This window comes from Triturus cristatus, chromosome 11, assembly GCF_964204655.1.
Source record: "Triturus cristatus chromosome 11, aTriCri1.1, whole genome shotgun sequence".
Lineage (NCBI taxonomy): Eukaryota > Metazoa > Chordata > Amphibia > Caudata > Salamandridae > Triturus > Triturus cristatus.
In genome coordinates, this window is record NC_140594.1 from 1,121,640,254 (window position 1) to 1,121,778,215 (window position 137,962).

Genomic DNA, 137,962 nt, shown 5'->3' on the forward strand with positions numbered 1-137,962 from the left:
GCAGGCCTATCTAATCAAGTGCGGAGTCTCTGCAGTCGTAAAATTACTACTGTTAAAATTAAACTCATAGGGGCTTATTTATAATTTATAAACCACTTGCGCCGCCGGTGCGGAACTTTTAATATGGAAAATAGTGATGCACTGACGGAGCAAGGGGCTTGTAAATAAGCCCCGTACTTTTAAGAGTAGTATGTTTACCTTTGTAATTCAGGCCCTATGTGCTACAGTTGATCAGTCACAGATAACTCATCATCATGTTACTATCCATCATTATTTGTACCCTTCAATTAGTCAGTATCGCTTTTATTCAGTTTGTGTGGTATCATGATGACTAGGCCAGACTCCCAAATAAATGAGTATCCTCCAGGCTCCAGATTGGATCCGTAAACTTTATCGACAGTATTATCTCTCCAGCAGCTCCAGGTCAAGTGATACAGCTTTAGCTAGAGATTCTTCCACTTCAGTTGTGATCACATACCGGCATATGTGGTTCTGACCGGTCCACGCGTGTAAGTTTCTGTTTTCCATCACCTCATTGATGCAGGTGAGGAGCACTTTTTAGTTTTTTACCAAAGTAGTTCTTCAGCAAACCATTGGAAACTAGATCAGATGTCTCTTTCCAATGTCTTAAAAAAAGATGCCCTTATCGTATCTATATAACATCTCTATGTAGTATCTTGGATATGACTGGGACCTCTTAACCTGTGATTCTTGATTTTCAGTGAATCCAAAGGCACTAGGAGCAGGATGGCAAGTTATCCAAGCTATTTTCTGTCTATGGTCTGTCAGGACACCCTATAGAGGTCCATTTCTTTTCCTTCAGGATATTCCCCAGATAGGGAGTGGTCTCCAAAGGGATCCTCTGAACAAGAAAGACAAAAAAGACCACAAAAGAAGTCCTCTTCTTCCTCAAGGTCTTGCTTCCCCTGGACCCTTCGGAGACTCAACGCAATTCCTCCATGCTAATCTCTTTCTTGACTTCTCAGGCCAAGGCCGTTCAACAGGCCATGATGTATATCTTCAGGACGGGTCCTTATCCCCCTGGACCACTCCTGAAACGTAGCCCTGATTTGAGGTGTTGCAGTTCTAGTAGCTGTTTCTTCTCCACCATCAGACTCAGTCTATAGGATCGAACTTTGAGACCAGATTCCGATGTTCTAGAAATGCCTAATAGACAATATTATTGCAGGGAATACGATTATTCAGACAACCCGCTTGGTCCTTATAAGATATATGCTGTACTATATCTAGACTTACACAATACTAGTGGCCTTGACATATCCCGTGAAGATGAAATTCCTTAACCTTTTCTGAATCTCATTAGAAAAGTCTTTTCTTTTACCTCTGTGGTTCCTCCAGCAAGAGAAGCCCTGGAAGTCCCTTAACCCACTGTGGAAATGGAGTCCAATACCCTTACGGAAATCTTGCAGTAGCACCAGAAGGATTAGGGCCCATCGTCTCATTCAAGGAAGCCCTCATGGGTCCAATTCTGGCTTCCTAGGAGAAACCCAGCATTCTGTAGACAAATCGCACAGTGCCATAGACCGGCGCCCTTCTTTTCGGATGGAGAAAGATCCCCGCCATGGCGTGGTGCATGGGCTCCTACTTTGAAATCATCATAACAAGCAGTCGGTTTTGAACCGTGCCTCAGCACACACAGCAATTATGCCTGTGCTCTGGAGGAACTTTTAGGACATGAATTGAAACCCAGAGAAAAGGTCTGTGGTCTAGATGGGCTCTCCATTTGCACTCTCTTTGTCGAGCATGACAACCGTCAGCTCATTGGGCTGTAAAGGCCTGACAGTAGGGACAGTAATATGATACTAGATGCAGCACTGGTGTTTGTATCAGTTGCCTGCTTGGGACGGTGGCCTTCCAGCCTCTACAATGTTTTCAAAATGGTCTACCAGTGTACTGTACTTAGTCCTTTTCCCATCTTCCAGGACATGGATGTTGAATGTGTGTACCATGCTACGTGGGTAAATAATGCTTGTACGGAGCATGTGTAGCACAAGTGGTCATAGACACACTGGGCTCCATTTTGTTGACACTATGGTTGCTACATTTCAGTTGAACCTATGTTAAAGGGTTGAAGGGGGAGTCCAGATATCAGATGTGAATAGCCTGGCTCACATCACACAACATTTTAGGGCCATATTTTGCAATGCGTCTGACTGATAAGTGTTAAGGAAAGGTGATAACAGGCCCTTTTGAAGCTATGGATTTTCCACTGTACTTTCCTTGCCCACTATTCTCAAACTTAAGCGGGGAAGCCACCATTGACTTTGTGCCCTTGTTTTGAGTTTCTCCTGCTTAGAGACTCCCAGCTCCACCCCACCTTCCTGCTCCCATTTGAGACAAAGACCCTGGCAGGATCAGTCTGAGTTGAATAAGCAAAGGTGTAGAACTATCCATAACTGGTCTCATAACTGACTGTTGGAATACACAGCTACTCTCTGCAACTTTAATATAAAGCTGGGGAAGAAACTTCCTGCCCATGTCCCAAGATTTCTTTACTAGGAATCTGGGATCTCCATACCAATGATGACAGAGAAACTTAGTGCTCCAGGGTTATGGTAGCCACTGTAAGTTCTAGATTCTTCACCTGCAGTTTAGAGGAGAGGACCTCCATCACTCTGCAAGAGTGAAGCCTAGGGATGCTGAAGTGATCCTGCAGTCAGAGCTAAAATGTGTAATCTCATGGACAAAGAAGATGGAGAAATGTGAGTTCTACAAGTTCCATACAGTCATATTCAGGTATTCTCCATAAGGCATCAAAAAACAGAGTGAATTAAACTCAGCAAATGGCAAACGCCAGGGGCCACATTCCAACTCATTTTTTTTCCGCCCATTAATATTATTCCACCTCAGTTTGGACTCAGTCATATGCAAACCAGATTTAGGTGGAGCTGACAAGCCAGGTCCTCCCTGAACCAGAATACAAGCAACCAAGGACCGGTTTCACCCTTATTATGGGCTCATCAGCCAGGTACGGCTTGATTCCAGTGGCACAGCCAGCACGTGGCCCACTTCTGGGTATACCTGTCACACTTAGATCATCAAAAAACAAAGTGATGGATGAAATACTTGAATTACTGTAGCCACTGGCAATCACTTGGGCCACATCCCAGCCCATCATTTAATTTTGCCCACTAAGCAAATCTCAATTTGGAACCAGCTGTATGCAAATCAGTTTTGACTCTGCTCCAACAGGAATAGCCCAGCCTGAATTGCCATGCCAGTTCCTTCTTGAACCGGAATACATGCAACCAGGGCTGTTTCGGCCCCTATTATGGGTTCATCAGCCAGGTATAGCTATACCCACACACAAATTCCTCCCCTTTCAATGTAGTTTAACATCAAAAAGAGGAAGAATGGACAAAGAATAATTAATGCATAACAGGGCTCAGCAGTTATTATACAGTTACAAAATAATAACATTCAATGTTGGCAATGTGACGGAGAAGGGTCAGGTTGGACTATTGTCCTCCACATTCAACTGGGTACATATTCAACCTCACTGTTGTCTCCCTTTCATTCAGTCCTACCATCTATTTGATACCGTAGGGGGGTAAGTATTTTATTAATGCTGCCTAATTCAAGGTTGTGATAGTTCAACTGCTACCCAAGGGACACCACATTAATTCAAGAGAGCTTCTCAACTGAATACAGGTAAAGATTTAGGAATGGGGCACCTCTTCCATTACCTACCATTAGAGAGGTCCAGAGTGGTTTTCTTGATTGAAACCTCTGTTGCTGGACAACCTTCATAGGAAGGTTTTTAGAACCATTGATAGGTACCGGGCGGCTCCTTCAATCTTCCATCCATTTCAACTTTTCAACAACGGCACCACACCCCTTTCAGCCCGCTCCAACCCCAGACATTTGTGAGGACATCACAAACACTGTGCAGCTTCTGATTGGCAGTAGAGTGATCTTCTCAGTGTAAGCGCACACAACATTCACGCAGACAGACCTCCGTCCCAATGAAATCAATCAAAGCATACAGAAGAGAGACCTGGGTCAGATTTAGAACTTAGCGGACGGGTTACTCTGTCACAATGGAGAAGGATATCCCATCCGACGAAAATTGAATCCTATAGGATATAATGGGATTTATATTTCGGCGGATGGGATATCCGCCACCATTGTGATGGAGTAACTCGTACGCCAAGATCTAAATCAGACCCGTAGTCTTAACACACATGTGATCTAAGGTCCAAACCATGTACTAGGTACCACCTAATTCAGCTTCTGCCGAGCAGCTTCACGAGACATACAAAGTGACAGTATGAGTTCTAGGAACTGCAAGGGCTGTGTTCATGAGATGTGGAACAAGTCAACCAAGTGAACGGCTAATCACCATAAGCCATGTGCAATAGTAAGGCAGGAAGATGTGCCACAGACTATACTATTCTGGATTTTAAAGTGGAATGGTCTCTTCAGCAAACATAAGTCTTATAGTCCATGTATTCACCTCTTGAACATTCTGTGTAGTTACTTGCATGGATCTTGTTCTGTTTTTAGGCTTGTCTGAAGAGGTTGCTTTAGTGCTCTACCTTTTCGCATAACAAATGAAACAAAAAAGCTATTTGCAAATTAAAACGCAAGTGACTATAACAAATAGTTATTCTGGCCAACTGATAGGCTGATTGGTGTTTGTTCTCATGAATTTCATGCACTGAAATGGACTAAATACAAAAACATAAGCAATGGCTTTCGGAGAGGTGGTCCTTGGGTCTGTATCCTGGGAGCACAAACTCATGCCCCTGCATTGCATCCAGGGAATGGTCACCCACGACGCGGCACCTTAGGAGTACTGACCTGCCACACTGTAATGGAGTCTAGTGGCACCAACGCAGCACAATCTACTGTTTCCTATGGACACCAACCCCTCACAATTCGCTGCATCCTAGGGACTCAAACACAGCATCCTCAGATCATTCGTCCACCTGAACACAGGGCATCCATTGCACCTTACGGACACTGTCCCACCAGGCAGTGCTGCATCCTCAGGGTATGCACCACAGCACCACACTGTTTCCATGGGACACTCCCTCACCAAACTGCGCTCTACAATGAGGCCACTAATCATTATCGTTAATAGTAGGGATGAGGCTTGGCTGGCTGGGTCTGTGTCCTCCCTGGCAGTTTTTTCACTTTGGTGATCCATGCCAACCATTCCGAGCGCAGGGTTTTGAGGCCTTCTTATATGGCCTTTCTGCCTTATTAGACACTGTTTAGGTCTAAGCTGTGGGGGCTGTGCCTGGCCTTCCTGCCTTTTCTCTGTTGCCCTGAGGCTTAGTTTCCTCTTTCTTTGTATTGAGTGTGTATACTCTTTGTGTGCTGGTGCTTGTGTCTCTTTTGCCTTTTGTCCTTCGCCATGTTTGACTTTGTTTTTTTGGGTGTCTGATTCTTTGTCGGCACTGGCTCATTCGTGCTCCTTGAACTGCCCTCCATCTCCAGTTGATATTTGTCTCAAGGTGCTTGAGGGTGATGTTGGCTGCCTTGGCATGGCATATTTATTCTAGCTCCTGCAGCTTCCTCTGGGGGGTCATTCCAGGGAATGTTCAGCTACAGCCATGGGTTGCTTCGTGTCTGGGGTGTGTGCCCTCAGTGGCCAACCATTGTGACTTCAGAGAAGCTCAGTTTGTGGTTTAGCTGTATTTATGATCCTACACTTCCCAGTCTGTGCTTCTTACTTGGTCCTTTTTGCCAGAGTTGACTTGCTAGCCTGATCCAATCCGCTTGGTCTTGTAGGGTCCTCCATATTGGGGACCTCTTATGGCTCCTTTGGGGTTCTGTGGCACTGGTGAACTATTTGACTGTGGAGCTTGGAGTGCCCTGAGCATGCTTCTTCTTATTCCTGCGCCTTTTCTTGCAGGGCCAGTTAGCCTTTGATGTGGCCTCTGATAGTATTGTCTCCTTTTGCTCATTGTTAGGCATGGTCTGGACCTGCTTTGCCTGTTGTTGTTTTCTTTCTTGTTGGCACATTTGCCCCTTCTCCTTTGCTCTCCTTTTGTATTGTCATGCACTTTTACCTCTGCTGTGGGCTGGGGCCAGGTTAGGGGCAGAAGTTACTCATGGCTGGGGCTATTTTGTTCCTTGCTCTAGGTTCTCTTGTATATCTTTGATATTTTGGGCTTGTTCTCTGATGCTCCTGCACTTGATTGCTCTCTTGTTGGACTCATTATTTTGTATGAAGCTTAAGACGTGGTTGTTTTCGGCGTACCAGACAATTTTATTTTGTTTTTTGCTTCTCGCAACGGGACACTCATCGGAGTAGCTGTGCACTCTATAAAACACCATCATTCGTTCCTCTGTATTTGGAGCTGGACATGTTTCAGGGGTCTCATGTTTCTGATTGTGTCTTTTTACATGGCCTTCCAGCCCCTGATGCCCCCTCCCGCACCACGTGCGTAACGAAACTTGAAGGGGCCCGCCTGCAAGGTATAGGGTGGGGCCCCCGCTCCCGATTTAATCCAGAGCTCTTAGGCCAGAGTACTGTGCTGAGGGGGCCTGTGTTACGCCGCAGTCCCGCACGCCTTGGTGGGGATGGCTGGTAGTCTCTCTCTGTGCATTTGGCTTCCTTGACCCACCTGTTAACTCCAGGAGGCACCTGCCTACTGCAGCGGTTCCCGATTTAGGGCAGGCTCCTCCCAGCACACTGGCTGTTCCTCCTTTCTTTTATGCTCCTTGTGCTTTAGTGCTTATTGATTTACTGAGGAACTAGAGCTTGGAGGTTTGTTGGTCTTACGGATTTGGTTCTATGTGTCTGGATTTTGCCCTTTCTAGTTGTCCACTTTGGTGGCCACTTGATGCTGGTTGCGTCTGCTTTGGTAGCAGTGCTTAATTTGTAAAGAAATAAGTGCCTGGGCCCTAGAAAGGAGGCCACTGCAGCTTGTACCATCCAGTGCCCCTGCCAATGACTGTACCAACACAACTATTAACCATCGCACTCGTACAAGTGTGACAATTCAGATTATTTGAGGCTCCAAATCTATAAGAATGGCTAAGGCGGCAGGTATTTGTTGTTTAAAATATATATTGGATTGATGAGCAACTATGGTTGTGCTCATTTCTAAATTAGACAAACAGTGCCACCATGTGGCAGACTGCCATAAGTGCCGGTTTTGAGAACTAAGAGCCAGTGTTGAGCCCAATAGACCACAGCTCAAATTAAGCACTATAGGTAGTTGCTCATGATGTAACGACAGGAACAAGGAAGTGATGTGGAGGTAAGTCCTTGATTGCCTACTGGTGATCTGACTACTCCGATTCTACTTTCTGATCTCAGTTCTGGTCCTTATAACTTACCCACACCCCTTGCTACAGCTTGACTTCAGCTGCAGTGTGCTGTTAGTTTCCTTAGGAGCTTTTTGGGTTGCAGTGATCCTTTATAGGTACATCCAGAGGGGGAGGAGTTTAAACTTTTTTACTTTAAGGAAGACAGTGTGGTGCCTGGCTCTAGGTTGTGGACACTCCTTGTTATATAATAATTGGAACGGGGTAGTAGAATCTGAAAAAATAGATTGCTGATTGGGGAGAGGATGTAACCTTATGGCTAGAGCGGTTGACCTCGAAGCTAGGGAGCCGGGTTCGAGTCTTAGCAATGACGCTCATCATTCTGTGATTCGGGGCAAATCACTTATTCTCCCCGTGTCTAACAAAAATGAATGTGTCCTTCTGTAACGAAACTGGTGCTCATGTACAGTGCTCTGATACTCGATGTCTTGGGTCTAGTTTGCGCTATATAAAACTCCAACAAAAAAAAACTGCTAAGAAACCACGGCATTTGTCCTTCGTTAGGACAGACATCAAATACAACTTGACTCTAAAATATGATTTTCTGCACAAAGCGCACACTAATTCTAACTGCTTTCAGCTACAACTTAATAAACTTTGAGAGACTGTAAAATCCAGTGTGACGGATCAGCTAGCTAGCTTCCGTTTGAACAGGTGACATTCATAGAATGAGGCCACTGGCAAACCTGTCTCTTGGCACTGAGGGGCTTTTTTACAACAAAATTACGCTGCGCAGCCCCGTAAGCCATTTTGCTGCGCTGAGCTGCGTAATTTCAAACGCACAGGGATGTTTGATTTTTACAACAATATGGCGCATCCCTGTGCTTTTCCCTGCGCTGACGCACAATGGACTGCCATGGGCCAATGCAGGCACCCTTGCACCATGGGTGCCTGCATTGTGGGTATGATTGTTTTGTGAAGGAAGGGGCACCTTCCTGCACAAAACCAATCATTGATGGTGTTTTCCTCTTTCTATGTGTGCTGCAGAATGCAACACACATAGAAAGAGGGAAAAGTATTTCTCCTCGCTGCGCCTCCTTACGCCTCCCCTGGGGAGGCAAAGGATTCTGACGCATTCCCAGGTTTACGAAATGTTGTAAATCTGGGAATGCGGCAGAATCCATGGGTGTTGCATGGGAACACCCACAGCAGCACCCATGGAACGCCCCTTTCACGCGAAGTCATGCATGAAAAGGGGCCGTATTTACAAGGCAATGAAAAGCCACGCAGGTTGGCTTTGTGTGGCCTTGTAAATATGGAGCACCACACTGCGCCGCTGGTGCATCAAAAAAAGTGACGGAGTGGCAGCGCAAGGGGCTTGTAAATAAGCCCATGAATGTATGTTACTGTTGCCCATCTCAGTGCACTCATTTCATCAAGCTAAAATTAATGAAAGTCTGAGCCAGCCTGACCGAGATTCGAACCAATGACCAGCAGGATACATATAATAGATTTTCGCAGGCAGCAGGCGCTCAACCTCCGGAGCTGTCATGCCTCTTTCCACAGGCCAATAGCCTATGGTTCCTCCTGCAGCCAAAGGAAACAGTGCACACTCGAGGCTGGCACATTCCTGGCGTGGAGCTGTTCGCACGCCCAAGCCTCTGAGGCCAAAAATATCTCTGGTGATGACACAAACTCAGAACAACCGGCAGCCGGCTTCGAGGTCTTTATGGTGTGGTTACAGCGGGATGCAAGCAGCTGCCTGCCCCCAGCTGCCCTGTTGTGTACACAGAGCGCACAGCTTACTGCCTGAGAGGGCTCGTTTGTCGGCCATGTTGCCTGGGCTCAGGGGAGTGAGAGTGCTGGGTGAGACTCTGTCACTCTACCTCCACCCACCAGCTGTTCTCTGCCCTTATAGAAGTGCCCTTTCCTCGCACCCTTTAAAACCATATCTAGTTTAACCCGTTGTGGCCCAAGCTTTTATCAGTGCGAGTCAAAATGACGTGCTACGTTTCCTTACTCAAAGGAGTAGCCAGAAAGTTAAAATACCTCCACTTTGAAACAAATCTTTAATGACACAGAGTGGGTGAAGCAGGTAAGCCTGACACTTCCTATAATTGATCTGTTTAGCTGTACAGTTCCTATATTTCCGTTTACTGTCCCACCCTTCCATCCATCCCTTCTTCGATCCTTTCGCCCGTCCTCTCATAATTCAAACAATCCATTGATATTCCATCCATCCATCAGCTCACTGATTCATTCATTTATCCTTTCACTCATAAACCCACCCTTTCACTCTTCTTTCCATGTACGGTGGCGGCTGGCACAGATAAGCGCGGTGAGGCGGCGCAGGGCGCAGCAGGGCGCGTCAAGGCACAGCGGTGGGGAAGCCAACAGACGACGGAATATGTATTATTTATTTATTTAATTATTCCTAGTCTGTCGTCTGTCGACTTCCCCCCTCCCATTCCGCCCGCCTCACCCTGCCCTACCTCACCGCATTTATTTACCTGTGTCGGCTGCCGCTGTCCATGTATCCATGCATCCTTTCATCATTCCATCCATCCATTGACCAGTTCCTTCACACATCGATCCATCTTTTCACACTTCCATCCATTTGTCCTTACACCCTTTTGTCCAACCTTTCATCCACCCTTCCAGCCTTTTACTAATTGATTCTTTCACCTCTCCACCCAAACTATCCTCCTTCCAGCCCTCTGTCTTTGCATCATTTACTGGTTTCCAATCTCCCTTCCTGTTCTTTTTGTCTTCCAATTCTCTCTACCATCATTTTTCCATTTGATCGTCTTCCCTCTGTTTTTTTTTTTATGTGTTCATAATTTCCTTCTCCTTTCCTGGGGCTCACTTCACAGCACTTGACCTGCACCTCCTAGTCCTACTCTTGCCTTGGAATGTTTTATGACACATTGTCTGCCATCCTCCAGAATAGACCAAATAAAAAAGGCATCACATTTCACTGGGACACAGAATACAGTGCCATGGGTGCAGTGGCGACCGCCACTTAAGCGGGGGTTCACTACGCCACTGCCTCACTTTATCACTTCCTCTCTATTCATGGTGTTGCAAGAAAACCTATCACGTGACAGCGAACACGTGTCTTGTGCTGCTTTTTATTCACAAACTTTGCACAGTCTCCAGCTTTTCTTTCGCCGTTTTATATAGCGCAGACTCGACCCGAAAGTATTGGAGCGCTTTATATGAGCACCAGTTATGTTACACAGGGACACATTCATTTTCGGTAGGCATGGGGAGATGAAGTGACTTGCCCAGAATCACAGGATGTGGAACCAACGGCGAGACTCAAACCTGTACCCCCCAGCTCGAAAGTCCTGGCCGTTACACTTTATGATTGCTGAAGCACACGTCTTCTGATTACATTTTTCTGTATTAGTTTCTCCAGGATCAGTCAAATTAGAAAATGGGAATAAAACAGGGGCGTAACCAAACTTGAGGAGGCCCTCGGCAAAGTACAAGGAGAGGTGACCCTCTGAACTCACTTAGGAGCTCTCAGGCCAGGGTACTGTGCCACCACACCCAGGACAGCCACCCACCCCCCACCGGACCACCACAGAGGCAGCGCGGACAAAGACAGCAGACCCCAGGAAACGCACCAGCCTCACAGACCCAACACCTGACAATGACATTGCACACTACAGGCTCAAAAGGAAAACCATCCACGCATCCTGACCATCATCGCCCAACATGTTGACGGCACCAACACAGTGGACAACCAACATCCCACCTCAGGCAAAGCTGTTGGCTGTGCTGCACCTGTTGGCCACTGGTACCTCCCAACCAACACCGGCCACAGTCGGAGGAGTCTCACAACCAGCCACATCCAAGTCCCTCACACCTGTCCGGGATGCCATCATCAGCCTGGTACCCCAGTAACCTTATGTCGACCACAATGCGCAGGAACCACTGGAGACCAAGCAAGGACCATACGCCATAGCTGGATGCACGCACGCGTTGGGGGCAATCAACAGAACACATGTACCACTTGTGCCCCCTGCTGACACAGCACACAAGTACCCCAACAGAAAGCACACCGCTCCCATCAATGTGCAGGCAACATCCCAACACCGTTGAATCACCACCAACATCGTCACCAACTACCCAGGCAGTGTGCATGAGACCTACAACTTCCTGCAGTCCTACATCAACCAACTCTTCCAGGATGGCACGAATGGAAATGCACAGCCCGTTGGCAACTACCAAATAAACACCCCACACACCTCAACTCCACAAACATGCAACTCACAACTCTGGCAATGCACATGTCACAAATTCACATGTGACATGCCAAACAACATGCCCACCCATCAGACACAACAGCACAACTTACCATGGTAACCTGGGCTAGCCGTGAACATGAGCCATCAACATCATGGCACCCCAGCCACACAATAGCGGAATGTGGGGAGAGGTGGGAACCAGGTAGGTGTGAAGGAGGCAAGAGACCCATGTATGGGAATGTACACAATGCCAAGTGTGGGGGAGATGTGCTGGACAGACTGCAGTATACAGAACACACCCATATCCATGGCAACATACACCGCTGGTGTATGGAGTGTAGGGGACAGTGGACGCAACCACGTCACCCCAGCCAGTGGGGGAGTTCATGGAAATGTAGCCTGTTACGTCCCCCCCGTAAGCGTGTGCGGAGTGGGCTGGCCCGGCGTGAATAAAAAGCACATAGCCCTGGGCGTGGTTCTCTTCTGGAATGCCCAACGTCCCTGCCAGGGTGGCTCCTCTCAATCAATCAGTCAATCGATCATAGCATTTGTAAAACGCACTACTTACCCGTGAGGGTCTCAAGGCGATGGGGGGGGGGGGGAATGCTGCTACTGCTCAAAAAGCCAGGTCTTGAGGAGTCTTCTGAAGGTCAGCAGGTCTTGGGTCTGCCGTAGGTGGATGGGGAGGGTGTTCCAGGTCTTGGCGGCGAGGTGGGAGAACGACCTGCTGCCGGAGGTCGCTCTTCGGATTTGGGGGACTGTGGCGAGGGCGAGGTTGGCAGAGCGAAGCTGGCGGGTGGGGGTGTAGAAGCTGAGTCTTCTGTTGAAGTACGCTGGTCCGGTGTTGTGGGGTGCCTTGTGTGCGTGGGTGAGGAGCTTGAAGGTTATCCTCTTGTTGACGGGGAGCCAGTGCAGGTCTCTCAGGTGGGGTGTGATGTGGCTGCGGTGGGGGATGTCGAGGATCAGGCGTGCAGAGGCGTTCTCAATGCGTTGAAGTAGTTTCAGGAGTTTGGCCGAGGCTCCTGCATAGAGGGCGTTTCCGTAGTCCAACCTGCTGCTGACAAGGGCCTGGGTGACCGGTCTTCTCATTTTGATTGGGATCCACTTGTAGATCTTGCGGAGCATGCAGAGGGTGTTGGAGCAGGAGGAAGAGACGGCATTGACCTACTTCGTCATGGAGAGGGAGAAGTCGAGGATGACCCCTAGGTTGCGTGCGTGGTCGGTGGGTGTTGGGGCTGTTCTCAGTGCGGTCGGCCACCAGGAGTCGTCCCAGGCCGATGGGGTGGATCAGAGTATGAGGACTTCCATCTTGTCTGAGTTCAGTTTTAGTCGGCTGTTCTTCATTCACTCGGAGACGACTTTCATTCCTCCGAAGAGCACATCTCTAATGTGATTGCCAACTCCAAACCCTCCAACCATTACGCAGACCCTCTACCCGGCTCCTTAGCTAATAACCTCAACCTCACCCTAACCCCTCTGTGGACAAAGATTATCAACAGCTCACTAAACAACGGACTGATGCCTCAAACAAGGTCAAGTCACCCCCCTTCTAAAAAAAACGGATGCTGACCCAAATGACCTCAAAAACTTTAGGCCCATCACCAACCTTCCTTTCCTAGCCAAAATCCTGGAGAAATTTGTACTCTCCCAACTGAACCAACACCTGGAATCTAAAAACCTACTTGACTCACACCAATCCGGGTTCAGGAAGGGATGCAGCACAGAGACCGCTATACTGAGCATTACGAACGACATTCACAACTCCCTTGACTCCAACAGATGCTGCCTACTTGTCCTCCTCGACCTATCAGCTGCTTTTGACACAGTTGATCACAACCTACTCTTAGACGCCTTACAAAAACGTGTCGGAGCAGATAATATTGTCCTAAAATGGTTCTCCTCATTTCTACATAACCGCTCCCAACTCATAAAAATCAAAAACTCAATGTCCGACACCTCCCACTCTACTCGAGGTGTCCCTCAAGGCTTAGTCCTCTCCCCCACACTCTTCAACATTTACATGGAACCGCTCACTGCCATTCTAAAACAAGCAAGCATCGCCTACCACCTCTATGCTGATGACACCCAGCTGTACCTCGAGATCTCCTCCCTCAATGACATCCTCCGCCTCAACTCCACTCTGCGAAAATTGGCTAACTCTCAACCACCTCAAACTCAACCAAGAAAAAATGAAACCTTGTCTTCTCCAATCACCAACAACCCCCTCAGATCCAAGAATGGATAAACAACCTTGACTTCCTAAACTACAAACTCACTCCAGCAATCTCGGTCAAATCACTAGGGATCTCTCTAGACTCAAGCCTCAACATGAGCTCTCACATCAAATCCACAGCAATAGGTGCCCTCTACAACCTAAAACTCCTCAACAAAATCAAACCTTTCATACCCCCCAATGACCTAAGAATTGCAACCCAATCTCTAGTTCTGTTCAGACTTGACTATGGCAATGCCACACTAACTGGGACAGCAAAAACACATACAGCCCCCCTGAGAGCCTCCCTAAACGCAGCAGCAAGAATGGTCTCAGGTACCAAGAAACACGACCATATCACCCCTGCTTTACAGGCCCTAAAATGGCTACCCATCAAAGCACGCTGCACCTTCAAAACTGCCTGTCTCACCCATAAAGCCCTGCACACAGGCAAACCGGACTACCTAGCTGCCAAATTCACAAAAGCTGGACAATCAAGAAACCTAAGAAGCTCCAACTCGCTCCTCTTAATCCCCCCAAAGAGACATAAACAAAAAGCCCTCTCCCGCTCTTTCTCAGGGAATGCCCCAAAAATCTGGAACTCTCTCCCTACCCACATCAGGACTAATCCCTCCTTCACGATCTTCAAGAGACAACTAAAAGAACTTCTCCTCAACCGCCATCTGATACCCCCGGGTCTTGTAAACGCTATATAAAACTCTGAAAAAAAATAAAAAAAATTGTGTAGGTTCACCCCACCACGAGGCCGACGCCGTCGTCGTGAGCGGAGTTGCCTGCGATTCTGTGCGCATGCTGTACCCCGGGCCGCTGGACCCCGAACCCATCAGGCCCACCCCTGTGCAGCCAGGCCACACTGCCCACCTGTCGACACTGGCATGTGTCAAAGAGGGCCCACCACGTGCCAGCGTAAGCTCCTAGTCTGAGGCCCACGACCCTGGCAGCCTCCTCAGACCATCACGGCCTCCGCGACACAGGCCCGCTTTACTCCTTTCTCGGTGACATACTCTACTGCTGCCTCCGGCCTACAACATGGTCAAGTAGGTCACACATTTGGAACTGAGTCTTGATTATGCAATGGCTGAGTACACATGTCATGGCTGAGACATATCTGTGTTCTCCCTTCTATGTGGGGTCACCAACTCTTGTTGACTACTGCCTTCGGCCTACACTGAGTCCGAGTAGTTCACACACTTGGAACTGAGTCTTTATTCATGTATGCCAGAGCTCATATCATGCCAGAGCTCATATCATTGCACACAGGGAGAAGTGTAAGAGGAAGACACGGTTCAGTCCGGAGGAGAAAAGGATCCTACACTGCAGTGCAGTAGGTCACACATATGGAACTGTGTCTTGATTACATGATGTCTGAGGCCATACATACATTGCAGTCTTACTTCACTGTACACCCTTCAATCCAGTGGCAGCAACTCTGCATGTCATCCCAACGACACGTGGCTGTGGGCCCATGCGGACCGCTGCCTCCGGCCTGCACTGCAATCCAGCATGCCTCACTCCAATACAATCCAGTCCGTAGCAGGCAGGACACGGCACCATCGCTGACTGAACATCCGTTCAGCTCTGAGTCTGTTCTACAACATCCATGGACACTTTCTGGGTGAACCGTGGTGGTGAATCGGTCTATGGCATTGGGATTGTCGTCATCATCATGTCTGTGATACTGACTTTGTGGCGAAAACAAGGCAGTAGCATTCCACTCCTCCATTTGTTGCTACCGGATGGCTTGTACCCTCTGCATCCTGCCCTGGAGGACACCTTCCACTGGCTCCCGCAACCCTATGCCTCGTTCACCTTGGACATCGATGAGGACCTGCTCAGCTTGTGTGTCCCGTTCTCAAGGCACCATAAGTCACCGTCCCTTGCGGGTGTGCCTGTCCCAGCCGCAGTGCATATGGGGCCACCAACTCTGTGCATCGCGTGCCAACCACACGTGCCTTTGTGCCCCTGCTGACTGCTGCCTTGGGACAACACTGCGGGCCAGTAGGTCACACCTTGGGAAATGAGTCCTGATATATCCATGGCAGATTGTACATCATTGCACTGGCCTCATCGCAGACTGCATCCCCTTTCAACTCTGGTGCCACTAAGTCTGTTCCCGACATCCATGGACACTTTCTGGTTGAACTTTGGTGGTGACTGAGCCTATGGACTGGGGGTTGTCTTCAACATCATGTCGGTAATACAGACTTTCTAGCAAAAATGAGGCTTTAGCATTCCACTCCTCCATTTGCTGCTTGCGGCCGGCTTCTGCCCTCTGCATCCTGCCCTAGAGGACACCCTCCACTGTCCCCCGCAAGCCTCTGCCACATCCACCTTGGACCTCGACGAGAACCCGCTCAGCACTTCATGTGCCCCTATCTCACTGCACCACAAGTCACCATCCCTTGTGGGTGTGCCTGTGCCGGCCGTAGTGCATCCGGGGCACTAACTCTGTGCAGCTCAAGTCAGGGACCCTGTCTGCTGAGATATTGGATCCCTCTGAGACGGTGGTCTTGGGTCCTCAACTCCATGTGTCTGTGGCCCTGCACTGTCTGCTGCCTCCGGCATCAGCAGCGGTCCACCATGGCTCACTAATTAATTCGAGTCCTGACCGGCCTGGACGTCTCATCACCGCAGGAGGCACACGCCACCACCACCAGGACCACCTTCAGACGAACACAGCCAGAGTCGTATGTGTCTTACTGCCAGACTGTCAGAGATGGTCTGACCTGTCGTGGATACCATCATCTGCCTGATGCCCTGGTCAGCACTTGAGGTGCCACTGATTCAGAGCACCATGACTCATGGACCATTTCTGATTGGGTTGTGTAGTGTGGGGAGCTCACGCAGCAAGGTCACCGCAGTGTGGGAGACCGGGGACGATGATGAGGAAGATGATGCAGGTGTAACACAACACACCCCACTGCAGCTGCATCAGGTTTTTCCAGAAGGAACACAATCCTTGACATTTTCTTCACATGAGCGAGCTCAGCTCTGAAGCCCCAACATCGGTGCACTGAAACTTACAGACACATCTGTTTGCATGTTGTTTGACCTCTGTACTTGCTCCGGATACCAACATGATGCTCCACAGTAATGCTGGTGTTTTTCTGTTTCCGTTTCCATAGTGTTCACTGTTCAATTTGTTGCCAACACCAGCAACTCCGTGCTGGCTGGCTTACACTCACCCCACACACATCCAGCACAGGCGTCACTGTACATGTGTCCATGCCAATAAAGGATCTGGGCGCTCGTGCCCATAGCCATTTCCACGAACTATCTCAGTGTGTCCGTGTGGTCATGATGTATGCATGAGGGTCCCTGGGCCTACAACATTACATTGTGCTGTGTACAGCGTGCGCAACAATGTTACCATTGGCAGTGGGTAAGACTTTGGACATGCAGCTTTGTCGTCACCCACTCAATGCGTGGGAAGAGTGAACTGGGCCGTCATACGGAGGTCCAGCGTGGGGGTGTGTATGATGATTCCTGGGCACTGGGGATGGTTCTTTGCAGGAAGTATGCATGTCTCTCTGTCGAGGTGTGGGTCTCCTTTGTGGGGTGTGGGTGGTCCCTGGTAGGACTTAACACCCACGTGTGTGCTCTCGTTCGGGTCCATGTGCTCTGACCCCACCCATTTGGCCACCTCCTTTTGGCATTCTGACACCTGGCGTTGGAATGCGATGTGTGCTGAGATGGGGTGTTGGAAGACAGACGTGGAGGTTGGTGCTTCCTGCTGTGTGGTCTGTGCAGGGGTTGGTGTCTTCTCTATGTGGCTTGGCTGCACTGCTCCTTGGGGTGGGTCACCTAAGATGTCCATGGGCTGTTTTAGGGCGTCGATGTCAAAGGTGTGGTGGTCCTATCCAGCATCACTGATGAGTAGTCTGGTCTGCTCTGCTGGAGTTGTTGTTTGCCCCTCTGCAATGTGAAGAGGATATGCATGTTGACATTGTGTTGACGTGTGTTTGTGCATTATTCTTGTTAACATGCAGATTGTATGATGATGTACATTGTGTCTGTTTGAGAGGTGCTGTATATTTGATGCGGGACAGTGGACATTTGGAGTACATGACATAGGGGAGGATGTACACGTGCGTTTCCATCTCGCAGTTTCATGCCGTGTTACATGTGATTGGCCTGTTCCTGCACATTTGCAGACCCAGTTGTGTCCTCTGTTCTGCAGTGTCGGTGTTGCCCTTTGTACCACACTGTTGTGGGCTGTGCTGTTATTGCTATGTGTGTGTGCTGCAGTGTGCCACGGAGATCAGGGACATGTTCCATGGTCATTGTGGTTGTGCAGTGTGCTGCACATTTGTGTGCATGTGTGCCATTGTGCCCATCTCCCCCCGTCCCCCCAGTCCCTGGTCGTTACTCACCCGGTCTATGTTTTGTCAGTTCCTATCGAGCTGTGTCCGGACTCCCAACTCCTTGCGCCGTCTCCACCCTGATGACTGTGGCCTCCATTTCCTCCGGCTCCGCCTGTGGTGCAGGACTCCCACCTCCGGTCGCCTTTGCTGCCTCCCTTTTGGCAGCGGGTTTGTACTTGGTTTGTCTTTTCACATCGTGCCAGCGCCTCTTGTCCTCCTCCATAGGCCTCCTTGACACTCCGACTGCATTCACATTTGTCATGTTGACGTTCAGTGGATGGTGGTATTCTGTCACCTCTGTGACGCTGATCTTGTTTTCCTGTGGACTGCACCCGCTCTTCCTCTTTCTCTTCTCCTTCCCCTTCCCCGACCCTGAGGTTCCTTGGTGGTGTTCTGTGGGGCTTGTGGGGTTCGCGTTGGCCTCTGCACTCGGTCCGGGAGCATCCGTGGTGCTACTCAGTTTCTTTTATTATCCTTTTGTTTTTTAGTTGCTTTTATGGTGCATTTTCCCGCATGACACATGGGTATTGCATGCCTGTCGCTGGTTATTGCTGATTTTTGTATTGCGGTTGGCCTCATCGCTACTTTTTGCATTGGTGTTTCGCATATTTGCGGCATCGCGTTGACTTAATCACGGACATTTGACGTGTTGTCGTGGGACTATCGCATGGTGCTGCCGTCTTGTGAATACCGCGTTGAGATGGTATTGTTTTCCCGCAATAGACTGCGATATGCAAAATTGCGCTACACTAAATTTGCGATGGTTATCACATGTTCTTGAGAATATACCCCATAGATTTTTGACACCCCCCCAGATTTACAAGGCTGAGGCAGCACCAAACACGAATGCCAGGTAATACCTGGTCTTACAATGGTGATACAAGGAGAAATTGTTCATTTCCAGCTGTGGCCAGTGCAGGGAAGCATGGTCGAGCGGGGCAGGGGGTGTGTGGGAGTCGACAGACGATGGAATCTGTTTTATTATTTATTTAATTTGACCTTTTCCCAAGTCTGCCGACTTGTCCCCCTCCCACCCTGCCCCGCCCCACTGCGATTACCTGCTCCGGCAGCCGCTGTTAATTTCTCCTCATTTTTTGCTTTATTTGTGCTGCATTCTGCATCACACACAGAAGTGACAAACTGCCATTATAGATTATTTATGTGCAGGAAGTTGTCCCTTCCTGCACATAATCGTCCCTGCTTCCAACATGGCGCAATGGAGACTGCATTGGTGCTAGGGAGCTTTATTAGCGTCAGCGCTAAGGGAAACACATGGGTGCGCCGTATTCTTGTGTACATGGCGCATCCCTGCACTTAAAAAATGTCAGAGCACACGTTGCCAAATTTGGCGTAGCACCGCGCTCCAACATTTGTTTGTAAATATGCCCCAGTGCGTTTGTGATTCTCCCATCACCTTCCGATGCTTCCTTTGCAAGTCGCCTTGCAGATCTGGCCTTCTGAGTGCCCATGGGCCTGTCATGATGTTCGTAAACTTAAATTTGGGGCTTCTGAGAGAAGAAGAGAGGGGATATGCCTTTGTAACCAGTTACATGCCGGTGAAGATTACTGAATTTAAGGTTTTGCTTTGTATTCTGGGTCTTTAATTATAGAACTGTTCATCTGTCTTCGATGAGGCTCCTGGTTGCATCAAGGTTCCCAGGTCCAGATCAGGTTCCATGTTTTTCGCTTTGATTTTTGCACATGTAAAGGATAAAAGAGGACTACTTATCCCAGCATGCAACAGGAGTAACTTTTTTTGGATGAGCTACCCAGGTATGGAATGGGTAACTTGAGAGCTCTGCCCATTTTGTGAACTTTCCTGCAAAACATCCTACCATGTCAGTGGCTATGCTCACAGTAAGGAGAACAAGCATTGGCAGAGAAAATCAGCTTGGGCTTTGTTAGATGAATGTGCAATTTGTTGGTAGGGTGTGTAGGTAATGGAAGAAAGGTTGTTGTACTTTCACTGGAGATCACAGGCTCTACCAAACCATTGCTTCTCAGTCCATCGGGCAACAATTCGCAAAGAGCAGTTCAGAAAACCTGATGTGTATGGAGAAATCCAAGTATGGATGGACGAGAACTCATTGGCTTAGACTCAATGACGCTAAGAGGGAGTGTCTGCTTTGCACCACTAACACAAAGTTACCAAAGTCAAACAGCTGTACTCAGGCATCCAATCAGAGCTGCTACAGGATGTCCAATGGCGAAGGTGACAAGATTGATTTAATTTTGATTTGTGTGTGTCATTGAAGACACATATACATGCTGTTAGTAACACCGTATATTCTAAAAGACTCTGAAAAAATGTATCCATTGTCTCCTCAAAAGGGCGATCACTGTCACTTCCTTTGGGTAGGGATTCACATCATATCACTTTATTCACTGAAGTCCTACCAAAACCAGCGTCTAGGATAATTATGAAGCAACCTGCTTCATAATAATAACCTGCTGGCTGCATCGGGACGCCTCTTTGCTGAGGCAGCTGCGTGCTATATAAATTCAGATAACATAACATAACATAACCTCTTATGTTCCTTATTCATCCTTTTCTCCATCAGCTGCAGTTGTGCTGGAACAGCCTTCTTCTAGGAAAACTCTATGCTATATTACCTTTACAAAACAAGTTAAGACTTCTCTCTTTACAAAATTGTTGTACCTCCACCCCCCTCTCAATTTTATGTTGGGAAGAAGTCTTTTTACCGGTACAGTCCTAGTGCTTGGACTCTATTTGCAAGCGTCCAGCGATTCGCAAGCACAATGAATTTGCTTGTATCTTCACATGTCTCAGGTTCTTTTTCTTCAAGTCCTTTGCCCCATCTCTTTCCCTCAGAGTCTGACATTGACGTAGTGTTGCTAATACCTGGGATGTGATGGTTGTGATAATTCTGTGGTCCACTTTAGCTGAGATCCCGAGATAGAGGCAACCCACACTGCTTGCAATGAGTCTCTCTTAGGCATTTAGAAAGGCCATCAAAGTGATAAAAAGGCTATCAGATCTCTGCACAATTCAATGTGTATCTTGGACCTCTGATTTATCCTCCCATGGTACGTCTTGGAGTTACACCCTCCATTCCAACAGGTTGGGTTGACCACTGTGCCATTTTTTTAATACCATCAACACTTAATCATAAACCACAAAGCTCCACCCATATGTATTTGGAAATCTCTGCACTGGAAGCCTTAATCGGAAGCGGTCAAGGGCAGCTCCTCCATGTGTTGAGGGTCCAGGATAAAGAAGGTGTGTTACCTGAAGTTTGGGGTTAATATAAGAAAGGTCCCCTGCATGGCTAGGAAAATTGCTCTGAGTTCACAATCACGGGATTTGGAAGGATTTCAAATTTTTATGTCTCAGTACACACTAACTTCATGGATGTATGCTGAGGTTCCGTTGTGACATGGAGTGAGACCAATAGTTTGGCTCTGTCGTTCAGAGAGGCGCACCCTGTGTACCCTCATTTGCAGGATATGCCAGTGGCGGCTGGTACTGAACTGGGGTGGTGAGTGGGATTTAAAAAAATAAAGAACACTTACCTTTGTAAAGCAGTCGACTGTCCTCCATCGTCGTCTCTCGTCCACTTCTCTTCCGGAGTCAGGACGCATATAGGCTCCCGCAAGCCAATCATGACGCTGCTGTCATATATGCCTACCCTCAGTACACCAATTTGAGGAGGCCCGATAGTCCAGCCTTTTAATTGTCTTCATCAGATCAAAATGGTCGTTCATTCCCCTGTAACCTAACCCATCACTACATTCTAATGGGATGTGAATGATGTGTGGTTTTTCAGCATGAATATGTGCGTTGGAGTAAACAAGGAGTGCGTTTGCAGTGTTTCACTCTGAAACCAAGAATCCATTTTGAATTGGGTGGGCATGAGGGCACACAAGATGGAGGCTGGAAACAACCTGCCAGACATCAATGTCGATTGCAGATCTCTCCCAAGGCATTACTGAGACTTTTACAATGCAACTCACCATAGAGTGTGAATGTTTGGAGATAGAAAGTCCTTCTGAAGTGTTGGGAATCTCATTGTCCTTGGACACAAAAAAGGGAAAATCCCTCTTCCCCCGTGAAGGTCCAACGGAGAGCCTCCTCTTCTTCACAGGTGCTGGTGCTTCCTCAGACCAGGGCGAGCACTTGCACACTACACACGGAAGACAAACAATGGGGGCAACTTCAGCTCGGCTGGGATAGAGTCACCGAGATCCCACTCAGTAGGTTGCGTTTGACGACTCAACACCAGTAGAAGCGCTGCATGCACCTTCCAGACCCAGCCTGCTCACAAACAGCAAAGACTGAAAGATGCTGCACTAGACTGTGTCACCTGTGGAGATCCATCACTTTTTTCTACCCATGCTCTGCCTAACCATGGTTTCTTAGGGGTTTGTGAGGTAGAAGTTACTGAGAGGAGTAATAAGTATAAACATCTCCCACCTCTACCCAAGGAGTGCCAGTGTACTACCTTTCAATGTATAACCATCCACCATCCAGTACCTTTCACAGAGGAACCCTCCCTGTTGTCTACCTGTCCACAGTAAGTATTGCATTGATAGCTGTGTATCATTTTGAATGTCCTCTGATATTTACGTACAGTATTACACTGTATGTCAGAAGGGGCATCTTTTTCTCTTTTTCAGTAAAAGAATTGGCTGGCCCATGAATATCTGACTGATTTGTCTCATTGAGTTCTGAGTTGCTATGCTGCACCGCTTCCCTGAGTAAGCCTCGGACAGTTCGATGTTGCCACCATGAGGGTCAAGTGCTAAAGCGGTACACCTAGGGCCTCATTTACAATGATTTGGATTGGGCAGTGCTGCAAGTCTTTTTGCTGTGCTGCCCTACGCCAAATTGAAAGGGCAGCAATGCACCGTATTTACGAGATGTGGTGATTTACTGTCCTTTCAGCCGGTGCACAATTTGGTGCCTAGCACCAATGCAGACACCCTTGCACTATGGCGCAAGAGTGCCTGCGGTGCATGCAGGATTGTTTTTGTGCAGGAAGGGACACCTTCCTGCACAAAAACAATCCATGGAGGTGTTTTCCTCTTTCTATGTGTGCTGCAGAATGCAGAACACACAGAAAGAGGAAAAAATTAGGAGACAAAAATATTTCTCCACGTTGCGCCTGCCCTGGGTAGGTGTACAGTTTTCACGCATTCCCAGGTTTACAGATCCATGAAATTTGGGAATGCATCAAAACCCATGGGTGTTGCGTGGAAACACCCACCGCAATGCCCATGGAACACCTCCCTGACATAGTGTAAAGCCCCAGAACACATGCCGGGGATAAGAGGCTCAGAGTGTTAAAGTTTAACCAGCAAACGCCTAATAACGGTGATATCCAATAATGATAGATTAGCCTAATTATTAATCTCCATATTTAAAAAACAATCTTTACATAATGAATAGCTTGCACTTACTGACTGAAATTCTAAATTATGTTTTAAAGAGATCAACAAACTTATAGTCCTTTTTTGATTATTTTAAAATAAATATATTAAAAATGAAAAAAAAAGGTAAAACAATGCACATTTCAAATGGGTTCTTTGCTTTTATCAACATTACATATATGTTAAAAAATTAAAATGTAAGACATTAGTCCTTATGGAAATGGCAGGAGATTTCCTATATGTATCGCTTGTTGGATTCTCGGTAGTCGTAGGGGTCTCCGGCAAAGGGAAGTGACGGGGGATAGTTGTAGGCACCATCCATGAAAATCCACAAGGTCCCAATAACCATCACTGGTGTCACCAGGAAGAGACACAGACGATCGACTGTCCGTGCCATCCTGTTCCAGTTATCTTTCTCCTGTAAATGGAGAGAAGAAGGTCAGAAAAGGTGGCAGAGAAACAAGAGTTATGGCATGGAGTTCAGAAAGAGATTCTTGTAAATTTGAAGAAGATTTTATAACTCTTTTTTTTATACAAGCCTCTTCTACCTCTCTCAATTATTACACTGGAGAATCCCTATCAATGACGATCTAATATTGACATAAATATAGAAACAGAAGCTAGGCTAGAAGGACAAAAGCAAAATCGTAAAGTAAAAATGTTGGTATGGGTCTTAAACCATTGCATACCTCGGTGGGGGTTCTCTATGCGCACCCTCCTTACATGCTGACACAGCGTAGGGAAAGATCTTAGGTACCAAGGAGTATAGATATCAGGTCATCGCATACAGGGTTTTTTCAATAAAGGAATGAAGAAACCACAGGAGAACCCACTACACTGAAGACAAAAAAACAGTTGATTGATGATAATGTACTGAAGAAAAAACACTGCACACAAACACGGACTGAAAGTGGGATTGATTAATTTTACCACAGCCATCAAGAAGGTAAGACATAACTTATTGTCTCAAACTACCAAGGGGTGTAACTATTAAACAACTCATCAAAATGTCTTCAAAAATAGGTAAAAAGGAAGAACAGGAAAATGCTAAGACAAAAAAAGGAAATAAAATAAGAATACTGAAAGATGGGAGGATGGCAGCAATATATAAAAATAGTTCTGTAAAAAGATCTGGAGGTGTAGGACAATGAATCAAAATATCAAATTAAAGGACTATTTAAGGAAAAGCAGGGGAAAAACAACACGCACAGTCAGTTCATAACATACTAAGCGATCGACTTGCCAAAGCATGAGAACTAGATAATGTAGTAATAAGTACAAATTGAAGTATTAAGCAAAAATAAAAAGTTGGTTTCTGTAATTTAAAAGTGTTCCTTGTTATCCCTTTACAGGTGCTGTGGAATAGATCAAAATACATTGAAAAGTAAGTATACTACAAATTCATAAATGTGGAATGTATGCTATTTTGACTTTGTCCTGGTGAAGGCTCAAATAAAAGAAGCTCTGAAACAGGTTGACCCCCTACACGGGGTTGTATTTTAAACTTGTGCTGGAAGGTGTGAGATGTTGTAATAATTTTAATTAAGTGACAAAGGTTATGATACAGCTTATCTCTCAATTCTACTTGTACCTATTTCCCAGTAGCCATCTAAAAAAGATGTCAGGGTTTAACAAAAAAGTAAGGGTTATTAGGTAGCTAGGTCCTCACACCAGCAGTAATAGATTTATGAAGCGGACCAATTCCACAAATATTATTAAGGAGAAAAGAGAGTGGGATTTATTAATGATATTGTAATCATAATAACTGGTGCAGTCTGAGAATGCCTACTAAAGAATAGGTAATAAAAGACATTTTTAATGAAGACAATTTAAATTATCTCCTAAGACTATGTAATTTCATGCGAAGAATATTAAAGAGAATTCAACTTGCGTACGCTGGGTTGGCGGCGGCAATCCGGAAAGCCTGGCTAGGGTTAATACGGGAGCCCGACACGTACCTACTCAATCAGACGCTACCTGATATGTATGGGAGCAGCAAGCTAATTTCACGGTTATATGTGCTACTGATCCCACGTTCTGCATGACCTATGACCACACTAAAAGCCCACTGGGAGGGTAGACTAGGGGAAACAAGAGTGGAGGAGTATCCTCAGCGACTGCAGAAAGGTCACCCGCAATGCTCGTTTGAAATTAATTCACCATAAATGAAAATGTGAAACCACAGATGCTGCACAGATTGGAGCCGTCCAAATCGTACAAGTGCACCACATGTAGGATTGTGGTGGGCACAAATTAACACATGTGGTGGGTGTTAAACATTTGGGGAGAGGTGCTCACCACACTGAGTGTATTGACTGGGATCCCGTTGCAGCCGACGATACAGTTATGCATATTAGGCTATGTACCCCACCCTAAGCAAACAAAATCAATGCTCAAAGTGGTGGAATTCGGATTAGCGGTGGCCCAAAAATGTATTGCATTGAATTGGATAGTTAGTCAATTGGGGACTAAAATGGCGGTGGACCAGGGAATTTACCTGATGGGTACGAGCTGAATGTGGAGTGAAGCAGAGTTTAACATAAACTGGAGGCGGAGAGAGAGGAATCATGGAATGGAATATGATAGAAATTGAATTGCAACAAGCAGAATAAGAAACCGCCAAAAGAAGAACTGCAAAATGACATTGAGCTGCCAGAGTGAGTGATGGGAGGGGACTCCAATGTGTATATCCACCGGGTCTGGTGGCTTAGTAGAGTATTGCGTCCACTGTAGGGGCTTGTGTTTGACCTCATATTCAAAGGTTCAGATACCGGTGGGTCCACTCAGTCTTTCATCCTTCTGAGGTTGATAAACTGAGTAGCATTGATTTGGATAACAATAAACATATGTTATTCAGCGCCAAGATACCCTTGGGTGAACGTGTGCCATATGTTATGTTATGTTATGTTATTGAGCAGATGTGATGCTAATTGTGATAATGTAGGGCAGTGTCACTCAAAACCAGTGGCCTCATTATAAGTGCATAAACGTTGAAGTGAGTTCTTCAATGAACAAGGGGATTAGCAGGGGAACACAAACCTCATTGTAGTCGTTTTTGTCCTTCATGTGCTTCACTACAAAGTTGGCCCCCTCAATGGCCGGCTTTATCTCATCGTAGAGCAGGTCCTGAACATCATTAGCACTGAGGGGGTTCAATCCTTTTTTAGAAAAAAAAGACAAACAGAAACAGAAAAGGTTAGGGGTGAAACAAGAAGTGGTTGTTGTACTGACTATGCAGCTGAAGAGAAGGAGGTATGGAGGCCTGGCATGATCATAAAATATCATATAGTGGAGAAATATTGAGGCAAAGCTCTACGTACAGCGGGTGGATAAGTTATGATCAGGGTCACTGGAATTATGTAATTGTGCAGCAATTTTCAGATAATTACAGATTTGCCGCATTTGCCACATAATCCGTAATTTGCTGCATAATCTGCAGATTTTAACACCCAAATAATTTTTCGAGCTCAAAAGGTTTAAAAGTTAATAAAAATCCAGCAACATGGGTTGCCGTGCAGTGGAAGGTCCTTTGCAAAGCTGGACTGGTCACCTTCATGTTGCTTATTGCTATCTTTGGGTGTTAAACTGGGACTAATGAGGTGCAGCCAATGCCCAGACAGGGTTACCAAGTTTAAAAATGAAGGAATAATGAAGTTATACTATTACAAAATGTGCTGTGTTATGCCGCATAATTGCCTTTCTTGCCGCATAATTTACTCAATCCTGCTGCATAATTTGGCTCTATGCTGCAGCATAATACTAGTGGCCCTGGGTTTGAAAGCTGCTGTTTATGCACCTGACTTCTCCACTTCACTGACTTAGTTTCTGCATAGAGGTGCGGAGCCTTGCTCCACAGGGTCATACATCTCAGTAAATACTGCCATTATCCTCTGCATCTACTGGGTGGGCCACATGAAATTATTTTGTGATTTTTGTCCAGTTACCATGAGGGAGCGGAATGTACCACAATTGTGGTCCTACTAAGTACAGTCTTCTATCAGTCTTTGTCACTCAGGAGATGTGGCCTCCAGAAAGCACGACAATGCTCTGAATTCATTCTTATGGGTGCTATGTACAGCTGTGGCACACCATCACTTCTTTGAGCTGGTTATACTTATCCCTGGACAACCCAGTATGTCTTTCCCTACAGCCTTATGTACAAATTTTACCTACAGCCTTATCTCAGTATTACTCCACTGTGGGATCTTCCGATGTTCTAGGCACAAGCGCTAGCATCTCCAGATGTGGCCAGGTGGTGCTTGTCTATTTATCATCGCAACCCACCAACACATCCATGGATGCTGATTCACCAAAATGCCAGCTGAAGTGACTTAACACACCCTTCGACCTGAATGATATCACAGGAAGTGGCATCATATAACCTTTGACCCTGGATCTTTCCAGGAGATGATGTCACATGACCTTAACCCTGATGCCAGCACAATAATTGTCCCCACCGAATTTCCACAGTAACTGCATGATTAATATAAAAACATAACATAGATAAATGTCTATATGAGATACCACCTCGATTAGGGTGCTAACTTAATGTGTCAGAGGACATTACTCATTCTCTTTCTATGACATGAAACTTAAGAGTTCGTCTGAAGAGGATATAGCGCCACAAAACACAGAACCTCACCGGGATCCATATTATCTATATCATAAAGTCACATTATTTAAAAGTTCCCTTACTGCAAAGAGGACTGTATTGAAAAATCATGTGATGAGGGAAAAAAACGGATACAAAAATTCAATAAGAGAGGAGTTGGCCTAACGGCTAGGGCGCTCGACCTCGGACCTGGGGAACTGGGTTCGAGTCTCGGTAACGACGCTGAACATCCTGTGATTCTGGGCAAATCACTTAATCTCCCCGTTCCTAACAAAAAATGAATGTGTGCCTCATGTAACGTTACTGGTGCTATGTAAAGCGCTCTGATACCTGATTGGATTCGGGTCAAGTTCGCGCTACATAAAATTGCAAAAATATAAAATAAAAATAGTAGTAATGTCTACATGTATTGTTTGATATAGACCATATATATTGAGTATGAAATACGTTACTGGTTTTAAACTCTTGCTTATTAACTCATGATCCTTTGTAGGGCATTATCACTCACGTGAAGCTCGGAGGTGAAGCTTTCATTCAAACACATGCATTTTCATGTATTCAAGGTAATAAAACATGGCGGCAACTTGTATTTTTGATTTTTAGTTCATTTTTTATTTTATCTGAAGCGTGTTCCTTGTACTGCTTAATTTATTTATTTAACATACCCTAAAGCAAAATGCCTTGGTTGGAGTGGAAACTGTAGAAAGTAAACAGTGCTCAGCAAGACACTAGTTATTACCGAATGTTCTTGCGATGGTGGCTGGTGATCTTTGAAGTGGTGGGCATACTACTTTCCTTTAATTGTGCAGAGTATGCAAAGTGAGTGAGCCCAATCTCCTACAGATGTGGTTCAGGGGCATTCTCCTCATGAGAACATTTTGAAAAGAAATTAGTCATATAGTTCGGGGTGTGCAAACTTCACATAATTTGCTTTCATGTAATAACGTCAAGCATTGGCAAAATTACATGAAATTACTTCTAATTATGTGAAATGCAAATCTGTCACTCTGTCCGATATTTTAGGGCACAATGTGTCCTTGCGTTTATTTGTTACGTAAGGTAAAATTTTATGTGAAAAAATTGAGGGAAAAAACAAAAGCACCGTGAACAACCGCTGCTCGTGTTCGGCTGTTCCTGTGGGCTTGGGGTACAGTGTTACCTCAAATGGCATGTAATTGTACAAAGTGCAGCAGTGGTGTAAATTCTGGAATTTTATGTAGCAAGAATAATGGGAAAATCTCAAAATTATGGAAATTATACCGGTATAATTTACATTCTGCCCAGGCCTACATGTAATGCATTTGAAAGCGCAATTTTCACATAATTCTGTTAAAACACCATAGACTCTGATGGGCCACTCATGAAATATTCAAGTCCTTTCTTGCTATGTCAAGCTAATGAAAGCTGATGCTCACCATGAATTGACACCATTTTTAGCAAAATGTGTGATCCTATATGTCAAAAATGACCTCCATTGTGCCGTGGTCAGCGTTCTGCCACGAGTGCCCCATATATCATGGGTGCCCCTTTAGGACATACATTGTAGACAATATGCCAGTGCCAGAATTTTACCATTAGCTCCATTCATATCCATGGGAAAGCTTATGGCAAAAAATACCTCTGGCATGTTATGACCAGCATTTTATCATGATTGTCCTCTCCCCTTATACAACAGTTGTCCTCCCTTAAACTAAGAATTGCCCACAGTGTGCCAGTGCCAACATTTTGCCACAGATGTCCTTTATGTCAAGAATTTCCTCCAGTATGCCAGTGCCAGCATTTTATCATGTGGCCCTATACTAATAATTACCTCTGGTTTGCCAGCACCAGCACTTTGCCATTGGCTTACCGTATGCCAAATGTGACCTCTAGTATTCCTGTGCCAGTATTGTGTCACAAATAACTGTCATGATAAGAACTGCCTCCAGTAAGCCAGTGCCAGCATCTTGCTGGGGGGGGTTCTGTATGCCAAATAGCACCTTACGTATGCCTGGACCAATGGGAGATTAACACTATATTCTCACTTACGCTCACTCACCTTCACTTACTCACACTCATTCTCATTTCCACTCACTTTCATTTATTCTCAATCTCTTGCACTTACTTTTACTAATTCTCACGCATCCACTCTCACTCACTCTTAATCTGACTCATTTATATGTTCTCACATACACTCACTCAAACTGTCACACACTCATTCTGACTCTCATTCTTATTCATTCCCACTCACTCTCACTCACATTCATTCCCTCACACGTTCTCACTCACACTCACTTGCACTCAATCTTCCACTCACTCAGTCTCACTTATTCTCACTAACTCTGAGTCACTTTGAGTCACTCATGCTCAAATATTTACGGTCACTTTCACTCACATTCACTCTTACTGCCACTCACTTATACTTTCCCTTTCACACTCAGTTGCCCTCACTCTAAAAAGGGACCGTGGTGACAGAATATCAGTTGTCAGGAATCAGGCGTCATGCGCCTGCCTCGCCTACATCTCCCAGAAACAACGGCGAAAGAGTGGGAAGAGCCGAGTGTATAAATAACACTGACACACAACAGACGTTGTGCGTAATTCGTAATTGTCGAATCTGCGTTCCAGATTCTGTTCCAGGATTTTGACAAGAACCGCAAGTTCAGCGGCTTCAACGGCTTTGGAAAAGATGCAGTGGACTCCGCCTTTGTTTTCCGGCGGCGGTGTGGAACAACTGAGCTTCCGTACCTGAGCGGGACCGTGTGTGGCTGTCCACTAAGAACTTCCGTTTTAAGCTAGTGTGTTCCACCCAAGGTACATCGGGCCCTACAGAGTGATCAAACAGATCAATCCGGTGGCATACAAACTGCGACTTTCGAGCTCCCTGCGAATCCACCCGGTGTTCCACTGTAGCCTCTTGAAACCGGCCAAAGGGGGGTTGAGGAAGCCTCCTCCAGCAGTAACCACGGAGGGCGACCAGGAGTACGAGGTGAGAAGTGTGGTGGATTCCAAGTATAGGGGAGGAAACCTATGGTTCTTGATCTCCTGGAAGGGGTACACGGCCGAGGAGGACTCATGGGTTCCCAGCGCCCATGTGCACGCGCCGGCCAGAATTAACGCTTTTTATCGCAAGTTTCCTGACAAGCCGGGTGCTAGGAGGCGCCTGGAAGGGGACCTACTGTCAGAAATCAGGCGTCATGTACCTGCCTCGCCTACATCTCCCAGAAACAACAGCGAGAGAGTGGGAGGAGCCGAGTGTATAAATAACACTTACGCACAACAGACGTTGTGCGTAATTCGTAATTGTCGAATCTGCGTTCCAGATTCTGTTCCAGGATTTTGACGAGAACCGCGAGTTCAGCGGCTTCAACGGCTTTGGAAAAGATGCCGTGGACTCCGCCTTTGTTTTCCGGCGGCGGTGTGGAACAACTGAGCTTCCGTACCTGAGCGCTCGAATAAGCGCGGACGCGGAGGCAGAGTTCGGTCTCCGAGTGAACCCGCAAGTATACTCAGAACGCTTCTTCTGTTGTTTGGATTGAGTACGTACATTTCCTGATTTGCCCGTGCGAGTGCAGGACGCGTTCTCACGATAGGGCGTTAGCCTTGACTCAGTTCACTTTGTTGCCTTGACTTGGCGTTAATATTCATACGGCGGGAGGGGGACATGGAGGGCATGTCACACTGCTTCGTAACATCGGGCCGAGAGCGGTGAAGCAACCGCGGCCAACGCGGTAGGATTAATTTTTAGAAACTCGTACAAACCAGCGCCCGCCTTGTGGGTATATAATTGGATCATTGGTTCCAGTTACGGTGAGGAAACCGTAAAGACTTTCAATAAACCTAAAGTAGTAACAAAAGGAAAAGGTTCACAGTAGACTTTCAATGAACCTAAAGTAGTAACAAAAGGAAAAGGTTCCCAGTAGCCCCTCCTCAATAAATATATATTTTTAATAAAAATGAAAATTAAGGTAAATAAAACACACTTACCTTTATCGGGTTATCTCTGCGGTGCCCTCCTCCTCCTTGCCGTGATCCTGCAGAATCCCCTACGTCAGACGTACGTCATGGTAGGACTGCGCGCAGTCCTTCACGAAGTATGTCTGATGTAGGTGATTCTGCAGGACCATGTCGAGGAGGAGGGCAGCCCGGAGACACAGCGATAAAGGTAAGTGTGTTTTATTTACCTTAATTTGTATTTTTTTTAAATAAATATTTATTGAGGGGGGTGGAGACGTGGAGCGGAGCTCCACAGAGTTTTTGCCCAGCTCCTTGGAGTTTCACGTAGAGCAACTCAATTTGCTCCCCCCGGGCTTAATATATACTCACATACCGGAAGAAACATGCAAAGTTCGATTTAAACATTTTAAGCAAATATGTAGGCTCATATTTTGCCTCAATCACCGCTTCACAGTGAAAGGTGGTTGAACAATTTAATGTATGTGGCTAGGTGCAGTATCCGTCTTTTGCGCTCACACCTCCCCGTACATTGAACAACCATGCTGGTGGACCTAATTTGGGGGTCACCACTCAACAACTGCCTTTTGTGGGCGGTCACACAATTTTATCAGTAGTGCAATGTGTGCTCTCCACTAAAATTCACTTCTAGGGATACTACTGCTGCACCTCTGGTTTGCTAAAGGGCCTATCCTTACGTGCTGGTGTCACTCTGCTGGCCAGGCCATGCCGCTCCGACTGCTTCTCAAACATGAGTTCACTCCGGGACTTCACGTTGAAATATTCATCCGCCTTGACGATGTAGCCCACTGAGCTGCTGCGCCGCATCATGATTCCATTGCAGGGTTCCATCTCACTCTCCGCCGGCTGGGACATGTGCAGGATCCGGGGTAACCTGTAGAGAAAGAGCTGGGACCACACACAGAAGTCAAGAAGGTACCCAGAGATGGAACCCTCAACTCACACTGAATATCTCCCTGAAATGCCCAGTAAAATGAGCAGTATTGACTACAGCAACATAACCCGGGCCACTGGAATTGTGCGGCCGAGGAGAATCAAATTAGGCAGCAGTATTAACTAAATTATGCGGTACGAAAACACAAATTATGCAGAATAATGTGGCACATTTAATTATGATAGTTTTACTTTATTATTTTGTCATTTTTGACAAAGGCATTGTCTGTGCAAAGGGTTCACCACTTTAGTTCCAGTTTAACACCCAAATACAGCTATAAGCAACAGGAAGGTGATCAGTCAAACTATGCAATGGGACTTCCGCTTTGCGGCAACATGTGTAGCCACATTTTTAGTAACTTTTGATCCATTTTAGCTAGGACCATTTTTTGGGGTTAAAATCTGCAGATTACGTAGCAGATGATGGATTACATGTCAAGGTGGCAAATGCAAAATTATGCAGAAACGCCCCAGCCCGCAGGCACAAAATCACATAATTCCATGGGCCCTGAATATAACCAAGTCTTGTTCTCTAGTCTATAGCCAAAGTCTAGTTCCATCGCCGTCTAGCTGGGTGGACTATGTCCATCTACACCTTCCTCAGTGTATAAATGATATAATCTGCAGACCTAGCCTATGCTGCTGGAAAAAGCAATCTTGTCTTGAATCAGAGGGAAGCTCAGTGGTTCAATAGGGACTGTGGAGAGGGCCACGCTTGCTGTATGTCGTATTCTGTGGTATGACATAGTGTGCATCGTTTAGGGGTGAAGGAAGTAGTCAATGGCTTAAGTGCAATACATTTCACATTTATAAAAAGATCTCCTAGATGCAGCATGGTCTTGTTAACCAGGATATCTTTATAGGGGATTGCCCCATAACTATACATTAGCAGCATAAATTTGGGGTGGGCCTGCTTTCTTGCAGGATTCTCAAATTGCCCAATGTGGAGAGTGAAATGTGCAAATTTAATGAGTGGGTCTTAGAAGTGGAGTTGAAACAAGAGAGTGTAGTGAACCATCTATAGATGGTCTTTCTTGGCCACTAAATGTGGAGCATGACAATTTGTCTGTAACCAGTGTATTGTAGGCCTGGGTGGTGAACTCCACTTCGTTAGCACAGTTTGCATAATTTTCTGCACTCTGCAGAGCACGCAGAGTTGAGAAACACTTGCAGAGCGGAGTTTTTTCCTCACTCGCACTCAGCAAAATTAAGTTAGCGAGCGAGGAAAATCCAACGCTAGACCACCTCCCAGTGAGATTTCTCAGCATGAGCAATCGGGGATGGTCGCGACCGCTCGCGTTCAGAAACCGTCTGTTTGAAGTGAGGAAGCTGCAACTCGAGTAGAAAATCTACCTGAGCAGCAGAAAGAAGCAGCACCCTCTTGCGCTGCATATGATGATGTCCGTGCTGAGTATTCAGCACGGAGCAAACACCCAGTGCTAAAAATCCTCATGAACGGCGCGACCTAATGCACTCCTCCACTTGCGGAACTCCACATAGCGGGATTGAGTTGTTGGGCCACTTTGTGGAGTTCGGCATAGCCGAACTCCACGAACTCTGCCCAGGCCTAGTGTATAGCTAGTTAGGACTGAGCAGCATAGTAATAAATGTCCATTGGTGGATTTGCAAAACACTCTTTCTCGATCATGACAGTAATGCATTGATTCTGAAGAAAAGTGTGTTATTCAACGTGAGTGGGATAATGGTAAGTATTTTAAGTAAATTTGATGACAGACCATTTCAATAATAGCTATGCGTCCTGCCACCGACAGTGGGAGTCTTATCCATCAGTCTGTCTGTAGCCTCAATTTTGAAATAGCGATTTGTCACTATGGGTAACTACCTCTGTGGGTTCGGATGCCCAGATATTTTACAGAGTCAGTGTACAACCATAGTGGTCATTCAGTCTCTGCAGGTGGAGTTTTTACAGTGATGGGGAAAAGCCCTAATTTAGCCCAGTTTAGCTTGACAGATATGATGCCAAATTTGATAAATTCTCTGATTACTGGATGAAGGATGAAGTCGATGAATTTCGATGAACAAAAGGAATATCATCTGCAAACAGGACACTAGCATTCTTCCAGTCGGCATTGATATTTCACTATTTGGATAGCAAGATATGATACAGAACAGGGGTTCTATGGCTATGGTGAGAAGAAGGGGAGCAAATAGGCATCCTTATCTTGAGCCTTTGTTGTTTGTTGACCGAGAAAGGTTCAGATGGGTAACCCAGGATGCAAACTCTACCCGTTGGGTTGGTATATAAGATTATGACAGAAACCAGGTGTCTGCCAATGCTCCTTTCTTCCAGCACTGACAGAAATACCGAGCACTCAAAAGCGCTGAAAGCCTTCTAGGCCGCTAACAGTACTGCTGCTGCTCTTGTGTTGTGGTACATCTGGGGCATACAAACAAGCAGGGTTCTAAGATTATGGGGTGCAGATCTTCCCAGTATGGAGCGAGACTGGTCACGAAGCACCAGTTTGTCCACCAAGTGTATTAGTCTGTTAGCTATTAGACTGGTGAAGATTTTATTGTCAAGGTTAAGTACAGAGAGAAGGTGGTAGGATAGAGAGTGTTGCTCATCTTTACGAGGTTTCAGCAATATGGGCGTCACCAGATAATTGACTATGCTCGTATTGTCGCAACACCACTGAATCCCTTTGATAGATGTCTTATTGAGATCTGTTTAGCGATATCCGTACTGAGGACAGACTCATAAACAAAGATGGAAATGGAAAAGACCCAAGCCCTTCTTCTCAAGCTGCCTTACCTGTCCCTAAGGTCAGTCTTACCTCTTTGACCCAGGCTGGCATGGTGTGGGTACTGGGGGTTCGAAAGTGGAGATTCAGCACGATGACACAGCTCACCACCACCACAGTGACCAGCACCATGATGAACAACAAGTACCTGCAATGCCAAGGACAGCCCATTAGTTGATCGCTATGGAATTCACCATCGTTAGCATCCATGGTACAGCCATTACAGCGTTGTAGGCATCCAGGGCTTCAAACTTCAGAGAGACTCTGCCAATTATTTACAAATGTTTGTCCATTGCATAGAGGCATACCTCAGTAAGATGACTTTCCTCAACATCAACCAGAGTTGGCAGGGGGTCAGGATTCGATTTCTATTGTGTTAGTAAGGATAGCATTCCCAGAGCAGAAACAACTACCGCCAGTGGTGGCTGGTGACAATCGAAAGTGGTGAGGCATAGTGCAATGTTGCGAACGCGCCGTACCCCCAGCCCCGAATGTACGCGCCGTACCCCCAGCCCCGTATGTACGCGCTGTACCCCCAGCACTACGCGCTGGGGGTACGGTGCGTTCATATGGGGCTGGGGGTACAGCACGTACATACGGGTCTGGGGTGGGGGTATGGCGCGTATATACGGGGCTGGGGGTACGGCACGTACATAAGGGGGCAGGGGTGGGGGTACGGCGCATACATACGGGGCTGGGGTGGGGGTACGGTGCATACATATGCAATGTTGGGGTACGCACCGTACATGATGACACGTACCATGTGGGTGATGGCGTGTACGTCGCGTAGCGGGCCCCCTTTTCCTCGTGCATCGCGGCGTACTTAGCTTTTCCGGCACTTTTTGGCTCCCGTAAAAATATAGCTGTGCGGAGTGCTGTGGGTACGAATTGTACTTGCTGGTCCGTAAAACGCTGCCTGACTCCGTGCGGACGTCGCGTACGCGCTGTCCAGGATCGGAATTGTATGTATTTTTTAGCCGTACGGTGTTTTTTACGATTCGTACGGAAATGGTATTTCTGTATGAATCGTACTTGCTGGTTTGTACGGTGGAATTCCCGGGTACGAGTCGTACAGAGAAAACGCTCCGTACGACTATTTGTACCCGGGTTTTACAGGATCGGAATAGGCACCATAGTGTCATACATTCCCAGTACCATCACTATCTTTTGTCTCCATCTATTCACCTTTCTTGCCATCCGTCCATCCATCTTTCTCTCCATCACCCATCCATCTTTTCATCTCTCCTTTTCTCCCATCCTTCCTTCTATCTCTCCTTTTCACCCTTCCTTCTTTCCACTGCAAGAGATTGTATTTATGAGCTCCTGGGAGACCAGACTGAAAGGAGCTTCAAACAAGGTAAATATCTCCTGTTACACAGGATTGTCCGGTGACCTCTACCTCTGCTCAAGCTGATAAGGTGGAGGGTTCGTGACGCCCCTCTGCAAAGAGACCACACATCACACACTCGCCACGGAAAGTGTCCGCCCAACGCAGCACAACATAATACACTTTCCGGCAACAAAACAATTCACAGTAAAGAACATTTACTTTTTATGGACGTATCCTCTTCCCAGGCGGCTTCTTCAACATGCATTAAGATATTGCAACACACGCGGATTGTCACTACAAAAAGAGTGACGCTCCTCAAGAGGAAATAGACAATGACACAGCCAGGTTGTCGGCACGGTAGGCTCAACCTAAGCAAGCCGGGAAGGGCGCACCCCTGAGAGTGTATTTACGATGCACTGCGTCACACTCCAGTACCACGGCACGCACATTGGAAATGCACCAGTACATACACATCTTAATGTTACACTCCAACACGCACAACTGGGAACAGACACAGTACGCTTTCAGCACATAAGAGTGTGGAGCACGTAACGTGCTGCACCATTGCAAGCTGTGCTACAAAGGCACATGTGTGTCTTTAAGGAAGAGGAGCCAGCACGTGGGTAAATACAATAACGCACATACATTCAGGTATTGGAACGGAGATATCTAGGCTTGTTTCGATACACATGCACCCCAGCATGCACCAAACATATGTTTATATGTACAAATTACAAATCACCATTCCATGTTGAGAGTAATCTACACCCAATAATAGTGTAAGCTTCTGATATTAATGTCCAATCTTGACAATAATTGTAGAACTGAGTGTGACCCGCACACAGTAACCTGTAAATACCAATGAAAGTATGTGTGAATAACTATGTACGTATGACGAACAAACTGAAAAGCTGCCGTGAACACTTTACTGGTGTCTGTAATTACCAGTTCTGGCTCGCAATACTGGTGGGGTGGGGTCGGGTGGGGGCCGGGGGAGTTTAAAAATTAAAATAAAATAAAAAGAAAACTTACCTGACCGGGTCCCGCGTTAGCGCTCTTTAACTTCTGAACAGGAAAAAACGCGTCACTCGCAACCCCTCTCAGCCAATACTGACGCTGCTCCAACAGCGCCAGGATTGGCTTAGCGGAATACTCGCCGCCCATTAGGAAACCAAGGGTTTCGGCATTGATCAACCCTCGCTCTCCTAATGCCCAGCCGCCAGCCAGAGCAAACACTAGTGTGCATGACTAGGCTGGTTGGAAAAATTCTCCGTCCTAAACCCAACATGCGCACTTGTGCTGCTGCCTGCTGTGCGCTCCGCGCCACCCCCTGGCTTGACAATACATGTCAGTCAGCATGATGCCGGACCGCCCACCCCCTTCAGACTCTGAAGGGGGTGGGTGGTCCGGCGTCATGCTGACTGACATGCATTGTCAGTTCAGACAGAGCTGCCGAGGGAGCTGCGGACGCGGCTTGTGGGTCAACGCCCCAGCGCCCTAATGGACGCACCGCCACTGACTACCACTGTTTACCTAGAAACCATGGAAGAAGCCACTTGTTCCTATGGAATACCCAGAAATCTCAGGGGCAGATTTACACAGAAATATCAAAGCGCTGAGCTGTGCCAAATTTGGCAGCACCATGCTACGACATTTCCAAAATGCATGGTTGTGCCGTATTTACAACAATATGGTGCATCCCTGTGTTTTCCCTGGCGCTAAAATTAGCTGCTTTGCGCCAACGCAAGCACAGGCAATGATGGTTTATGTGCAGGAAGGTGTCCATTCCTGCACATTAAAAATCAATAATGGTGGTTTGTTACTTTTATGTGTGCTGCTGCACACATAGAAGTAGCAAATTGTCATTATTTAATGTTTGTTTATGTGCAGGAAGGGACACCTCTCTGCACAGTGGTCCAGAATGGCCATCTTTATGCCAGGCCAAGGATCTGCAAAATATGTGAGAGATGGCTATCAAGGATGCCCACATAATGCCAAGAATTGCAGGCATTATGTCATTGTCACTGAAGGCATACTCAATCATAAAAGTACATATACAACAGGGCGCAAGAATGTATACACACACACATACACAAACTGATACACAGATATGTACACACAGACACTTGCATGCTTGAGCTCTCTCCATTCTGGACAGAAGGTAGAGCATGTATATGCCTCCACTCCTGTTCTGTCCATTGTTTACTCAGAGTCTACCCAGCTTGTACATTTTCACTCTGACAGGCATTTTTCTTTTGAGTGCACACTAGGGATGGGAAGAATTGGCAGAATTTGATTCGGATTTACATTAAAATTCTGTGAGATTTTACGAGATTCTGCAGAATTCTGTGACGGGGCCGAGTGGGTGTTTGGGGCTATTTTCTTAGTGACAAATGCACCCTTGGCTGTATTTTTCGCTAAGAAAATAGTGCAGCCAATTGCCACTCCGCGCCTTTACATACTCTGCAGTGATTTTTAAACATACAGGTCCTCTTCCAACCCTCTTAGAAATAAAAAAAAGTACTGCATATTAATTCCGCCGGCGGAATCTAAAAGTAATATCACATTACATAAGTAACCAGGGGCATAACACAGGCCCCCGCAGCCCCCGCGGTGTGGGGGGGGGGGGGGCCCTCGCTCCAGGGGACCCCTCACTCAGCGGAGCCGGCTGCAAGCAAGCCTCGCCGTCTTCAAGGATAAAATGGTGCTCAACTGCTGCGAACGGCCTCCCCAAGTCCCCATAAATTAAATGGGGCGCGCACGCCAATGTGAGGCCTCTAGTCTAAGCCTCTCTTCATTAATTGTGGTGCCGTGCGCACGCCCTGCCGGCCTTTTAATAAATTGCAAGGGGTTCAGAAAAGGACCCTTAATTGAGAAGCATTTAAAAGAATGTGTGCAAGAAGCCCCTTCACGTCCAGGGAGGTTCTATGAATGCAGGGTCGGAGAAGAGAGGTGAGTGCAGCTGTGAGCGTGGGTGAAAGGTCATCTAGGATTTAGTCGGGGCGGGAGATACACCCAAGCTGGGTGTGGGCTGGTTCAGTGCTCCCTCTGCGAGGTTGCTCTGTCCCTGAAACTGCCCACAAGCTTTGCATCTGGAATAAATCTGCTCGTGTGTAACTTCCAACACAGGTCCATTAGACAGGTCGAGTCTATGGCGGGGGGAGGGGGCAAATAGAAGAGAGGTACCCCCATCATCAGAAGTCTGTTCTTTCATCTCCTGAAAAAGACATCTCAGGGTCACAAAGTGTATGGCAGGTCAGACCTTCACATACCTGAAGCCACCGGGATGTAAGTGGCCTCGGCTGTACCTTCCCAAACTTCGGATGAGGCACTTGGAGAGCCCAGCTCAATGGGGCACACTTCTGTGATGAGCACAAACACACCCAATGCAGGAATGGCACAGACTAGACTCCTATGACACGGTGTGACACTCACTAGCACTTACATTCAGCCCCTTCCGGACGTGCTACTCTTTTTCTGCCCCCTCTTTTCCAGACTTGGATATAGTCAATACAATACTGGGATTTTGGGCGGGGTGGGGGGGCTCCCCGTTTTCTTAACGAACAGTTGTCCTTTTTTACAGATGACAATTTACGACACCTTAAGCTTTTAAGTCAATAGTCTTCATAGTCCCTTATATCGGAGAAAATACTAATTTTGCCATCACCACTACCAGATGCTGTACTATTCCTGTTGTGTTGGCGCTATATACTGGGGAGAGGATGTAGCCTTAGGGCTAGGGCGGTCAACGTCGGACCTGGGGAATGTGGTTCGAGTCTCGGCAACGACGCTCAGCATCCTGTGATTCTGGGCAAATCACTTAACCCGATGTCTTGGGTCTAGTTTGCGCTATATTTTGTGTGAAAAATACCTGTTCATCTGTGTTATTACAATTTGCACGGTAGTAGCCTGTTATTTGGAAATGGTAATAAAAATGATTTTAAAAATAAAGTGGTGGATATTAGTGGATATTAGTCAGTTATTTGGAGTGAGAAGGATAGCGGAGGGATAGAAGGGACAGAAAGGTTTCTGTGCTTTTCTTCCTCAGCCTTGTTTGCCTGCCTGTCTTGCAGTGCTTACTAATAAAGACATTATGATTGAAATTGCTTCCTCAGTTCACGTTATTATCATGCACAACCCTTGACAGTCGCTAGTGTGTGGCATGCAGATAATTCACCATTTCATTTATCTTGACTTTCGCAGGATACTGAGTTATATATAGCTTGTGTACTTCTCAAGTATATTGTCAGTCGAGCTTTTATGGAATTGCAGGTTTGGGGTTGGTCTTTCAAAGTTTCAAGGTATTGTCAATTCTATTTCAGACCCTTCATAGTTGTTCTTTGTTCTTCAGCCATAGGCAGTTCCTGAGACAAAAGGGTCACTCCTTGGCATTGTTCTGATTGCTGCCTCAGTTAAATAATCTGCTTTTGACAGTATTGATACAAATGGCATAGCTTGCATGTTAAGAGTGTTTCCCACTTTCTCATTAGAACTTAGAGAAAGACAATATAGAGGCATTTCATTTAAATGTTGGAGGTTACAAATCAAAATATACTAGATTTCTGGGTGGTAGGGCAAAGTGGTAGGTGGTGGGCCGGGCCGCCAGGGGGGCCTCCTCCATCTGCTTTGCAGGGGGGCCCCCTCAAGTATCGTTATGCCACTGTAAGTAACACAGGATTACCAAAGTCCTTCGATTCCACCGACTGAATTACTTATTCCGCCAAGCCATAGTGCACACACACACACACTTGCGCTCGCGCATGCACACACACACACACACCGACTCTCTCTGTCACATTCTTCTTGCAGAGCCAAACACACAAATGCATTGTGAGTCAAAGTGCACGCCTACACCACGACCAATCTCCCAAGTGACCATTACCGCAGGCCTCTGTGCATAAAAGCATGGCCCTGCCTTGGAATTCACTAGCCACCGCTACAATGGCCTGTAGCAGAGCGATGCTGCATTCTTCAATGGACATGAGGAAGTACTGCTGTGCTTGCTGGACTTTCCAATATGGCTGGCTCTACATACTTTTCCAAGCAGGAGTGTTTGGATATGGTCCATCAAAAGGGGGACAGAGCGCTCATAATTCCGAAGGCCTCGTGCTATTTGAGGGCCTCTTGTTTATGCTGCACATTTAGTTATAGATTTTAAAGCATGCTGGCCCTCTTTATTAGTGACGTGCAGCTAGCATATCTAGTGCCACTGGATGGCGCCAGATACTTGCTCTGTGTATCTTTCCCTGCAGAACGTTTTGTTTTCAACTTTGAAGCAGGCCCTCGTCCTGTGGGACCTGCTTCAATTTGCTGTCCCAGGCACCGCAATAGCTTCTGGCATGCAAATGGATAACCATGGTGTAATGGGGTTTTAAGTCTGCACAATCGATCTGTGTAGAATGATTTCTCATATGCCTAATGTACGTGAATCAAGCAGGAAAAATAACAGAATTGCCAAAAAATGCATGCAATTTCCAACCCAGCTACAAGTGAACATATGAATTCTCAGGACCAGAAACATTTTGAAGCGAGTGGATCCATACGAAATGCAGAAGAGTTTTTTCCTCCCACCTTAGCCCTGCGTGGAATGTACTCCTGGAAAGTCAGGCCTGGGTGTAGTTTGCAGAGTTTTGCTATGCGGAACTCTGCGAAGTGACAAAAAAACTCTGCAAAGTTCCTCAAGTGGCGGAGTGCAGTGCGAACTGCCGTTTGCGTTGGTCTTCCTGCCGCTCGGGTAGACATTCTACCCGAGCGGCAGCTCGCGATCACAAACTTACCGTTTGCGAGCGCAAGCAGGAAAAAACTCTGCTGAACTATGTGGAGCGGTGTTTTCTGCACTCCGCAAGCTCCGCGGAGTGCGGAGTGCAGAAAACTCTGCAAACTCCGGGAACGGAGAGGAGTCCACCACCCAGGCCTAGTTCCAGTACCTGTGGAGATCTAATTCATGTCTCCACTGCAGTTACACCATTTTGGTGCTGCTCCCACACTTATGTGCCGTGGTAGGTTATGTGAGACCAAGGGAATCCAGAGGAAAGGCTGACTTTTGGACTGGATGTGGTTAAACAAAAACATAGGGTTAGACCCCTCCCCCCACCCTATCAATGAGTATATTGTTTCAGATTTCCATGCACTCTTATTCACCACAACACCAGCACAGATGGTAAATCGCTTCCAAGACTCACTTGCCGATGAGCGGGATAGCGAGAGATGTTTCTGGCAGTCGCTGGGAGATCAGCAGTAGGAAGACAGCCTGGGCCAGCAGGACTGAGATGGACAGAGTCATCTTCTCACCACCTGGAAGGAGGAGAATGAAACATTCAGCAAGCGAGTCCAGGTCTGATATGCAAAGGCTGTTCCTTACCATTCAATGCAAGATAATTAGAACTTGAAAGAAGCAGTGGCGGCCGATATCATTTAAAAGTGGGCGGGCGGACATGGGGGAGTGCAGGGGAGGGGGATACCACAGGGGATTAATAAATAAAAACTAAAAATTATACCTCATGCTGACGGTTGCCTCACCTCTCACTGCTTCTCTGCTCTGCATCTTTGAGTAGTCCCTGGGGCAGCATCACGGACTCCCCGTCCAATCCCCACACTGCTCACAAGCATGACAGCAGTGTGGGGATTGGCCTGAGTTGGCTGAAAAGACACTCGCTCAGGCACAGGGAGTCTGTGCTGTTTCTCCAACCCGGCTGTACAATACAGCCGGATTGGAGAAACAGCAAAGTGCACATGTCAGTTTGGCCACTCTAAGGCGGCCAGGCAAACTGACATGCGCACTTGCAAGTGCCAATACCACTTCTCCTCCCCTCTCCCATGGCCCAGCCCCACCCCTCCCTGCATACGCTGACTCAGAGCCAGCAGCTAAAAAAAAAACGATTGTGCAAAAGTAGGTCACACACTGCTCGTCACACCAGCAAGTTGCCCCAAAGGACTGTGGGAAATGTAGTGGCGACAGCGGGTACGCCTATGCCACGATATGTAAATAGAACAGTATGTGTTGCGTTAGCCATCCCTGGACACGTGTTTCGAGGTAGTTGCCTCTCGTCAGCAGGGAGCAGGTCAGTGTAAGGGGGTGCCGTGTGGACTGCCAAAATGTAATTAAAAGCAGGTCAAGTACCTCTCCTGGCGCGCAGGTGCAGATCCAAGGCTCGTCAGCCCGTTGGCTCAAGGGAGCCGTCTTAAATTGTGCAAAAGTAGGTCACACACTGCTCGTCACACCAGCAAGTTGCCCCAAAGGACTGTGGGAAATGTAGTGGCGACAGCGGGTACGCCTATGCCACGATATGTAAATAGAACAGTATGTGTTGCGTTAGCCATCCCTGGACACGTGTTTCGAGGTAGTTGCCTCTCGTCAGCAGGGAGCAGGTCAGTGTAAGGGGGTGCCGTGTGGACTGCCAAAATGTAATTAAAAGCAGGTCAAGTACCTCTCCTGGCGCGCAGGTGCAGATCCAAGGCTCGTCAGCCCGTTGGCTCAAGGGAGCCGTCTTAAATTGTGCAAAAGTAGGTCACACACTGCTCGTCACACCAGCAAGTTGCCCCAAAGGACTGTGGGAAATGTAGTGGCGACAGCGGGTACGCCTATGCCACGATATGTAAATAGAACAGTATGTGTTGCGTTAGCCATCCCTGGACACGTGTTTCGAGGTAGTTGCCTCTCGTCAGCAGGGAGCAGGTCAGTGTAAGGGGGTGCCGTGTGGACTGCCAAAATGTAATTAAAAGCAGGTCAAGTACCTCTCCTGGCGCGCAGGTGCAGATCCAAGGCTCGTCAGCCCGTTGGCTCAAGGGAGCCGTCTTAAATTGTGCAAAAGTAGGTCACACACTGCTCGTCACACCAGCAAGTTGCCCCAAAGGACTGTGGGAAATGTAGTGGCGACAGCGGGTACGCCTATGCCACGATATGTAAATAGAACAGTATGTGTTGCGTTAGCCATCCCTGGACACGTGTTTCGAGGTAGTTGCCTCTCGTCAGCAGGGAGCAGGTCAGTGTAAGGGGGTGCCGTGTGGACTGCCAAAATGTAATTAAAAGCAGGTCAAGTACCTCTCCTGGCGCGCAGGTGCAGATCCAAGGCTCGTCAGCCCGTTGGCTCAAGGGAGCCGTCTTAAATTGTGCAAAAGTAGGTCACACACTGCTCGTCACACCAGCAAGTTGCCCCAAAGGACTGTGGGAAATGTAGTGGCGACAGCGGGTACGCCTATGCCACGATATGTAAATAGAACAGTATGTGTTGCGTTAGCCATCCCTGGACACGTGTTTCGAGGTAGTTGCCTCTCGTCAGCAGGGAGCAGGTCAGTGTAAGGGGGTGCCGTGTGGACTGCCAAAATGTAATTAAAAGCAGGTCAAGTACCTCTCCTGGCGCGCAGGTGCAGATCCAAGGCTCGTCAGCCCGTTGGCTCAAGGGAGCCGTCTTAAATTGTGCAAAAGTAGGTCACACACTGCTCGTCACACCAGCAAGTTGCCCCAAAGGACTGTGGGAAATTTAGTGGCGACAGCGGGTACGCCTATGCCACGATATGTAAATAGAACAGTATGTGTTGCGTTAGCCATCCCTGGACACGTGTTTCGAGGTAGTTGCCTCTCGTCAGCAGGGAGCAGGTCAGTGTAAGGGGGTGCCGTGTGGACTGCCAAAATGTAATTAAAAGCAGGTCAAGTACCTCTCCTGGCGCGCAGGTGCAGATCCAAGGCTCGTCAGCCCGTTGGCTCAAGGGAGCCGTCTTAAATTGTGCAAAAGTAGGTCACACACTGCTCGTCACACCAGCAAGTTGCCCCAAAGGACTGTGGGAAATGTAGTGGCGACAGCGGGTACGCCTATGCCACGATATGTAAATAGAACAGTATGTGTTGCGTTAGCCATCCCTGGACACGTGTTTCGAGGTAGTTGCCTCTCGTCAGCAGGGAGCAGGTCAGTGTAAGGGGGTGCCGTGTGGACTGCCAAAATGTAATTAAAAGCAGGTCAAGTACCTCTCCTGGCGCGCAGGTGCAGATCCAAGGCTCGTCAGCCCGTTGGCTCAAGGGAGCCGTCTTAAATTGTGCAAAAGTAGGTCACACACTGCTCGTCACACCAGCAAGTTGCCCCAAAGGACTGTGGGAAATGTAGTGGCGACAGCGGGTACGCCTATGCCACGATATGTAAATAGAACAGTATGTGTTGCGTTAGCCATCCCTGGACACGTGTTTCGAGGTAGTTGCCTCTCGTCAGCAGGGAGCAGGTCAGTGTAAGGGGGTGCCGTGTGGACTGCCAAAATGTAATTAAAAGCAGGTCAAGTACCTCTCCTGGCGCGCAGGTGCAGATCCAAGGCTCGTCAGCCCGTTGGCTCAAGGGAGCCGTCTTAAATTGTGCAAAAGTAGGTCACACACTGCTCGTCACACCAGCAAGTTGCCCCAAAGGACTGTGGGAAATGTAGTGGCGACAGCGGGTACGCCTATGCCACGATATGTAAATAGAACAGTATGTGTTGCGTTAGCCATCCCTGGACACGTGTTTCGAGGTAGTTGCCTCTCGTCAGCAGGGAGCAGGTCAGTGTAAGGGGGTGCCGTGTGGACTGCCAAAATGTAATTAAAAGCAGGTCAAGTACCTCTCCTGGCGCGCAGGTGCAGATCCAAGGCTCGTCAGCCCGTTGGCTCAAGGGAGCCGTCTTAAATTGTGCAAAAGTAGGTCACACACTGCTCGTCACACCAGCAAGTTGCCCCAAAGGACTGTGGGAAATGTAGTGGCGACAGCGGGTACGCCTATGCCACGATATGTAAATAGAACAGTATGTGTTGCGTTAGCCATCCCTGGACACGTGTTTCGAGGTAGTTGCCTCTCGTCAGCAGGGAGCAGGTCAGTGTAAGGGGGTGCCGTGTGGACTGCAAAAATGTAATTAAAAGCAGGTCAAGTACCTCTCCTGGCGCGCAGGTGCAGATCCAAGGCTCGTCAGCCCGTTGGCTCAAGGGAGCCGTCTTAAATTGTGCAAAAGTAGGTCACACACTGCTCGTCACACCAGCAAGTTGCCCCAAAGGACTGTGGGAAATGTAGTGGCGACAGCGGGTACGCCTATGCCACGATATGTAAATAGAACAGTATGTGTTGCGTTAGCCATCCCTGGACACGTGTTTCGAGGTAGTTGCCTCTCGTCAGCAGGGAGCAGGTCAGTGTAAGGGGGTGCCGTGTGGACTGCCAAAATGTAATTAAAAGCAGGTCAAGTACCTCTCCTGGCGCGCAGGTGCAGATCCAAGGCTCGTCAGCCCGTTGGCTCAAGGGAGCCGTCTTAAATTGTGCAAAAGTAGGTCACACACTGCTCGTCACACCAGCAAGTTGCCCCAAAGGACTGTGGGAAATGTAGTGGCGACAGCGGGTACGCCTATGCCACGATATGTAAATAGAACAGTATGTGTTGCGTTAGCCATCCCTGGACACGTGTTTCGAGGTAGTTGCCTCTCGTCAGCAGGGAGCAGGTCAGTGTAAGGGGGTGCCGTGTGGACTGCCAAAATGTAATTAAAAGCAGGTCAAGTACCTCTCCTGGCGCGCAGGTGCAGATCCAAGGCTCGTCAGCCCGTTGGCTCAAGGGAGCCGTCTTAAATTGTGCAAAAGTAGGTCACACACTGCTCGTCACACCAGCAAGTTGCCCCAAAGGACTGTGGGAAATGTAGTGGCGACAGCGGGTACGCCTATGCCACGATATGTAAATAGAACAGTATGTGTTGCGTTAGCCATCCCTGGACACGTGTTTCGAGGTAGTTGCCTCTCGTCAGCAGGGAGCAGGTCAGTGTCACTACATTTACCACAGTCCTTTGGGGCAACTTGCTGGTGTGACGAGCAGTGTGCAACCAACTTTTGCATAATTTATTACGGCTCCCTTGAGCCAACGGGCTGACGAGCCTTGGATCTGCACCTGCACGCCATGAGAGGTACTTGACCTGTTTTAATTACATTTTGGCAGTCCACACGGCACCCCTTTACACTGACCTGCTCCCTGCTGACGAGAGGCAACTACCTCGAAACACGTGTCCAGGGATGGCTAACGCAACACATACTGTTCTTTTTACACATCGTGGCATAGGCGTACCCGCCGTCGCCACTACATTTACCACAGTCCTTTGGGGCAACTTGCTGGTGTGACGAGCAGTGTGCGACCAACTTTTGCATAATTTATTACGGCTCCCTTGAGCCAACGGGCTGACGAGCCTTGGATCTGCACCTGCACGCCATGAGAGGTACTTGACCTGTTTTAATTACATTTTGGCAGTCCACACGGCACCCCTTTACACTGACCTGCTCCCTGCTGACGAGAGGCAACTACCTCGAAACACGTGTCCAGGGATGGCTAACGCAACACATACTGTTCTTTTTACACATCGTGGCATAGGCGTACCCGCCGTCGCCACTACATTTACCACAGTCCTTTGGGGCAACTTGCTGGTGTGAAGAGCAGTGTGCGACCAACTTTTGCATAATTTATTACGGCTCCCTTGAGCCAACGGGCTGACGAGCCTTGGATCTGCACCTGCACGCCATGAGAGGTACTTGACCTGTTTTAATTACATTTTGGCAGTCCACACGGCACCCCTTTACACTGACCTGCTCACTGCTGACGAGAGGCAACTACCTCGAAACACGTGTCCAGGGATGGCTAACGCAACACATACTGTTCTTTTTACACATCGTGGCATAGGCGTACCCGCCGTCGCCACTACATTTAACACAGTCCTTTGGGGCAACTTGCTGGTGTGACGAGCAGTGTGCGACCAACTTTTGCATAATTTATTACGGCTCCCTTGAGCCAACGGGCTGACGAGCCTTGGATCTGCACCTGCACGCCATGAGAGGTACTTGACCTGTTTTAATTACATTTTGGCAGTCCACACGGCACCCCTTTACACTGACCTGCTCCCTGCTGACGAGAGGCAACTACCTCGAAACACGTGTCCAGGGATGGCTAACGCAACACATACTGTTCTTTTTACACATCGTGGCATAGGCGTACCCGCCGTCGCCACTACATTTACCACAGTCCTTTGGGGCAACTTGCTGGTGTGACGAGCAGTGTGCGACCAACTTTTGCATAATTTATTACGGCTCCCTTGAGCCAACGGGCTGACGAGCCTTGGATCTGCACCTGCACGCCATGAGAGGTACTTGACCTGTTTTAATTACATTTTGGCAGTCCACACGGCACCCCTTTACACTGACCTGCTCCCTGCTGATGAGAGGCAACTACCTCGAAACACGTGTCCAGGGATGGCTAACGCAACACATACTGTTCTTTTTACACATCGTGGCATAGGCGTACCCGCCGTCGCCACTACATTTACCACAGTCCTTTGGGGCAACTTGCTGGTGTGACGAGCAGTGTGCGACCAACTTTTGCATAATTTATTACGGCTCCCTTGAGCCAACGGGCTGACGAGCCTTGGATCTGCACCTGCACGCCATGAGAGGTACTTGACCTGTTTTAATTACATTTTGGCAGTCCACACGGCACCCCTTTACACTGACCTGCTCCCTGCTGACGAGAGGCAACTACCTCGAAACACGTGTCCAGGGATGGCTAACGCAACACATACTGTTCTTTTTACACATCGTGGCATAGGCGTACCCGCCGTCGCCACTACATTTACCACAGTCCTTTGGGGCAACTTGCTGGTGTGACGAGCAGTGTGCGACCAACTTTTGCATAATTTATTACGGCTCCCTTGAGCCAACGGGCTGACGAGCCTTGGATCTGCACCTGCACGCCATGAGAGGTACTTGACCTGTTTTAATTACATTTTGGCAGTCCACACGGCACCCCTTTACACTGACCTGCTCCCTGCTGACGAGAGGCAACTACCTCGAAACACGTGTCCAGGGATGGCTAACGCAACACATACTGTTCTTTTTACACATCGTGGCATAGGCGTACCCGCCGTCGCCACTACATTTACCACAGTCCTTTGGGGCAACTTGCTGGTGTGACGAGCAGTGTGCGACCAACTTTTGCATAATTTATTACGGCTCCCTTGAGCCAACGGGCTGACGAGCCTTGGATCTGCACCTGCACGCCATGAGAGGTACTTGACCTGTTTTAATTACATTTTGGCAGTCCACACGGCACCCCTTTACACTGACCTGCTCCCTGCTGACGAGAGGCAACTACCTCGAAACACGTGTCCAGGGATGGCTAACGCAACACATACTGTTCTTTTTACACATCGTGGCATAGGCGTACCCGCCGTCGCCACTACATTTACCACAGTCCTTTGGGGCAACTTGCTGGTGTGACGAGCAGTGTGCGACCAACTTTTGCATAATTTATTACGGCTCCCTTGAGCCAACGGGCTGACGAGCCTTGGATCTGCACCTGCACGCCATGAGAGGTACTTGACCTGTTTTAATTATATTTTGGCAGTCCACACGGCACCCCTTTACACTGACCTGCTCCCTGCTGACGAGAGGCAACTACCTCGAAACACGTGTCCAGGGATGGCTAACGCAACACATACTGTTCTTTTTACACATCGTGGCATAGGCGTACCCGCCGTCGCCACTACATTTACCACAGTCCTTTGGGGCAACTTGCTGGTGTGACGAGCAGTGTGCGACCAACTTTTGCATAATTTATTACGGCTCCCTTGAGCCAACGGGCTGACGAGCCTTGGATCTGCACCTGCACGCCATGAGAGGTACTTGACCTGTTTTAATTACATTTTGGCAGTCCACACGGCACCCCTTTACACTGACCTGCTCCCTGCTGACGAGAGGCAACTACCTCGAAACACGTGTCCAGGGATGGCTAACGCAACACATACTGTTCTTTTTACACATCGTGGCATAGGCGTACCCGCCGTCGCCACTACATTTACCACAGTCCTTTGGGGCAACTTGCTGGTGTGACGAGCAGTGTGCGACCAACTTTTGCATAATTTATTACGGCTCCCTTGAGCCAACGGGCTGACGAGCCTTGGATCTGCACCTGCACGCCATGAGAGGTACTTGACCTGTTTTAATTACATTTTGGCAGTCCACACGGCACCCCTTTACACTGACCTGCTCCCTGCTGACGAGAGGCAACTACCTCGAAACACGTGTCCAGGGATGGCTAACGCAACACATACTGTTCTTTTTACACATCGTGGCATAGGCGTACCCGCCGTCGCCACTACATTTACCACAGTCCTTTGGGGCAACTTGCTGGTGTGACGAGCAGTGTGCGACCAACTTTTGCATAATTTATTACGGCTCCCTTGAGCCAACGGGCTGACGAGCCTTGGATCTGCACCTGCACGCCATGAGAGGTACTTGACCTGTTTTAATTACATTTTGGCAGTCCACACGGCACCCCTTTACACTGACCTGCTCCCTGCTGACGAGAGGCAACTACCTCGAAACACGTGTCCAGGGATGGCTAACGCAACACATACTGTTCTTTTTACACATCGTGGCATAGGCGTACCCGCCGTCGCCACTACATTTACCACAGTCCTTTGGGGCAACTTGCTGGTGTGACGAGCAGTGTGCGACCAACTTTTGCATAATTTATTACGGCTCCCTTGAGCCAACGGGCTGACGAGCCTTGGATCTGCACCTGCACGCCATGAGAGGTACTTGACCTGTTTTAATTACATTTTGGCAGTCCACACGGCACCCCTTTACACTGACCTGCTCCCTGCTGACGAGAGGCAACTACCTCGAAACACGTGTCCAGGGATGGCTAACGCAACACATACTGTTCTTTTTACACATCGTGGCATAGGCGTACCCGCCGTCGCCACTACATTTACCACAGTCCTTTGGGGCAACTTGCTGGTGTGACGAGCAGTGTGCGACCAACTTTTGCATAATTTATTACGGCTCCCTTGAGCCAACGGGCTGACGAGCCTTGGATCTGCACCTGCACGCCATGAGAGGTACTTGACCTGTTTTAATTACATTTTGGCAGTCCACACGGCACCCCTTTACACTGACCTGCTCCCTGCTGACGAGAGGCAACTACCTCGAAACACGTGTCCAGGGATGGCTAACGCAACACATACTGTTCTTTTTACACATCGTGGCATAGGCGTACCCGCCGTCGCCACTACATTTACCACAGTCCTTTGGGGCAACTTGCTGGTGTGACGAGCAGTGTGCGACCAACTTTTGCATAATTTATTACGGCTCCCTTGAGCCAACGGGCTGACGAGCCTTGGATCTGCACCTGCACGCCATGAGAGGTACTTGACCTGTTTTAATTACATTTTGGCAGTCCACACGGCACCCCTTTACACTGACCTGCTCCCTGCTGACGAGAGGCAACTACCTCGAAACACGTGTCCAGGGATGGCTAACGCAACACATACTGTTCTTTTTACACATCGTGGCATAGGCGTACCCGCCGTCGCCACTACATTTACCACAGTCCTTTGGGGCAACTTGCTGGTGTGACGAGCAGTGTGCGACCAACTTTTGCATAATTTATTACGGCTCCCTTGAGCCAACGGGCTGACGAGCCTTGGATCTGCACCTGCACGCCATGAGAGGTACTTGACCTGTTTTAATTACATTTTGGCAGTCCACACGGCACCCCTTTACACTGACCTGCTCCCTGCTGACGAGAGGCAACTACCTCGAAACACGTGTCCAGGGATGGCTAACGCAACACATACTGTTCTTTTTACACATCGTGGCATAGGCGTACCCGCCGTCGCCACTACATTTACCACAGTCCTTTGGGGCAACTTGCTGGTGTGACGAGCAGTGTGCGACCAACTTTTGCATAATTTATTACGGCTCCCTTGAGCCAACGGGCTGACGAGCCTTGGATCTGCACCTGCACGCCATGAGAGGTACTTGACCTGTTTTAATTACATTTTGGCAGTCCACACGGCACCCCTTTACACTGACCTGCTCCCTGCTGACGAGAGGCAACTACCTCGAAACACGTGTCCAGGGATGGCTAACGCAACACATACTGTTCTTTTTACACATCGTGGCATAGGCGTACCCGCCGTCGCCACTACATTTACCACAGTCCTTTGGGGCAACTTGCTGGTGTGACGAGCAGTGTGCGACCAACTTTTGCATAATTTATTACGGCTCCCTTGAGCCAACGGGCTGACGAGCCTTGGATCTGCACCTGCACGCCATGAGAGGTACTTGACCTGTTTTAATTACATTTTGGCAGTCCACACGGCACCCCTTTACACTGACCTGCTCCCTGCTGACGAGAGGCAACTACCTCGAAACACGTGTCCAGGGATGGCTAACGCAACACATACTGTTCTTTTTACACATCGTGGCATAGGCGTACCCGCCGTCGCCACTACATTTACCACAGTCCTTTGGGGCAACTTGCTGGTGTGACGAGCAGTGTGCGACCAACTTTTGCATAATTTATTACGGCTCCCTTGAGCCAACGGGCTGACGAGCCTTGGATCTGCACCTGCACGCCATGAGAGGTACTTGACCTGTTTTAATTACATTTTGGCAGTCCACACGGCACCCCTTTACACTGACCTGCTCCCTGCTGACGAGAGGCAACTACCTCGAAACACGTGTCCAGGGATGGCTAACGCAACACATACTGTTCTTTTTACACATCGTGGCATAGGCGTACCCGCCGTCGCCACTACATTTACCACAGTCCTTTGGGGCAACTTGCTGGTGTGACGAGCAGTGTGCGACCAACTTTTGCATAATTTATTACGGCTCCCTTGAGCCAACGGGCTGACGAGCCTTGGATCTGCACCTGCACGCCATGAGAGGTACTTGACCTGTTTTAATTACATTTTGGCAGTCCACACGGCACCCCTTTACACTGACCTGCTCCCTGCTGACGAGAGGCAACTACCTCGAAACACGTGTCCAGGGATGGCTAACGCAACACATACTGTTCTTTTTACACATCGTGGCATAGGCGTACCCGCCGTCGCCACTACATTTACCACAGTCCTTTGGGGCAACTTGCTGGTGTGACGAGCAGTGTGCGACCAACTTTTGCATAATTTATTACGGCTCCCTTGAGCCAACGGGCTGACGAGCCTTGGATCTGCACCTGCACGCCATGAGAGGTACTTGACCTGTTTTAATTACATTTTGGCAGTCCACACGGCACCCCTTTACACTGACCTGCTCCCTGCTGACGAGAGGCAACTACCTCGAAACACGTGTCCAGGGATGGCTAACGCAACACATACTGTTCTTTTTACACATCGTGGCATAGGCGTACCCGCCGTCGCCACTACATTTACCACAGTCCTTTGGGGCAACTTGCTGGTGTGACGAGCAGTGTGCGACCAACTTTTGCATAATTTATTACGGCTCCCTTGAGCCAACGGGCTGACGAGCCTTGGATCTGCACCTGCACGCCATGAGAGGTACTTGACCTGTTTTAATTACATTTTGGCAGTCCACACGGCACCCCTTTACACTGACCTGCTCCCTGCTGACGAGAGGCAACTACCTCGAAACACGTGTCCAGGGATGGCTAACGCAACACATACTGTTCTTTTTACACATCGTGGCATAGGCGTACCCGCCGTCGCCACTACATTTACCACAGTCCTTTGGGGCAACTTGCTGGTGTGACGAGCAGTGTGCGACCAACTTTTGCATAATTTATTACGGCTCCCTTGAGCCAACGGGCTGACGAGCCTTGGATCTGCACCTGCACGCCATGAGAGGTACTTGACCTGTTTTAATTACATTTTGGCAGTCCACACGGCACCCCTTTACACTGACCTGCTCCCTGCTGACGAGAGGCAACTACCTCGAAACACGTGTCCAGGGATGGCTAACGCAACACATACTGTTCTTTTTACACATCGTGGCATAGGCGTACCCGCCGTCGCCACTACATTTACCACAGTCCTTTGGGGCAACTTGCTGGTGTGACGAGCAGTGTGCGACCAACTTTTGCATAATTTATTACGGCTCCCTTGAGCCAACGGGCTGACGAGCCTTGGATCTGCACCTGCACGCCATGAGAGGTACTTGACCTGTTTTAATTACATTTTGGCAGTCCACACGGCACCCCTTTACACTGACCTGCTCCCTGCTGACGAGAGGCAACTACCTCGAAACACGTGTCCAGGGATGGCTAACGCAACACATACTGTTCTTTTTACACATCGTGGCATAGGCGTACCCGCCGTCGCCACTACATTTACCACAGTCCTTTGGGGCAACTTGCTGGTGTGACGAGCAGTGTGCGACCAACTTTTGCATAATTTATTACGGCTCCCTTGAGCCAACGGGCTGACGAGCCTTGGATCTGCACCTGCACGCCATGAGAGGTACTTGACCTGTTTTAATTACATTTTGGCAGTCCACACGGCACCCCTTTACACTGACCTGCTCCCTGCTGACGAGAGGCAACTACCTCGAAACACGTGTCCAGGGATGGCTAACGCAACACATACTGTTCTTTTTACACATCGTGGCATAGGCGTACCCGCCGTCGCCACTACATTTACCACAGTCCTTTGGGGCAACTTGCTGGTGTGACGAGCAGTGTGCGACCAACTTTTGCATAAAAAAAAAACGATAGTAAGATGTCATTTTATTTTTCAGCTCCTGGCTCTGAGCCAGTGGGACGATGCCGCTGTAAAGAAGCCCTAACCCTCTTGCTGACAAATCACTGGCACCTATTTTCATCATATGTCTGCACGTTTATAGACATTTCCTCAAAAGAAATACTCAATAGGAGATAAAATAATGGTAAAAAATTGTGAGCAGGCTGGTTGGAGACGGCTTGGGCGACTAAGTATTGCAAGGAATTTCAGCACTTACAACAAAATGGGATTGTGCATCTGTAGTGCTTGTCATATGCTGAAAAAGGTAAGTTTCAGGCCTTTTCTTAGTTTCTGCACCTCACAGAAGGTGGAGCCCAGAGAATGCAGCCCTTCCTCGCTTTATGGGTGCGCTGGTACTACGCGGGCATTCTGAATAAGCCTGGGCGGAGTTTTGTTTTGTGGAACTCCGTGAAGTGACAAAAACACTCTGCTGCACTATGCGGGGTTTCGCAAGCAGCGGAGTGCATTAGGGTCATGCCGTTAACTGTGATTTTCAGTGCCGGGTGTTTATCCTGCACTGGAAAATCAGCACGAACGGCACCATGCGCAGCGCAAAAAGGCGCTGCTTTCTTTCTGCTGCTCGAGTAGATTTTCTACCCGAGTGGCAGATTTCTCAACGTGAAGGAAAGGTTTCTCAACACGAGTTGTCACTAGCAAACACGACCACTCGCATTGAGAAATCTGCCTGCCAGCATTGAGAAATGTCACCGGGAGGTTGATTTTCCTCACTCACGCTCGCCAAGTAGACATTGATGAGCGCGAGCGAGGAAAAAATATCGCCAGGAGGTGTATTTTTCTTACTCGTGCTCGCCAACTTTTTCGCGAGTTCAGAAAACACTGCAAACTCCAAGAGCAGAGCGGAGTTCACCACCCAGGGTTAAATCTGGAGAAACGTAGCAGAGTTGGTACCATGACAGTGCTGCCTGACTCATTACCAACCATACCTTAGTGTTAGAAACATTTCAGAGTACCCAACCTTTTGGGATGTATCCTGGATTCCCCCAAAGCCATTTTGGCTCTGAATATATCAGCCCTGGAAGAAGTGTCCAAGGACACACTGATCATCCTGAAGAAGACCTATGTTGGCTCAGCGGCAGTCGGCTGTGCTATTAGGAGCTCATACATTTTATGTCACGTAAAAAATTTGAAGGTTTTAGTGAAAAAATTGTTAAAATGTCTTACTATATATATTTGACTAAATATTTTCAGCGAGAATGCTCGATTTATATTAGAATATTTGGTTGAATATTTTTGGTTGGGAACTTGAATTGGAAACAGTGTCAGTCTTTCCCCATCAATATTCAAGAACTGGATACATTTGGGGCAAAGCGTTTACTACACGCCCCAAAGCCCACTGTTATTCACCATACCTAAAGTATAACACAATATTTCATTTAAACTAATACAACCGAAATGCATTTCACATCATTTCACTAACTAGCATTTTCTCTAAAGAAAATTTTACCAAATTGTTTTTGTTAGAATCCGGGGTCTCTGGTTGGCGCAGGTATGCACTTGCGACAAGCAGGGACCCTTTCCTCTAAGTCAGGGTGTAGGATCACCTCTTTAAAAAAAACCCTGCTCACCCTCTAGGTAACGTGGCGCGAGCAGTCAGGCTAGATTCCAGAGGGCATTAGGTTAAGCATTCAAGATGTCCCACACAATAACCACCAACCCACCACACAGAGACACAAGGCTGTATTTATGTAAAAATAAAGTTCTTTATATAAAAGATTTCTTTAGGCAGGTTGTCAAAAATACAGTTCTTTCTTTAAATAGGGTTCCGGTTACTTTGAAATGCTTTCAGGCAGTCCATAGATGTTAAAATGGCAAAATTCTACTTAAAATAGCTTCTTTAGGGTGCTTGTGCGCTTCGTAGCGCCTCCGGTACGCTTCGTACGAGGTTTTGGACGTGCCTTGCCGTTTCTCACGCTTCTCGCGTGAGCACGCGTACTCTGGACGTGAACCGTACGGACCGTACCCTCGTAGGTACGCATCGTACACGTACGGTACGCCTCTTGCTGAACCTCACGCTTCTCGCGTGAGCAACGTCCTTTACTTTCAATGGAATACGGTTCGTACTTCTCCGGATCGCTTCGTACAGCTGCTCCGAAGGTTGCCGAAGTTCACGCTTCACGCGTGAATAGCGTAGCGGGTCTAAAGCGCTAGTACGGCCCGAACAAAGCAGCGGACGGGTCGTACTTCAGCGCGCTCGCACACAGTACCTCAATTCTTGCACAAGGATGGTCGCAGCAGCTTCCCCACGTCGTGTTGTCGTCCCTCCTGGTCAGTGGGCGGCGATGCTTCGTGGGTCGCTTCAGGATGGTCCCAGCCTCACGACAGTGCTCAGAGGAAGGAGGGGCAACTCGGGCGCAATCTCTTCAGCGCGCCGCGCTGTCGGCTTTCCAGGGGATAACCAGTGCGTCGCAGGTCCTCACTGTGATCTCGGTGGTGCAGGGTCGCAGAGGCTCGGCGTTTGGACGTCCGGGTTCTCTTCTTTGCGTTGCGAGCTACGGCTCGGGGGGCAGTTGCTTGCGGTGCTCGGGCCAAGCAGGCCTTTGCGGTGCTTACGGTAGCCACGGTGGCAGACGTCGCGGTGCTCGGAGAGAGAGAGGAGCACACAGGTTCTCAGGGGCTCAGCGTTACAGGATCACCTCCAGCAGCTTCTCTTCTTCTTAGGGAAAGGTAGCGTCCACTGTTCCTGGGGCGCAGTTCAGGGGGCAAGTTCACCAGCAAGCCCTTGGAGATTGTTTGAAAGCACAAGTTGATGCAAAAGTCTTTTCCTTTTAGTCTTTTCTTCCTCTCCTTCCAGCAGTCAGGCACCAACCACAGGCCAGTCTCTCAGGCTTAGAGACAGTACTCCTCCATGCAGCTTTTCCAGGTCCTTCTCCTTCAGGCAGAGGTTCGTCTTGGCGCAAACAGGATCTGATTTCTTAGGAGCAGGGCTCCTTCTTTTATAGCAAGTTTCTTTTGTTCTTTGTCGCCAGGGGGCCTGTGCCTGGCCCAGTCCAGATTTGGAGCACTTTGTTGTGGTGACTCTGCTCTTTCCTTTCAGCAGCAGGGCAGAGACATCAGCCGCTCCACAAGGGGCTGAGCCGGCATTGTGGTGGCAGAGCACAGGTCTATTCAGAGTCAAGGTGTACTCCTCCCACCCATCTGGTCTAATCTCTCTACCCACAACCAGGCAGCCAGCCTGTCTCCTGGAATTTCCCAGCCCTGCTCCTCACTGTTGCTAGGCAGAACACAGACACACAGCAGCGGCGGACTGAAATGGCCAGGTCAGTAAATACTAACTTTCTAAAAGTAGTATTTACAAATGCAGGATATTAAAATAAACTTTACTAAAAGAAGTATTTTATTATTCTGAGTTCAGGCATACTAAACATGACTTTCTACCATGCTCTATGAGTCCACTGGGATTACAGCGTGTAGTAATTCCAGCAGCCCATTCTGGCCTATGGAGAGCAGGTAGCCTTCAATAGTGAAAAACGAAAATGGCTGTAATTCACTATTAAGACATGCCACACACATCAGGGCATGTCCTACCTTATGCTTACAATGCACCCTGCCCTTGGGCCTACCAGAGGGGTGACTAATATGTAGTTAAGGGAAGGTTTAGGGACTGGCAAGTGGGTGCACTTGCGCAGTCAGCGCGACAGTAAAAGACTGCGCGCAGGTTCTGCAGTGGCAGACCTTAGACACATTTTACTAGGCCGCTTCTGTGGGTGGCTCAACCAGTGCTGCAGGCCCACCAGCAGCATTTGTATTTACAAGCCCTGGCACTCCTGGTGCACTTTACTAGGGGCTGACAGTAAACCAAATAAACCAATCATGGACACCAATCAATGTATACATTTTTCAAAGGGAGCACTTGCACTGTGGCACTGGTTGGCAGTGGCACAGTGCTCTGAGCAGCCAACACCAACAAAACACATGAGGCACATCAGCAAAAAGTGGAAGGGAAACTCAAGGTGCCAGGTCTAACAGTTTTGCAGAATTCTTTCAATCAGTTTCAATAGCATATGACCTGGGTTGGGTAACCATGAGCGAATTGTGATAGGAGGGAACTGAGCCACACGAGACGTGAGAAAAGGTTGATTCATGGTTGTGTGATCTGAGGTACCCGTGTGTGGGCCCACTGTGCAACACCGCACTGTTCATGGAAGCAGCAGCTCCAGGTGAGCAACTGTGCACACAAGGGCTCTCTATCATCATACACTTCCCCTGCTCACTTGCACTCTCATCACTGTCTGTGTGTGGGATTTAGAGTGACCACTTCACTGCATTGTAATATGGATACAATCTCCAGAAATGAACTTTTCAGCTACAAATCCAGCTAATTATTTCAAGGGAAAGAAAACAAGACTACAACTCCCAGAATGCATTACACTATCACACAAAAGTCCTGGACTGGAAACCAGGAGCAGCTTGTACAGGTAAGAGCAGTGGGGCAGGGATGGGGCAGGGGGGGGAGTCAACAAACGACGGGATAGGAAAAATAGATAAATAAAACCACTTACCTTGCGCTTGCATTATCGCCGACTCAGCAATGCAGCGAGCGCAAGGTAAGTGGTTTTATTTATTTTACTTCCCTAGCCCGTTGTATGCCGACTTCCCCCCTTGCCTCCACCCCAGCGCCCCACTACCCCAGCGCCCCACCACCCCACCACCCTTACTTGTACTGGCTGCGCCTGCTGGAAACAGTGTTTGTGTTGATAGGGAGGGAGGTGATCAACCTATCTGGTGACTAAGGAGGAAGGTTAGTTAGTTTCTGTTCAGACTTTTTTTGTGCAATTTTATGTAGTGGGAACTCGACCCGAGGGTACCAGAGCGCTTTACATGAGCACCAGTTGCATTACAGACGGACACATTCATTTTGTTAGGCACTGGGAGATTAAATGATTTGCCCAAAATCACAGGGTTGAGCGTCCCTGCTGAGACCCGTACCGAGTTCCCCAGCTTCGAGTTCGATCGCTTTAGCCCTTAGACCACATCCTCTCCCTAATGTCTCTGTCATTGCAGCAAGGTGACCTTTAGCTGATGACACTCATTGTTTATTTTTAAAAAAAAAATAAACATAGATGCCTTGGTAAAGAGTTTTTCTTAGGAGCCCTCCTCAGGTGCTGCCGCTTGCCAGGGTTACTAAATAGCAAGGCCGCCCAGGCTTGATTCCACATCATGTCATTTCTTTCCACCACTCCCCACTTCCTGTCTCTCTCTATTTCAATCTTGTAACCCCTGCGTTCTCTCTTTGTCACTGGTTCCTACCTTTCTCTTCCTTTTTCCTTTACTGTCTTTCTCTGCCTTGTCCTGGGACAAAGTCTGATGATGAAACATAAGTCCTAGGCCCCAGGACTCAGTGCCTGTTCTCACATAGCTGCCAAGTTTCCCAGGTCCAAGCAAGCCTAGTTGTTCCAGTTTAGAAGTTTTCTTTCCATTCAGGGCTTGTAGTGCAGGTTTATTAATGGGGTAAAAAAGAATACAATTCCCAGAATGCCATGAGAAAACCTGGACCTCCAACCGCCAGCACAAATAAAGCACACGTGATGCCCATGATGAGCATTAACGCTCAAAGGTTAGGTTTCCTTCCTGTGCTGCTCTATCCAACCTCTAAGCGCCTGCGTAAGAGGTTGGGGTACACACAATAGTGAAGGACTCCATAATCTTTTTGAGATACATGAACTTGGTGCTAGCTCCCTCACCAGTAAGTCAAAACTTTGCGACCAATTCAGCAATGTATGATCCAAAGCTGCCAAATGATAAATCCACACATGTGGCTGGCACTTATTAAATGCTAGATTTTCCAATAAATAAACATTTTAAAATCCATGACCCTAACACATTCTTTTGCTCACACCATTTTGTGGTCCCCTCCAACATTCAGGATACCAATGTCAGTGTTGTGTTTAGAGAGAAACAGGAGACAGATCAATTTGGGGTTAGCCACCTTAGTGAAGCCCTTCTTCAAACAAGCATTGCCAAAGTCAATCGGTGTCACTTTGAGGGCAAGGCAAAGTGCGGGAATGAAGTGGAACAGAGCAAAGAGGCTGAAAATGGATACAAGTATGAAAAGAACAGAGGGTAAAGAACAATTCAGGATTCTGCAATGGAGCAACCCCTTTTCTGCTCAGGTACTTTGAAATTATTCATTTGCCCCACACTGGTCAAAAATGGAATAATCCAGGTAATAAAAAACTAATAGAAACTCATTTATATGAAAATAAATGCTGTGCATATGGAATCCGTTTATTTGAACCATGGAAATGTCTGTTATTCCGAAAGAAATATATCCCATTGATGTCATATTTAACTCTCTGTCTAAACAGCCGCGGCAGCTGCAGGTAAGAGAGGTGGGGCGGTGGAGCCAGGTGAGGGGGGATTTCGAGAGACAACCAGGAGGGAAAATTAAATAAATAATGTATTTTCCCTCTTGGTCGTCTCTCGAAATCCCCCCTCACCTGGCCCCACCGTTCTCACCTGCAGCAGCTGCGGCTGGTCTAATTCCAAACATGCAAAATTGTCAAAACGAAAGGAGCTATAGTTTGAGAAATCAGCACCAACACTGTCACATCATTTGTGCCTTTAAATGATAATATACTGAAAGGCATACTGCACAATGCACAAGGCAGCAAGAGAATCTACTTATTATGTTACATTATGGCTATCCTCTGTGGGATGGTTTAGCCCCTCCCTATTTACAACGTTAAGTTAGCATGACAGAAACAACGGTTAGAAAGCCAGCTTGCCGTTTCTGCTGCTGTGCACGCGACACTGTTGTTATGTGTTATTCATTTTAGAAGTGCTTGGTCGACTTTGCCTTACAGAATAACAGTCTGTTGTTTAACATTCTTAACAGTGTGCTACGACCTTCGTCTGTACATCATGTAGAGAACGAGTCTAGGACGCTAGACAGTACAGGGTGTTGTGTTCAGATTGATCGTACCACCTTTTAGACATATCACACATGCAGCTGCTAATATCTGAAGGACAAGTGCTTTTAATATGGCAGTGCAGAATGTTTTTGAGAGCATTCGAACAGAAAAGCTGATGCATGAGAGAGCTAGCTGATCCTTTGATGTGATCCCACTACGCTGATCTATAAGGTATGGGGTCCCCTATGCAAGCCCAAGAGACCTTCTATTAGTATAACAGTAATAATAAACTATTAGTTGTTAGAGAAAGGAGTGTGGCTGTATACCACTGTCATTATTATTATGATTGCTCCTTTCATTTTATATGGTATAGTAACAATGCTGATGGTCTTGATCTTAACCATTTGCCTACTAGTGTTAGCCAAAGTACTGCATCTTAGGACGCGAGGTTTATAAAATAAACTCTTTAAACTTTCACCGTGCCTTTGTTATTCTGTTGTGGACGGATATATATGTACAAACAGGTATTTCGGATTCCCACCACTCCTGAGAATATCTAAGTCGCTTGTTCTGGGTTGTCTATACATTGGGACCGCCTAGCTAGATCTAGGCTAACGAATGGGACACTAAGCTAGTCGGGTAAGGGGTTCTTGGTTCTGAGGGGAGTTTCTGGTACACCACAATTCTCTGAGGTCCTGGTTTCCTGCGCATAGTTCTGTGCATAAGCAGAATCCCTGCAACACCTCTTAATCCAAGCCAGTCTTTTGCAAAATGGCCATCCGCAAAACTCTTCCATTTAATACAAATGTTCAGATCCTACAGCTCACTCAAAATGGACGCAAGGGCACATTTTGAACAAAAATATAGCAAAAAATGTTTTGTTTGCATTTTGCGTAATTTTACAAAAAGATATTATGCTGAATTTCGCATGACCCTCCCTGTGACTGGACGTTTACAAAGATCACTGCCACGACACTGAACTTAAAAAGCAACTTTACCACCCACAGGCTCCTGCATGGGTCGGGCAATGGGACCACCCTCTAGGATGTCTCCCCATCAGTGGCGGCCTGCACATGTAGGAGTGGTGGGCGGGCAGGGTGTGGGGGAGTTGACAGACAATGGGATAGGTCAAATGAAATAAATAAATAAATAAAACCACTTACCTCGCGCTGGCCGTTTTGCTGACTCAGCGATGCGGCGAGCCCAAGGAAAGTGGTTTTATTTATTTATTTATTTCATTTAATTTTTGCTATTCTGTCATCTGTTGACATCCACCTCTCCACCCGCCTTGCCCCGCCCGCCCCACTGCTTTTACCTTTGCCAGCCGCCACTGCTCCCCGTGGCCCACTGTGTGCCTGTTCTGGATGCTGTGCAGCGGTCACGCCCTCCCACTGGTCAGCCCCACGACTCACTGTCGGCCGGCAGGTAGAAGACAAAGTTGGCCAGGAAGGCGATGAGGACGCACGGGATAAGGATGTTGATGATGTAGAAGAGCGGCTTGCGTCGGATGATCAGGTAGAAGGTGATGTCCTGGTACTTGGTGCTGTCGGGGGGCACACTTGTGTCGATATTCTTCTTGGCTGGAATATGTGTGATCTCCCATTCACCGTTCTCTAGAGAAATGAATAAAAATGGCATTATTTCCAAATGTTGAGCGCTCATTCATTGTTCAGTTCTGTTAATCATGCAGGGGTGTAACACAGCCCCCTGAAGCCCTTGCAAAGATGTGGGGCCCCCATCCCTTCAAGGGGGGGGGGGAGGGCATTCAGCTCAAAGCCACTGAAGACCTGTGGGATCTGGGGGACTCAGGGAACCCTCCCGACATTCTGAAGTGGCCCCATATTTTTGCCATTGGTTAGGGTAACCAGATCTTGAGAACCGAAAACCGGGACATTTTGCAAAAACAGAAGAAGGACTACAAATTTACATCAACTTAGCGGCCCAGAACTCCAGGGGCAAAAGCCTGTGGAGCGGATGGGCTCCCGATTGAGTTGTATAAAACTTTTATGAAGAAGCTAACCCCCTTTCTTAGAAACATATTTAATTATATTAAGCAGGGTGGTAAGGTTCCCACAACTTTTAAGGAGTCTATCTTGATTAGTTTTGTTAAAAGGGGGAAGAGTGAAAAAGATGTTAACTCTTATAGACCGATTAGCCTTCTGAATGCAGAGTTTAAAATATTAATGAAAATTTGGACACAGCGTTTCACTCCTATAGCACAAGTTTTAATTCATCCGGACCAGACTGGGTTTATTTTAGGCAGATCTATGTCAACGAATACCCGGTTTTTAACTCAGACTCTTGATTATGTCACTGTAAATAAACTACCCTCTTTTATCACGATGGTCGATGCCAAAAAAGCATTTGACTTAGTGAATTGGGAAGCTCTTTTTATTGGTTTATCAAAGTTTGGGTTCCCCAGCCAAATTATATAAATGCTTAAGAATATATATCAGGGAGCTCATGCCAGGCTGATTATAAATGGTGAATCAATTGGGGAAGTAGAAATAAAACGTGGGACAAGGCAGGGGTGCCCCCTGTCACTCATTTTGTTTACGTTTTTTATAGAGCCATTGGCATGTAGACTAAGGGACAGTATTTTAATTAGAGCTCCCATTGAAGGAATGCCAAAAATGAAATTATTTGCAGATGACATAATCTTGTATTTATACCCGGATGAAATGAACTGGAGTGAGGTACTAGCGGAGTTTAGAAGATTTGAACAAATAGGGGGTTATAAAATAAATCAAAACAAAACAGAAATGTTAATATTGAATAATGATTATAATTTTCTACCCCCGAATTTAAAACTCCAGGCGTTAAAAACAGACCCAATAAGGTATTTAGGCATCTATGTTTCTAGCCAAGTTGATCAACTTTTTAGCCTGAACTATACGACAATGAAATGTAAGATCAAAAGTTTATTGGATAAGTGGTCTATTTTACCATTGACTTTGATAGGCCGTGTTGGGCTTGTAAAAATGTCTATTCTACCCTTATTAATATTTTTATTTATCAATGTTCCTCTAAAGATAAACGTAAAGTTTTTTAAAGAAATCGATTCAATGTTCAGAGAGTTTATATAGAATAATAAGATCTCCAGAGTTAAGCTCCCGATATTACAACTAGAAACAGATCAGGGGGGATTGGCTCTACCCAATATCCAAATCTATTATGAGGCTGCCCTACTGGACATAATTGCTCGCCTACTAGATTTTAGTGATTTGACAGAAATCTTTTTCTATGAAAAAATGCTTAGTGAATCTGGAACACAATTATCAGTTTTTCTTAAAACTACCAAACTACCCAAGAAATCCCGGTATAAGACATTACGGGACTTCTCCAAACGCCTTTTATGCTTTTTTAAACAAATTGATTCTTCTGGCTACATTTTTTTAAAACTCGAAGAAAGTAGATCTTTAGGGCTGCAGATGCATTCTCGCCTCCTAACAAGATGGAAGGACAACGGCTTTGTCGAGCTGGGTAGCTTTTTTATAGCTCAAACCTTTATGTCCTGGGAACAGGTGGTAGCCAGATGTGGGAACCTGGAGAAGCCCAGGTTCTTGGAATATTTACAGATTTCGCATCTGATTAAAAAATATGTTATTTTCCCAGGTCGGGTACCAGGGGGACTTGCTAATGCTCTCTATAAGATTAGATTGAAAGGCGTAGGAAACTGGTACTCTCTACTCTTAAAACAAAGGTTATCTCCAATAGTAGAAACTTTTTTGGGAAAAATCACACAAGAAACTAACTGTAAGTTCTCCCATCAAGAGTGGCAGCTGATTGCACAATTGGGTAGTAAAGCATTGAGAGCGGCCAATTTTAAAAGGATGGCCTTTCTTTCAAGGTGGATGGCATATTATACTCCGGCAGTATTAAACAAGCGCTATGCCGGGGTCGAAAATAACTGCTTTCGGTGCCAGGCCTTGGGAGAGGGAGATTGGCTCCATATTTGTTTTACATGCCCAAAACTCCAAACTTTCTGGAATAAATTTTTTTCAGCTATAAGCTATGCAATCGATAAAAATATCGACCCAGAGACAGAGGTGGCGTTGTTTGGGATCTCTAGAGTAAGAGCTGACCTAAATAAAGCAGAAGCGACGTTCGTGGCTATTGGCGCTGTAATAGCACGGTCTTTAATTCTACAAAAGTGGAGAACAGAAGAGATCCCTTCATACTCGGAATGGTTAATTAAAATGTTGAGGACAAGGAGATATGAAGAAGCATATGCCAAGCGGGTAGGGGTAGTTAAAAAATTCACTCTGGTTTGGAGGTTTTCGGATAAGTATCAAGCCATATAGAATTTCAGTATGGTAGTGGGTTAGCACTTTAGCACTTAGCACTTTAATACACTGCACTTTAAGAAAATTTGTATTTTTGCACTATTTATTGTTGATTCGATGAAATAGATTAAAATGTGGCAGGATAGAAGGTTGGGGAAAAGCAGATGCTTTTCTTACTGTGGATTGGAGGCCATTAGACAAATTGTTATCAATATAAAATTGAAGTTCTGTAGAAAGTCCAATAGTGCTGCACACTGCACTTTAGTAGCTCTACACTTTGTTTTAGGTTATTTTTATGGCTTGTATTATAAGAAAGTATTATGCTATTTTATGTGGGGTTGTTTTACAAGTCTATATTTTTAATTTTAGAATGGTATGTTAGGATCTGTTGTTTCAGACACATGCAGGTATCAGAAAGAAATTGTAATAGTGTATAAAGATTGTTTTTTATCCTGCTCTCCTCTGCTCAATAAAAAACAAAAAAAACAAAAAAAAAAAAACTTAGCGGCCCAGAACGAAAGTGCTCATCAACATAGGAACACAACAGAGTCTATAAGAAAATAAATAAAATGTCATTTTTAAACTCAGCATCACACCTGTTTATTAAATTGCTCACTTATAACAGCTGCTAACTAGCACAGCTTTAGAACATCTAAAATAGTGCCTCTCACTCTTTTCAATCGACCCTCTCTAAAAACCAGGCCATAAGCCAAATTTGCAGAAATCTGACGGGACAGCTGGTGAACAACTGGGACTGTCCTGGCAAATCTGCGATGTCTGTTCACCCTACTTGTGCCAGTGCATGCACGGTGACCCACTTAGGTGTGAAACATCAGGACACTTATGTCTTTGGAGTCCTGATGCTAAACCCTGTTCAGAAGGAGACCCCAGTCTGTGCCAGGCCTTTCTGCACTGATAGCTCCTATTGGGAATGAATTATCTACCATGCGTTATACTGGACAAAATTCCACTTGCTGGGAAAGTCCACCCTCAAACCTATAAATTAAAAAAAACATCATTTAGTAGCTATAAAAGCTGGCATTTGCTTTTAAGAGGCTCACGTTTGCTTTTACACTTAAATGAGCAAGCTCAAACATTTTCGAAACTTCATCATTTCTAAAACTAAAGTAGGGTTTCAAGTTTAAAAATAAATGTGATAATTTCAGCAAACAAAAACTTTTTTAAGCAGTGAAATAACTGTTCAAAAGATTTCCACAGACATTCCAGACTTTTCAAAGCTCCCAAACAAAGAAGAAGGGGTTGCTAGTACTATCACGTGTATGTGAATGGCAAACAATTCTACTATTTTTGAATCATAAGTTTGCTGCAAGCTTTTAAACAACGAGTCAGACATTAAAAAAATTCTGTGTTATCTAGAGCCCATTGCCACTTTACATTTATCTATTTATTTATTTAAGGAGTTTTATATAGCATGAACATGACCCGTCCGGGTATCAGAGTGCTGTACAAATAGCAAAACAAGTTAAACACAAAAATGCAAAAGAACAGGCAATACACAGAAAAAAAATAGAAATAGCAATAGGTTGAAACATCAAAAAGCAAAAAAGAACAAGCAAAATATATATATTGTAAACAAACACATTGTAGTCACTTTTTAATTTTTGAACGAGTTAATTTTATATTGATTTTCTCCGGGACAGAAAAAATTATAGAAGCGTGTGGATTTGATCCCTGCAAAAAAACAATTCTGGCAAATCAAAAGCACTTATTATTTTTAGTGTTCAAGAGTTTCTTTTCTTTACTGCACTGGCAACATCTTTTTCTAAATAAAACGAGGTGTGCACCAAGTTCTACTGCAGAAATAAAATTGAATTATTTCCTAGAAAAGAAGGCAGTTTCAAACAAACAAGCCCGATTCTGATCTATTACATTTTTTTTTAAATCGTTTAAAATATATTACATATAGGCTTCCAACAAACAAACCCTAAAAAATTGTAAAAGTTAAAAATAAAAGAACTTTGAAGAAGCTTGAACTGTTTACTAAAACGATACAGGTGGTATTTGGGATTCAGAGTAACTTTCTGCTGATTAAAGAGACTTGCCTTTTACCGACACTAAATATTTTGCTAAAAAAATTAGACAAATTTGAGATTTGTCCTTAATTTTTTCACAGACGCTTTAAAGAAGAAGCGTGTACATTTGCCAACTTTGCAAAGTACTTTCTTCAACTTCATGAACTTCTAGGAGCAAAGATTGGAATTTTCGTCCATCTCTATATAAAATACAAAAATTAACAGTTCTCCTTATGGAACAATATTACATCACACCAGTGGCGCCACCTCCGCTATATCAGAGAAGCGTTGCCCCACCTCTTTTCAGCAGTATAAAACAAGCATTTGCAATGCAATAGGTCTCGCATTTACACGATTTTGACCTATTGGCATTGTAAATGACAACAGCTTTTATTTATGTTTTAAAAACCAAAACACAAAAATAAGGCAATGTCATTACAATACCAATAGCTCAACCCTGTGTTAATGCGAGACCTATTGCACTGCAAATGCTTGTTTCATTTCCAAACAACGCTGAGCAGCATAGCACCCCTACCCACGGCGGCGGACACAACAAACTGGCGACGAGTGGGTACTTGCCCGCCCACCTTCGTGCTCCTGCTCCTGAGTGCCGTGACTGCCAGGATCCCGCTGGTGACCCGCAGAGCGTTTGTGGCTGCTCTACTGATGTGGCTGCATCCTGTTGCAGCCGCAGAGCATCCCCTGCTGCTTTGCTGCCCCAGCTAAGGCCTGCTCCTGCTGTGCTGCCTCCTCCGGCCATTCAGACTGCTCCTGCCATCAACGCGCTGTGCACTCGCATGTTCCAAGTCTTCATGAGGGGAGGAGGGGTGTGCTCTGCCTTGCTCCCCTGACCTGCCTGTCTGCAGCGGTGCCCATAAGGCTGGGATCACACGGCTCTTCATGCACCAGGGGTCAAGTTGCAGCTTTTCAAGCTCTGTAGTTTATGGGAGAGATGCCTGCCAGGGGCGCCTGAACATCAGCCACAGCTCTGTTTTTACCCCGGGATCTGAGGGGCTCACTGGAGGAGTGCCTGCATACCTGCCGCTGCACTGGGTCTTCACCCTGACTTTGGTGCTATTTTTCAGGCATGGAACGCCTTCTGACCTGCCTGTCTGCACATCATCTGGCTGCCTAGTGAGTCATGCGACGTGTACCTGCCACCTCCTGCCTGCACGTGTAGTGCCCTCATCACGTTCTCACCTAAGGCACGCTTGTCAAGCACATAGGATACTAGCCCCACCCCTGCACAGACTATTGGCTATCTAGGATCCAGCGCTCCTGGGACATGTGCATCACACCACAGGATGGTGAGCTTGGTATCATCTTCCGCCACTAACACCCAATCAAGGTGTGTTAGTACCTGAGGAGAATTACCCACTGGCCAGATGTACAAGGAGCCAAGTCTCCTCGCCCCTGCCAACACGCTCTCCAGAGGACAGTGAACAACAATTGCCCTAGTCCAAGTCCAGCGATAGGGCAAAGGAGGACAGTTCAAGTCTGCACTATGATCCTGAGGTCCGTCACCCACAAGAAAGGTTTGGAGCCAGAGTCGAGACTCCCAGGTGGCAAGGGACTGAGAGATACCACCTCAGGCCATGTCCAATGAAGTCTTCCCATTTACAAGACTTTGTGGTAAACTGATGCAATGTGCCAACATAATCCAGCAAAAGTTGTCTCATTTCTCTCTCTCTCTCCATCACCTCGTCAATTTTGAAATGCCATGCACCATTTTTCTCACCGTGCATCGTTCAAGTGTTATCCAACTGTTTATGGTTGGTGTTTCTGATGTCTGGGTAAAGGAGGAATGTTATGTTTGAAGATCGACCACCCCATGGTAAAAGACTGTGTAAGGGTGTTCACGAGATGGACCCCATGAATATGTATGGGGTGGTCCCGTCCCGGCCACGACGACATGGCAACAGAAGCATTAAAGATGGCCAGGACCCGACCCTGTGGCCTTTAGCCAGTGTTTAACCATATCGAGCCTGTGCCTCCTTTTTTTCATTTTCAAAGAACGCCGAGTGGCCTAGCACCCCTACCCACGGCAGCTGACACAGCAGATGCTGAAACTAAGACCGGATTCCCCAGTTCCAAAGTAGGCAGCTCTGGTTGTTATGCTACATCTTCCTCCATTTCACCAGTAATGTCTTGTTCTTACCAAGGGTTATGTGACCGCCTTGAATTGAGAGGACTTCATACAGCAACACAAAGTTATGTTCTCAAGAGCAAATGTGTTCAGGGGTGCCTGCCACCGGTATGGGCGATATCCATATTTGTGGTATGCTTGGACTGCGATGTCCCATCGTAAAGGCACTTTTGTTACTTATTCAAAGTAACATCAATAAAGAAAGATGCCAAAAGATTTCACGTTATTAACCCACGCAAAATGTTGTTATGCACTTCATGGATAGTATCTTTAAGGAAATCAACAGGGGCATCAGAAGCGTACTTTAGTCCTAAGAAGCACTGGGGAGGACACGTGATCTAATGGACTGAGCTACAGACTTTGGAACTGGAAAACTAGGTTCAAGTCCCGGTGTTCTGAGATCCTGTGCAAACCACTCATGGTTAAAACAAAATGTCCGTCTAACCTTCTGTAAAGTAATCTAGCGCTCCAATGCCCTCGGGCGAGTTGGCGCTGAATAAAACTAGACCCAAAAAAATACATTAATTCCTTGCTTCGAAGGTGAAAGATGCAACACAAATGTGTAACATTTGCTTAGCTTCGCAGACCCAGCCCCGGTGTACTTTTTCCAGTCAAGGAAGGAGCACCCCGAGGCCCTCCCACCTCTCCTGCGTCAGTCCGCCAGCGCCGGTAATATGAGGAGCTGCTCCCCAATTACATAAAGAACAACACCAGGCCCGCTGTGACCACTCCATCTGACCTTCTGTAAAGTAATCTAGCACTCCAATGCCTTCGGGCCGAGTTGGCGCTGAATAAAACTGCACCCAAAAAAAAAAAAACAATAATTCCTTGCTTCGCGGGTAAAAGATGCAACACAAATGTGTAACATTTGCTCAGCTTCGCAACCCCAGCCCCGGTGTACTTTTTCCAGTCAAGGAAGGAGCACTCCTACCTCTCCTGCATCAGTCCGCCAGCTCCGCTAATACAAGGAGCTGCTTCCCAATTACATAAAGAACAACACCGGGCCTGCTGCGACCCCACGACCAAGACAACAAGTGACTGACTGGAAAAACATAGTACGTACGGAGTTATAATGGACACCGTGTAACGCCGCCAGTACACGATCGAATCCGGATGGGCCATTCGAGAAGGAGACAGGGCGGTAACCAAAATGCCTCCTTTTCAATGGGAAGCCAGCGTTTAGCATAAACGCTGACGTAACCCAATGAGAATGATGGGCGGGGCTTAAACTTAACTCCCAAAAAATCCCAATTACAAGAAGCCTCGCAGAGCAAATAGCGCATGCGCGCTGCAATGCTAGGCGAGACCTAAAAAGGGAAAATAAAATAAAAATAACTCGATGTCATTATCATTTTTTTTTCCTGCAGAGGCAGTTTTGCAGAGCGAGGTGGGGCTGCTCTGCTCACAGAGAAGCAGGGGGAGGAGTGGTGGGCAATCTGTAAGTGCGCATAACAGTTTGGCCGGCCGTCTTGGGCCGGACAAACAGTCATGCTCACTTAGCATGTTCTCCACCAGGCTGTATTACAAACTGCGTGGAAAACATGCTCAGGCCCATATTCCCCATCTGAGCCCCATACCACGGCGATCAGACCAATCACGACACTGCTATCAGCAGCCTGGTGATTGGCAAGGGGAGCCTGTGAGCTTCACTGTTTCCTGCTTCCGTTTCGGCCGTGGAGAGACGACAGAGGAGAGATGCGACGGTGAGGTAAGTTATTTTTATTTCTATTTTTCTACAAGCCCAACCCCAACCCCAACCCCCTCCCCCCCACCTCCACGATCTGCGCCAGCCACCACTGCATCACACACACTAAACACCACTGAAATAAAAAGAAGTGATCTGGAAAACCTTGGTGAAATTCACCACTCGTACATTTAAAAAATAAATGCTATACTGACCACTAAAGATTCAGAATATGAAAAGTAAGAGTAATAAAGACATTTTTTAATTTACTCATTTCCATAGAGTGAGCCTCTTCTACTAGATAATTGTATACGAAGACAGTAGGATTTCTTCTAGACAACAAGTTCTTTGATTGTCATCACTATAGTGCCTTGCCTGCCCAAGTTCAAACAGATGAGTTGTTTGCACGTAATGAAGAGTAGGTCTGCATGAACAATATGTGTTAGACTGTTGCTACCAGTGTCCATCAAAACTCTTGGGGGCTTATTTCTGGGATGTTTGACGGAACGCTGCATGCATTTCCTATGCATGCCTTTCAGGGGCTGCTCCTCCGCAATGGCGGAGGAACATCGCCCCACTGGCTCTGAGCCAGCAGGTGAAAAATAAAACAATATTCTATCATAATTTGATTTTTCACCTGCTGGCTGAGCCAGCCTACATAAGGAAGGTCAAGGCCAGAACCATGAGAGGGAGGAGGGGGACTGGTTTGTGCACATGTGTGTTTGGCGGACCATCTCAGGCCGGCCAAACACACATGCACACTTCCGTTTCTCCAACCCAGCTGTATTACACAGCAGAGTTCAAGAAACAGCACAGACTGAGCTGCTCTCGTAACAGGAGAGCAGTGCGGGGATTGGACAGGGAGTCTGTGATGTGACCAGGAAGAAGAACACAGAGGTGCGATGCGGCTGCCAGCTCCAGGTAAGTCTTCCTTTTTAGAAATTATTATTAAACTACCCCTGTGCCCCCCGTCCCCGTCTCACCACTTTCTTTTTGTGGCGGCTGCCACTGTTGCCTTTACTCAGCAGTCACTACTCTGACTGCGACGTTACTACATATTTCTTTACCACCAAAGTCGTTACAAAGACTTGCCTTAGGGGGGGTGCTGGACTTTGGAATAGCATATATTACTATCCCAACTCCAGTCAGTGTATAAGTAGGGATGGTGCTGGACTTCGAGTCCAACATCAGTCCAACAATGCACCCCCTAAAGCAAGGTGCTGCAATGACTTCCATGGTAAAGGAACTCGAGGTAATATCGGGTTAGTGACTGCGGAGTAAAGGCAGATCATGGTTCTGCCTGCGGGGTAAAGGATGCTTCCCTTATTCATGAGGCTTGCGCCATCAGAGTGTCACTTTTCTTGATGCACCTGTGGCCAAACCTCTCGACCATATCTATGAGGTCACGGAAAACCACTTAGCATGGCTTTGAATGGCCTCATAGATATGGAGCAAGGAAGGTGTTCCATGGGCATTGCATGGGTATTCCTGTGCAACACCCATGGGTGTTAACGCTTTCCCAGATTGCCTTTATCATGTAAACCTGGGGAAGTGCCAAAATCTTAAGTCTCACCAGAGCAGGCGTAATGAGGAGAATTACTTGTCTTTCTCCTTGCTTTTTCCTGCATTCTACAAACATTTTGCTAGCACAGCAAAATGTATTTAACTTTATTTGACACTTAACCTTACTCTATGGGAGCGGCCTCTTCTTTTCTGTTTTAGGGCGGTACGGTTTGGCGTCTCCTGAGCGCAGGCCACCCAACCAACATGTTTGGGGGACATATCTTAACCTGTTCCTGCGATGGGTTCTATGAACAATCACTGTTACACTACGTTTTCTGTAACTTTTTGAGATACCATTGTAGGCTTTTGATCAAACCTTTGCTAAAATCATTGGGTCACCACAAATGTAGAGAGTCTTTGTTCCTTGTGCAACTACTGAACACACATGCCATTTGCCATAGGGTGTGCTCCTTTTTCAAAGCTGTAGTTAGAACTAGGAACACCACGGAGGGTCCTCTTTGGTAAAATAATATTTATCTGTGTGTTGGTTTTCTAATTCTGTATTGTATGTTTTTACCATTGGATTTAATATGTGTTATATATTTTATCTGGCACTTTGCACTTTACACAAATGTTGACTACTGTTTGATTGTTCTGCTTCTTTTATGGCAACTTTTTGGCCGAATAAAGATTTATTGATTGATTGACTGACTCTCCTACCGGTGAATCCTTCTGGGTCGATGATGATCCACTCGACAGGATACGCCCTCCCGTTTTCCGGATCAGTGTCTTGCTTCAGCTCCATCGTGATCTCTTTGGCACTGTACGTTAGAGAACTGGGTGAAAGCAAGCACAAGACCCAAGAATAAACTTACATAATCCAAAAATGCTGAGACATAAGAGCAGATCATCACATATGGCACAAAAGTACATGAATCGAAGATGTAGATTTCAGTGCTTAATTTGTGCTTGTGGTTTCCGGTTCTCTGCACTGGCAGTTAATTGTCAAAAACAGTACATATGGCTGTCTGCCACATGGTGGCGCTGTTTGTCTGATTTAGAGATGAGCACAACAATAATTCCTTATTAATTGAAAATATATCACCAATGACTAATACCTCGTGTCCAAGCTATTCCTAAAGCTTTGGGGCCTGGAAGAGTCTGATTTGTGACACTTGTAGTACTGCGGTAGTTAGAAGTTGTGTTTGTTCAGTGGTTGGCAGCACTGTCCGGGGCAATGGGTAGTGTGAGGTGTGGTAGCCTCCTGAAAAGCGCCCTGGCACGTATTGATTTAAGTGAGGTGCATTTAATTCTCTCAAGAGAGAAGGCCCCTGTGGTGTCAATGTGACAGGAGGATGATGTGATAGAGCCCCACCAGTGAAACGAAGGAGCGGCTCTAAGAGAAGCAGTTTATACTCATTACATTGCAGAAGCAGAACATGATAGAGGTCTGAACTGACTCAGTCAGATCTGAACTCATAGTCAGAAAAGGGAAAGGTGGTTAATAAGCTCTTGGGCTGTATATGTCCTGGGAAATACACTTAGTGCGGTCTTAAAGGGGTTATCCGGGGTATGATGTCATTATAGATTTCAAAACCCAAGCACACGTCATCAAACAAAAGAAAATTCTGATATGCTTATTGCTAGTGAATGTTAGAAATGGAGGTCTGGTTAAAGGGAACAGATATTGTCAGTGCTTAATTTGAGCAGGTGGTTTCCGGAGCTCAGCACCAGGACTTAATCATCAACACCGATGCTTTTCATGAGCACCAGTTAAGGACACCATTATTTAACAGGGAGAGTAAGTGATTTGCCCAGAATCACAGGATGTCAAACCTGCTTCTCCAGCCCTGAAGTCGGCAGCTCTGATCATTACGCCACATCCTTCACTTACTTTCATGGTTAGTAGTTGGTTCTGTTTTAGGCAGCGCAAACAGGTGAAATGGGCTGATGCAAGTTGCCTCCTGACGAGAGCTCCGGAACATTTCTTTTTTTTACAAATTAACCAATGGTTATTCTTTAAACGCCGAATGACCCTTTCCGGAACCCATGATTTGTCCAATCCGACCACAGTGAATCCTTCTACGTAATTTTCGTAAAAAATATCAAGATGTACATTTCGTTCTGCTCTGTGGCCTTTTCTGCCATGTAGTCTGAATGACAATTTAAACAGTGATTTGGGCTAGAACTGTGCATCTCAATGTTTTAATTGCCACTTTAACCCTGATAAACATTTATGTCTTTTGCACCCTTTTTACTTGTAAGTACTTTTGCAGTGTAGTGTGTGTTTAAGAAAAGAAATATAAAAAACAACTGAGCCCCTTCGAACTGGCCCCATGACTGGTACAGAATCAGGGGTCCCTTGGTGTGTAGGTTTTTTTGTCACTACTGGTGCAACAAGCTAAGGGCGCTGTACCTGAACTTCAGGGTGCAGTTCTGCCAGTCGAACGGGAAGTAGTTGACGTTGATGGGGCACGTGCTGCGGAAGATGGCGGGAGGCAGCCAGTAGACGTAGCCGGAGTCGTAAACCAGCACGTTGCAGTAGTATGCCACCTCAAAGAGTCCGTCGTTGCTGTTTGGAGAACATAGAACAGTCACTTATTCCTTATGAATGTCAATGTTTAAATAAAAATACCTCTATACAGCACTCGTAAATAATCAGCTGAATTTTCCAATTCGTACAGTCAGTTTGGTGGTGAATGTAAATCTTTATACAGTGCTACAATGAAAAGATTTAGTTTAGATCCACCATCCCTGTTTAGGTCTCCCCTACCGCACAGCTTTTAGCTTTCTGTATACAAAAGCCCCATGTAGACCACACTAAAAACCTACAGCGGGATTAGAGCCCGCTCCTTGCTTACCATTGGTTGGTTTAATTCTAACTTTCAGTTGATCGCTTCTTATCCTATGGCATGCCTTCCATTTCTTTACCTTGTCCCTCCCCAGGATCATACCCTCTTTACCGCCCTTTTGATCAGATGACTTCTATTCTTCCACTGCTCACATTCAGGGAACTACTTTTTTCTTTTCTTATGAAGTTTAGGTATTAAAGTTGTTTGTGATGCACAACGCCTCTTCCCCAGTCAAATTATCAAACTAGTACTAACCGCATAGAGACCAATTTCTAGATCGATGCTATGCTTCCAGTAGAGCTCGGAATCTTAAAGTTCTTGAACATATGAAATGTTAAATTATTAATCAAATAAAAATATGCTCTCTAGTAACCATATTAGTATTTAATACACAAAATCACTCCAATATCATCCCATAGTTATAAACAAGGCCACCAAGAGCAGCATGAAGGCTGTATTAATTCCCAGAATCTTGCAGCCAGGACAGGTCTCATCCAGTGGGATCTTTTGTACTCCTAACTAGTTTGGCTGTGACCTGGGAGAGCAGCACCCAGGCAACAACTGCGGCTGGATGGCCTGGACATATGGATCACACCTTGGAGAAGCGTCTGAGCTAAAGCCCCATGCCTTCATCATATCTTCTGTGCTTTGACCGATGGCCATCTACTTGACATGTATAAATAGCAAGGGGCAATTTCACCCTAAATAGGTTGACATAGGGGTGTGGATAATTGGAAAAGTTGCACTCTGCAAGGATTTGTTCCCACCAAAAGTTTGCACTTGAATTTGCTTAGACAACTTGCGATGCCATTATTCCGCAAGGCTGTATAACAGCGAGCACCAGTAGGTCATCCTGTGATCATCTTTTGAGTCACTGAAGTTCTGCAGATCATTCTAGAGTGAGGACCAGACCAGAGTTCAGATCGAAGGCCGTCCTCCTTTAAGAGCTTAGAACCAGTTCCCTAGGATTGCAGAAACAGGGTCTATGCACCTTTGCCGATAATGAAGGAGGCTGCCTTGTGCACTTAGAACTTGCCTTGCACTGCTAGGGCTTGAGGTGCCTTGTGCACATGGTGCCAAGACGCGCTCGGCACTGCAAAGTTCGACTGTGACCAGAGACGTCATTCAATGGCCCAGAACTGAGGCAAAGTGAGCACAGGAGTGGTTTATTGAAATACACGAGGCCAAAAAACCATGAGTGACTCAATGAAAGGCACCCCCATAAGGTAGCCCGTAACTGCTGTGAGCCATGACACTCTGCATTCCAAGAGCAGCCTGTAATCTCGCTTGAGAGTATGTCACTGTTGTGAGCCCAGCAATGCTTAATTTGAGCTGGTGATTTCCTGTGCTCGGCACTGTCACGTAATTGCGAACACTGGCACTTATGACAGTATGCCACTTGGTGGCGATGTCTGTGTAATTTTGACATGAGCAAAACAACAGTTGTATATTAATCCAATACACATTAAAAACGAATGCCGACCAAGCCATTTTCGTTGCTTTGGGGGGCCTGGAATAGTCTGAGTTGTCACCGTTGCAGGAGTGCTATGCTTAGTAGTTGTTTAGGTACTGTCACCGGTAGAAGTAATGGGTGGTTCATAGGCATCCAAGGATTGATATTATGTGAAGCTAACTTTTCAACGCCAAGGTTTAATTTAAGTGCAATCTATGTCTTACTTATTTCTTTTTTACGTCATTTTTTTGGCTGATTGTACTGTACTGTGTTATATTTATGGCTCAATAAAATAGAAATAAAAGAAATAAAAAAGAAGTAATGGTGGGTTCAAGCTGCAGTGGCATCCCGACGAGAGCCCTGGCACTTATTTTATTACAAATGAAGCACTGGAGCCCAGCAACCAGGGAGCATGTGACCTTGTGCTGGTAGTGCAATGAGGTGGCCCATCATCTCAGTGAGCGCTAGCCCCACTGCACATGTGAACCCGCAAAGCACTTCACGTGATGGCCTATCACACCCATGAATCTTGTGGACCCAAACCAAAGCTGAACTTGAGTCAGCATCTTAAAAGCAACAAAGAAAAGTTGAAAAAAAGACGCCATCTTCCCTTGCATGCAGTCAAAAGACCAGTGCAACTCAGAGTGCAGTGTCCCTCGGTGTCAGTGAACCCCCTGTACAGTTCGTTCATCATGAGCTTGTATGTTTGCACCACCGGAGGCCAGTTTACACCACACTGGACCATCGTCCACTGATAAAACACTATGCGTCGTTAATATGACTCCCCACCTCTGCCAACCTGTCAGACTCCGAACACAGCAGTGACCGTGCACCCACGTGGAAGCTCTGAATTCTCACAAGAGACTATAATAGTACGACATTAGAAAGACATCTGCGTTCTTTGTAAATCCTAGTTTAAATTTGTATAATTGTAACCCTGACCCCCCCTATGAGACATCCAGAGGCAATACAATGTGCACCGCCAACTGATTGGCTCTCGCTCACGCATGATCTCACGCATGCGCAGTCCCATGCAGACCGTCTGCCTCTTACTTGTTCTCCAGGATGATCTTCGGCTGCCACACCATGTCTGCCGGGAGGCGGATAGTTTCAATGTTGTAGAACTCTGTCTTGTTCCAGGTGAGCCTGGTGTCATACCAACCCTGGTGGAAGAAAGACAAGAGCGTTGACCACATGTTATCAAACTATGGCTGCGGGATGCAAAGGACAAGAGACCAGGGCTCTGGTCACACATCAAAAAGCATGGTCTTTCAAGCTCTAAAAGCAAATTGTTAATGGCTGGATTTTTTTCTTGGATTTGTTTGGTACCATATTTTCTTGGATTTTCCAAAGAGTGGTCCACCCAACAGACTCACACATACAAATCTGATTTATCGCGCCCCACTAAAAATGAGGGGATATTTGAGCAGGATCACAGGATCGCCTTTGCATTACAACGTTGATGCCAATGAGACAAACATAAGGAGCTTTCAGAGGTTCTTTTAGAAATGGTTATTTGGTCTAAAGGAGATAGTTAATAGTCAGTGCTTTATGCAAGTTAATATAGCCTGGGGTAAGCTGAGATGCTTTTGTCCCTGTCGCTTTCCTGTATTTTAACTCTGGACTTCCATGTAGTTCTTAGTGACCAACAGATTCAGCTTCTCTTTCATCATGTGTCACTCAGAGCCTTTGGGTCACTTAAAGTCCTTGATCCAGATGTTTGCATGAAACAGCAAATAACCAGAGAGTTCATCTCCTAGATACCATCTGAGGGGGTGAGAGCAGACCAAAGGTTATGATTGGCTCAAGTGTCTCAGGGAGAGCTCCTAACATGCACCGCCCCCCCAGAAGAAGACGCGTTCATGTGTTACAGTCATGATTATTATCTTACGTGTTCAATCCACAAGTTCGTTGTAAGGGTCTCATCAGCTTCTTTCTAGAATGGTCAGGGAGAAACAAAATTAATAATTAATAGCAATGTAAAACACCAAATGGAGAAACATGCAAAAAGTAGTGAGCTATGTAATGAGTTACATAAATACAGTTAAATGGTGTGTGGAATTCACATGTTTTACAATGTGCCTGAGAGCTCTGTGCTGATTTCTGAGACTATCGGTTAGGATGTCATCCTTCACCTTTTGTGAGTTTGATGTAACACCCTAAGTGGCCAAGGGTGTGCCCAAGCTTGGGTCCCTTGCTCTCTGTGTCACTGGATCCAGATGTACGTCACTGACGAGGCTTAACAAAGATAAAAAGGGTCTGGCATTGCTTGTGTTCCATTCTGGAATGGAACTCGTCTAGCGGTTTGGGGTTGATTGGTCCCATGGGGGCAGTACTGATTTGCATAAGGTGGGCCTCTGACTAGACAGGCACATTGCATGAAAACATGAGTTGCAATGCTACCAAGAGCAATCACCAGTGGTTTAGACCAGGGTTCTCAAAAGTCGGCCATGGAAGGTCCGATCCATGCCCGAATTTAAGATAACTATATTCATCTATATGGGGATACACAAAAAATCTGGCATGGATCCGGACCCTCAGCACCGACTTTGGGGAACCCTGGTTTAGACTACTTAGGGGCGTTCTCTCCATTGTGGGATGATCCAATTTCTAAGCGTCCTGGTTGCGAATTTGTGACACATATTCAGTGGAAATCAAACAGCTATTATAAGATCCCACCCATGAGGTGATAACTGCAAGCTTATGGGTTAAAACACTGACAAGCCATGACTTAAATTAACATGACAAGGAGCCATAACATACAGGAACTCTCTCAAGGCCAACTCTGCAGATGTTTCCTTGTGAGCTCCTGTGGTAACACTGGTTTTTGCACCTCTGACGAAAACAAACTATTTACACGCACATTTGGTTCCCACAATCTGTCTCTTTCCAACACCTTTTTGGTGCCATCAAAGACACCTTGTGTTTGAACTGAAATGTTCATTGATCTTCTCAGCTCATGTTATTAAATTACTTGAAATATAATAGAAATAACTATAAACTTTAAAGGTCCAAAGGATCATTTTTAGCATCTGGTTAAGGACAGATTTAGCTGGCTGTTGTGGCAGCTTTTTTCATCAATACAGGATCATGGCGTACTGAGGATGGTTACACAGTGTGCAGCTACCTACAGATATTTGATAATTCATGGTTTCACCTAAATGGAGCAATAGTGCCAACCCTGCCTGCTTGTGTGTAATGGAAGCATAATGTCCATGCAAGCCAGACACACTGGTATTGACAATGCTTGTTTTAAAATGATTTTGATTAGTTGGTTATTGGTACTCTAGGCTATGAGAATACATTTTTATGATGGCAGTATGTCACTTCTGTGTCATATTAGATGAAGAGGAAATTCGATGCCCTCCTGTGGTCACCTCCCATAATTTATTTATGGATGCAAACAAGAACTTTCGAAATGTATTTATACATTTTCCAAAATAAAGGCTGAAATTGTGTCAGGTTGAAAAGAGAAAGATCAGAGTATCTAGTTTCATTACTCATATCTCTACCAGAGGCATAGTTAGCATATAGTGCAGTATGTGCAGTGGCACCATGGCCCAGTGCTGTGGGAGTTCCACTTCTCCCAATTAGGGCTTTCCATTACTAGCTAATAAGGAGGTAAAGAGAGCCATTAACCTTTCTTGCATTAGGTACCAGGCACATTTGCCATAACTGTCTCTCTAAAACATATACTCATGAAATATTCTGGACATCTCCTCCGCTTGCTTTAGTCAAGCGAGCCGTTTCAGCCATTCAGAATCTCGCTCCACTTAAACCTTCTTACCCAGTCTCATCTCACGCACTCTTCTTATGGCACCCCACCACAATAAATCTGAAGACCCTCTCCATTCACTACTTCCTACACCCTGTCTTCAGTTACTACTTCCTACACCATGTCTATCTCCCACACTCCACCCTACATTTCTCTCAAAGTAAGCTGACAAACAAATGCTGGGGTCAGAGTCAGAAGCTTTAGCTGTGAATAGTTTTCTCTTTCTATCTGTGAAACAAACTGTGTCTTTTGCCTTGCCTTGGAATGTGTGTCACAGCAAATCACATTTCTCCATCTCCATTTTAGTACTTTCATCTTGTTTTGTTACTACTTAGGGCCCGATTACGAAGCGGGCTGAAATGGCTCCGACCGTCAGTTGGAGCCCTTCAGACCGCATCGTTTGCGAAAAAAACTGAGTTTGGTCGCATCCTACGTGCGGGCTGAGGCCGACGCCAGGAGGTCATTCTGTTCCAGTTCCCAAACGATGTCGCACGGACTCCGGTCCGTCCAACATCGTAATTGGGCCTTTTGCGTGCTCTTGAGGATTTTCCCCAGCACACACACTCGCTTATTATATCTCAGACTAACTTCTTCTCCTCCCTGCTTCTTCCTGAACTTTGTCCGCCCATCACTAACCGAAGCATAATCAGGACTGATCTGCACACAAGACAGTGTATGGCTTGTATATTGTATATGGCTGAACTGATATTTTCCTCTAATGACCCTGTGGAGAAAATAAATGTATATGTCAGGAACTGAAAAGATGAAAAGGAATCAATCAATTAAATATTTATAAAGAACAGTAAATTACCTCCGAGGATCTCAAGGTGCTGGAAAGGCTAGCTGCTGCGAGGTAATCTGTTCATTTGAACAACCGGGTCTTGAGTTCTTTCTTAAATTGCTAGCGAGATGAGGTGGTCTTGATGTGAAAGTTAAGGTTGTTCCAAGCTTTGGCTGCCAGGTGCAAGAAAAAGTGTCCCCCCCTGTTGGCTCAACGTATCTGGGGGGCACCTGCATGGAAGAGGGAGGCGGATTGTTGGTGCTGGTCGGTTAGTGGAAGGTCATGCGTTTGTTGATGTACGCTGGTCCTTCCTTGTGCAGGGCTTTGGAAGTGTGGGTCAACATCTTGAACTCACATCTCTTCTGGATTGGGAACCAGTTTAGCTTCTTAAGGTAGGGTGGGGTGTGATGTGGGTATGTCTGGGAAGGTAGAGGATGATTCGTGCTGCTAAGTTTTGAATTATCTGTAGTCTCTCCAGGAGGGGTGTGGTGATTCTTCTGTAGAGTGTATTCCCATAGTCCAGCCTGCTGGTAATGCGGGACTGCATGATGGTCCTACTGGTGGGGACTGGGATCCACCTGAAGATCTTTTAGAGCATGCATAGGGTGTGGAAGCAGGCGGGTGAAACTGTGTTTACCTGTTGTTTGAACGATTGCTTGCTGTCCAAAATGATGCCGAGGTTGAGGGCGCGGTCTGTTGGTTTGGGGTTGGCCTAGTTACGCAGGCCACCATGCGTCGTTCCATGATGAGGTGAGGACTTCTGTTCTTGTCTGTGTTCAGCTTGAGGCAGTTGTCCTTCATCCAGTCGGTGACATTCATCATACATTTGTGGAAGTTGTCTCTGGTAGCGGTGGGGTCCTCTGACATTGAATGGATGAACTGGGTGTTGCCAGCGTAGGAGATTATGTTGAGTCCATGTGATCTGATGGTGTTGGCCAGGGGGGTCAACACCATCAGATCCAATGAATTGAAAATTTAAAAAACACAAATTACTTAATGCTAAGAGTTAAATAAATAGCAACTGGGCAACAGCTGATAGCTCTACTGGGGGTACAAACTTATTTAAAGCATTAGCTAAGCATATCTGTCTCCCTTTGCAGATGTTTTGTGGTCATCACTTCTTGCTTTGCCAATGCAGGATATTTTCAAAATGTGACTATACCAGCAAGGCTAGCTGTAGTGACAAAGGGCCAGATGTACGACCTACCAATTTGGGACCCACTTGTGTCGCGTTTGCGACTCACAAATTGGGATGTAGAACAGTGTCTCAGGCACTGTTTGCGATTCCTAATGGGGTCGCAAATTGCATGACTCATTAATATTAATGAGGCAGGCGCAATTTGCGACCCCATTAGGAATGATTGGCACTCAGAGGGATGGTGGCCTGCTGGGGTCAGTGGACCACCATGTCTGTGGCTGCTTTTAAATAAAGCAGTTTTTTTAAATGCCGTCCATTTTCCTTAAAGAAAAATGGGATGCATTTAAAAAAAAAGAAAAAATGAAACTTTTCAGTTTCATTTTTTAAGGGCAGGAAGTGGTCCCTGGAACCACTGCCTGCCCTTAAACAATATGTTTTGACCCATTCACAAAGGGGAAGGGGTCCCCTGGGGACCGCTTCCCGTTTGAGAATGGTTTACCACCTACTTGAAGTAGGTAGTTAAGTGCGAGTGTTTTGGTCGCTGGACCACAATAGACTATATCTTACTGAGTGAGAGACTACAAAAACATATGTCTGCAACTATAAATGAGAGCCGCTGGCTCACATCCTACTTTGCTGTCCCGCCTTGCGGCTAGTTCGCCGAATCCACCTAAAGCCCATTCTCCTTCAACTGGGCATGCGCACAGCAAATGAGGCAGTTCAACAGTTATATTTATTGGACACTGTAAAGCACATGGCCAACTTTCCTAACTTTATTTATCATACCCGCACAGCTCTTATGGATAAGTCTATATTGGTTGACTGCGGCAATCATCAAGGTGAGGGGCCTACCCAGTTTGGCCACCGCTGAAAGAATGATTGTTGCGCCTAAAAGACTGTTATTATTGACAGTGTTTTAAAATAATAACAGCAAAGGAGGTTTTATGAATATGTCGTGTACATATATTTATCCATTTTAATTCTTTTTTATATTTATATATATTGGTTGTTTTTGTATTGGTTTTTGTTAACCACACAAATAAAGAATTCATTCATTAATTCATTCATAGTTGTGCCACCCACAGAAGTAGCCACACAAACATGTCTCTGACCTGTCACTGCAGTGTCTGCGCGCAGTTGTGACTACCATGTTGACCTGGCAAGTGCACCCACATACCAGGCTCAAACATTTCCTTTTTGTACATGTAAGGCTCCCCTCAGGTAGGCCCAAGATAACCCCATGGGCAGGGCGCAGTGTATGTAAAAGGTAGGACATGCATTGGTGTGTGTGCACGTCCTGATAGTAAAATACTAAATATTTCGTTTTTCAGTATTGAAAAGCTATCTGTCCCCATATGCTAAAATGGGAGTTACTTTGTAACATCTTAAAAATATAACTTTCCATTGGGACAAGATAGGAGAATGGAGTTTAGTATGTCTGAACTCAGAATTTAAAAATACATCTTTTAGGAAAGATGTTTTTTTAATTGTGTGTTTGAAAATAACTCTTTTAGAAAGTAGGCATTATCTTGCTTAACCATCCTGTGTGCCTCGGCTGGGTTGTGTATTCACTGTCTGCTTTGGAGTAACAGGGGCTCGGGATGTGCATTAACTGTAGACAGCCACTTGGGGGAATTGAGGTGTGTCCTGCCTTTCCTGGATGAGTCAGAGCTGGGCTGACTAGATCTGGGCAGCTTTTAGGGTAGTGGGAGGAGATTTCCTTGCACCTGAATAGGCCTGGTCTGCCTTACACAATGCTGTTTCTACCTCCTGCCAGGTAGCTGGGCCATAGAGGACAGAATTAGTTTGGACTAAGCACAGAGACTCTCTGCCCCAAGAGAACAAAGGAAAAAGTGGTACAAATATTGATGCCCAGACCGCAGAACTTTAGAACTCTTTTCGTCTCAGAAACCTGCCAAAGAAGAGCTGGAGAAGTTGTGAGGAGGAACTACCACTTTGCAGTGTGCTTTACTGTATTGGCCTGCAGTAGCTGCTTCTGTCATGGGCAGAGAAAGGACTGGACTGGATTGAACTTTCTGCAACTTCTTTGTTTGAGTTCTCCAAGTGCCTGAGGTAGAGCTTGCTCCCTGTTCAAGACGTCTCAGGAACAGCAAAGACTTCAAGTTCATCTGCTACCAGCACTGGGAACTGTGTGTTTTGTACTGCAACAGAAGAAAAGGCAAGCCAACATCGTCAACGACACCACTGCCGACTCTGTGTCCTGAAGGCACCCGAGAGAGCACCGCCTTACTTCGCACCGCAACCCTGGTCTCACCGACAACAACGCCTGACGCTGGCACGAACTGCAGCTTGCGCCACGACCCATGGGCACCGCACTTCGCACCGCCTTGCTTCACGCTGCCGCCCTGGTATCTCCGATGACACCACTCCATGCCGACCTTAATGCCGCTGTTTGCACCATGGTTTGAGGGCCCTGCTCGTAAGTTACAAAACGCACTGCCCTCATCCCGCACGACAGCCTTGGTCTACCGATGCCGGCGCCATTGACTCCAGTCATCAGCCGATGACAGCGCTTCAGCAACGACGATGCCTCTGCTTGCACAGTGACCTGCCAGCACCGCAACAAGCCTGCATCACTTCGCACCCCAGCCCTGGTCTCACTGACACTACTAAACGACCGTCACTGAGCCGCTGCCTACACCGCGACCTGAGGGCACCACAAGTCACACTGCTGCACTTCGCAATGCAGCCCTGACACCTGTCGGTGCTCCAGACTACAACTGCAAGGAGTTCGATCTGCAACGCATGTGACTTCAAGGACCTGACGACTCCTGCAACGACCTCCCAAACTGACGCCTGCTGACGCCGGCTCATTGGAGCTCAACGAGAGGTCACCGAAGCCCTGTATTTCTAAAAGGTACTGTTTTGCCGGGCTTCCTGATGCTGTAGCTGGCCCTTGATGCCACGGTCGGCCTGAACTGTTTGGATCTGTTGTTCACAACGCCGTGATAACCACAGATGGAGCCATCGACTTCAAGGAACTGTATTTTAAGTCTATTTTTGATTATTGATATTCCTAAGAACTGTACGGTGGATGTTTTGATCATTTTGGTCTTGTTTGGAGCAGATCAATTATTGGATATTTTTCTAAAACTGATGTGGTGTCCTTTTTTAGTGTTTTCACTGTACTACTGTTGGTTATGTGCACATGCTTCACACACTACCTCTGAGATAGGCGTGACTGCTCGTGCTAAGCTACCAAGGGGGTGAGCAGGGGTTGTTTCAGGAGTGTAACTCCTTATCCTGACTAGGAAGAAGGGTCCCTACTTGAATAGGGTAACAACCTGCCAAGTAGAGACCCTCATTTCTAACAATGTCTATGGGGTTGATAAACAGAAATGAGAGAGCCACAATGTGTGTAAGAAAGTGCATTTGTGCTTCGCTCAAAAAGTATAACAAAAAAAAGCACGCGGATTGAGCAGAGCTTGGTGACAGCAAGACAGGTGGAGAGGGGTTTTGAGAGCAAGTGAGAGAATATAAGTGTTCTCAGTAAGCATCGAATAAGGAGCAGAGCTCACACTCCCATGGAGTGCTGTATAAGAAGTAAAAGCATAATAATATATAAGAAAAATAGTTTATGATGTTGGCAGTGGAAGGATGCAGCCCAGTAAATAAAAAGCAAAGGTAAAGAAGAAATGCTCCAGGGATGGTACAAAGATGAGAATATGGTAGAAAGCCATGCAAGGAACTAAGACAGACAAGAAAGCCAACCAATCCGGAGCAAGGGGCTGACACACAGCTTACTATTGTATACTATGCTGTCTTCAACTGGAGCTGTCTAACCAAAATGCAAAAATGAGATGCAAGATGATTTGTTTGATGCAGAAACACCACTCTGCTAGTATCCAGAGTTTAATTTGTAACAAAATAAGTGCCAGGGCCCTCTGCCAGAGGCCACTGCAGCTTGCACCACACATTGCCCCTGCCATGCTGTCAATGACAGTACCAACTCAACTACTAACCATCACCCTACTACAAGTGTGACAATTTGGGCTAATTCCGGTCCGCAAAGCTACAAGAATGGCTTGGGCGGCAGGTAATAGTCATTTGTAACGCATATTGAAATAAAAATGAACTGTTGTTGTGGTCATCTCTAAATTAGCTAGACAGCGCCACCATGTGGCAGGCTGACACAAGCGCTAGTGCTGACAATTAAGTGCTGGTGCCGAGCATCGGAAACCACAGGCTCAAATTAAGCACTGCTAATGTCTAATATGCTTCAGCAGTAAACTCAACATCTCACGACTTTTATTGCCTTCATTCAATTGTCCTCTTGTATAATTCTTTTAGTCTCATCCAGTAGATCTTGTGCCACACACATCGGCCTCACTTTCTTCCCTGCTTCCTGGCCTTCTGCTATATTTATTGTCCATCTTAAAAGACAACATCTGTGCTGATTCTTCAATTCATGCTCATAGTCCATCAAGGCTTGTTGTACTGTTTTTCCTCCAACACAACACAAGATGCCACACCAGGCTTACTAGAGAGATTGCTCCTCAAGATATACTGCTAGAGTTGGTCTCCACAATAGGTCACTGAGGTAGGTTTATCAGGGATGGCAGTGCCCATGGTCTCAACCCTAGTTTGCTTGTAAGAGGTAGCCTTACCAGTGAGATGAGGTTAGACAGCGTCAGCGCCAGATACACCACCACTACTTCATCCTTGCTCGTCACCGGCCGGAGGTCCTTGTTATATCCTTTCTCATTGAATAGGTGATTGATTAATTCCTCCTCCTCACTCCAGCAGACAATACCTAGAAGGCAGAATGTCAGAAAAGATGAGATTGAGGGACATTAGGGCATTTGAGTACAGGATGTTGAGAATATTTGTGGGCACCTGTGCGAGGGTGGATACTTTTCCACAAAATAAACAACACTGTTGAAGGCCTTCAGATCAATTTACTTGTGAGTTCTTGGTGTGATAAACAGAAAGAACATGAGGAAAGCTGCCCAACAGAATAATGAGAGGTGTACAGGCCACATAAATTGAGTCCCCTGCTGGTTACAGGCTCTAATCCAAGTGAGGCAGCTCTGGAGGTTGAGTCTCTGCTGCAACCCATAGGCAGCATCTCAGGAGCTCCAGTGCCAGTAGGACAACTTGAACAATCTTAAACCAGCAGGAACATCTCAAACTCAAGGCCATGTACTGAAAAAATATGCGGCTAAAATCACATTATACAAAACCAGAAGAGGATGAAGTAAGGAGCAGCAACTTGGTATTGCCCGATGACACAGTGGCCAATTAGCTTCTATACTACACACTGGACAATTTTGCTACTTTAGCACTTCAATCTGAAAAATTAGAACATTCACATGTGATAATAATGAAAGCTCTGACTGGAGATGTGATACAGATGTCAGAGCTCAATTAACATTATATGTGTTCCATCGCGCCACAGTCTAATTTAAAAACACACCTTTATGTAGATAAAGAATTACATTTATATATATATATATATATATATATATATATATATATATATATATATATATATATATATATGAACCAAATGCTCTCTCCAGGTAGATAGAAAGCACGACACAGCTCCGGGGTACAGAAAACGGCTTTATTGAATTTCTTGCGCGCGGTGTCACAGGTCCATGAAACGCTTTTGGCAGACGCGTTTCAGCCTTGATTGGCTTTCCTCAGTGCCGGTTTCATGGGCTCCTTGTTATATATATATATATGGCGACCTCTTACACCGAATAAACTCTATTGCACCGATTTGTGGTCCGTATCCGTTTGTTTGCCTGAAGGAGTACGCAGTACGAACAGAGCATCTAAATATATATATATATATATACACACACACACCAAATGTGCATCTAGAAAGCCATAATTGTCTTACTTACACAATTCACTACTAACACATGGGGAGAGATGGAGGCTTCACTCACCGCACTGCCTCCCAAACCCTCATAACCACCAATGGGCGCGGCGAGGCTTTTCATGAAGGAGAGGGGTCCTTTACTCCTCTCCATGTCCCTGGGTGTTATTTATCCTAGGTGATCACCTAATCTTAGAATCTTTAAGATATTGGTTAAGGTGGTCTCACTCATGTGATGTGGCATGATTCATCCTCGGCACATCATCCCACCGTGGTAAGATGGTACTACCAGGCGGACTCAACCTCACGATTGTTGAGGGAGTTTTTAAGATATAGTAATTTTCTGAATAATGTTTTGGAGATCCAGTTATAATCTAAAAATACCTTAAGGTATACCACAAGGATTATCTTTATTAAGTGGTTACCCTAGTGTGAATAAAAATATAATAAAGTATCATGAATTGATGCTATGGGGTACAATGTCCCTGGCATCCCTAATGTTTGCCAACAAACTCCACTCCACGGTTTGGCTAAGAACAGGGGCTGCATAGGTGAATTATGGGTACATGTCCTTGACAAATGTGTGACTACAAAAGTCACCACCCCTTCCCAGACCAGGACATGCAGGAATGACCATAAATACTATACAGGAAAGGGTAAGTCGGACTTTGCCTTTGATTCTATATATCTAATTTATGTAAGGGATCTTTCTAGAACCCTGAAGAATGCCTGAGATCAGTGCATGACTAAAAAGTGGCAGAAACATGTTGACAAACCACAGGGATGCGAGGATGTATTTGTGCTAACAAAATATCGATCAATGCAACTGAAAATAAAAAGCAGTGCGAGCAGCCTCTTGCGCTCACCAAATGTGTTCTCACTGTAGCATTTTCTCCCTAAAATTGTTCTTAATTATGAAAGAAGGTGTAATTGTGTTATGATTGCAAATTCCGTGTCGAGTACCGCAAAATTACTGAAATTACCCCAGCATTATTGAAATTCCACCCAGGCCTTGAAATTGTACTCTGCACGTCAAACCATGTACTTTTTGTTCAGAGAAAATATTTTTTGTACACAGAACCGGGGAATGGTGGGCAGTCTGTGCGCAAGAAGCAAGTCTTTGCCAAGCTTTCAGGCTTCACTGGGCCGCTGCTTACAGTGGTGATTTCAGAACCATAGACAGCTCCAGGCAGTTCCGGGTTAAGACGCTGGGGGTCGTGTGAATCTAGGGGGGCTGGGCAGAGACAGGTGATTCCCACTTAGCTGGGGCTCTTGCAAAGCACTTTCCTTTGGGTTCCAAGTTTTATTATTGCCAGAACCTCGTTACTTGAAAAGTAACACACAAGAGAGGATATAAATATTTTAAAGGAAATTTCATTTGACTGTTATATGTGTGTATTTGTGCTATTGCTTGAGCCGCTGATCTTGGGCAACAGGGATGTTATGGGCAAGCAGGGAGAAAAATGAACCCATATCTTGGTTCCTAATGGCCGCAGCCATGATTTCTATTTGGACACGAGGTCTTTGCATCTTCATGGACATTGCAATTCGGAGTAGGGGCCACCAAGACGGCCCACGTTCTTATGTCTTAGAAATTTCCTAGGGCCCCTCTGGGATCCTGCTCCTTGTGGTTTGGGGGCAATAAGACAACACAATAGGCATGTATCTGGGTGTGTGTTTGTGGGCCCCTTGATCCTCGTCCCTAATCATGGTCTCTGGGCCTGTAAATGTCCCACCGACCACTGAACCTGCACAGCTGTGATCAGGGTTCACATGGGATGGCTATGATTTGGAACTTTCTAGTCATTTAAGGTCCAAAAACTCTGGATTCACTGTCAAGAAATAAATGTCGGCCAATAGGGGTCCCAGCTGGATACAGTTAACTGTGGGAGACATGTGCGTTCCTAGCAAAGTGGACCTCAAAGGATGGATTGGCAGATGTGTGGTTGTTGGGAGAGCTGATAGTGTTGTCCTGGGAGGACGTGGGCGCCTCCTTTTAAAGGTTAGTAGATGCTTTGGGCAGGTTCTGGTCCAGGAGAAACTTCATCCACCTTCATCCTTCCTAGAGAGGGATAAAGCTACCACGACACAGCTAAATTCTGGAAACTCTTGCCAGCGCCTCTCAGGCCCTCAGTTGCATTCTAAGCACTAGGTGAAGGTTCCACTGCTTATACTGCCTTGATCGGAGTCCAGCTTGTGTCCGGTCAGGAGGATCATCTTGCACTTCTTCTCTGGCTACCTGGAGGGAGGAGCTGGATTGATGGAATATTCTGTGTATTCCAGCCAGCCTTCCCAGCTATCTTTAAGACAACTCCATATTAGGCATGCTGTGAGCAGCTGTATTTCGTTTGGGGGTTGGTCACATTTGCAATTGCATTTTCCTCTCAAATTTAACTAACACAGACTGATAAATAAATTTAGATCACACGCACATCATGTACAAACCCTTGAAATACACTGCACAATACACTTGTTGCAGATGTTAGTGTTTCCTACATTTTTCACCATTTTCACACTTCTCAAGCCATGGTGTATCCCAGTACATTGAAGCTGCTATAAGGCTGGAATGCGGCTATACACAAAGTCTTGAAATGCATAGATAAAAAATGTACGGTAGCCTTTAATATCTAATGTACCTCAGGGGTCTCAAACCAATGAATTTCAATATCTTTTTCATTCTTAGTTTGGTATATTTACCAATGTTTGCCTTTTCCCCAAAGCCTCGCCTCTTTTCACTCAATAACCAGCTCAGTCTGTCCATTTGCTCTTTTCACTTTCACAGTGGATCTAGTGACTTTCAGTAGCACACATCACAAGGGTTATGATATGTGATACAAACATGTTCATTTGCATTGATATTGGAGTGGTCTATGTCACGTGTGCCCATTTCTGGTGCCCCATGCCTGCATGCACATGCAACACACACATCACTATTGTAGGGCTTTTCGGTGCGTGTGCGCCATGTCATATTTCGCTTGTGCATGATCAATGTTAGACACACAATGAAATGCATCATTATTAAATTCACATTTACTTAGCCCAGTTGTAAAATAATTTTTTACAGTAGATGGATGGATGATGGCTTTTTATTAACGCTTCTTGTCATGTTCTCCTAAAAGAGGTGTGTTTTGAGCGTCTTGCTAAAGTAGCAAAGGGTGGAGAAACCCAAAAATGCTAGGGCAGTGAGTTCCAAAGGGCAGGCCCTTGGACTGTGAATGCTAGGCCCTCTCTCAGGTTTTGTTTGGACTGAGGGGCATGCAGCACCCTTTGAGTTGGCTCCTTAGATCTCTGCTAGGTTCATTCAAGCAGTTCTCTTAAGCTGTACACATGGTGACATGTCGTCGATGCATCTGTGCATTCACCATCCCATCCCAGTAGGAACAGAACTCCCTCCTCAACCAGCAGACTCCAAGGAGAGATTTTACCTGCAACTCCTGATCTCTCCTGCCCTGTCCCTGGATTAGCTGGACTGCTGTGGATCATCCTTGGATCTTTGCTTAAGGCCCATTTGGGTGGCGGGATCCTTACATATTCCTGCGTCAAGCATTGATAGAGGCAGGCACTACCAGAATGATATAAGGGATGGAGAGTCAGGGTAAAGGTGGCGTGAGGTTAATGAATTGAGGAAAACAGCTTCCCACAAGGGGTCATTTTGGAGTTAAAGTGGAAACCAAGGTTGTTGAATCTGAAGGCCACCTCAAGTCTTGAGGCACAGATTTTGAGGTAGAGTGAAGGCTGATGTAGGGGCTTCAGAGCGAGATTCTTACTGTGATGCTATAATCATAAAATCATAAAACAAATCGAGAAATACCTACCATTTGATATTTTAAAGACAGTGGTCACTGCCAATGTATTGACGAGACTGGACCACTGCAACAGCCTCTATCTAAATCTTTCGGTGGGCCCACTGAAGAAGCTCCAGACTTTTCAAAATGCTGTGGCACGTTTCCTTAAAAAGTTCCCCAAAAACCACTCCGCAAAAGCGCCCATTAGTAAACTTCATCGGCTGCCTGTTAGGCAACAAATTGTCTTTAAACCTCTTCGCTCAGCCTATTAGACCCTTCATGGGCATGGTCTCTCTGATTTCAAGAGAAATCTGGGGTGGTATATGCCCGGAAGGACCCTGTGGTCTAGCTCTGCAAAACAATGTGGTGGTGCCAGCTTTCAAACGGGCCTCCCGGGCGGCAGAAGCTTTTTTAGGTCCACTGCCCTACTTTGGAGCAGCCTGCCTTTTGAACTTAAAACAGCCGCCTCCCTTTCCGTTTGAAGAAAGTCGCTGAAAACATGGCTCTTTCTACAGACACAAATGATTAGTGCAGGCCTTCTCTTGTCTCGTTCAGTGCCAAGACGCCACTGGGCATTCGTGTGCGCTTAACAAGTTTCCTCATTCATTCATTCATTCATTAATAAAGCTTGAGCTGGCTGCCGTGCATCCAGTCTTGTTAGGTTATTAATACATTTTGAAGTTTCACCGCAGTAGGATCGCGACTTCACCTGGCCTAGACCTGGATTCGCAGATGACTTAATTTTTACCCGCATATTCTCAAGAAGATGAAACAGAGATGCTGGGCAGATATTGCCTCAGGTAGAGACGGGGTGAACCCAGAGGGAACCCACAGGAGGGAGACCGCTCAGTGACGCTTAGCAGATTTTTTGTGACCGGTTAGAGAGTTAGGGATCACGTCACTTCAAAGTTTCATGAGTTGGCTCAGCCATTGTGGACAACCTGTTCAGCAGAAGATGGTGGTCCACAGCTCAAAAGCTGCGGAGACGCCCAGCATCACCTGCAGACAGCTCATAACGTCAGCAGTGGCGGCTGCAGCATAGCTAAACTGAGGGAGGTGGGGGGGACGACGGGGAATTATAAATAATAAAAAAACGTACCTGTCAACGCCGGTCACTTCAGTGCTCTCCTCCCGGCCGTCACTGGGGCACGGGCTCCCCGCCCAATCACGGCTCTGCTCTCAATAGCATGAGAGCAATGCCAGGATTGGTCTCAGCTGCCTGGTTTGCCACTCACACAGTGCCTGGGAGTCTGTGCTGTTTCTCCAACCCGGCTGTGCAACACAGTTGGGTACGAAAAACCTAAGTGCGCATGTCTGTTTGGCCAGCCTAAGATAGCCGGAAAAACCGACATGCACACTTTACTGTGCCCATCACTTTTCCCCCTGCCATGGTACAGCCCTGCCCTACACTGGCATTGGGTAAGTAAGTCAGCAGAAAATAAAATGATATAATTGTTTATTTATCTTTTTAATTTTCGCTGACTGACTTTGACAAGTGAGGCGATGCTACTCCACCATTACGGAGGAGCCGTCCCTGAACCTCCGCTGCAGTCTAAAGGACGTCATCCTAAGAGCTAATAGGGTTCTTGCTGTGTCATATTGTAGGCGACAAACAGATTAAAATGGAGCCAGGCTGCTCTTGCTCTTATGGGCTTGTGGTGATCCCAGATTTCTCCACAATTTTAACCAGAACGTGTAAATTGGTAATTTACCAAGATTGATATTTTCTACAATAACTTCCTTCTGTTTTTACAGATGCATCACCATTACTCTGATCTACAATCTGCCTGTGCACTTTTTTTTTACATATGAATCAAGTAGGACATTCAACTGGAAACATAGAATTTCAGGAAATAAAACGGAATATTAAATAATCCTTTTTCTGGGATTGCCTAAACAATCTGAAACTTGTTTCCTAATTCCACCTGCAATATTCTCTAGGACTGTATCCTCCACCCTCTTCTGATGTACGAGATAATTATTTTCAATTAAAATATTCCTGAGCCACAAATATTAGTATTGTAATAATGACCACATCAGACGAGATTAAACCAGTGGCCACCCTCATGCAAGATTACCAGCAGTGAACACATCAGTGCATTTTGCATGGTTGGATGTAGAAATGTAAAAAAGGCTTTGTCAATGTGGAATGCATCTATATGAGTAATACACAATAACCATCACTGCAATGCCCCAGTGCAAAGGTCATAATGTCAATGTTTCCAAAAACATCACATTATTTTTCACTCAAATATTAGCTTTAAATATATTTTGGAAACTCAACCATTCTCCTCCAAACATCAGCAGATGAGTTCTGGAAATACATTCATTTTAATCTTGAGGACACACTTTACAATTTTTGTATACATATAATAATTCAGCCAAGCAAAAACTTCAAGTTTAGCAGGCTGGACTGCACACAGGAGAGTGTTGTATATATGTGCTTGCTTTGTTATGGCTACTTGGGGTCAGTAGTCCATTCTTTGTGTTTATGTCTCCTCAACCCCCCTCACTACCTATGAGTGTTCTATCTGGTATGTGAATGTTCTAGTCTTGGCAGTTGATGGTCTGGTCAGCTAGCGAAGTGCTTTATCTCTGCTGTGCTATCTTAATAAATCTATCTTACAACCTGAAGACGTGTCCTGATGCCTACCTAACCTACTTACAACAGAGAGCTACTTACAAGTAGCTGGAGAGCTACCAGTAGCTCATGAGCAATCGTTGGAGATGCCTGATAAAGGGAATCTAGAAGTCGCCCCCATGCCATCAGCTCTCTCCAGCAACCGTCCTAAATGCACGCGCTGATCAACAAATTACCTGGAGAACAAGCCAATCTGTTCCTGCCCAAGAACGGGCACCAGTTACATCTGAAAAAATACACTTGCTTTCGTCTGTGCTTTCCTAGTGATCTTAATCAAGCGCCTACTCTGTCCAATGCCCATTCTAGGCACCTGGGTTCCATGCACTGGTTCCCTTTCTTGTAACGATGCAATTACATGTGCCTCAATGGTTAGAGCGGCAGACCCTGATGCAGAGGTCTGTCCCGGACCAGGGTTCAATTCCCACCTCGGCGGGTCTTGGGCTCAATTTCCCTGGACCCGATAATTCTCGCCTCGGTGCCTATTCTAATCATGGGTCCCACTCTGCAACTCTGGGCAATAGCTTGCTTAATCTCCACAACGACCCCAAAAGTGCTAGGATGCCTGGCCTCACCTTGGGGGTGCCCAGGAGTGGGCACTTCCCAGGGAAAGGCCAGGAAGGGTTCCACAGCGGTATGTGCACAGCACCTGAGAGACCCTTTCGGGGGTGTGCGGAGCGCTATATAAATGCACTACATTTTTTTTTACATTATCCTTGATATGCGTCTTCTATACTGTACTAGCTGTGTGTTGTATATTTGTGCTTACTTCATTATGGCTATTTGGTGTCAGTAGTCCCTCCTTTGTGTTTCTACCTTCTCAACCTCTCATAGGTAATATGGGAGGTTGAGAAGGTAGAAACACAAAGGAGGGACTACTGACACCAAGGTAGAGAGTAGACTGTTGCTTCTTGTTTTTTTCCGTCAATTGAAGGGGAGAAGTTGGTCATCATGATCCTCATCATATCCTGTCCCTTTGCCTTCGTGATCTGGAAGTCCAAGAGGTCACTGACCTTCTAGGTATTTTATGTTTCCTTTCTGTTGTTTTCCATGCTTTAAGCTCTTATTATGTGTTTGAGTCTTTTATTTTGTTTTCTCTGTAAAGGAAGAAGATATGTTGTATATTTGTGCTTACTTCATTATGGCTACTTGGTGTCAGAGGTCCCTCCTTTGTGTTTCTACCTTCTCAACCTCCCATAGTACCTATGAGTGTTCTAACTGGTATGTGAAAGTTCCAGTCTTGGCAGTTGATGGTCTGGTCAGCTGGCGAGGTGTATTTCTCTGATATGCTATCTTAATAAATCTATTTTGTAACCTGAAGACGTGTCCTGCTGCCTACCTAACATACTTACAACACTGTGCTCTACCTGTTCTGACACCTGAGCCACTATTGCGAGCCACCAGGCAGAAGATGAGCAGGCGCACCCGGTGCGTAGCAGAGGTGCGCCATTAGTCACACCACATGCAGGAGCAAGAGTGAGGCAGCCAAATGGTGGAACCTCTCGGGGAGTGACATCATCAGAAGGCACACTCCTGGGGGTTTTAAAGCACTGCAGGAGAAAGATCGGCCTCTTCATTCCTTGGCCACACACAGGACAACTCCTCGCAGACTCCTATGCCGGAGGGTGGGGCCGAATCCTGGTGACAACAAAGACCCACCCACCAACCCCCTAACCAAGAGCTGAAGTGGAGAAATTGGTAAGCTGAAGAGAACTGGGATACACACAAAGTGGACTGGATTGCTGATTTTATCCCCTTGATGGGGTGTAAGATCTCTTGGGGTATGAGGCTGGCAGGAGGGGGGACTGACCTGCTGGTGGCCCTGGATCTTTCTGTTCTACCCTGAGTTGCGGGATCTGATAATTGAAGGGTACTATGCCTGGGATCAGGTACCCCGACAGGGACAGATTGTTATGAGGTTCCCTGGTAGTGTGCATTTCACTGTGTGTATTTCACATTCATCTGTTGTGCTGCTGCGAGGCAGACAGAATAGAAGCTTGCATTCAATGGATGTTAATCATATGTACGGGTGCAGTCCGGTCTTTTGTGCAGCCTCTCTTTGCTGAGTCCAGGGACCAGCAGGACTGTCCTTCTTCAGTACAGACATGATCTGAGGTCTGTGTGTCTGGGATGGCACCTTTATGCTCACAGCATGATCTCTGCGAAGGTTGTAACTACTAGCCAATGAGCTACCGGATCCCCTCCCACCGGAAGGCAACTTCCTGTAATGTGTGGCATCTAGCTATTCCAGAGTGCAATATTATGCCCACTCCCAAGACAGATGTACCCTTCTCCCAGTGTTTTGAGCTTGTTAGCCAACCCTAGAAGTGTGGCTACTTTAGGACTACACACCCATTGGAAAACTGGCTCTGCAACTATTTCCCCTCTCTGTCCCTGACACCAACCTGTCTCCCAGATGAAAAGAGCAGCCCCTCTTGTGTGTTTCCACCAGTTGCTCTTTAAAGGTGGCTTTCCTTTTGAAGCTCACCTTTTAGGCTCACACCCCCTATGGCTTCATGTCTGGGAGAGGCAATACCTCTTCCAACGGCAGGCCTCTGTTGTGCCCTGACCTGGGAATCACTCACACCTCACCCCAGAAGGGCTAAGGCAGTCTTTTGGCCGGCATATGCGAATGGTCACTGGAAAACTTGGGCAACAGAGTGGAAAATTTCTAAAGTTGCCTTTTACTCAAAAGTTTCATTCAATTCGTCTTGGGCATCAAGATGGGTTTAATGCAGCGATTCTTTTGATACCTTGAAGTACCAACTTTAGTAGTCCCATTCAGAAATTAGAACAGCTGAGTTGTCAGCATATAGCCCTGCACCTGTCAATGGGGCTTCTAGACTTTCCACAGTAAAAATGACAATTTATGGTTTTTACTGTTAGGACATATAAAAATACTTAGCCCACATTTTTAATATACCGCACCCTGCTTTAGAAGCTTAATTTAGGGATGATGTGTATATATATTAAAAAGGAAGGTCTTGGCTTTGTCATTAGTTTAAATGGCAGAGCGAGTTAGCAGTTTAAACCTGCTCTACTAATCTGCAGTAGCAGGCTGGGAGACTTACTTTCTCACACTGACCGTGACACAATAATTGCTTCATCCATGAGGAACATGTTAACTTACAGGCCCTGTACCATGCACTAGGTACTCATGAGTAAGGTATCCTATGAAAATTGGGTATAAGCCAATTACACATACACTTTTGAGTGTCAGAACGCTGGCACCGAGGTCTGGTTAGCAGGCATCAGCGCACCTTCAAAGTCGAAAAACCAGCAGCATCAGTCCAAAACTTTGAGGGTGATCATGGAAAAAGTGGCATTTCCTTAAGATTATCTACCCTCTTCTCAAGAGGGCCTTAAAATTCATTCTCTGACATTCTCTGATGCACAGGTAGCCAACCTAAATGTGTGAACACAGGAGACATGGGTGAAGTCTGCAGCATTGGTTGATAGCTTGGCTGTTGTGACATTCTGCCTTTGCAGCCAGATTGGCACACACTGTGAAAGGCCCAGGAGAGTACATCAAAATAGTTCATTTTGCCTGAAAAACTAGAACCCTGCTGTGATACCCTGCTTTGACTCAGGTAGATATTTTGTGATCCTTGAGAGAGCACCATGGTGGTAGCGACATGGATGCCTTGACTACCACACTAACCTGAGTGGCAAACAAAAAGCACTTGTCAATCCTGATACCTAGGGGCATATTTACAAGGGGATTGTGCCACAGGAACATCACTTTTACCAACGTTCCAGAGGTGCAATGCCCTGCTCCATATCTACAAAGTGGCGTTAAGCCACTTTTTGTGGCTTAATGTCGTTTGTAAATATGGGTCCCTTTCACACAGTTGTCTGCATGAAAGAGCCCTGTAATGGGTGTTGCTGTGGACTTTCCATCACAACACCTTTTGTTTTTTTACACTGCCCCAGGTTTACAAGAATGTGTAAATCTGAGGACGCACCAAAAACGAATCCCATGCAATAGCAGGCGTTAGAATGGCGCAATGAGGAGAAATACTTTTATTTTGCCTCGTTTTTGCTTTTTCTATATGTGCTGCATTCTGCGGCACACATAGAAAGAGCAAAACACCATTATTAATTGTTTATGTGCAGGCAGGTGTCCCTTCCTGCACATAAACAATCTTTATATAATAATGACTTTCAACTTCTATGTGTGCTGCATTCTGAAGCACTCATAGAAGTAACAAAGTCCATTATTGATTATTTATGTGCAGGAAGGGACACCTGCCTCGCTCCGCTCCTCGCTGTGTCACTTGTCACTTGTGCCGTTCACCTTGTGTATCAAGAGCACTTATGTGCACAAGTTTCTTTCGGGTTACACATCCAGTGTAAACAGTGCTGATACTGTTCTCTTGTTCATATTTGTTCTAAAATACAGAATACTCCTTGCATCTCGCACAAACCCTTTGAGTCTCCCTGCTCTTTCTTTTTGCAACTAAATGTGCATGTTTTATTAACAATCTTCCCAATATAACCTGTTGAGACATTGTTTTTGCTCCATACATTCCTCATCCAGGTCTCAACTGGGTTTATGGGTGACCTCCTGTTGTTGGATTCCAGCATCTCTCTTGTGTGACACGCTGACTACATGCTCATTGCGTGCAGTGTCTGATTCACAGGTTGCGACCCTCAGAGGGAGGGTGCATCCGTAGTAGTGCCTCATTGTACCTTGTGCTGGCACTACTGAACTTGTGACTGTGTGTGTGAGATCGGATTGTCTGGTGAGACTCGTATCCTCACACACCAGACGTTGTGCCTCATTCAAGGGAGGTACAGCGAACCCGACCACAGGTTGATTGTGACCAGATTGTCTGGTGCGATTTGGATAATTGCGCACCAGACGTTGTGAGGTATCGAAAACCCAACTTTTGGTTCATTCTGACCGGATTGTCTAGTGCAGCATGTATCATCGCATACCAGATGTTTAGCCTCATTTCCAGACAGGTACGGAAAACCCCACTTGTGGTTCCTTCTGACCGGACTGTCTGGTGCGACTCGGATCAACGCGCACCAGACGTTCTGAATCAGTCACTTACCATGGGGTGCAGAGACAACCACACTCCCCCATTCACCGAGTGTTCCGTCTAGCCCTCAGCGCAGTGAATCAACTGCCCTCTCCTCACCGGGCCCAGCCCAGATAGTATCGCCCAGATCAGGACTGGGTGGTGAGAGTAAGTGACTGGGTTGAGGAACACTTCCGAGAGTGATCGAAATCGGGCTGAGAGACTGTGTGACTGTTGTATCTTCCCTCCAATCGCTATTAGTACTGCAGCCCTATGCTGCATTGTCTTGTTCTAAAGTTCCATTCCAGGCACCCCCTTGTAGAATGTTGGGTTGTTGCCTGGTTGCTCTGTTGCTGGGTTCTCTGTATTCAAACGGTTTGGAGAGCAGTTGGAGTTGGACATGTAACCATCCTGCTCTCCTCTCTGCTGTGTAGCTCTTCTGGAATAAATCGTGATCAAACCCCTATAACGTATACTGGCTCAGTTACTACAGTGACCCAAGTGTCCTTGGCAGAACTGGGCTGGTGCTGGAAGGTGAATTAAGGGACCTCTTGATTGGACTGGGACAGCCTCTAGCCTATTTCTGCTACTCATAAAGTGGGTGTACTACCTGAGGTGTGACCAACCCCCCATTTGTTGACTGTAGCACGGTTACCCTGATAGTGATTCCAACCTTCTAGACTGGGCCCCAGACTAAGTGTGACTCCGGTATAGTAAGGAGTGGAGATTTTTTACTCTAACCTGTGGCCAGGGTAGTGGGGGGCTAACTAAGAGGTGTGGGAGCGATTGTGCCATGGGATCCACATTCATTGTATCAACTGACCTGCCAGATATAATTTGCACCGCATTATGGTGCCGAGGGCGTGTGTGCACCTGAGTGTGCTTCAAACAGACTTGCTGACATCCTGTGCACTGCATTATGGTGCTGTGTGAGTGTGGAAGAGTGCGCTGCATGAGAACAGCTTGCTCATAGTTGCACCACGTAGAGGTGTTGTTTTACTTTTTATTTCATTACCTAACTAATACTCCATTTTCGCATTGGTTTTCTCTGTGCGGCCTTGGCCCACGGTGCTGCTGAAAAGTGTTTTAAATTACTGTGTGTGCACATTCCTGATATATGATATCGTTGTGACCTGGGGTGCACCCTAGAAATATGTGGATTTAAATTGTGTTATTTGCCAGGGTGGGCTCAGATCTGACAACGTATCGCACCGCATAAGGGTGCTTGGGTAAAATAGGATTTTTCCCAAGTGTGCATAATACTGATGTCATTTAACACTGTTAGGCCTAGTACTGCTAGTAATTTTTCCAAGTGTGATTTATGCCCAGAAATAGATGATGGTCTTGTTGTGTTAATTTATGTGTGTGTTGAATACAATCTTTATTTACATACACTACGTGTGGAGTCTCTTTTGTGACACTCAGTGCATTTATCGTGAGTGTGTGCATCGCCAATACTTTACACATAATGCTTTACACATTGCCTCTGTGGTAAGCCTGACTGCTCAGTGCCAAGCTACCCAAGTGTGAGCACAGGTTATACAGTGAGCGTAATCACCTAGCCCTAACAGGAGAGGTAGGTTCTGCCTAGATAGGGCCTCGCCTCAGCCACCCAGAAAGCACCAGTTCCAGCAGTCATAGAGCGCAAACCTTGCAAATCTCTCATCACCAGCCAGCAACGTGTCCCCTTTTCTTTTCCAGGCTCACTCCATGGCATCAACTGCTAGGGGTCTTCGGATAGACCTACTTGGTACAGCTAGAACAGCTGTAGTGAGTATTTTACCCATGAGTTTAAGACATCTGTAAAGTACACAATTACCTTCACAAGGGTGTGGGAGGGTGTATTGGTGCTTTGTAAACATAATGGGGTCAGCATACAACTGTGTCAGACATCAGAGCAAGCTTTTCTGGTTACCCCTCAAAGTGTGGCTCAGAAGCATCAATATTATGTTATCTCATATTAAAGGGTATTATTATATACAGCACTTAGAAAAAAGAGAAGCATGAAGGTGGGAGGTGGGAGGAGGTAAAAAATGAAGGTTGGTGGGATTAGGAAGGGCACCTAATTTGGTTTTAGCTGGGATGCTATTTCAGCAAAGGCCCTCTTGATTTTAAGGAGGGACAGTTTATGGAAGGGGCAAGCTGGGTCAAGGCCCAGGCACCATTCGTCAGGGGTTGCAGTGAGATGTCTGCATTAAGATAATGCAAACAGCAGCATCCATCTTACTTGGCTCTAGTCAGTCAGTTTAAAGTGCTTTTAATCATTTTAACGTGCTGCAGGTGCTGTTTTTAACACTCAATTAGCACCCTTGCTTGCCCTCTATCCACCTTTCACACCCTTCTGAAACACATCAACAATCCTCCTGAACCCTGCAAAAAAAACTGTGGGCTGGAGATAAGCAGTTCTTAATTTGAGAAGGTGGTTTGCGGTGCTTGGCACCAGCACTTAATTTTCAATACCTGCACTTATGACAATCCGCCAAATGGTGGCGCTGTTTGTCTAATTTAGAGATGAGCACAACAGCAGTTGTCTATTAATTCAATGTACATTACAAATGACTAATACCTGCCACCAAAGCCATTCTAATAGCTTTGGGAGTCTGGAAAAGTCTGAATTGTCACACTGGTAGGACTGTGATGGTTAGTATTTGTGGAGGGACTGTCATTGGTAGTGCTGGCACGGGGCAATGGGTGGTGCAAGCAGACGAGGGGCCTGGCACTTATTTTTTCAAAGTAAGCACTGGGGCTAAGCTGTGACTAAATCAAGTGAGTTGAGGGGTGGGGGGAGAGGTGTTTGTTGTGTTCAGAGACCAGTCACTGCTCAAATGTAACCAGCATGAACTAACCTGTGAATACTGAAGGTGCCCCCTCCTGTCTCATTTTGTTCATCAGTGGCAGTGGGGGCACTACATTTATTTTCGCCAACACTCTAGGCGCTATCCAAGCAAGGGCTAGATCTGATGTATGTACATGTCATCCATCACAAGTAACATGGATCTAAATAAGTAACATCATTACTGTTTGCACAACTTTTAATCGCACACAACGGTCCAAGTTACCGGTGACATAATTTTCCATCCACTTACGAAGTGGCACGGTGGGGCCAAACATATTTACAGGGATAAACCTCTATGTGGAGACTATTTTGTGCCCACCAGTGAGATAGTCACCATGAACACAGTGATACAAATCACTAGCGCCCCCTTGTGGATGGATTGTGCAGTACATAAACGTATAGCCCTACCAGATGCATTACAAGCAACAGCGATTTATGTGGCACTCAAAAGTATTTGTAAGTACTCCGAATTTTGTTCTGCAACATAAGGGGATAAAGTGCATGCCCGGGATCACACAGTTATATGAAGTAGGGATGCCACGATTAGAACGAAATATAAAACATATAGGGCCTCATTTATGTGTTTTTGCCATAGGGCAGCACCGCAGGCCTTCCTGCTAAGCTGCTCTATGGCAAAAGAAAAGGGCAGGAATGCGCGGTATGTATGAGATACGGTGCATTCCTGTTATTTTTCCTGCATCAGTGCACAATAGGCTGCTGTGCGCCAATGCAAGCACCTTTGCACCATGATGCAGGGGTGCCTGCGTTGAGGGGATGGATTGTTTTTGTGCAGGAAGGGACACCTTCCTGCACAAACACAATCACAAGAGGCTTATTCCTCTTTCTGCAGCACACATAGAAAAAGGAAAAAATGAGGAAAAATAAAGATATTACTTCTTGTTGTGCCTCCCTTGCGCCTTCCGAAGAGGCGTACGTTTTTGGCGCCACCTCAGCTTTACGAAATCTTCTGAATCTGGGGCAGTGTCAAAATGCCATGGATGTTGCTGGAAACGCACCCTTAGAAAAGAGAGAAGAATAAAGTTGGAAGGAGGTCAAAAGTTAAGAGGGGTGGGATTAGGAAAGGCAAATAATTTGGTTTTACCTGGGATGCTATTTCAGCAAAGGCCCTGTTGATTTTATAAAGTGGCTTAGTGCTGCCTCATAAATATGGAACAGGCCACGAAACATCACAAAAAGTGATGTTCGGGTGATGCAAGGGACCTCATAAATTAGGCCCATTGTATTTAAACATTTCGTAATTGGACCTATCTTTGATCTGAATGAGGAAGCGCAAGATTGGCCCCTTGTGCCGCCGGAACGTCAGTATTTGTGACGCTCCCTGGCGCAGAAGCTTGCGTAATATTAATCAGGCAGCACTAAGCCACTTTTTTGGATTAATAGTGACCTATAAATAGTTTTCTGCATTAAAGGGGCGTGCAATGGGTGTTGCTGGGGGCATTCCCAGCAACATCCATGGCTTTCTGACACTGCCCCAGATTTACGAGAAATCATAACTCTGAGGCAGCAATAAAAACGTATGCCTCCCAAGGGGAGGCGTAAGAGAGGCACAACGAGGAGCAATATCTTTATTTCTCTTTGTATTTCCTTTTTTGAATGTCTGCTGCAGAAAGAGGAAAAAGCCCCTACTGATTGTTTCTGTGCAGGAAAGATTTCCTTCCTGCACAAAAACATTCATCCCCTCAACACAGGCACCCTTGCACCGTGGCGCAGGGGAAAAGGGCAGGAATGCGCTGTAGCTAATAGATACGCCGCATTCCTGCCCTTTTCTTTTGATGTAGGGCAGCGCAGCAGGAATGCCTGCGGCACTGCCCTACGGCAAAAACGAATAAATGATGCCTGTAAGTAGGGGAGCCAGGATTAGAACTTAGGGCCTCATTTATGAAATGTGTTGCATCGCTGTGTGAAAGCAGCGATGCAACACTTTTCAGTGCACCCTCCTTTCGACACAATGAATGCGCCGTATTTATTGTACGGTGCATCCTGTGGCAAAGAATGACAGATACGTCAGGAATCCTGATGTATCGGTCGGCGCAAAACCCACGCATTGCTGGAGTTGTGTCATAAGCATGACGCAACTCCAGCAATGCATGGGGGAGGCCTATTCCCATTGCACTGTCACCCTCACGCCTGCTGAGACAGGCGTAAGGTTGTGACGCAGTAGCGTCCTGGAAGTGGTGCCATAAAATCTGATAGATCTCATCACGCCACTTCCACGAGGCTTTTTCCCTTGGGAACGCCCACCCTGCATACATTATACCTAACGCAGTGAAGCATCTGCTTAGATACGTCACTTTGTAAATATGGTGCAAAGTGGTGCATTATTTACGCTGCTGCTGTGTCACAAAAAGTGACGCAACGGCAATGTAAAAGTGTCGCAAGCCTTCATAAATAAGGCCCTTCACTTTTAATGCTATGGGTACTTGCTCACATAGTCTTCGTTGCAAATTTCTTAGTGGACCTTAAACACCGCCACACAACCCTTTCAATTTGTAAACTCTCTGAAGTGAGCTGGTAAGGAGTGACACCTCATGGGTTGCTGTGGGGAACCCCCCAAAAAATACCTCCTGGCTCGACAGATCAGCACAGAATTATAACCGGGTAGCGGATACTTTTCTGGGAGAGACTGGCACAAGAAATAACTAAGCTTCGAACGTACGTAGAAATACGTAAAGAACGTGTGCAGGCCTACACGTCACACCGGAAATCGTGGATATGTTTATACTCTAAGACCCTGTTTACACACATCACAAAATGGCGCATGTGTCAGGGGTGGCTCCTGTGCGTATCGTGATGTTACTTTGATGCCGGACGGCTGCGTTTGTCTGTCACGTCTGGAACGTGTGACCTTTGTTGACTCGTGCACAAAACAACCAATTATGGAAAGCTTCACATTTACTATAACAATAAGTTTTTTTATGCGGCTCAACCAACATCCATGGTTTCCAGCAGTGCCTTGGTACTTTTTGCACGCAGCAGGTACATTAGTCTGTCAAACTACCTTATCTATTGAGGGCCTCGGGCATTTCAATTTGGGGGAAAGGTAAAACAGCACACAATTCACATGTTCCACAGTTCCATATGTGAGTGGGTGATTGACTACAGATTTTTTTTGTTGCATTCTTTTGCTTGTAGCCCCGTTAGGTCACTACAAATTAAAATTACAAGTAACAGAATTCAACAAACATTGAAATGCAACCGTTACGACTTACGAGCGCATATAACTGGGCAACGGGAGAATTTGCTATCACAGGACTTGTTTTCATTCTGGGGTGTTTTTACAACCCTCGAGAAAATAAAACATTTAGTTGTATGCATCCTAACATGATTCCAAACTGCCCAAACATTGACACACTGAGCTATCTTACTAGCTCTCATCACACCACACATGTATAGACAGGGGTGGTTCTTGGCACCCAGGGCGAGCACCCTTTGCCCCCCGTCATCTCCCTACCTCTCAGACAGAAGGCCCAGAGCAGGCCGAGGCGGAGCACCTCCTTTCCCATGGCGCCCGAGGCCCGTCGAGTGTCTCCCACGTGAGGAGCCCGGTCTCCGGTACAGGCCGCCCTCCTTCACTTCCTCGCTCCTCAAGGCCGGGGCAGGCAGTGGCGAGCGCCAGGGTTCTGGGGACGGACAGGGACAGGTGCGCAGGCGGAAGGGGCGAGGAAGCCAGGGGGCAGGTGGAGGCCTGGGACGGAAATAGAAATGGCTGCCAGCTAGGCCCGCCACTGGACAATGTGAGGAATGCCATTCATCCGCCTCCTGGCATGCGAAGGAGCCGGGCTTCATAGCTGGGCATGGCGAGGAGGAAACAAGCATTGGAAATGAAACCGGTCTAGCATTTGTTTGAGTTAGAGCTATTAGCATGGTAAATAGCAAAGTTATTTACCTATGTGTGTTTGGAATGTATGTATGTGGTGTGTAGTAGAATTGTGTGGGTTGGATTGGATTAGTTGTGTAATTGTGTGTGTGGAGTGGATTTGTGGAGTGGAATTATGTGGCATCCACTTTAGACTCAGAGCCAGAAAAATGTTAATTTGCTTGTCCCCTTCTAAACCTGCCCCTGGTATGAGACCGTGCTTGAAATGGAAAAATGGAAGTGCAGGTACCCTGTACCAGAGTACCTGCTTGTTTCTGAGAAGTGCCGGTACTCTCAAATTAAAAGTATTATATTTCTCACGAGAAGTGCCGGTACTCTCCAATTAAAGGTATTATATTTCTCTTGAGAAGTGCCGGTACTCTCCAATTAAACGTATTATATTTCTCTTGAGAAGTGCCGGTACTCTCCAATTAAAGGTATTATATTTCTCTTGAGAAGTGCCGGTACTCTCCAATTAAAGGTATTATATTTCTCTTGAGAAGTGCCGGTACTCTCCAATTAAAGGTAATATATTTCTCTTGAGAAGTGCCGGTACTCTCCAATTAAAGGTATTATATTTCTCTTGAGAAGTGCCGGTACTCTCCAATTAAAGGTATTATATCTCTCTTGAGAAGTGCCGGTACTCTCCAATTAAAGGTACTATATTTCTCTTGAGCAGTGCTGGTACTCTCCCTTTCAAAATATAAAAGTGCCGGTACCGCACAGTACCGGCCTATTTAAAGCACTGGTATGAGGAGTGTCTTCTCTTGAAGTCCTTGACCTTGGGGACTGGTTTATTGGTTGGGCTGTGAAGAGCTGCACCATGGGGGTGCGAGGGAAGCACTGCGGCCTCTGTGACAGAATGCACAGAGGGGGTGCAGGTGGAGTCCTCACACCCCAAGAAGCACTGCCAAGCAGGTTACACATTAGTTGTAAACTCTTTTTCCACAGCTCTGAATATTGTTTGAAAGTCCAGCAAATGCTAGTTTGATACATTTTCACGCCACCAAGGCCCTTACATTTTGTTTTTCGCAGTGCATCACCCATCTCAAAACCAGTGCCTAATTTGTAAAAGAGTAAGTGGAGGAAGCCAACCTTTTGATCGGAAGCCGCGGCCAGTGGTAATGCATGTCAGAGTGCAAAATATCAAGGCTGCGTAGTCTTGAATCCACCTCATGCCGCTTTCATCCACCACCAATTATTCTCGGCACATTTATCTCACTCTTTCGGGGTCTTTTACATCCCTACTCTCTTCCACGCTGTTTATCTTTTATCTTCCTCCTTTTTTCCCCTTTTGTGTTTTTCTCTCTTTCTCTGGGTCAAAGTCTGATGGAGAAAAATAAGTTCTGGTCCCCAAAAAGGAGACCAGCAACCTCTAGCTCAAATTAAGCACTGTCTAAAACTCTGCATAACTCTTATGAGCTCCAGTAAATTTATTGTTATATAACTGTGCAATCTGTTAATTGACACTGCGTATTTTTTTTAGTTGTCTCAGTGACATGCTGCGGCATTTGTAGTTGATTTTCAAGGTTGCCTATTCTCAATTCCACCTCGTGCCTCTTTTTCCACCATCTTGCACTTCCGGTCTACTCTTGAATGTTTCTTTCCATCTCTGCCTTCGCCCTTATTTGCACTTTTTCTATCTTTCCCTGTACCATTCTCCATTTTCTGCCTTTCTCTTGCTCTCGGTTAAATGATGTCCACCACAAGCAGCCACCGGCATAAATAAAGCACTGAAGAGGAGAATGCCACACGGAGAAGCCCTGAAAATATTGATGTAGAAGTAAAATGAAAGAAGGAATAGGAGAACACAGTAGGAAAAGAGGGGAAAAAAGGCACAGAGGCTGGAAGGCTAAGAAAAATGGAGGTGGTGAGAAAGAAAAAAGACCAAGGGAAGGCAAGGGTAAAATCGAATTGAAATAAATAGGTTGAGAAAAAGAAAACAGGATAAGTCATAGGACAATGAGAGAAAGAGTCAAAATTCACGAAAAAGATCATAAGTTGTTAAGTGAAGCGTTGGGTGGATACCGAGAATGAAACAAGAATGAAGGAGTAGAACTGAGTGAAAAAAGCGGGTACAAAATAGAGAAAAGGAAAACAAAAAGGGGACAAAGACAGTAAGGGCACAAGATGTACAGGTGTATGTAAAGGTGTTTTATGTCAAATGTATTTGGAGACCGTGCAGTATAGAAGTGTTTGCCCGTCATTTTTTTACAGGCCATCATAAAACGTGGCACTCCACAAATGGGCAAAGACCGCGACAATCAAATGCCGCAAGTATTTTTTTTCAAGAAAGCTGGCACATGACATTTTAATATAGAGGAAGAACTACTAGGGGAGGGCAGGGCAGAATCACAAGGCGGAAGGAAGTTCAAGCAATGAGTCTGCAACAAACAAATGAGTCTTGATGACCTCTGCAGAGGATCACAAGGCGCTTTCTGTGGTATATAGCAGAGTCACCTCAAATGTGAAAAGTAGGGCAACACTGCAGGGGGAGTTCAGCAGTGAAAGATGTGTCATGGTGAATTTCACTGCAGTAGGGTCTTGCGGCTTTGACACCTGCTTTACGTATGCACACCTTGCTGGGGAACATTTAGCCTTTCATCCTACAGACGCCAAAGCATGAACAATAACTGAGCTGTGTTTGAAAAATGTGTAGGTCCTTAGTATTATACATTCAGCCTGTGATTGGGTAATGGCAACACTTTCCAATTTTTGTCAAGACACCATTACCTTCGCACTATTACTATCACTGATATTTAAAGTCATATTTTAAATACTATATTTAAGACAACGGCATGTCATGCAACATGCTTGTTGTAAATTAAGGCAGAATGTGATTAAGCATTTACTGAAAACATTAATGCTTTCCCTTTAGATCATGTTTTCTTCGTTATGTTGACCGAAGTCCGGACTCCATTTTGTATTGACATGCTGCCATGTGTTCACCACGAGGAGAGTCCGACCTCTGTGTTAGTTGCTCTTGTAATCTGCCTAGCAACAGTTTATAAATAGCTCCCTCTTGTCCATCTGGCGCATGCCCAGACTTGACCACATCTGTTATAATTAGCCTTGCTTGACCATGTGTTTCGCGGGCTCAAGGAGCGTGTTGGCTCCGCCCATGTATTGATTCAGTATCGAGAATGACCATAAATGGTAATGTTCTTCGGCCTTACGTTGTATCCACCCACTATGAGCCCTCTGTTGTGTATAAAAGGGGACTGTGTACGAATGTTCTTTGTGCTACTCCATGCAATACTGAAGAGTGTTGTGTGGATTGTAGGACCACCCTTAAGGGTTAATAAATGCTGTTTTTGTACTTTGCAGTTTCCGTGCCAACTTCCTTATAGATTCCGTTACAGGAGAGCGAACCCTTGTGCCTTGCGGGCCTAGCTGGGGCCTGTATTCATCAATTGGCGCCCGTCACGTGGGGCTCATCGGCGACTCGGATGCTCGAAGGACTGGTCGCGACGAAGGTGAGGAGTTTGGCCGGGGACGTGATCACTGCCAGCGGCGTCTTAGCCCTGGCATCCCGAGGTTTTTCTTCCTTCCCTTCCGAGCTGACCGTCTGGGTGGCGCCGGTCATCGACTGAGACCTCTTCTGTCGGTCTTGCCGTGAGAGCCGTTTGGGCGATTGTGGAGCTTGGCAGTTGGAACCTGGACTCTTGATTGGTAAGAACCGTTGTACGGTACTTGCTCCGAGTTTTTGAAGCCTGGGTTGGCTATTTGAGTTTGATTGATGATGACTAGTCATATTTTGAATTTGTCTTTGTGAAAATATATGCGTTGCAACACATATAGGCAGGTAATGTGGAGAAATTTCTCCAGGAGCTGTGTAAACTTTGAACGGCGCAACGATTAAGTGCCATTTTTCCTTATAATATTGCATATTTTGCACTATTTCTGAGCATGCCTGCTTTCAGCGCACTCCGTAAGTGGTGCTGCTGTTTTGGTAACCGGTTGAACCTCGAGGAATCTGCTCCAGCTCCCCCAAAGGGGACTCCTAATAGGGATATGTATGTGAAGCATGGTCTTTCTTCCATAATGTACAGCACGCTATGGAGGAAATACACGAGGAAGGATCCTGAGTTGCGATGGCCTTTGTATGGATCATTTGATATACGTAAGATTGAGTATGTGGAACAGTGTATGTGTAAGCGGCGTGCTCGTCAGGATATGTTTGAGTGTGTGCGATTATGGGTGAAGGAAGTGCGTGAGCGAGAGAAACGTGAGAAAGCGCTGTTTGATAAAGAGCAACGGAAGAATGATCATGTGCGAGCGCAGGAAGCGAAGCGTCGGGAGGACAAAGAGCAAACGGACAGACAAGAGAAAGAGCGTAGGCTACAGGTTTCGGGTCAATATGTTGTTCGTCAGCCACTTTATCCTGTCCTTAATAATCCTGATGATGATTTTTATTTGCTAGATCGCTCTCCGCCCCCTTATGTTGGCGCATCCGCTCCGCGGCCGCAAGATTCTGGCCCGGCTCCGGGTAAGGTAGACACACGGTCCATGTTATCGGCCGAGCATATGGCTGAGCTTCGGAAACTTTCCCTCCGTGCATTTAAGGGCAAGATGTCTAAGGAGGAGTTGTTCCATACTTGGGGGTCGTGGCAAGATAGAGAGAGGGTGTATTTTCTGTCTCATTTCGCGGATGAAGTAATTGCTGCTTTCCGAAAATATTCTAGTGTCCTTGAGCCTGACGAAGTGTCTTCGGATGCCGGAGCATTACGTAATGGTGTTTTTTCTCCCCCTAAGGCTCCTGAGGCGGCTCGGCGGCTGTTCGCTTTACGGGACGAGGTGCTGGCCATTAGAGAGAAAGCACGTCAACAAACGGAGGAGGAGAAGCAGTCGGATTCGTCTGCAGCAGGGGGCCACCCATCCGCCTCCCAGTCAGATAAGGATGATATAGTGCATGCTAAACCAATGCGAGAGGCGGCGCCTTTGTATGTTCCTCCTAAGGGAGCAGGGACTAGCTCGGATATTAACTCCGCCGATGCAAGGGGATATTTTGTATATAATTGGGTTTACACTCCATGGCATAGGGCCGATGTTATGGCGTTAAAGAATGCGCTGCCTGACCCCCGCAAGAATCCAGCGGCCTTCTATGAAGAAGTTGAGGGGGCCTTGAATTCTTGCATTATGACCTTAGCGGATATAGACCTGTTCTTTGGCCTTATCCTACCGCCGGATACGTGGCGCTCTGTCCGAAAGGTAGATGATGCGGTTGCCTTTAAGGCCCGGTGGTCTGACCTTGAGGATGAGGATAGGGAACGGAAGCCTGCACAGAAACCACCCCAGAATATTTTAGATCTCCCTGCGGCTATTGTGGCTAAGTTGAAGACGATTATCCCCCCTAAAAAGATTGACTGGAATATGTTAACTGCATGTAAGCAGAAAGTTGACGAGTCAGTTGCGGACTTCTTTACGCGCTTTGAGGAGACGTTTCATGATTTTAGTGGCCAGTCGCTTACTGACGACACGGGCCGCCACCTTTTCGCGGACAAATATGTGGCTAATCTGCTACCGGCAGTTGCGGCCCGGTTAAAAGCGAGTGAAAGTTCTTGGTCCTCCGCGACACCGACGGCCCTTCTGACTATCGCTCAGTATTATGAGCGTCAGGAGCACGAGGCGAAGGGCCAGGAGGAGAAGAAATCGAAAGATCTCAAAACCAAGGTGATGTTAGCGCAAGTATATGGCCCGCCCCGACGGGGTAATAATACTAGAGGAAGGGGCGGATCTTATGGTCCCCCTTCGGGCCGATCTGATTTGAATAGGAACCAGTGTGCGTACTGCAAGCAGTTGGGCCATTGGGCCAGGGATTGCCCAGCGTTGCGTGCTTCGCGTCAGGGGCACACTCTGGGTGGCCCGAGAGGTAGAGGGGGCTTGTCGAACTTTAGAGGGAATTCTAACGATAATGTCCGTTTCGATACTGCCAGGCGGCACCGAGATGGCTCAAATGTTTTTGATCGCCAGCACCAGTATCATGTATCGGACATCGATCAATCGGGATATCATGATTCTCAGCATGCATAGGAATGCGTTGGATGGGGGTCCGAATCAGTTGAGGTGCCGGTCGATCAGACGGGTCCTTATGTATCGGCTGAGGTTTTAGGTTCTACTGATCAGTTCCTAGTGGATACAGGAGCGACACGTAGTGCATTGTCTAGGTACTTGGTTCCGGGGGCTCCCCCATCCGGCTCAATAGTTACATCGGTAGGGTTTGACGGTACACTCTCCCGAAGTCCTCTTTCACAGCCCCTTGCATTTAAAGTTGATTGTTTTTCTGCGCCCTGTCCGTTTCTGCTTGCTCCGTATACACCGGATAACATTATGGGCCTTGATATGTTAAAGTACTTTAGGGCTACAATCCGCTGCTCCCCTGAGGGTGTGAGGGTGATCTTGAATGACAACTACCCCCGGTCTGGGCGGATGTGTACGATATCAGAGGATGCGTTGTTGGCTACCCTCCCCCGAGCTTTATGGGCGACTTCGGACACAGATGTGGGACAAATGGTGATTCCTCCGGTCCACATTAGCGTCCAGGAGGGAGCGGTGCTACCACGCCTCCCGCAGTATCGTATTTCCCAGGAGGGCGAGGAGGCTCTCATACAGATTGTGCAAGACTTGATAGCAGTAGGGGTAGTGGAAGAAGTTCCCTATAATATCTGTAACAGTCCGATTCTCCCAATTTTGAAAAAGGACACGGATGCGAAGGTCTATCGGTTCATAATTGATTTGAGGGAGGTAAACAAGATCGTGATACCTCAGTACCCGGTGGTTTCCGATATCACGACGTTGCTTACCTTGGTCCCGCCTACGGCAACCATGTTCTCAGTGATTGATTTGAAAAATGCCTTCTTTTCCATTCCCATTCACCCTGATAGCCGATTTCTTTTTGGGTTCACATTAAACAATAGATCTTATCGTTTTTGTAGAATTCCCCAAGGCTATACAGAAAGCCCTAGTATTTACAGTCAGGCTTTGAAACGACAGTTGGATTCCTTTGTTTTACTCGAGGGGGTCGCCCTCATTCAATATGTCGACGACATCTTGTTGGCGGCTGACACCCTGGAGTTGTGTGAAAAGAGCACGTTATCCCTCCTTTCCTTTTTAGCATCCCACAATCATAAAGTGTCTAGGAAGAAATTGCAATTCTGTAGACCAAAGGTGACTTATTTAGGTCACCTTTTGTCTAAGGAGGGGCGTGCACTCACACCAGATCGTATCCAAGTAATTTTGGACACACCGAGACCATCCACGCAGAAGGATGTGCGTGCATTTTTGGGCCTTGTTTCTTTTTGTAGACAGTGGATATTGGGGTTTTCACACATAGCTAAGCCATTACTAGCTCTTTTGACAAAAGACACGCCTATCCCAATCCCTTGGTCAGATGAGTGTGATGCTGCTTTTCAGCAACTGCGACAGGCCCTTTGTTCAGCACCAGTGTTAGGGACCCCTGATTATACAAAACCCTTTTCGTTGTATGTGCATGAGAAAGATGGATGTGCATTGTCAGTCTTAGTACAGATGCACGGCGACAAGCAGCGCCCTTGTGCATACTTTTCGGCTGTGCTTGATCCTGTCGCCCGAGCATTACCAGGGTGTTTTCGCTCGGTAGCGGCGACAGCTGTGTCAATACGCCAAAGTGAAGGAATTGTGTTGTCCCATAAATTGTTGGTGTTAGTTCCCCATGCTGTGGATGCCCTGCTTAATCAAACAAAGACGCAGCATTTGACCAGTGCCCGTTTAACGGGATATGAGCTGACGCTTTTGGCTCCTCATATTACGCTGAAAAGGTGCGTAACGTTAAACCCGGCCACATTGTTGCCATACCCCGAGACCCAGCCTGAGGCGCAGAAAGCGCATGATTGTATTCTTGTGACTGAGGAACAAACAAAGGGTCGTATTGATCTCCAGGATACGCCCTTTTCAGATGTAGATGGAGAATTGTGGGTAGACGGATCATGCCTGAAGCTACCAGATGGTACGACTTCAGCAGCGTATGCAATTACCACATTACACACGATAGTGGAGACAGCACGCATACCACAGAAATCAGCTCAAGCAGCGGAACTGATAGCCTTAACACGAGCATGTGAGCTCAGTACAGGATTGTGTGTGAATGTTTACACAGATAGCCGCTATGCCTTCGGAGTAGCGCACGATTTCGGCCTACTCTGGAAGGAGAGAGGGTTCTTAACGTCACATGGGGTACAGATAATGCATGGGGAGTTAGTCCACAATCTCTTAACCGCATTGACATACCCAAAGAAAATTTCTATCGTTAAGTGTAGCGCCCATAGGAAAGTAATTGATAAAGTTGGAGAAGGGAATGCGTTAGCAGACCGGGTAGCACGGGAGACTGCGATGCAGCCCGGCGCTACTGCCATGTATGTAGTAAAGTCACAGGTGGAAAGATGGCGTGATGCGAAGGAGGAAGTGCGAGAAATGCAAAGGACCGCTTCTGATAAAGAGCGGGAGAAATGGGCTAGCGAGGGAGAGTTGGATGATGAGGGTTGTTGGAGAAATAAACAGATGGATAGATGGAAGTTACCCACGGCTTTTGTACAACCTATGGTTCAGATGGCACATGGGCTAGCACATGTTGGAGCTTCCGCAATTGTGAAATTGCTTACCCAAGTCTGGGAGCATCCAGCGATTGCTAGCACAGCAAAGAGGGTGGTGCAGACCTGTATGATCTGTCTGAAGTATAACCCAGGGAAAGGCACTCGAACTCCAGCAGGAGGATTTGCGACGCCCACTGCACCCTTTGAGGTTCTGCAGATGGACTACATCCAGCTTGAGCGCTGTAACAATTTGAAGTATGTTCTAGTAGTGGTCTGCGCCTTCAGTAAATGGGTTGAGGCGTACCCTACGAAAGACAATACTGCAATGACTACAGCGAAGCTATTGCTGAAAGAGTTTTTCCCTCGATACGGCGTCTGTAGACTTCTGTGGAGTGATAATGGCCCTCACTTTGTAGCGGATGTTATAAAATATGTCTTGAAGGGCCTAGGCATCACCCAGAAGTTCCACGCCGTATTCCACCCCCAGTCTGCAGGACTAGTCGAGAAGTATAATGGTACACTGAAGCTTAAGATCGCCAAAATCCAAGCTTCAACATCTTTGACTTGGCCAGACGCCCTGCCACTGGCGTTGTTGTCAATTAGGTCGGTGCCACACTCTCGAACTGGCCTTACGCCATATGAAATCGTATTTGGACGCCCAATGAATATTTGGGGTCCACCAAGGCCTAAGGCTGTGTATGATGTACCTTGTGTAATGATGAGCGATTATCTGGCACAGTTAACGGATAACTTGGTTTCTATTCATCAACAGGTCCGAGAAGCGCTCCCTGATCGGTCTACCGGCGAAGGACATGGTCTCCGGCCTGGGGATCATGTCATGGTGAAGGTCTTCGACAGAACGAACAGTTTGGAGCCGAGATGGGTCGGACCTGAGCAAGTTCTCCTTGCAACAAGGACGGCAGTGCGAGTCTCGAACAGGAAGAATTGGATCCATTCCTTACACTGTCGAAAGGTACCGCCCGGATTGGTGGAGTCTGCCGTGCTGACCGATCAACGAGAAATCCTAGCAGCAGAGACAGGCCGTGCTGCGGAGCCAAACGACACTGAGGAGCTCTTTCCGGACCACACGACTTCTGGAGGAAGGCGATATCATCTTCGACCAAGGAAGTAAGGTTTCCAGTACCGGGACATACTGTCAGAACGGCCCTTGGGTTAGTGAAACGGAGAGCCGATGAGGCAAGGGGGGGGGATCAGCCCTGCATTAGTGTAGCGACACCCGTCTTGGCCCGCTGGTGAAGAAATCAACCGCTGCCCAAGGGGAAGAGTTCTGACAGACTTTTTAGTTTCAGGAAGATATCAGGGTATTGTTTCTTTTGACATGGAGAAGAAGAAAATCCTTTGTGCGTTGGGGTTCATGCTAACAGTAGCTATCGTTGGTATAACCACATGGTTTGTGGAGGAGGCAACTCCTGCTCGAAAGACACTTGTGTTGACGACTCCAGTGCCTGCGGAGCACTACTTTTATACACTGCCATATCAAGAGTTGAAGCATCGACAATCCTATTTGAATAACACTTTCATTCAGATGCTGCATCACACCCACGTTGCTACGAACGCTACGAACTGTTGGATATGTGGGATGATGCCAGCCCATCAGAAGAAAGGAGGTACGCCATTCATACCACTTCCTTTCTCTCATAATGGCTCTTGTAGAGCATGGTACACTTTGCTGTTTGCCACTCGGAAACCGACAGTGGGACGATTGCTTTTTAGACTTAATAGAGAATGCCATCAAGACAAGAATGGGTATCCACAAGCGAATGGGACAATTTGGGAATGGGAAGAGTACCGACCGGACAATGAATCCATTCCCTATATCTTCACGAACACAAGAGACACTGTGGGGAAGGACAAATTCGTAATCCAAGTAGCACAAGCTCAAGCGTACCTGTGTGTCCAGAGTGTGGGTTTTATCCCTGTTGGTGTCAGTGATTGCATAACTGTATTGAACATTGACGGGCTGAACAACAGTACCTTCCTAGCGTCCCATAATACCTACTTTGTGTGTGGAAATAAAGGTTATTACCGTTTGCCGGCTGGGTGGTCTGGGGTATGCTATGTATCATTCCTATTACCTCCTGTATTCCTAGCACCCGCGTCATATCATAAGGATTTGAAACTTTTGAATAATGTGACTGTAAATAGATACAAACGTACTCTATCAATTGATGATGTGGATCAGACCGATACCAGCTTGCAACAGTATATTGATTTTAACTTAGGACTGTTTTTCTTTGTTGGAGCTGCTTTGAACAGTAGGAAGATCCGAAGATTGACAAGAGTGGTAGAAGCTGTGACAAATCAGACTGCTGCCGCTCTTGGGAATCTTACGGAAGAATTACAAATAACTAGGATTGTTGCATTGCAGAATCGTATGGTATTAGATGTAATGCTAGCTGATCGAGGTGGAGCCTGTAAAATTATTGGAAGTAGCTGCTGTGTGTTCATCCCTGATCATACGCCATCCGTTTATAACGCCATTAACAAGCTGCATAAAATAGCAGCTGAAATCCACACAGAAAACGGCACTTGGTCCTTTTCTGGATGGTTTTGGGCGTTGGTTACTGCCTGGGGATGGAAGGTCTTAACTGGTCTCTGCATTATTATAGCAGTTCTGTTCCTTTTCTGTATGTGTATTCAATGTGGACCATTGTGCTGTTCCGTATGCATTTCATTCTGCATTCCAGATAAGAAAGCTATTGCCGATGTTGCTCGACAGAAGGGTCTAGCTAAAGAGGTTAAGGGAATGATGATAATTGATATATATGATGATTATTCTTGGAAACCGGATGTCTTCAGTAAATGCTGAAAGGGTCGTCTGTTGTAAATTAAGGCAGAATGTGATTAAGCATTTACTGAAAACATTAATGCTTTCCCTTTAGATCATGTTTTCTTCGTTATGTTGACCGAAGTCCGGACTCCATTTTGTATTGACATGCTGCCATGTGTTCACCACGAGGAGAGTCCGACCTCTGTGTTAGTTGCTCTTGTAATCTGCCTAGCAACAGTTTATAAATAGCTCCCTCTTGTCCATCTGGCGCATGCCCAGACTTGACCACATCTGTTATAATTAGCCTTGCTTGACCATGTGTTTCGCGGGCTCAAGGAGCGTGTTGGCTCCGCCCATGTATTGATTCAGTATCGAGAATGACCATAAATGGTAATGTTCTTCGGCCTTACGTTGTATCCACCCACTATGAGCCCTCTGTTGTGTATAAAAGGGGACTGTGTACGAATGTTCTTTGTGCTACTCCATGCAATACTGAAGAGTGTTGTGTGGATTGTAGGACCACCCTTAAGGGTTAATAAATGCTGTTTTTGTACTTTGCAGTTTCCGTGCCAACTTCCTTATAGATTCCGTTACAGGAGAGCGAACCCTTGTGCCTTGCGGGCCTAGCTGGGGCCTGTATTCATCATGCTGATAAATAACCGCACACCTGCTTAAAGCGATTGGTAAATTGTGAAATACTTGGTTAGGAAAAGGGACAGACACAATTAATACGAAACATGTTTATTTTATTCTTCGTTCAATTCTTTTTGATTGTATTTATGTTTTTTTCTGCGTTGTGACACACCCTTAGTTGTTACATTTTACCATGTGTCACAGCTACATTTTAATCATGCGAAGCACAAATCCTTCAGGTTTTATGTTTTTACAAGTCAATGGAGGACTCCCTTCAATTCCATTATTCACAGCTAAACGCCTTCATCATACAATTAATAAGCACTTGCGTTGAGCAGTGCAGCTCGTGGTGGATAGAGCTCACTTTTTGAAATGCTTTGAGCGCTCCAGGTGATGTCCCTTTTCATGTGTGGTGTTACTGTAGCTACATTTCAACAACATTTAAGGGATGCAATCAAAAAACATTTCCTTAACCGCTTCGGTGCTCATGACGAGCCCAGCTCGTCATGAGGCACAGTGGAGCTATGCTCATGACGAGCTGGGCTCGTCATAACGGTCGCGGCCCGCCCATGCGCGATTGATTCCCTGCCTGTGCGGGAGAATCAATCAGTGGGCGGGGTCGTGATGAGCTCAGCTCGTCATGAGCACAGCTCCACTGTCCCTCATGACGAGCTGGGCTCGTCACGAGCACTGCGTCGCCGCCGCACCCCCCGCACCGTGGGGGAATTACCCCCGTGGCAAAGGGGTTAAGACTTTTCTCACTTGTGTGCAGAGCCGGTAGAAAACATGTCTGCCACTAGAGGGAGGCAAAACTACGTGTATGGCAAGTAGAGTACATTCCCTTGTCCGTCCAGAATAAGTAAAGCATAACAAGCACTGACGAGCGACAGCGGAAAGTAAACATTTAAAACAAGCCAGTGTGTTTCCGGTTCGTCGTTGTTTCTCTGCAGAGCTTCAATGCCCAGAGGGGAGGAGGGGCCATCGCGCGCTGTGCAAGGAGGAGGATGGCCAACAGGAACAATCCCTTAGTTAAATCGCCTCAGCTGAAACAGGCACCCAAAGGAGGGACAGTGGAGAGGAATGGACCAATAGAAGGCCAGCATTGTGGATTGGCACAAGAAAAAAACAATGGCAATTGGTGGGTTTTCCAGAACCCAGAGAAGAGGATATAACAGGTCGATCAGGCTCGACCTAAAAAGAGAACAGAGATTTTGGTTTTGGGACATGCAGTGGCGCAGGAAGGGGGATGCGGTGGGTGTCGGACGCCCCGGGTGTTGTCACTGAGGGGGGGGAATTTTGACAAATGGAAAAAATATGTGTTTTAAACACATATTTTTGCCATTTTGTCAAGCCGGGGGTGACAAGAAATTTTACGCACTGGGTACCACCTGACCTTGCTACGCCACTGGGGACATGGCGATGCCAGTCCCTTTTTTTGAGCACAGTACAGAGTGGGATAGGCCGCAGGCCAGTCCTACCTAGCGTTATTCTGTCCCACCTTTGGTGCCTAGCACCAGAGGTGGGCCAGCAAGCTACCAGACCCCCAGAGACAACCGAGTCAGGCTGGCGTGGCCCGGGGCCAAAACACGAGCCAACTTCATGACCAGAAACCCGGTGATAAGGTTTCAAATGACAATGGTGTATTATAAACCTGCGCTGGGTGGCTTTTGTCAAAACAAATAGCATCTAAAAAGGAACACACAATGGCTGACGAAAGGACGCCCCAGGGCCGAACAGGCAGTTCTGCCAGGAGTCAGCAGAGACAAGACTTAGGGTGACGTGGCAATAGGGTAGCCGCCTGGCCAGAACTTTACAGACAAGGCCCATACTTCTGTGTTGAAGTCAGTGAAAAAAATTATGAAATATCAGCAAACATTGGTATTTTTTCCATTCAAAAAATAAAGTCGAAGAAAAAAATACAATAAGGAATCACTTCAAAAGTGTTTGAGAGCTGTCTAAGCGATTCCTGACTTATTGTTAAAGTATGCAGGGTCAGAATTACCATGGTTAAAAAGAAAGCAGACAATATTTCACAAAATACTATTCACGCTGCAACTCCTGGCCCTCTTAGAGTATGAAACGTAAACACAAGAGCCGGTATTTTTATTCTGAGAAAGGGGGCAACTCTAGGAAGGGATTAAATAAATGTCCAATATCATTCTTATATCTGGAACCATGCTGTGTTCTTTTCAACCATGTAAGATATAGGATTGTTTTTATGTAGTTCATAGCCTGAAGTGAATTATTTCAATATGTTTGTGAAGTTGACAGTGAGGGAAAATGAAACAGAAAGATGTCACGTGACGATTTTCCCAGTCATGTGTGGAAGCCATGATCCTGGTCATGCAGTGAGCAATTCACCCACTAGTTTATATTTGACCCCTTTTCCCGTTGTACGGAAAAAAAACACTCCTTTGTGCTCCGACTCAAGAGATAAATTAGTAATTTACGATAAACCCAATTTTCGAAGTGCATGTTTCATGTATGACAGTGTATACAAAACATATATGTACAAAACAGACAAACTGAGTAGGGTTCATTATACATGGTAGCACAAAAGAGAATTAAATACATCACCCAAAAACAAAGAGTTTATAGGGCCCATGGAGGTTGCCCTCAGGATACAAGCTGTCAGCCAGACCGGCCTGCAGAGGCCATCCGAAGCCTGGTAGTAAAGCACATTTACTTCTGCATTTAACCTGCATTTTCAGTGGGAATGGTTTAAAGAATAAAACAACGTGTGGACCCGATGCACCCACATGTACACCTTACATATCTGGTATCCTCGGTTTACAGGGCCAGTATTCTTTTCTATCCAATACTACATTGGGGCTGGCAGACAGTGGGCAGTGCCACAGATACTATATTAAGTTCTGAAAGGGCTGGATGGACCCCCTGGGGCTGCGGGGCTAGTCAGAGCTAGACACGAGGCCTGACACGGGCATTTAATACCCAGCCCACCGACACTTAAGGTCTTATTCATGAGAGCCCTGCATCACTTTTACACCATATAAAAGTGTTACATGTGTGACGCAGGGCTCCGATAAAGATTTATAAAGGCACGCAAAGCCCCCCTGCATGGCTTTGAGTGGCCTAATAAATCACGACTAAGGCAACGCAGTGGAAATTGCTGCACCACCTTACTCTGTGCCCGGGAGTCATTTCATGGGTGTTGTGGTGGGTTTTCCCATGCAACACCCCAAATTTTTAGGGGTGGGCGATAAATTCTGCTCTGCTGGCGGAGCTCACAGAGTTTTGGCCATTACATGTTATGCTTTTTTTTTTTTTTTTACAGAGTTTTATATTGCGCAAACTTGACCCGGGTATCAGAGCACTTTACATAGCATCAGTTGCATTACATGAGGACACATTCATTTTTGTTAGGCATGGGGAGATTAAGTGATTTGCCCAGAATCACAGGTTGTTCAGCTGTCAATGTGCTTGTAAATAAGAGCTCTGATCAAACTCTTCCAACCACCGCGTGGCAGAGTATTTCTCACGCATGGCTCGCTAACTGTAAGTTGGGGAGCATGAGCAAGAATTACCATCTCCAAGCAAGATTTTCGGGTGCTAGGAGGTCAACCAGTGAGATTTTCTCAATGTGGGCGTTTGCGAGTGGGCGGTTGCGACCACTTGCGATGAGAAAGCTGTAGCTCAAGTACATAATCTTCTCGAGTGGCAGCAAAGAAGCAGTGTCCTCAGGTGCGCCGCGTGGTGCCGTTTGCACTGATTTTGCAGCACGGAACAAGCTCCAGGCGTTAAAAATCAGCACGATGTATAGGTTTCCGCCCTTTCAAGGAATTCTGTGGAACCTCCCAGAGTTTTCTTGTAACTCTGTGAAACTCAGCAGAGTGAAACTCCACAAGTTCTGCCCACGCCCCAAAAATTAATGACATTTCCCGAAATTATGCATTATGCAATTTCACTTTAAAATTTTTTTTTACCCGATCTCTCATTTTGCATTATAACGTCCTGACAAATTATATACCAGAGGGAGACTAAGCAGCACAGGTAATGTTTTACAGACAGACATTTTCAACTAGAACCAGTATCTTGATGGTATCACACACGGTATTTTTTACGCAAGTTGCATATTCAACTAAGAAAATAACATAAGGGTGTGGCAAATTACATTTCACTATAACAGCATAAATTAGTGATTTTTTTGACGAATTAAAAAAATTTCTTGAGGAGAAAATGGACAGATTTTCAACTAGGTGTAATTTCAACTGTTTGAGGCTAGTGCAACCCATGAAAAATCAAATGATGCCCAACAACTGGCTGGTCCTGGGCAGTTTGTGGATGAAGGCCTCACTAGCCCCTCTAGTGCAGTAGATGAAGTGTTTATTCTCATTGTACTACCTGAGTAGTGCGGTGGATGTGAACAGTTTGTCCAATGACGGGGGTGGGATAAGAGGGAATCTCTGGTGTTTGGAATGGAGGCTTCCCTGAATGGAAATTTTTATGGTGGCCAATGCGGCATCACATCCACACCAGCACCCGCCCCTCCTCCCACCGGTCAATGATGACAGTGCACCAACGAGTAGTATGTAAGCTACGCTCTGTGAACAATTATGGGATATCTCTGTGGGATATCTGCTCCAAGCAGGCATCATATCTCCCCTTCCAGCAATGCCTCTCCTAAAAGGATTCCTGTTGGTGGATCACAGATGCCCCATGATTCATGAGCGTGAATCCTCATGGACACCAAACATCTCTGTGTTTTTTGGTTGTGGGGATGGTCAGCCCCTGATATAGGTCGACCCGAGGGGGCAGTGGCATATACATCATTTTGATATTTTTCCTTTCCAAGGTGAATCGATCGAGCCCCCACGGAATGGAAAATATGGTGGCCAAATATGGTGGCCCTTTTAAATCCAGTTGCACATGCCCATGGTCTTTCCACCGCCCTCGTCTCTGGGCTGCAATATTTACACGAGGGGCACCATAAGAAATGGATTCACTGAGAGGATTTAGGGCTGCTTGTGCAATCTCGCCTTCATAAAGGTTATAAACTTCATCTAGGCAGCTTCTATACAAGAGTCTAGCTATTCAGCAAGCTGTAAAAAGTTAGCGCTGTAGTTTGTGGTAAAATTCAAAGTCATCACAGAAGATTCCCTTGGGAGCTTGTTTGTAAGAAGCTCCAAAAAGCCCAAAGCTGTGCGTTATGTTACAATGACTTTCTCACTGTCAACTTCTTGGATAGGCAGGAAGTGCATAAGTTCACTACAATTAACAATGAAAGCACTTCTTCAGTCACAATGTGAGGTCAGTTGGCAGAAGTCAACAAGCCCAATTCTATACTTGATTACAACAAGAACATGGGTGGAGTGGATACAAGTGACCCGGTACTTCAACTATTTATTGTAAATCATAAAACTGACACATGACGTAAGAAGTTGGCTCCCCACTTGATCCTGTTGACAGCATACAATGTGTGTCCAATCTACTGTCAGACCATCATTAGTGTCCTTCCTTGACTTTCAGTTATCTATTTTTGGAAGTCGTTCCGCCGTAGAAGCAGTAATCTTTACTTAATCAATTTATGGCGGATGCTGCATGGCTGCAGGATCTGCACTTTGCACACCACTTTCCTCCAACACAGAAAAAGAGTATTTCTTAACTAGGTAATTGATTTTTAGCACCAGGTGTTTGTCCCTCACTGGAAAATCAGCGCGAATGGCATCACGCACAGCGCAAGAGGACGCTGCTTCTTTCTGCCGCTCGAGTAGATTTTCTACTCGAGCGGCAGCTTCCTGTACGCGAATGGAAGGTTTCACAATGCGAGCGGCGGTGCCCATCTATGACTGCTCGCGTTGAGAAATCTCATCACGAGATGGCTTGGAGAAAGATTTTCCTCGCTCGTGCTTGCCAACTTAATGTTGGTGAGCAAGGAAAATACCCCGCTCCAAACTCCGCATTACGTGGAACGCGGAGTGGAAAAAACTCTGCAGAATCTGTAAGTGGAGCGGAATTTAATGCCCAGGCCTATGAAGCGGCCTTTCAAATGAATTTATCTAATTTAAAAACTGTTTCTATTAGTTTTCAGCCCAAAAAAGTACCATAATTCAGGACTGCTTTTCTTACTAAACTGTCTTTATTGAAACCAGTAAATATGTACACGTGTTTTGCTTGAGACTTGGTTGCCACATTCATATTCGGGCAAAACATGCCAGGTGCTCAGTCCACTGTATTACAAGTGCTTTACAGTCAACGAACAACACATAACAGAGTCCATGTTTTGACAGAGTACATTGTCTAAGCAACCCTATTGTCCCTCAGTCTTTCTGGAAGTGCTCTTTAGGGAACTTTGCAGAATCTGCCCTGGCATGTTTCCCCCACTTTTAAAATGCAGATAGGCTCACACTGTCTGAGTAATGACAAGCAGGGCATCCTCAGCTCCCCCTACCCAACTTACTGCTATACCTTGGATGGAGTTTGTTTTAATGCCGGGAGTGTGCTAATGGTGCATGAAAGACAAGTCTTACTAAGTACTTTGGCACAGCACAATCATACAGTATTAGTTGGGACTCTGAGTGACACAGAGACATGAACAAGTCATCAAAGCTCAGCCTGGGTTTGCTTTCATAAGAATCCCATGTACGTAGAGGACACATGGTCAAGGTCGGAGTGACCCAAGATCCCTATACCCACCTCCACTCACACAAGTCATACTTGTGGGCTGCTTGCTACCTTCAATCTCTGTCGAAATGTTGACGCTAAGTTACAAGTGAATTACAATCAATGCACTGCAGATGATGGAGGACAGGTAATCCACTGTGTTTTGAGAGAGTTTTCTATGTGATAAACTCTCTTGGTCTTTCTGGAAGTGCTCTTGTGGAAACTTACGAGTGTCAGTCCTTTACACCAGTTTTCAAATTTAGTTATGTCATCACTGGCCGATGTATGGGTCAACAAAGACATCCTCATACACAACGACATCCTCAGACACAGTCATCTTACTACCACACATCGGGAAAAGTTAGCTTTAGCCTCTAAGTGTGTAAAATGTGCATGAAAGACAAGTCTTCCTGAGCCTAAGCAGCCTGCCATGGGTTGGTGTTAGTAGAGTTGCCCCTAGTACCTGCACAGTATCAGTGACGACTTCAAATGAGACAGAGACACGAAGAGCCAGTCAAAGTGTAGTCTATGCCTCTTTGCCTAGTGATCACATGTAGGTAGACAGCAGATGCCAACGTGGGAGTGACACACAAATCACAGCACCCACTGCTACTACTTCTGGCAATATGTGTGGCTGTTTGCTGGTGGAATGTGTGGATGTTGGCCGGGGGTATGTGAGGCTGTTGGCTGGAAGTATATGTAGATTTTGGCGGGCAAAATGCCCTTGCGGGAAAACATACGTGGGCATCACGGAGAGAAAAATCAAAGTGAGAATTACTGAACATAAAAGTAGTATCCAACTAAAGAATGTGAAATCTACTGTAGCCATGCACTGGCTGGAAGCTGGACATAATATTTCACAAATAAGATTTACCATAGTTGAAGTGTTGAAAACTAGATCAGATATTGACCCACATAAACAATTGCTTAGATCTGAATTCTACTGGATAAAGGAGATTGAACTCTGTTTTTATATCATTTTTAGACCCCAGATGAAGGGTCAACACAGACCCAAAATGCATTGGGCTATGTTAAAACAATGGCAATGATGGAATCAAGATGAATCATTGAATGTTTTCAGCATAAAACAAACCAAAGAAGATTGTATAATAACTTTATGATTTAATCAAAGCATAAACAATTGAATCATTTTTTTTCAAAGAAGGATTATGGTTTATTGAACTTTGGAAGAGAAACTCTAGTAGGTTCAGTGTGAAAGTGCACACATCCATCGGGGACCGGAGTGCCTGACCTGACATTTTATTGTTCTCACGAGGCACTGCCAGACACAGTGCAATGGATGGAGTAGGACACAATCAAATTTAGTTGAATGTTTTTGAAAATTTGGAATAAGGAGTGCACTGAGAAACCTTATTAATTTGATTTTTTAAATCTAAACACAGAGGGCAGTCCTGGGTTGTGTGACTTGCATAGCTCCCACCAGTGCTAAATTTGTACAAGATAAGTGCCGGGACACAAAGTTTTGCTCCGAAGCCAGGGTTGGCACTATAGAAGGTGGGGGGTGATGAATACCAATGCTGTACTGTCTTGATTCCACCTCTTGCCTCTTTCATCCAACACTAGACACTCTCTACCCTTTGAATACGCTCTTCCAGGTTCTTTTTCATCCCTGCTTTCTTTCCTTGTATCTGTTTCTTTGTCTCTCTCTTCCTCCTTATTTCCCTAATATGTGTTTTCTCTCTCTTTCTCTTGGTCAAAGTCTGATGAGAAAAACAAGAGCTGGTCCCACCTGCAACCAATAGCTCAAATGAAGCACTGCCCCCATTGCATTTTCTAACCCAGAATATTCCGCAAACATCAAACCTTGGCTAAAATCAAGAAATGTTCCTTTAATTTCTGTTCCAAAAGCTGGGGGGATCCGCACAACTACTAGCATCCAACGTCTCCACACTTCTCCAGATAAAAATGGTACTCCAGTTGTGTTGTTGGGCCAATTGCCTATGATGGGAACGGATGGAAGCAATGACCATATGATGTCAACATACTATCAATGTGGTCTTCACATTGTCACTGACTTGGTAAGTTTTTGTCTCAGGTAACAAACCCAGCCACACAAGAGGGGAAAATTTTTTATTGTGAGAAGTGTGGGTATGCTGGGTGGTAGGATCTTTGGAGATCCCCTGAGATTCTTGAACTTTCCCTGAGCAAAATGTGTGATTTCAGCCAAATATGGATATTAGCAAGACATAAAAAAAAAATAGTAGGATCAATGGCAAATCACATCACCCTCAACCCCACATGGTGTCCAGTTTTCATAAATGTGTTGGTTGGGTAGGTTTCTCCTGGTGATCACCAGAACATGGTGATTTTACCACTGTAGACCTTCTGTTGATGCTATTTTTAGAAGAAACGACTTATATATTCATGTACACCACTTTTCCTCATAAAAAAGCAACATTTTGGTTATTTTCTCGATTCCCTCCAGGATAATCCATAAATCGTGGCTACCTTAGAATGCCCAAGGCCTAAACATATGCAGAGATGTTACTGGGGTAATACATATTCCTGCAATAGTATCAGATCATTCAGCAGTCCCTTTGTCCTTGACGGTGCAGCAAAAGGAGGGGCAGAGAAGATGGACATTAGACAGGACCATATTATTAGATGAGGAGTGGTTCGAGATCTAAGAGACAAATCAATGTTTTTTTTTCAAGTAAATAATGGTTCGGCGACAAATTAAATAGTTTGGGATGCCTATAAGGCCTATCTGAGGTGGGTCTTGAGAACTATAAGCGCAGGCAAGAGACGGCTTGAAAAACGAGAGAATGAGGATAAAATTGAAGAGATCAATGTAAAGGAGAGGGAACTCCAGAGGGCCTCAATGGAAGATACTGATTTTGATAGAGTGCAGGTTTTGAGTAAGGAGTTAGAGGGGTTACAAGCAGCCTTCCAAGGGCGGATTGATAAGAAAGTTTTAGATAGATGGAAAACTAGTAAGCTCCAACATTTTGCCTATGGAGAGAAGTGTAGTGCTTTATTAGCTTGGAAGGGCAAGGCGGATAGAACCAGAAATGTAATTAAAAAACTAACCAGTAGGTCCACTGGGGAAGCATTACATATCAATGTCGACATATGTCAAGAGGCCTGTAGTTTTATGAGAGACCTATATATGGAAGACATCCACCCAGAGAAGGAAGTCATTGCTGAGTGGCTAGGTTTAACTACCCTCCCATGGCTAACCAATGAACAACAGAAAGTTTTATAAGGAGAGATAGGGGAAGGTAAGATCAGAACTCAGCTTAAGAAAATGGTAAAGGGGAAACTTGTGGGGCCAGATAGTCTTCCTGCTGAGGTATATTTATGTATTATAGACGTCTTGATTCCAGTCCTAAAAGTTTTGTTTAATGAAATTTATATGGGGGGGAACATGCTCCGAGGTCCTGGTCAGAGGCTATAGTCACTCTGATTTTAAAACATAACGAAGACCCACGGAGAGTTGAATCCTACAGACCGATCTCTCTATTAAACACAGACTACAAGATCTTTTCCAGAATTATTGCTACTCGGATAGCCAAGATAATAAAACAGGTTATCCACCCCAATCAAAGAGGTTTCATATCTGGGAGGCAACTCAACGAATTGACATTTCAGTTGATAAGGGGTGGTAGATATTGATGTGACTCGGAATATTCCTCTCACTAAATTAGCGGTTGACGCCGCCAAAGCTTTTGACCAGGTGCATTGGAACTTTCTATGGGAGTCCTTACGGAATTTTGGATTCCCTCAGAATTTGGTTACGGCGGTGCAAAACTTGTATTATGGCCCGAGGGCCAGGGTGTTGGTGAATGGGGAATTGTCTGACTGTTTTGAAATGTTTAGGGGAACAAGACAGGGTTGTCCTCTTTCCCTGTTGCTTTTTAATATTTATATAGAGCCATTGGCGAATCAGATAAGAACAGACACCACTATCTTCCCCTTTAGATTTAATGATTTTGAAGTTAAATTGGCGTTTTATGCCGATGATATGATGTTGTACACAAGCAACCCGTTGGAAGCAATTCCTAATTTGATGAGAAAGACAGAAATATTTGGCTGGATCTCTGGGTATAAAGTAAATGTTGATAAAACCAAGATAATGGAGTTGAATCAGGACCCACAGAGTCAGGGGGTAAAAACACAAATAAGATACCTAGGAGTCTTAATCACACAGAAGTTAGAAGACGTAAAAACCAACTGGAAGAAAATCAGTCAGGATGTGACAGGATTAATGGTAAAATGGGCAAACCTCCCCTTAAATATTTATGGTAGTGTAAATCTAATAAAAATGATCATTCTTCCGAAAGTCACCTTCCTCTTTAACTCCATCCCATTAGCATTCAAGAAAGAATACATAGCTAAACTCCAAGGGAAAATTGGGAGCTTTATTTGGTCATCAAAAGGACCCAGGATATCCTGGAAGAAACTAAAGAGAAGACTCGAGTCGTGAGGGTTGGCACTTCCATATCTGCATGCATATTCTTATGCATTTTATTTAAAAAATGTGCGTATGTTGACAAAAAAGATAGATAAGTCATCTATCGGCTTACTTTTTGAGGCTATGCTGGACGATATCACGCAAGGTCAACGGTACTTTCTTTTTAATTTCAGAGACCCTAAGTTTTTTTAAGAAAGTCGGGGGTGTGGCCGAGCCAAGCCGCAAGATGGCCGCCGTGTAACGGGGCTCTGCCGGCCGAACGCACTATCCGACGGCCCATCCGTGCTTGCCTCCTGATCTGGGCGGACAGAGCTGTGGCGAGAGGTGCTGGAGATCCGTAGGACCCGGTGGCGGCTTTCGCGGCTAAAATCGGCGGCGAACTCCCAGAGAACTGGCCCTACGATACACCAGCGACCCGCCCACTTCGTGCCTGACGGCCGTCGCCACTACGCAAGCCCCTGGTCGTGGGCCTCTAGTCCAGCGCGCAGGGCGGCACTGCCGCGAAGACCTGTGGAGGTGCGGCGGCCGAATCCTGGGCGGCCTGGGCGCCGCTGCATGACACCGGAGCGGCGGTAAGCCCACTGCCTCTTGCGGGCGAAGTCACGTGGGGCAGGCCTGCGGGACGCGCTGGAGGAGCCTGTGTGGTGAGGAGGCGCCCGCGATACCTGCTTCGGCTGGCGCACCCGCCGGTGCGCGGAACACTGCTGAGGACGCCCGCGAGGGTGGGGGCTCCCTGCTTGGTGCAAATCTGGGAGGCCTGGCTGTCTGGCCTTTGAGGTACCCAACCTACACGACGTGCGCTGGCCGAGGGCGACAACGGGACGGGTCTGGGGTGGCTGATTCCATCCCTTATGGCCCATGTACATACGTTCTGAGTGGAGCGGCTCCTACAACGGGTGGCTTTGGTGCGTTGGAGTCCTGCCGGGCTGACACTGCTGCAAGGGGTGATCGAACTGGGTGACAGTTGTGTGCCCGGGGGGGCTCCCTGTGTGGCCAGATACCAGCGCCTGTGGCTGCCTGTCGGGGCTCCCCCCCCCCCACTGGGCCCCTCCTGAATTCTTACCCCTGAAGGCAGATGGGGAAGCCAGACGCTAAGCAGCCGCGGCTGCATTTCGAAAGGAAGTCTACCCGAAATGCTGAAGTGGACCCTGCGTTGCAGACGGTGGTCCCTGAGACGCAGATGGAACCCCCGCCCGATGATGATATAAAAAGTATGTTTCGTGAACTCAAGGGATGCCTGCGGGAGATAGACAACAAATTAGACTCTATGGCACAGCGAATGGAAGGCATTTCGCGCACAGTCGATCAACACGGAGAGAGACTCACGGCGGTGGAAACGCGGATCGCGGATTGTGAAGAGAGCCACAGCGACACTCGGGAACAACTGCTCCGCATGGACAAGGTCCTGGAGGTAATACGTGGGCGCAACGAGGATTTGGAAGCCCGCTCCCGTAGAAACAACATACGTATTATTGGGATTGCTGAGTCCACGAACATTGGCAATATGGAGCAGTTCGTTGAGGGAATGTTCCGCGACCTGTTTGGGGCAGAACTGTCGGGTATGTTCCTGATCGAGCGGGCGCACCGAACATTAGGTCCGCGCCCGGTGCCGCCGCCACGACCGATCCTTGCCCGCGTGCTTAACTACCGGGACCGGGACACCATACTGCGGCTCTCCCGAGAAAAAGGCGAGCTTACTTTCCAAAACATGGCCGTTTCTACCCTGACTTTACACAGGCCGTGCAGGCGGCACGGCGCGAGTTCATACCGGCCAAAAAGATCTTCCAAAAAGTGGGAACTAGATACGCCATGCTATATCCTGCCAAGCTGAAGATTCAACACAAGGGGAAACCACTGATATTCACGGAGGCAAAAGAGGCGCTGAAATTCGCCAGGAAGACGGAGCGATCACACGGAGAGCTGCGCGGCGATAGCGCGTCATCACCGATAGATCGGCTGAGTGACGTGGAATGAAAGACCAGACATTTCTAAGGACCATGCACTCCTGTACTACTGAGATGCGCCCTGAGACTCTACTGATAAGTATACACTACTCTCCTTGATTCCCATATCCTGATCATTGAGGTGGGTGGGGGATGGGTGGGGCTTGGGACAGGGCCAGCTCGCCACGGGACATGGCACACTTTGGTACCCGAGGCAGACGCTATCGCTGCTTTGGGAAATACGAAGGTCTTCGCCTGCTGGATCTGACCTGCTAACGATTTTGGATGGCAGAAACTGTTCGGCCACCCTATCGATTGTAGATGGGGTAGTGTGCCGGCGACCCCGCGCCCTCGCAGGGATGATTCCCGAGCTAAGGTTACAGCAGTACTGTTTTTGGGTTAATTTTGGGAGGGTCAATGTATCTCAACCTAATTGGGGTGTTGGAGTGGGAGAAGGGGGGGTGTGATTGTTATTGTTATGTATTGTTGAACTGCAGCATCTTAATGCCCGACTTCCTGATGACATAGTGTTAACCCTGGCCGCACATGCCTTGCAATTGCGTATAGGACCTGCCACGATAGGCATCTCGTCGCTCGCCCCGGCCCTTACACCGCTGGTGCACTCACAGTTGCGTCAGACACATCACCAACTGCACCACTGACCGCGCTGCGCTGCCTGACATGGAATATCCGCGGTCTTAACGACCACCGCAAGATCCGACTGACCCACACGCATCTGACCAGGCATCACATCGACATATGTCTCCTGCAGGAAACCCACCTGCTGCAGAATGCTGGGGACAAACTACGACATGCTAGGTGGGGTGAGGTGCACACGTCTGGCTGCTCCAGCTATTCTCGAGGGGTGGCTATATTGATTCGTAAGGGCCTGCCCTGGCAAACATTTAAAGTGCTGGCCGACTCGGATGGGCGGTATCTCATCTTGCTGGGGAAACTGTTTCATAAGCCGGTTATACTGATCAACACATATGGCCCTAACACGGATGACCCTGGTTTCTTCCGGACCGTATGGCTCAAAGCACAATCACTGGGAGAGGGGGAATATATATGGGGAGGGGATTTCAATGCGGTGCTATCGCTGGAACACGACAGGGAGGGGGCTGCACGCACGCATCACCCACGCGCGGCGGACCTTCTTCGAGGCCTCATGGAGGAATACAATCTGATAGACTCATGGCGGATATTACACCCCGAAGGGAGGGAGGGCACCTGCTTCACCCCACACAGAAAGGCATGGTCCAGGTTAGACTTCTGGCTCCTAACTCCGCATATACATGCGTGGACATCTGAGGTTCACCACAGAGCGCGTACACTTTCCGACCACTCCCCTGTTGAACTAGTGCTACAGGTCCCCAAACCATACATCACACCCTTCACATGGCGGCTGCCGGCGCAGGCCTTGTTGGACCAGGTATTCCACGAGGAAGTGCACCAACACATACTTGACTATTTTGAACTAAACACGAACTCAGTGGCATCCATGGGCACCCTCTGGGATGCGTTCAAGGTGGTGATAAGGGGCCACTGCATAGCGGGGCAGGCAAGAGTGTTGAAGGACATCAGAAATACCCTTCAGCGGCTAGAGGACTGCCTACATGCTTTAGAAATACAATACTGCTCTGACCCCTCGGCTACAACCCTGGCGGAAACATGCACCACACTAACGGAGTACCAAACTGAGGCAGATAGGGAGCTTAAATTCTTACATAAGCATGCAACGGCGCGCCGGTATGGAGAGGGGGATCGCTCGGGCAAAACGCTTGCCCATTTGCTGCGCTCGCAGAGAGCCTCCTCATACATTCCCTCAGTCGAAACATTGAGTGGAGACCTCGCGTGCACACCTCCGGAGATCCTGGACTCATTTCGGTCTTTTTATAAAGATTTATACCGCTCTCGGGGGGTGCCCACTTCGGTAGACCTCTCTGATTACCTAGACACGGTGCAACTGATATGGTTTAATGCGCATCAAAAAGGGTATTTCGATCGCCCCTTCACTCTCGACGATGTCAAGGAAGCGTTGGGGTCATTGGCAGCGGGCAGGGCGCCGGGGCCCGATGGCCTGCCAGTGCAGTTTTACAAGGAGTATGCTGACATCCTGGCCCCCCGGCTGCTGGCTGTCTACGCTGAGGCAGTTGAATCGGGTGTCCTCCCAGACTCAATGCGAGAGGCCCTAATTATTGCCTTGCTAAAACCTGATAAGAATGCCCAAAAGTGCGACTCATATCAGCCACTGTCCTTAATTAACACGGATGCAAAAATATTCGCTAAAATGCTTGCCCTGCGGTTACAGCCGGTGTTGCCACTCATGATCCGCCCGGATCAGTCGGGGTTCGTGCCAGGCCGCTCCACATCCCACAACTTACGAACCCTTTTTGGGGTCCTGCACTATTTAGCCCCTCACGTGAAGGCTGCGGTGGTGCTATTGGACGCCACGAAGGCATTCGATTCTCTGAAATGGGGGTTTCTATTTCCCTTGCTACAGCGTATGGGGATAAGTGAAGCATTTATCCGATATATTAGACTGCTATATACCACCATCACCGCCCGGGTGCGGGTGAACGGGCTTGTATCTGAGCCTTTTGCGATTAGATGCGGCACGCGGCAAGGTTGCCCCCTGTCACCCCTGCTGTTTGCGATAGCCACCGAGCCCTTGGCAGCCCGGATTAGACAGCACCATGCGGACAGAGGCATCGGTTTCTCCTCCCGGGCATTGACTATCTCGATGTATGCAGATGATATTACACTATATGTAACCGACCCGCAGGAAAACCTCTCCCCACTGACGAGTGAATTGATACAGTATGGCCTATTATCGGGAGTGGCCATAAATTGGGAAAAATCGGTAATTCTGCCTTTGGCGGCTGGGACACCCCGCTTCACTCCAGACTGCCCGCTGGAGTGGGCGACAGGTCCGGTACGCTACCTGGGGGTATGGGTCAGCACAGACATGCAAACGTTGTGGGTAGAGAACTATGGTCGGGCGCTGCACTGGATAGAGGAAAGGGTCAGCCGCTGGAAACATTTGCCCCTGTCGCTGGCGGGTAGGATAGCTGTGGCCAAAATGGTCATCCTGCCCAAGCTACTCTACTTATTTGTTAATGTTCCAATTCCCCTGACTAAGCGCTTTCTGAACCAAGTGCGCTCGCTGATGATCGAACTGGCATGGGGGGGAAAGCAGCCAAGGGTGGCCTGGGAGACCCTTACTCTTCCACAGTGACAGGGAGGTATGGCGGCGCCAGATTTTACGCTGTATGCTTACAGTGCACAGGCGCAATTCTTTCACTATTGGGCACATCCAACGCCGTTTCAGCCGCATGTGGCGATAGAGGCAGATAGGGTGGCCCCGTTACCGCTCAACACTGCCCTGTATACACAGTACAAGAGGCGGTGTAATGAAATTGATACGGTGCACACGCTTAAGTGGGCATGGGACGGTTTGCGCCGTCGGGCCCAGCTGGACCTCCTCTTCACTACATCGGTACCTTTACGCGGCAATCCCATGTGGCCCCCGCTGCAACACATGAAAACTGGAGAACGCGCGACGACGCGCGGCCTTCACACGGCGGGGGACATTTTCCCTGCCGATAGCTTTATTACGCTGGAGCAAATGTGCAACACAGAGGCCCCGTCGATGATTGACACCCTGCTCTATTATCAGCTTCGGCATACTTGTCAGAAGCTATCTCCCACATTTCCGGCGGCGCCGCCTAGTTTGCTGGCGCTGGAGAATGTACTGAAGGTAGAATCGGGACGCAAATTGATTTCCCGCATATATGGACGCATGCAAAGTGACCATCCAGTGGTGACCCCGGCGGCGTGCGGTCTGTGGAGTACTGAACTGGGAGTTGACATCACTGAAGCTCACTGGGATATCTGCTGTAAAATGCTTGAGATGTTGTCCCCCAACTATAGACTCCGGTTGATCCATTTCAAATACATACACATGACATATCGCACCCCCAGCCGGTTGCATCGTATATGGGCTTGAGAGACACGGATAATTGCTGGAAATGTGCCGCACGCGGCGCCGATTTCATGCATATGGCATGGGGTGTCACACGCTTGCCTCCTTCTGGACCAAGGCCCTGGAGATAGTATGCACGATCACTGGACTACAGATTCCATGCACCCCGCAGGCTGCACTACTGGGGATCTTGCACATGGTACAGCCTAAACACCGTAGACTGCCGGCCATGCTCCTTTTGCTTGCTAAAAGACAAGTCGCGATACACTGGGGGGCTACCACATCACCCACTATTAGGGAATGGATTAAAAGTGTAGTATATTGCCAGACACAACTTACTCTATACTGGGAGCTCATGCCGGCACGTTCCCGACCTAAGGACATATGGGAGCCATTCACACATTGGTTGGCTCACACAACGCTCCCAGCACTGTAGAATAGCGACCTGCACCGCAGTGGGGCGGAAGGAAACGGGCGCCAGGTGGACCATGCGGCGCTGCAATTGTTGCTTGAGGTAGGGGAGGTAATGGGGGTATGGGGGGGGCTGCGGCAGCGGAGATATGTGGCAACTGTCGAATACTGACGAGTGGACGCCTTTTGGTCCTCCGGAAAACATTGAGATGGTGGGGAACTGTGTCATCAATATTATGTCCTATACACTCTGCAGTGAATTGTATTTGTTTTGTTGTGAAAATGCAAATAAAAAGAATTTATTAAAAAAAAAAAAAAAGTTTTTTAAGAAAGTCAGACTAAAGGTCTTGAGGGCTACACTGAACACCTGGATGTATGTGAGAAGAACACTGAGAGTTCCATACTTTTCATCGCATGCTATTAGTGAGTCAGACATGGCTTGTGACAC

The 137,962-nt window shown here is 46.6% G+C and overlaps 1 protein-coding gene across 1 annotated transcript; it reads right to left on the reverse strand.

Annotated features, from left to right (window-relative positions):
• Nucleotides 1-23,461: 23,461 nt before the first annotated feature.
• LOC146786160 (acetylcholine receptor subunit delta-like) lies at nt 23,462-107,913 on the reverse strand. The gene is made up of 12 exons (XM_085635684.1): nt 107,724-107,913; nt 88,746-88,891; nt 80,315-80,359; nt 79,477-79,586; nt 76,535-76,690; nt 74,839-74,954; nt 63,879-64,079; nt 43,263-43,374; nt 35,784-35,898; nt 32,733-32,943; nt 26,529-26,647; nt 23,462-23,907 (listed from the first exon to the last, which is right to left on the reverse strand). Exons 1-12 carry the CDS (start codon nt 107,773-107,775, stop codon nt 23,725-23,727), a joined length of 1,566 nt encoding a protein of 521 aa, XP_085491810.1. The 5' UTR covers nt 107,776-107,913; the 3' UTR covers nt 23,462-23,724.
• Nucleotides 107,914-137,962: the final 30,049 nt, after the last annotated feature.

Bases quoted from the DNA above. Each gene is read 5' to 3' on its own strand.
- LOC146786160 (XM_085635684.1), bottom strand. From the start codon at position 107,775: ATGGGAAAGGAGGTGCTCCGCCTCGGCCTGCTCTGGGCCTTCTGTCTG. The intron at 80,360-88,745 runs GTAAGGCTACCT...TGACCATTCTAG, and splicing joins TGTCTAACCTCATCTCACTG to AAAGAAGCTGATGAGACCCT. The intron at 76,691-79,476 runs GTAAGAGGCAGA...TTCTCCAAACAG, and splicing joins AAGATCATCCTGGAGAACAA to CAACGACGGACTCTTTGAGG.